The sequence below is a fragment of the Manacus vitellinus genome, unplaced genomic scaffold, assembly GCF_001715985.3.
Source record: "Manacus vitellinus isolate BGI_N305 unplaced genomic scaffold, ASM171598v3 scaffold_14_pilon, whole genome shotgun sequence".
NCBI lineage: Eukaryota > Metazoa > Chordata > Aves > Passeriformes > Pipridae > Manacus > Manacus vitellinus.
The window spans coordinates 2,411,566-2,513,030 of NW_021939063.1; the positions used below are offsets into that span (position 1 = coordinate 2,411,566).

The 101,465-nt window shown below is 42.3% G+C and overlaps 1 protein-coding gene across 1 annotated transcript; it reads right to left on the reverse strand.

Annotated features, from left to right (window-relative positions):
- Window positions 1-24,599: 24,599 nt before the first annotated feature.
- CNTN6 (contactin 6) lies at window positions 24,600-100,052 on the reverse strand. The gene is made up of 20 exons (XM_029958251.1): window positions 99,877-100,052; window positions 84,147-84,242; window positions 76,399-76,602; window positions 73,967-74,069; window positions 65,958-66,142; window positions 62,931-63,067; window positions 58,803-58,932; window positions 57,631-57,781; window positions 42,205-42,332; window positions 39,203-39,378; window positions 38,740-38,857; window positions 37,771-37,929; window positions 37,528-37,677; window positions 33,712-33,782; window positions 31,375-31,609; window positions 30,755-30,870; window positions 30,060-30,246; window positions 26,768-26,880; window positions 25,992-26,160; window positions 24,600-25,326 (listed from the first exon to the last, which is right to left on the reverse strand). Exons 1-20 carry the CDS (start codon window positions 100,016-100,018, stop codon window positions 25,223-25,225), a joined length of 2,874 nt encoding a protein of 957 aa, XP_029814111.1. The 5' UTR covers window positions 100,019-100,052; the 3' UTR covers window positions 24,600-25,222.
- Window positions 100,053-101,465: the final 1,413 nt, after the last annotated feature.

Consider the following 101,465-nt stretch of genomic DNA (forward strand, 5'->3'; position numbering starts at 1 on the left):
TTTGGAGTTCCTACCTTGTTTGCTGTTATCCTGCTCCAGATGTCAAAGTGAGAGAACCTTGTTCATGTTGTTTTGAGAGCACGAAGTGGAGCAGAGAACAGCTCAGTGTATTGGATTTCACTTGTTTTTTCCATCTTCCTAAAGAATTTTCTGGCCTTTTAATTTTTCTCTATCATCATGTTCTTTTTCTTCCTGTTGGAATGGCAGTAAGATGGTCTACATAAATATCTTTATTATATAATTCCCTCAGTCAGGCTGTTGTCTGTAATTATTTTCTGCTCTTACTTTTGTCTGTAAACACCAGCAGGAGGTTTTCTCTTAACTCCTTTACATTAACAGGGCTGTAATTTTATTTCCAGGGGTATCAATTTAAACACTCCTGTTTAGTATGAGACAGAGGGTTTGTCCATGGCTGTGGAAAGCTCAGCTTCAGAAGCTGCTGACTGTAATTATGCCCAGCCTAGGACAGGTTGACTCCTGTGGTGGTTCAGGAATAGAGAATAGAGGGGATGCTATCCTTAAAGGTTCCTACAGCATCATCCACTCCCTGCTTGGAATTTGTGCTGAGGAGCACATATGATGCTTAAAGATTAACTTTGCAATTTGCACTCCTTTGTCTTCTGCTTGCTCTGAAAACTTTGGAGGAATCTAAGGAGGACTCCAAGGAGGCTTCCCAGCAAATTCCCCTTCCATTGACCTGCTCTGCATTTGCAATTCCACTCTCTCCATTAGCAGGAGCCTCCTGGCTGAGGGTTTCAGGCTCTGAGGGACTTGTTTGTGAGACACTGAGGCTCCTGTTTGAGGCATCCTGGGATTCTGTGGTTTAATGACATGCCACAACAATGGTCTGGGGCAACAGAAATCCAAGGAGAGGGGGATTGTGTGCACTTAACATTTTCACAAAGATTTCCTGAAAAATGTGGCATATTTTCCAGCAAAAGTTCTGACTTTTGGGAAATGAAATTTCTATTCTGCCTCTAGTCCTGGGAGGTGAGACAGAAAGTGAGAAAGGATAGAATGGATGTATTTGGGAACTATGACTTGGCAGGAATGAAAAAACAGGTTAATTATTCAGGAATAATAATAATAATAATAATAATAAAATTAAAATCAACACAAATACTGTGGATGTGACCCCGTGGTTTTCCCTCACTTTTTATTCCAGAGATGTGGAGGACAAGTAGGATAGTTTTGCCCAGGTGCTCTGTGAAATCTGTGGCTGTGCTGCCTCCCACCCCAACAAAGGAATTTGTTCTCCTTTCAGAGTTTGTTCACCCACCTGACCAACCTCCTGCTCTTGCTCTTTCCCTGCTTCATTAGTACAACTTAAACCTTATTTTTTGGCAAAATCTGTTTGGATGTTGTTGGCACCTGAAATCCATGATTTGGAGGTGTCAGGAAGACGATCCAAGGAGAGATTTTACAGATTATCACAGATTAATCAGACCAAACTACAATGGGTCACAAAGTTGGGGGTGCCCTTCAGTGAACCACCTGAACATCCTCTGCCACTACAGGGGTTTTATTTTCATTGCTTTCCTTCTAAAGGTACCAGAGAGATCCGAAAGAGAATTGCTGGAGGATGATTTGGTATTTCTGGACAATGTGGAGATGAGTAATGCAGCTATTTCAGCTGTGAGCAAACACATCCTATAGACAGCAGGAGCAGCCCTGCCCTTGATTCTTTCTGTCAAGGCCTGGTGGGTGCTCAGATCACTGAGCTGTTTGATTTTAAATGTCTCTCTTCAAGAGCTATGAGCAGAACAAGGCCAAATCCTGGGATGAGGAACAGAATCCTCATGTGGAGGAGCCCCTCTGTAAATGACAAATGAGTCACAGCATTTTGACTAATTGATCTTGTCTTGTGTGTTTGTTTATTAACATGAAACCACCTCCTGCTGTTCCCAGTGTGCTTTTGTGTGGAAATGAAGGTTGCAAGTGGTTAACAGCCAGGTTGCTGTGGGAATGGAATGGTGAGGGATCACCAGGGGTTTTCAGGTGGGTTTGTGCTCAGGCAATGGCAACAGCATTTTATTATTTTTTTTTTTTAATGGCTCATTCCTGGCAGTCACTGCTTGGGGTTGAAGGTAAATCCTTGGACATGGTGGTGTTTCCAAGAGTTTGGACTACACTTACTGGGTCTGCCTTGAATCATCTACCCACAGCACTGCCCCTGACTTAGGAGCTGGTTGTTATGAACTCCTTTTCAATCTGTCTCAGCATTTCTCTAAGTTCTAATACCTAAGAACACCTTTTTTCCCCCCCTGAATTGGAAGTGGTGAATCTCCACAGGGCAAACAGAGGTTCAGAGAAGATCAATGAAGCTGGGAAGGGGCTGGAGCAGCAGGAGGGGCTGAGGGAGCTGGGGGGGCTCAACCTGGAGAAAAGGGGGCTCAGGGGGGACCTTCTGGCTCTGCAATCCCCTGACAGGAGGGGGGAGCCGGGGGGGGCTCGGGCTCTGCTCCCAGGGAACAAGGGACAGGAGGAGAGGGAACGGCCTCAGGCTGTGCCAGGGGAGGGTCAGGTTGGACATCGGGAGGAATTTTTCCCTGGAAAGGGTGGTGAGGCCTTGTCAGGGGCTGCCCAGGGAGGTTTGGAGTGCCCACCCTGGAGGTGTCCCAGGAAGGCCTGGCCGTGGCACTCAGTGCTCTGGGCTGGGGGACAAAGTGGGGATGGGGAACAGGGGGGATCCATGGTCTGGGAGGGCTTTTCCAACCTCAGTGATCCTGGGATTCCCTGACTGTGTTGCTGCAGTGGTGGCACAGCACAGAAATGCCCCAGAGCTTTGTTGTCCTGTCCCTCTGAGCCCCTGAGCTGCAGCAGTTCTGCTCCACTTGGTGTCAAATCCACCCTCGGAAATGGGATAAGAAAGCAAATACTCAGCTCCAATTGTCTGTATTTCTAAGGGGGAAATGACATCCCATAAATACTCAGCTATGCTATTCTCAACATCCAATTTCCTCTATTGGATTCATTTCTCAAATCTCCTTACTTTAGGAGGCTGAAATGTTAATCTAACGAGTCCTGCAGTTTTAGAAGCAGCGTGGAGCTTTTCTTTTCATCTGACAGTTGCATTTAAATGACCCCACAGCTTTAGGGCATTGAGACAACCATTATTTCAGTATAACAGTCCTATACAATAATAAATAACTCCATGCATGATAACTCTTGAAAGGAAACACCGTGCATATGGTTTGGCTGGAATCAACTACGGAATTAATGTGTGTTTTTATGACAGTTTGTCTACGAGCACCACAGGAAACCAGTTCCCAGAGGCCAGATATCAAGTGTGCAGTAAAACTGAGCAGTTCCTCACACTCTTTCCCTTTTTGACCTCTGCATTGGGACTGCCAGAGAAAAAAAAAAATTCTACTTAATGACAGCTCTGGTAGATTGGAGCATTTGCAATTTTGGAGCTGTACTGAGCTGTGCACCACTGAGCACTTGTCAGCTGTTAATCAGCCCAAGTCAATTAGTGCTCTTGCTATGGATTTGTTCAGGGTATGACAGCACTGAGTGGCTCCATGGGACCACAAAACAGCAAAGAAAGAGGAAGGAGACTTTTCTAGAAATTCCTGCACTGAAAACTCAGGACACTCGTGCAAAATTCTGACCACAGTTTGTAAACTGAAAGTTTTAACCAGTCCCAATTGGCTGTTTTATTTAGAATTCTGAAAGTTCTGGCCAGCAGAACTGGTTTATCCTTGGAATGGTCACCTCCAGCTTTTCCCTCTGAGTGCTGGGTGAGGGATTGCCCAGCAGGTGAGTGTGAGGGCACCTCAGTGCCTGCAAAACACCTTTATCTCAGCTGGCTTTTTTAGTGTCATCTGTTGCACCCAGGACTTGTCTGTGCCCAGGTACTGCTGGGGAACATGAAGGGGCTCCAGCCTATGGATAATGTGGAATAAGAGCAAAAAATGCCTCCATTTTGGGATAAGAAAACACTGTGCAGGAAGGTGTGGAGTAACTTCATCTGAGCTCTTGGCTGAGCTTCTCTGAGCCCAAGGTTGAACAAGACACCTCCTGAGGCCCCATCCAGCCTCAGTTATCCTGTGCTCCCAAGAAGGTGGAAAGAGAAGGAAAATTCACAACTTTTTGAAAACCTAGGACTCTCTAAGAAGAAACACTGTGTTAAATGTGTCATCTCAACTCTCCCCTTTCAGAGCAACAACCAGCTCAAACCAATTAACTTCATTCCTTCATAATTTGAAGCAATAAGTTTCCACGTCCAAAATTTTGGGCTAAAAGTTTTAAATTTGTTTCAAAGTTCCTCTCTTTTTCTCTCAGGAGGTGTATTCTGCTGGATACGTGCCCCTACACGGACAGTGGTGGTTCATTAACTGGATGAAGTGTGGGGGCTTTGCTCTGTTTTGTTGACACTTCCTTTCATATGGAAAATCCAGTGCCAAGTTTCCGTCTATTCATGTTGTGTCACCTGTTGTAAAAGTCGATATTTCACTATTTTCTGTCTGTCAGCTGAGACTGATGGCAGAGCTGCTTTAAAGACGGGTCAGGAAGGCACTGGGAAAGAAAAAGCACCAACCTTTGCTGAAGCAGAGTGATGCTAAATGTCAGAGAACAAAGATTTGGATGCAATTTAGAGAGCTGACATGCAAAATGTGTGCACTGAGGAGTTCAGTGCCTTGGCTGAACCATGACTAAATCTGCAATATTACACCCAGGTTAGTTTCTTCATTCTCCTCCAGAGTTCTGATACACCTTTTAAGGCCCTGAGCTCTCTCCTAGTGTTGCAGCTCTGCAGCATCCAGGGATATGCTCAGTGGACTTTGCAGCCTTCCCATCAGCTGCAAGTGTTTCCACCCATCCCCACATCAGGATATTGTCTCCTTTTCCATTAGCCCACTGGTCCCAATGGATTCAGACTAAAAGTTTGGCTTAAAACTGCTTTTGGCCACCGGGATCATCATTAGAGCAGCTGGAGGAGAGAGCAGAGACTCTCACTGGAAGTGCTTCAGAGCTGGGAATTCTGTGCTGGCGTCAGCCCCATTTCCATCCCCGTCTCCTGCTATTTTTTTTTTAAATTCATGCATTACCATAATGGTGCAAAGTACTCCAGAAATGTCTCCTTTAACACACAAAAAGTTTAGTCTGAGAGCTGAGCTGGAAGAGCCTTATTCAGCCAAGCAATTGTCATCACAAAGACCTTTCCTCCCCGCAGAGAATGGGATGGAGGGATTGGGATGCAGATATCTCTGCCTGTCACTCTCCAGAGGTCACTATTTTGGCTTGATGAATTGGGAACCAGAGGATCAGCCCATGTACAGTTTAACACCTGATTTTTGTCTGTTCTTTCCCCGTGACCTCTATTGTGATGCCTGTATTGTGACTTCATGCTGGAAATCAAAGGCAAGCACCGACTAAAAATACAAAAAAAAAAAAAAAAGAAAAAAAAAGAAGCTTTAATAAGTTGGTCTTACCTTTGCATTTCAAAGGATCTGTCACATCATTCCAAGAGCCCCTCGTTTGTAGAGATAATGCCACCCATACCAGAGACACTCTTTTATTCACACCAAAAATTATTGATATTTTAACTGAATATGAGGGAAAATACAAGTGAAATAGATACTCTCCCGTCCAGTGAGATGCTGTAGAATACATCAACCCAAGGTCACATGATTTTATACATTTATGTATAGGGATATATTCCTTCTTTCCAATGTTCCTCTGGTTTGAACCACTCACATGGAGGATACAAAGGTTGAAACACTCAAGTGGAGACCTCCCTCCGGGAGCAGCTTTTTGGTCAGATGTGTCCAAATTCCTCCTGCTGAAGTACCCAACAGATTTCCCCAATAACCCCTTTGCAGGGCATCTGGTTCTCTGAGTGCTCAGAACTTCTCTCAGATTTACACAGAGGTCCTGAAGCTCACCGACTCATTAATTCACATTTTAAAGCATCATTAATTCACAAAGTTTTCCCGGATATTAATGGAGGATTTTATGAGCTCTTATTTATAGGAGGATGAAATAAATGAAAACAATACTCTGTCATTTCCCAGTTCCACGCTGCACCTTTCCTGGAAAGTATGAAAACAAAGCAAACCTGCCAAAACCACTTAAAACTAAAAGGTTTTACTTTCAGCTTCTGATTTTCCGAGCTACTCCAGGGGAACTTGTATCTTACATCCGATATTTTAAGAACTTTGATCAGCATAATAACATGGAGGAGATTTTCTAGAATTGGAGGATAATTTCTTGCTTTCTTGCTGTACAAGGGTTGGAATAATTGTGAGTGACAGCCACAATTATTTAAACTATTGCACTGTGTAGCCCCACCTCCCCTTTAATGGTTCAGGGGAGAATATATGTATCACATTAGCATAAATTTCATTTACTGTCTCATATAAAATGCAAATCAAGAAGGCTAAACTTTAAGTAGCATTCATTTAGTTTTTCATGCAGGACAAGGATTCTTACTGAGGGGGAGGGAGAAACATACAGGGAGTAATCAACATAAAGCTACAAATAATTTGAATTAATCCATGAAGATAGAGCACAGTCCTGAGTGTCCCTTTGATACTGGTTTGGGAATCCTAAATATTTTTTTCTGTATCTGTCAGTTTTCTCAGATGTGATGAGATGCAGCCCCCCTCAAATTCTGTGCTAAAACCCCCTTATTTAAACCCATTTTGAGGGCAGCTCTTCAGCTGTGCCAGTGAACTGCAACTGAGGGTGTGATTCCTCAAATATTTTCAATCCAAGACCAAAATCTTTCTTCTGTTGTGACTCTGATCCCTCAACTCATCAGTGGATGATCCATTTCCTTCCTTGGGATGATTAATCCAACAATTATCACGGATATGGGTGTCAGGAGCCAGCCCTGGATCAACATCTCAGAGGTTTGTGCCTTGAACACTCAAACCACCCTTATGAAATGCTGCTCTCCTGCACAAAATCTCCCCTCAGAACCTTGTTTTCTGGCAAGCCTGGCAAAACAAACAGGCTTTGAAGTATTCCCTAAAATTCTTCCCAAACTGTAAGTCAAGAGTGACTTTCTACGGCGTGACAAGAGTTTAACATGATTCCTGTGTTTATAAATATATATATTTTAAGTCAGAGTTCTTTATTTATCATAGGATTCAAGAAACAAAGGTCTCCTGCCTTTGATTTCCTGGGAGAAAACATTTTACAGCTGCCTCTGTGGAGTTCTAAGGGTTGTTTAAAGGCATCTGCTTTTTTTGGGATGGAAGTTCAAGGGAAATGATTTCAAAGAACCTCAGAGGAGAGAAGCTGAAGTTGGCAGATCTTCTCATTTGTATATTCCTTAGCTCTTATTTGAAAGGAGAAGAAGAAATCTGGTTGTTTTGTAGAGACAGAACTGAGATGGAAATTGCCAAAAACACAAATCAGCTCTGAAGGAATGAAGACTTGCCCTGTCATCTGGATGTTGGTCACACAAGTGGAATGGTAAAGCCAGAGTATAATGGTTAAACCTCTTTAACCTCATCAACCCTCTGTTAAAGATGCAATTCAAGGCATCTGAATAAAATTTCTCGGGGAAACCTCAGTAAAACTGAAATATTGGTGAAAAAATGATGGAAAAGTGTCATTTTGTTAATTTTCTCACCAGTTTTAACTATAGATTTCCATTTGTGTTCAAAACACTGCTCTGCCATTGTTTGCCCTTTTTTTTTTTTTTTGGAAGCTGTTGGAAATAACTAATAATATCTAGGAGATTTGCTGGAATCAGAGGGCAATTTCTAGTTGTAAGTTGCTTTTTTAATGTACCAACAACATTCCTGGAGCAGCAGAAGTCAGAAAGAGCATTCTGCAGTCCCTTTCCCCAGGAATCACTTGACCTTTGAAGCAGACACTGTCTGGGAATCTGCTGTTTCTCTTCAGGGCTCCATTTAGAAACAAACACTGCAAAAAGGTTGCAGGTTTACTGAAAAACCTTTGGTTTATTCACCCACTGAAAAACTGAACCTGCAACAGCAGCAAGAGACTCTGTAAACAGGCTGCAACAGGCCTTGCTGATGATTCCTGCTTACAACATCATCTCAAATTATTATATCATGTTAAACTCACAAAAATCAGACAAAGCTTTGGTTAATTAAAATAAGTTGATTGCTTTTCATTTGCCATTGGAGTGTTGACAGTTCCCTCGTCTGTGGCACCTCCTGAACAGTTCACAGCAACATGACACCATAATTTCAACCAGGGTGAAGTGATTACATGATCTAATTTAGGAGACAGTTGCATCCTGGGAAGGCAGATTATCAGACAAAATGGTGTGTCAGCTTCGTTCACGAGAAAGGAGAATTGGAGAGATTATTTTGCCTTCAGATCTAATATCCCCTGTTCATAGTTAGTGACTGTATTTTCTTCTTGGTCACAGTTAATTTTCTTTCTGCATTTGACGTATTTTCCTGGTTTTCAGAGAAATATCTTGTGCTATTCTATTGAAATATCTTGTGTTATTCTATTGTCTATAAAACCAAGTTCTGTTTAAAGATAGTCCCTTGATTTCATTTATTTGTGTCTTCATCCAGCTCTACTTTTTTTCCCAATGTATTTAGGGCTCAATGTCTTAAGAGACCTCTCCAGAACACTCAAATGGAAGTATCTGACAGCTCATTTTAGGCCTCTCTAAGCTAATCTTCTCCAGCCTGCACATCAGATCCCTGCTCATCCAGAACTCTTGGCTAACAGCCTGGATCAAGCCAGACCCTCTCTGGATTTCAGCTGTACAAAGACGAGAGTAGGAAGCACCCTTGGCACACAAGAAATAATTTACTATGACGATCAGAATAGAAAAACTAAGAATTATATGTTTCCACAGATCACTTTACTGATTAATTTACTGAATTATTTCATCAGACCAAACTCCAAAGGGGGTGGTTTTGCTCAGTGTCCTCACTCTTATTGCTTTCCTGCCCCTCACACTCACCACCTCACCCTCTTGTGTTTGAGGTTGGATCAATATTAGCAAAAACCTGACCTGGCTGCCATTGAAACAACAGCAAAACTTACTTTTTTTCTTGACTGGAAACACGACCAGGCTCAGATTTTCTTTTTGTCTTTTAATTACCAGGAGGTTTTAAAGGTGAGCCTCATTCTATCTGTCTTCATTTGATCTGGGTAGTGACCTTTCCTGGCACCCTCACGGCCACATCTCAGAGCCTTGAGCTGCAGGGAGAGCTCTTTCCGTGAGGCCAGAGGAGCAAAGCCACAGAAGGATAAAACACCCAGCTCTGAAGATGTCCCCAAAACGACAGAGAGCACAACTAATTAGATTATTTTATGCTATTGAATCTTTTCAAGCGGTTTGAGATCTGTTTTCCATCTCCCCTCCCCGGTGGCTTCTCTGAGCTCTACAACATCAGTGTGTTCTTTGTAGCTGCTGTTCCCCAAACTAAATTAAACCCTGGTGAAAATGGCTAAGCCTGACTTTGATAATCCACTTGGGCAGACTAATGTCTAACCTGAGCTGTGCTTTCTGTCCAGCATGCCTGGCATTCTCTCTGCTGTTTTCAAAACACATTTATATAATCACTGGTCCCAAAGAAAGGATTAATCTGTCATTTCTTAAGATTAATTCATCTTATTTAAATCCTTCTTCGATAAATATTTGAAATTAATACAAATGTTACACATAAGGGATTTAATTAACAATGTGGTTTTAGTATTCTTTTCCTTTCAGGTTGGGTTTGGTCTTTATACTTTCTGAAGTCTGGGGAGATTATTCAGTTTCTCTTGCAATCTTTTAATCTCTTCTGTATGAAATATTTAAACTTTCAACATGTAATAATTATGAGTAAGATCAAGATTGGAGCTTAGAGCAACTTAGGGGAAATTCTTTCATTTCATCCTGTGATGGCCTGAGAGCATTAAAGTTACAAAATCAACATTCTCTGTTTCCTTTAAGGCCATACCGTTGCTGCCCTTTTATATTGAAATATATCTTTTTTTTTTTTTTTTTTTTTTTTAATGTTCTTATCATATTTCAGACTCCCTGACTGAAAGATCTAAATTCTACCTGGTTGATTTGCCTATAAAATATGGTTCTTCAGGTGGTTTTATCTGAGCTGTGGGTTTAGGACTGACCTTAGGTCTTTGGGTTTCTTACTTGAGCAGGGGATAAGCAGCTGTGTCCTGTCTGTGGGCCTCACACAGCCTTCAACCAAACCATGGGAAAGATTCATTCCTGAATGGGAGGAAGTGTTGAGGGACAATGATCAGAAGGAGAATTAAAGTATCTATCTCAAACCTTCTCCAGTCCTAATCTTTTGGACATTTCGGAGAGCCCAGTTTTAAGTGGATTGTGAAAGAGCACAGCAAATTCCATTGCAGATCTGAAAATGGAATCCCAGGACATCCCTCTCTTAAACCTGTCCATGGGCTTGGCAGTGCTGGGTTAAGAGTTGGACTCAAGGATCTTAAGGGTCTTTTCCAGCCTAAATGATTCTTTGTCTCCATTTTGAAATGGACCAATGGTTGTGTCTAACAGGAATGGCTTTTCCTTTTCCTTTCCCTTTTTCCTGTTTTTCCTGAAAACACCTCATTATGCCAAACCAAGGCTCCTCTGATGTTCCTTTTTATCACCTCAAAACTTTTTAAAGCCAAACCAGCTGTGGGTTGTTCCTTCAGGAGGAGCCTCCGTTATTGCAGCTCTGAGGCACAAACACATCGTTGGCTTTACGTGTAGTTTTAGCTTCTTGTTTGTTCTCCTTTACCTTCCTTTCAAATTGGGGATGTAAAACCAGCAAATGTCTTCATTTGGCTTGTGCTGATTTCATCACTATGTGGGGCAAATTCTTCCCGGTTTTGTGGCTTCATTTTGTTTCTTAGTCAACATTATTTTGCTGTTTGATCTTTTTTTTTAGTCAATGACAAAAGAGGCTTTGGTGACAATCTTTCTGTTCTTTGTTGTATTCTGTTTAATAATTGTAACTGTGTGGCTTTACTGCAGTTGTCTCAGAAAATATGTGATGGACAAGGTACAGAACATTCAGAAGGCATTCCCTGTCCTGGTGGGGCCTTCTCCTCCCTGTGCCCACAGGAGCACAGGAAAAAATGGGGGAAAAATGCCTAAAAGTTTCCTTTTTTTTCCCTTTTTTTTGGTAAACTTTGTTTCTCCCTGCCTGGCAGGAGGGAGAAGCAGCTAATGTCTCCCTGCTGAAAGCATTAACTGATTGCATTGTTGCTTGAGCACAGCAGCTGTCCTTATACATTTAGACTCCCAGTGACAACAAAATTAAGGCAGCCTCCCCTTCTGTCAGGCAATAAAATGATTTTCTCAACTTCTTTATCTCTTCTGAGAACTTCTCAGTGCCTGCCTTTCTCTGGCTGCAGTGAGATGCTCCATTTGAACCCATCATAACGGAGGGGACCTTTTACTCAGTGTTTGCCAGAATGGAAAAAAAAACCCCAAAATAATCCGTATTCTGGCATGTCCTGGGGGCTGATTTCCTCCAATTTTCCATTTGCTTTGAGTTGGTTGGTGTGGGTGGGTGTTTAATCTCATTTGTGCTCAGTAGTTGCCCGTGGCTTTTGTGATTAAATGGCTCTTGTTTTGCCCCTGGCAAAGCTCAGTTCCCTGGCTGGCAGGAAGGAGGGTGCTGCTGCAAGGGCTTAACTAGTGAATTTTGGAGCCTGGGAGGGTTCTCAAGCCTTCTGATGGATCACAAAACTAAATTAGCACCCAGAATTTTCTAGCAAGCTTTCTGTGTGTTGTCGCTGTCCCTTGGCAGGTGAAGGGCTCCCAGGTGAGGGTTGGAGCCAAATTCCATCTTCTCTTGCTCTCCTCCAGGGCTGGTAACACCAAGGGGGCAACCAGGCTTTGGATGTCCTGCAGCAACTGCTGATCTTTGCCACTGCTCCAGGCTCTGTCAGGGTCCATCTCATTGGGCAGTTCAGGATTTATTTCAGATCTAGAGGAGGCCGAGGTCTCAGGGGGGCAGCCCAGGACAGCCCTGGGTTCATAAACCACCTCCAACAGCCCCGTGTTCCTTCTCAACAATTTTACACCTCTGTTTTTCAGGGCCAAGGGCTCCCTCTGACTCATTTGGGCAATTTAATTGTTCCATTTTGCCCTTTGTACAGACAATGATGTGACATCCAGAAGTCCCACGTAGTTCCCCCTGTCAGGATCTTAGGATGACATGGAAGCACAACAGACGCAGAAAATAATTTTAGACTCAGTCTTTTCTTCTTTCAGTGACCTATTTTGGACCCTTCTCTTGCAGCAGCCATCCCACCTGCAATCAGAGAATTAAGAATTGAATGTGTATCACCTCTGCTGAATAGCTGATTGCAGTGCAAATACAGATCTATATTCTTCTGATTTTATGTATATTTAAATTTAAAATGTATATTTAAATTTAAAATGTATATTTAAATTTAAATATCTGTTGTTTTTAATGTAGAATAACTCTTCAATCTTTTAATACCTTGTTTTGCCCAGAGCTGATTGTTTCTCCTCACATGCACTCACCAGTTCCAGCTCAATGTTCTAAAACCACCAACTCTAACTTAGAGACTGCAGGGTAAAAGGCTGCATCATCCAAATTTACCACAGCAGGATCCTTCACCTATTTTCTGAAACATTTAGTTTCATTTTTTCCTCTCCATCTGACCCTTGCAGCTCAGCATTGGTAATTAGCCCCCTGCTTCTTCCAGAGCTACTAAAAACCAGGGAAAAATAAATGTTTCCATTTGAAACCATTATTGCAGAGGCAGCGCCGTGGAACACTGGAGACTCACTCCTGATGGAAGGGCAATTTTCATAAAACCACACTCAGGCATTTGGGTTCAAGCTTTCAGAATTAAGAACAATATATTTTCTTTTCTTTTTCTTTTCTTTTTTTTTTTTTAATGAAAACTTGAGGCAGTGCCATTTCTGTGTTTCGGAGTATGAGCTCAGCTGTTAAAATCTCAGCTTGAGATGCTCTCGTCCTAAAATCCCTGATAGAAACCCCTCCAATCTGAAAGAATTAAAATTAGTATTAATGGAAGCAAAGAAAAAGCCGTTGGGAACATCACTTCTTCTCCAGTGGTACCCAAAGGAAACGATGTTTGTATGGGAGGATGCTCAAGCAAAGAATTGTTTTTTAGAAAATTGCTATTTGCAAAATAATTTGCCATCACACATAGTCCTAACAGTGCTTTTTGTAGGAGCTCCAGCAACAAAATATCCTTCCATTTACTCCATCTTATGCCACTCAAATCAAACTCGAAGTTGAAAGAGTCCAGGAAAAGCTCAGATCAGCTGCTCTGAGCTTTCTGCACACAGATAGGATGAAGCAGATACTTCATTCAATCATTAAATACCAAAATCAACTCAGAATTTACCAAAACCTCCCAGGAAATATTGCACCTTGTAACTCGGACTCTGCTGCTCTGCTTCTTGTTCCATCTATGGATTTAAATTTAAATCCTATTTTCTTCCTCCTGCAAGGGACATATTAGAACAGATGTTATTGACTGTTAGAGCCTAATCCTGCAATGACACCACGTCCAGCTCATCCCATTTTCTTATGGAATTTGATGGCTTTCTTTAAGCTTCAGCTGCTTTGTATCACCCAGCTGTTTAAGGAGCTCAGCCTTTCATTCATTCCAAGAGAATTCCTGAACAGGCAGGATTGAGGGCTTGGAGGCCCAGAAAGCCCCACATATCTAAATGTCAAGATTGTTGCCTGTTTTGTGTGACAACTGTGATGTTTTTAATGCTAAGGGGGTGTGTTCAGGGATGGTGAGGAGGAGCAGCACAGACTTCCCTGACAGCCAGAGCTGGGGGTGGATTTTTGGAGGGCACTTGCAATGACAACCAGAAAATCATGACGGGGCAGCTCTGCTGGGAGGAAAGGCTGAGAGAACTGGGATTGTTCAGCCTGGAGAAGGGAACCTTTGGGGTGACCTAATTATGGCCTTCCAGGACCTGAAGGAAGATGGAAGATGGAGAGAGACTATTTACAAGGGCCTGGAGTGAAAGAACAAAGGGCAATGGCTTCAAACTGACAAAGGGTGGGGTTAGAGAGGATATTGGGAAGGAATTCTGGGCTGTGAGGGTGGGGAGGCCCTGGCACTGCCCCTGGATCCCTGGAAGTGTCCAAGGCCAGGTTGGACGGGGCTTGGAGCAATTTGGGCTAGTGGAAGGTGTCCCTGCCCATGGCAGGGGGTGGAATGAGATGGATTTTAAGGTCCCTTCCCACCCAAACCATTCTGGGATTCCATGATCTTACAGTGTCCACTGGTTTAGCTTGAAGGCTCCAACTTCCCCTTTCTCCCACCTCTCTCTTCTGTTCTTGTGATTTTCAGAGATGAATCAGCAGCAGTGTTGTCTCTTTGTGTGTTTTATCGAGTTCCCCTTTTCCTCTGAAGGTTTTATTTACTCCCCTCTTGACTCGATGCCACTCTGCTTCAAAAATTCTCCTCAACTCCGACTTCTCCTGCAGCACAAAGGCAACCTGAGGGCCCTTAAATCCACCATTAAAATGTTTATTTTCATGCCTTTCCAAGCCCCTGAAATACACATTATACTACATGGCATTGTTGTAAATACCATTTCTCTTAATGCAATGATCTCAGCCTAATCTTCCAAGGGTGTGAATATGCTTAAAGAGATGGATGCTAAAGAAATTAAAATGAGCTAAGAGAAGATGCTTCATAACCCTAGAAATATTGCAAGCATTATTTAAAGCAGTTAATATTTTTACAGCCTCGTGAATGCTAATCTCTGGGAAATCTCAGGTACCAAATATAGTTTTAATTCTCAATTTTAGTTATCACAAACTGGAACTGTAAATTAATTTCAGCACTATAAAAAGTAATAGAGACGTTTATTTTCTTAAGCAATCTGGCTTATTCAGCTGCAGACTAGAGCTGAATTAATGGTCCTGCTATGCTGAATGCAAAATTAGTGATAATGCGAAATGCATGTAATGATAATATCTGCTGGAAGAGTTATAATGCTGGGGTCCAAATTTTTCTCATTAATATACTCCATTACTATTAAAAAATGATACTCAGCTTCCTATCTGGCACTTGAGTGCTTTTATGGTGAGTTTTTTTATAAAATATGGCCCCTTTTGCAGCATCAGTACAGCCTGAGTGGGCTTCAATCTTTTGGGGGTGTGTTAAGTGAAGAATTATGGTGCCTGTTGTATTTCCATAATCCAAAGTCAGGATAAGATAAAACCTTGAAAAAGTCACTGGGTGTGGCTCCAAACTTCAGTCTGGAGAGATGGAAGGAGGTGCTAAATTGGAAAAAGTAGAGATCCACAGCAGATCAATAACAGGACCCTGCTTTCCCCATCCCAGAAGAGAATTTCCTAGATTACGGATTGAGGGTTCATGTGGATCTGGATGAACGTGCACAAGAGACAAGAAGCAGTCCAGAGAAGTGCACGAGGAGACTGAAAATGTGATCAAGAAAGAAACTGAGAAGAATTAGAGACTATGAGAGATACACATGGAGCTGTGAGGAGGAAAAGTGGCTTCCCGTGTTGGATCCTGTTGTGCATCAGAAACCAGAGAAAAACCTTTTGATTTTATATTTTATTGTATTTATTTTGTCTGTTATGTTCCCTGTCAGTGATAGGGTATTGCCAAGGAGATTTATTGCTTGGTTTCTCTCCCTAACAGAAGCATCTCCCAAGACTTTCACCATTCCTCGACTCACTCAGAGTTTGTTATGAGGGAGTTTTACTGCAATAAAGGTGTTTCTCTAAATGTAGCTCTGACAACTGCATGGAACAGGAGTGTCCAAGCGTGGTGAGAGGTGTTGGACCTGCAAGAGGAGGTGGGATGAGTAGCCCAGTTCCTCCCAGCAGGCCCCCATGGTGAGCTGAGCCCTTTGTGCTCAAAGGTTCTTTTCGAGCTCTTCCAAATATGAATCGCTCTGAGCTCATGGCATTAAACAAAAGTCAGAGCAAAGAGCAGAGCAAGAGCAAAGTGATCCTCCAGCATTAAAGATGACCAGCTTTAATGTGAGAGCATGCAGAGAACCACAGAGTCATTTGAGCTGGAAAAGGTTTCCAAGATCATCGAGTCCAGCTTCTGATTCATAAAACAAACCTCATTAAAAAAAAAGCCTCCTCCAGTTGTTCCTGGAATACTGGGTCCCAGTTCCTTGGACACCTCCAGGGATGGGGACTCCACCACCTCCCTGGGAAGCCCCTTCCAATACCTCATAACCCCTTCCATGGAGAAATTCCTCCTGATTTCCAGCCTGGACCTCTTCTGGGGCAGCTTGAAGCTGTTTCTTCTTGTCCTGTTCCTTGATCCCTGGGAGCAGAGCCCGACCTCCCCCTGGCTACAACCTCCTGTCAGGTTATTTTGACCAGATCCAGGGAGAATGCTGGGGAGACTGGAATGGAGGGGAGGGCATCAACCTGCTGTGGTGGTGGCACCTTCCTCTGCCTAGAATACAGTGGTTTCCAAAGAGTTTTATACCTCAAGGTGGTTTTGTGGCGAACATGAAATATTTTGTGTTCTGCAGCGTTTATTTTGTTTTCTTTACTTTGGACTAACGAGCCTGAGTCAGGAAACCATGCAGGCAAAATCAGTATGCACAGTGCAAGCATCAATTTAAATCTACAAAGTTGCAGTGGGCTATATAAAGATTTATTAATCAAAACATTTGCAAAATATTGACTGTGTGTGTGTGCTGTTAGGCCTGAGAGATCATCTCCAAAGTAAAGCTTGAATTAATCACTTCTTCTCATCCATTAATCTTGGAAGAATTAAAAAAAAAAAAAAATTCGTAGGAGATATTTGTGGATAATTTTCTAAGTGTGTTTTTGGTAATTTCATTCTCTAATTGAAAATTATTTCCACTCAACAGTTGTCGTGTAGAGCTCAGAAACAACAGCTTGGGGTAATCAGCCAAAATGTGGCTCATGGAACAAATGGGGGTTTGGTGATTCCTGGCTCCTCCCAAATCCCTGGAGGATGAACCCAGGGCCTGAAGATCCCAAGGGACCAACCAGAACCATAAAATCACATTTTGATGCCTCTTTTGGCTCAGACAGCCCTGTGAAGACAAATCTGGGGAAATCTGGTCAGGAGGATCTGGCAGTGTCTGTTCCCTGCACAAATGGAGTTGGAGCACGAGAGTAAAGAGGAAGAAAATGTGTTATTGTTGGGGAAAAACACAACCATGTTTTAGTATCCAACCAAAGAAAAGTTCCCACTTTTCTTTTTAAAATTACATTTTGTTTAAAATGTCTGTCTTGCATTAGCTGAATGAGAAATATTATGCAAAAGCATTAATTAATTAAATTTAATGGGATATTGGGAAGGAATTCCTGGCTGTGAGGGTGGGGAGGCCCTGGCACAGGTTACCCAGAGAAGCAACTTGCTTTAATGAAGACTTTGCATGGAAAAATATGCAAATCTCTGGGTGTTTTAGTTCACATAGACCTCACAAACTATGCCATAAAAATCAAGTATCTCCCATAAAGTGTCCTATGATGCAGTTCCCATCCCCTGAGGGCTGGGAGAAGCCCATGGATCCAGCCTCCTGCCCACCCTGAACGATGCTGAAAGCCTTGATCTTGTACTGACTAAAAAGCAGTGGCATCACTTGGGCTTTAGTTATTTATTTTATTTTATTTTTATTTTGTCTTTATTTTTATATTTATTTTTTGACTTTAATTTTATTAAGTGCCAAGGAATGTGCCAGCCCAGACTGCCAATGAGTCAATAAGTTCTGGCAGGCTTATTTGACTTAAAGTTTGTGAAGTGCCACAGAGCAGCCCTGCTGTAGTTGATGGCTTTAATTTAAAAAAAAAAAAAAAGAAGAATCAATTTGTAGGGCTGGCATGATGGGGAGCAACAGCCATGATTTTATTTCACATGTACCTTTTAGTGGCTTCATGAGGAGGTTTTATAAACAAGGTTTTAAAGTGCAAGGCGTGTTGTTATTTTATTTCCTCCCAACAACTAATAAGTGAGAGAGCCAGGGATGTATTTATAGCTGGATGTGTTTATGGCAGGAATCTTCCAGCCACTGGAGGAAGGAACACACAATCTAATGCAGAGGAATGATTGGGAGCTCCTACTTAGGAATGTGGTGCCAGAGCTGAATTAGACAAATTATTATAGCAATGTCTGCTCTACACTACCTGCTACTGCAGAATCACTCTCATGATTTTCAGTCTCAGGCAGAGAGGAAAAATAAGAAATGTGGTGCTATTTTCATTGCACAGCTCTCTATTTTCTGCTCCCTATATATACATATATATAAATATATTTGTGAGTGTATATATATATATTTATAAATATATATGTAAAACTCACTTAGTTACTATCTTTTCTTTTTAATTTTTTTTTTTACTTTTACTCTTAATTTTATTCTTGCCAAGGGTGGGCAGGTAAAGCTGCAGGAGATGTTTGTGCCCCTCCCACTGGGTACCACTTCAGAGCTGTGCATTCATTCCTTGGAGACAGAAATCCCTTCTGAGGAAAGGAGTGAAAATGCAAATCCATAAACCCAAACTATTCTCTGCATTAAATCCATTACTTAATGGAATAAACTTCACCTTTTGCCAAAAATAAAATAGGTACAGAACACAGTTCTGTCTTCTAATTGTGATACTTGGTTATGGGGAGAGAGGTGTGTGTATATTAAACAGGAGCAAAGGCCTATTTTAGGAGTCAGACTTTAAGGGAAGTTTTCAAAGGCTTGTAAAACTCAGTGGCCTGGCAGAATTATTCTGTTAGAGAATATTTGTGAACTAGAGAGTGTGGGTTTATAGACCTTCTCTATAAAGCTATTTATCCATCTATAAGAATTTTACTTTTTATATTTCACCAGATAATGCAAATATGCAAATATATATATATATATATAAAAAGGTAATAGTAAACTGCCTGCAGAACAGATTACAGGAAATAAGAGTAAAAATGACTCATCCTCCAGACAGGAAACTGTGATTCTTCGATGGGTGGTTGGAAGGATCTGGTTCCTCACTCCAGTATTTGTTGGAAAGTGAGATTTGCTTGGCCAGGGTGGCCTGTTGGGGCAGTTCAATCAAGACAGCAGCTAAGAGCTGATGAGATGTAATTAGCCAAATGTTTTAGGGTCAAGGGGTTCTTTCCTTAATTGGGAAAATGTTGGAACAGCCATGACAAAGGGCTGCTGTATCCACTTCCTGGCACTGCAAAGCCACATCAGCACCTCCCAAAAGCTCCAACTGCAGGAGAACGTTCCCTAAAACAGCAGGAAACTCAACATTCCGTCATTTGGGACCCTGGGCTGCCCTGAGCCTTCCCCAAGAGCCCAACTGCAGCTCCCAAGCCCTTGCTGGGTGAAGGGGACAGTGACAGCAGCTTTGAGAGGAGCAGTGAGCTCTGAAAAATGTGTTCACCTGCTGGAGTGAGGAGAAGGAGCATCAGGATAATCCTCCTCTTCAAAATTCAAATGCCTGACTGCCTTTTTACCAGCCCAGCCATCCAGCTGCTACCTGGCTAAGGCTGGGGGCTGGATTTAACCCAGGCAGGGTAATTCCACAGGGGTTAAGCCTTGTAACTTCTTTGCTCTGCTCTGCATCAGCATTTGTCTCCTACTTTTCTCTGCTGGAAGCAGGAATACAAAAAAAGTACTTCCAGCTCAGCCACTGGATGATTTTTATCAGCTCATTTTAGTCAATAAAGAAAGAAGTCAATCACTCCTGGAAAATAGCACTTTCCAGGGCTGTATAAACCCAGGCAGTACAATCACAGGATAAATCAATAACTGCATTAATCAATAGGATGTAAACTGCTGATCTCTGTGGATAAATTGTACTGGTGTAAGAAGGCTTTCAAATAAATTCTGAGCCCACTCAAACAGCACAGGCTTTAAATCTGCTGAGGGCAGTGGGACCCGGGAAAGATTTGTGCTGTTTCTCTTTAAAATCTCTGGGATAGCAAAGCTGCAGAATAATGTAATTAAATCATGTTAGTAATGCTCACACACTCACACACAAAGTTTACTGCAGTGAGAGCTCCAGAAAATATCCTTTCACTCAAATCTACCTGGAACAGGAGGTTTCTGGGATTGTGTGGCACCTCTGGAGGAAAAGACAGGGTGAATAAAGTGGTGAGGTATTGGCACAGGTTGCCCAGAGCAGCTGTGGTTACCCCTGGATCCCTGGAAGTGTCCAAGGCCAGGCTGGACGGGGCTTGGAGCAACCTGGGCTAGTGGAAGGTGCCCCTGCCCATGGCAGGGGGTGCAACAAGATCATCATTAAGGTCCCTTCCAACCCAAACCACTCTGTGATTCTATGATTTCTGTGATTTCTATGATTTCTGTGATTTCTGTGATTTCTATGAAGAGGAAGGAGTGCCCAGAGAAAAGAAGGGAAAGCTGAGCTACCACCTGGTTATTTTACAGCCCCAAGAGCTGTAGGAGGTTTTGCCTCTCCAGGTATCTCCTTTTCTTATAAAACCTCCACCAAAGCATCTCAATTTTCATTTAACATGTCACCATAACATAGTCCAATGCAGGGCCTTGGGACACAGGGCTTGTAAGGGAAAAATCAGGTTGTGCCTGAGGAGATGGGACTCCTGGCACCAGGCTGTCCCTCTGCTCCAGGAATGTGGCTGGAAAACCAGCATGAGGAGGTAAAACAGGGAAATAATTCTGGAAAACTTGTGTTGGACTTTTCACTGCGAGTCTGAACGTGTTGTGCAGAAAGAAGGAGGTGATGAAAGCCATGGAGTTGTGCCCAACATGAGTGGGAATGCAGCAGGGATGGGCACAGGTGGTGGGGATGGGCTGAAGGGAGGTTTCAAGCTTTAGTGCAATAATTAATAGATGTGCTCTGAGCAGGTCGGGGTCACAGCAGCCCTTTCTGGCAGAGCAGGGACCAGGGCCAGGCACGACAGGGCCTTAATTAACCTGGCCCACCTCCCACACCGGCTGTGGGAAGCTGGATTTACTCAAGTGCCACAATTCCAGAGCCTTAAATGTGTCTTATAAAAAACTTCTGGTGTCCTTTTGTGCTTCAGAATTGCTCCAATTCGTCCTCTAAGGATGATGGACGTTCGTAGCTGGTTTTCAGTACTGAAATATATTGGTGTTACAGAATAGATTAAGTAAAGAAACAATAGATAACAGTGTGATTAATATGACATTTTAATTGCTACATCAGGCATATTTTCAAGTATTAAGTCCTATGAACTGATAGAAAAAAGTTCATATTAAAAAAAAAACCAGAATGATTGAAGCCATTTAGAGGCCCTTGCTGGACCATGCTGTCAAAATGTCCAACTGACCTTTTCCTCGTGGTAAATTTGTCCAAGGGAGATTTAATACAAGCTATTTTAATTTGATTTCCCCACCCTCCCCCCTGGTTTTTGGATTAGATGATGGTCAGAGCAAGAGAAATGTCAAATCCTTGCATATACTCTGCAGATGGCCAGGGGCCATTCTATATGAAGTCTCTGCAACTTTATTTAAATTTTTAGAGACATTTCTGAATGCATCATTTGCCACTCTTTCACATTTTCAGTTTGGAACAATTCTGGAAGTGTTATCCCTCCATTAACTCCCAGGCAGGAGCAGAAGGTGGCACGTAGGGATTGTCCCAGCTCAGTGGAGGTGGGATGGGTCACTCCCTGGCACCAACAGTGAACAGACCATGGGTAGTGCCTGTTCCTACCCGAGCTGTGCTTTGGAGAGCTCCTCATCCTTTGGAACAGCTCAACAGTCCCCTGTTGGTATCATCACTTCTCAATCCACACTCACCCAAAGGCAAACACAGCCTTAGATTTTAGGAAGGAATCCTTTCCTGTGAGGGTGGGGAGGCCCTGGCACAGAATCCCAGAGAAGCTGTGGCTGCCCCATCCCTGGCAGTGTCCAAGGCCAGGTTGGACGGGGCTTGGAGCACCTTGGGCTGGTGGAAGGTGTCCCTGCCCAGGGCAGGGGTGGCACTGGATGAGCTTTACAGTCCCTTCCCACCCAAACCAGTCTGGGATTCCCTTTTATTGTGGCTACACCTGCACAGGCACTTGAGACATCAGATTTGGGAGCCCTGAGATGCAGCAGCTCTTTGCCACTTCAAGGGAAATTGTGAGGGATGATCCTTGGAGGGGATGAAAACCATTGGTTTATTCAGAACAGGGCAAGTTCTGCCTTATCTTTTGACCAGGGAAAGCAAAGGGTTGGAAACGTGTTCCCTAAAGGGACAAAAACCCACGGAGGGGCTTGAGGAGGGAGCAGAGATCCCCCAAACCTCCCTGAGCAGGTGAATTCTCCCCTCCACACAGGCCCTGCAAATCACCAGGGGGGAATTCTCTGTGACTGAGGTGCATTCACATATTAATACAATCTTTTTCCACATTTACAACCCATTTATTCCTAAGTGTGATTTAGAGCTCGGTGTCAAGTCGTCACCAGGGCAGAATTCCAACGGCACGCTGGAAACACAGAGAGTTTCTGCACTTCAGGATAATGTTGATTTAGGGGCTGGTGCAATAGCCCACATGGGCTATTTTATTTAGTTTCTTGCCATTCCTATTCAGAAATTGCCCCATAAAAAAGGGAGAAGGCGTTAAATAAAGTTTAAACGCTCATAAATCTCAAAGAAACATCATGTTTGGAGTGAAGGGAAACGTTTGGATAGACTCAAAATTGCTTTTTTCATGGAGAAATATTTTGTTGATGTGTTAAATTTAAAAGGAAAATCTCTGACTGTGAGTTTCTTTCATTTTTTGATACTTTGCTTGGGTTATCAAAAGAAAATAGGTATTACTGTTCCAGCTCTTTGAAAATTTTGGCTGTGATTTGATCTGGGGACTCTGAAGTGTGGTGATTTTAGATCTGATGCCTCTAAAATCTGGTAGAACTGGGCCCAAGTTTTCCTAATTTGGGTACCTTTGAGTGGAGTGTTTAATTCATCTTCCTGGTCGCTAAAAATCAGGAGCACTGCAGAGTTTTTTGTTTGACTTCTTCCACAGTTTTCATTTTGTCTTCTGGTTTGAGGGGATTTGTGCTGTTCCTATTTCTGCAGTTTTTCCTGCAACTATGAGTGACAAAACTACTTTTTGACCCTTTTTCTTCCTTTCTAATGAAGGCTACCAGCCATCTGAACTCTTCCAGCATCAGCTGCTTTAATAACATTTTCACACAACATGGAAAGCTGGAATTCCACTGCTTTGGGCAGATCAGGCTCAGTTTGTCCTGGTGAGGCACCAAAAAAGAACTGGGGAGCTGAAGGGAAGAAAATGAACCTGCACAAGTTAGAGGGGTATAAGGATTTAGGGAGGATGGGCTGACATTATAGCAATACTTAAAGGATATTTAAAAATATAAATAAATATAAATATATTTATACAAATATAAATATTAATTTTAAATATAAATATTTTTAAAATTCTCCTAAAGAATATTTGGAATTCCTCTCCTGAGGCAAAATATTCACTTGGAAGGCCTTTTGAAGGGAGTTCAGCAAGGGAATAGCTTCACTCATGTTGGTGTTCCTCGATTATTCCTTCCTTTCCAAAGGGCTGCTCCCATGGGACTAACAAAACAAACCTGATGTAAAAATGATGAGGTTAAAGAGCCCGATTTGGCTCCTCCAGAGTGAGAAAAGTACCTCAGTGCTGCTCAGAGAACAGAGCACAGATCTGAAGAAACGATTCATTGTTTGCTTCCACCGCCAGGAAAAAATGTTTTTACTTCATTAAGGTATTACCAGGATTTTTAATGCCACATCCACTTCTTTCTAAATCATTCTCTTCTTTTGAGAAAGCTGTGTTAAACCTCTCCCTAATAACTCCTGTGATTATGATCTTTGCAGAAATCCCAGAGGACAGGCTTCTAAAAGTGGCGTTTTATTTCCAGAGCCTCCTGGTAATTAAGCATCTCTCAGACCTTCTGTATTCAGCTGCATGGAACTGCTCTGCAGAAAATCTCTTTTCACTCGAATAAAAAGATGTTTTGTGTAAACTTAAGGGAAGGATTTCAGTTCTGTTATGAAATACAAGAGTTTTAGGCTCAGTTTAATGAAGGAAAATAAAGTGTACTCTTTGCTTAATGGACACAAGGAGGTCTGTGAGTGAACAAAGGTCCTGCTGGAGACCTGATGGAAAGGGGTGATATAAAAAGCTCTTTTAAACTCAAACAAATAATTATCACCTCTGTAAAATATTTTATTGAGTTCAGTGTGGGGATTATTGAACATCATCAGATGTAAGTGATCTTAAAGGTCCCTTCCAACCCAAACCATTCTGTAATTCTATGATTCCATGATTCTATGAAGTGATATTTGCTTCCTGTGGTTTTGCAATTTTTTTATCATTTTTTCATTTTATTTTATGGCATTTCCCCTGGAAGTCCAACTTATGGGGTCTGTGAGTGATTATAGAATCCTAAAATGGTTTGGGTTGGAGGGGACCTTAAAGAGGTACCAAAGTTTTGGCAGCTTCCTCTAGGAATTCACATTTTAGACTCTCTCCCTGTCAATTTGGCCTCCCACACCCAGGGATAAGAAATATATTTATTATGCTGTTTGAATAATTATCATTTACAGATGAACCTCTCTTCTTTTACTCATTCACGTGCTTGGACATCACCATCCCCATTCAGAGAGATTCTTTTGAAAAATATTGGGAGGGAGGGTTAGGGTGTTATAAAAGGAGGTTTCATTCAGGTCTGGTTCAAGGCTTGCTGATGCCACAGAAAGACTTTCTCTGGAATTCAATGGGCTTCGGGTTGGTACATTTGATTCTTTTTATTCAAGTTTCCCATTTCTGTAGAAAATAGTCCAAATAATGCATTTTACAACACCCTCTCTAATGCAGATGAGTGTAAAAAGTAAACAAATAGCTTTTATTTGATTGAAAATTGTTGGGTTTTTTTAACAGGTTACATTGAAGAACAGGAGATAAATAATATCCACATCACAAGAAACTGCAACTCTCTTCTTCCCTCAGTTGTAGCAGCTTAGCACAGCCTTTCATGTTTGACACACCATTAAATGGGGTTTCAGTAAGAACTACTTGTAAAAAATTTGAGACCACCCTCCTTGTAATCCCAAATTACCTTTGGCACCGCTCCATTTAATTAATGAATGTACATTTATCCAGTCATTTCAAAGCTTATTTTCAAAAATTCATGTCACATTGATAACATTTCCTTAATGACAGACCACTTGTACCTCCCTCCCCCAGCCCCACTTGGTTCTTTACCAGGAATATTGGTCATGGCAAAGTATTAAGATAAAATCTACAGGTTTTATTGTTGAAAGTCCATGGCTGAGCTTTGCTTTAATCATGAAGGAAAAGGGGTTACAAGAACAGAACTCAACAGCAGGGTCCCAGATGCCAATATATGGTTTAGCCTTTGGGATGCTTTTGTTGCTCCAGAGCTTAAACCTGTAGAAACAGAAGCAGACAGAGGTAAATTTGTGTCAAAACTTTCTTTTTATTATGCATTCTGACATAACCATAATAATTGTCCTATTTTCAAAATATTATATTTATTTATTTATTTATTAAGTTGTAGCAGCACTTCCATGGAGGGTTTGAATTATCTCCAATAATGAATATTTGCTTTTAGGAGGGGCTTGTTGCAAATATATATATATATATATATATATATATAATATATTTATACCTATTATAAATATATATATATATTATATATTATATAAAAATGCTCCATTTCTCATGAAGAATAGGGTATTTCTGGGAGCAAAGGCTGGATCTTGGGCCACCCCACCCCAGCCAAGGAGCAGAGCTGGGCTTCTCTGTCCCAGCAGAGCTCCAGAGCTGTGTGAAAGCTGCAGTTTTGACTTCTCATTTGGCAAGAAATCTCATTTCATTTTCCTTCCCTGAGCACTACGGGCAAGGGGAGATGGAGAACCACACCAAAAACAAGGTGTTGTGCAAAATAATTTCTCCTCCACTGAATCTCAGAGACTCACCAGGAGGGAGGACACCTCTGGCCATGGGAAGGCTGTTAATCTGTTGTACTTGGAGGCACAGATTTCTTCTTATGCAACAGTATTCAGAGAGGAATAAAAAAATGTCTCACTTACTTGATATTTTTGGAATCCTAATTTCCTCACTGCTGCTGCCATCCCCACCATCACTGACTGTTCTGATTTCTATGAGATAATCTTCTTCAAACGGGACCAGAAGTTCAGCTGAAGTGTTGTTTGTCTCCAGGATATGTGCTTTGCTGTGTCTGTTTTGTCTGTACAAAATCTAAGGAGAAGTGGAGTGGAAAACAAGAGTTATTTAGTTTATTTTTAAGTTTTAATGTTGGTTTTGGCTTTGTTTGTTTTTTTTTTGCTTGATTCTTCTGTCGTGTCCTGAAGTTTTCAGAGTACTTTCAGCATCCTGAAGAGCATTAAAAGCAATTTAGAACATGGAAATATATTCTACAGGATTTTTTGGTGGATATCATAACAGGCATTTATCCCAAATTTCATAAAATCTCACAGAAGGGTTGGAACCTTAAAGATAATCCAGTGCCTCCCCCTGCCATGGGCAGGGACACCTTCCACCAGCCCAGGTTGCTCCAAGCCCTGTCCAACCTGGCCTTGGACACTTCCAAGGATGAGACATCCCCAATTTCTCTCAGCAGAGCCTGTGTTTGCTCAGAGGGACCTTCTTAAAATTAGGATTGGGAAATCCTTATTCAATACACTTGTGCTCTTCTGTAAATGTGGAAGTTGGACACACCTTTAAACAAGACCTCACTCTGCTACACCTTTTCTATCCAGAACTCATCTGACAGCTCAAGAACTGCAAATCCCTGTTTTTACCACTATTATAAACAACTTGTCTGATTAATGAGGTAAAGACTTACTTTGTAGCCCAACACCTCTGACTCGTTCTCCATTGTCTTCACATGTTCCCAGTTCAAGCAGATTTTGGAATTTGTCAGCTTCCAGGCAATGTTTGCTGGGGGTTGACTCGGTGCTTTAAAAGAAAAAGATGCTGATAGTCACAAGATACAAGTGAATATGAATTTGATGGTGTAGTTGAGTGAGCTGCTGACATGAGAGAAGCAAATGCATGGGGGATTCAAACCTAAAAGAGTGAAAAACCCACTTTCCAGTCCATCATTGCTCTTGAGTTACTCAGAATAAAAACCTATTCATAGCACAGAACCATTTGCTGTGAGGGTTCATTTTCAAAATTAGGAACAGCCTGAGAGTGTCTGACAGTTCAAGTTATATTTGATGGATTTGGTTGAAGTAAAATGTTGTTCCTGTCTGTATTTTAATATACAAGAGGGTGTTTTGCTTTGTGGGTCTCAGTAAAAGCTCCAACTAAGAGCAAACAAGATTTTCATCAGCCGTGAAGTTACAAAGAGCTGCACATTAAAGCCTCCACCTGATCCAGCAGGAAACATTGTAGGATTTTATAAATTCTCAGCACAATGGGCTGAGAGGAGCTTTTCAAAGGCTTTCTGTGCCTAAGTGCCAGGGCTTTGAAAATTTGCCTACAAGTGCCTGAAATCCCGGGTGAACATGGGAGGTGGAAACTGTGCCTTTGAGCTGCAGCTCAGGTTTGGAACATCATCATCTCCTGCTCTGTGCTGTGTCCTCCTGGACCTGCCAGGGAGGAGGGTGGCACTGGGGGGGGATGGGGTTACAGGAAATAAGGAGTTGAACAGAATTAAAAATAGGGGGAGAGATTTGGAGAAACACATTCTGAGCATCCCAGCCCTGACTCCAAAATGCTCAGCTTCTGGAATCGTTCTCTTCTCCCTGCGGTTCCTATAGTTGATGATTAATAGATGCAACTTAGAAAACACTGTTTGGGAACATTCCACAATTTCTTTCATTTTTCATGGACATAAAATAAACTGGTGGAGCCTGCTGGTTCATAACTCTCTGCCTCGTGATGGTGGAGAAGTTTAATCCATCCCACTGGAAGGGAAAGGAGGTGTTGGTGAAGCTCCCAGGTGAGTATCCATGGATGTCCTTCCGTCAGCCACACTGCCAGTGTGGGACAAAGATTCCTTTTCATTTTGAGGGCATTTATATCCATTCACATAGATAAAATAACAGATTTGTTTAAGTGTTGCTTCAAACCTCTTCGTTGCTTTCAGCGAATGTTTTGTATAAGGAATTGGAGAGCAAAATAATCACAAGAGGTAAAGAATGTCAGATGCTTCATTGTGCTCTGAAAAGTCTTGAAATCACTCCAAAATGGGGGAATATTGCCTTGGTCAAAGCTCTTTAGCATAGAAATTTAAAGACATCTTAATTCGTGGTCTTTGGGCTGAAAAACCACCCCAGGAGGATTTTCAAAACAAAATTACCTGGGCTTTTTTTAAGCCAGGAAACAGAATAAATGGTAACACAGCACTTCCCCAAATCCATAGAAATATCCTCAAACAGAACCATAGCAAACAGGTCTAAGATTAGCAGATCATTTCCTCAATTAATTTCTTGTAATCAGCATCATCAAGGAATAATAGGAGTGTCAAGTATCTGCTTAAGTTTATTAAGTTAATGAAGTTCCTCTCATGGTTTAGGTTACACTTGGCTTTATTGCTGCACTGAGTTGAGCTTTATGCAGGCAAAATATCTCTAATATCTGTAAAATATAGATATATCGCAGGAATATATGTATATATTTGTAAAGCAAAAGGAAAAGCAAAGGAATTTCTGAACTCCACAAGTAAAGAAGCAGAAGGGAACAGCTCCTAATGGAGTTGTGTGTCCATGGAAGGACATCAATTCCACTCGCCTAAGTAGTTTTAACTTAAACCAGGATGTCAACTTAGACCTCAAATTGATCTTAGATAAGTATGTTTCAATCAGAATTGCACCTATCTGGCAAGAAGGATCATTTCAGCTTTGCTTAGTCTCTGCAATAATGGGCTGCAGAGAATGTTGGGATCCTGGAGGCTGAGCAGGAAGACAGAGCTATTACTTTGGAGCTCCATCTCCTGCTGCAGATGCACATTGTTTGTATTCTCCTGACATATTATCTCATATTGAAAGTGCTTGCATCTCACAGAGACAGAGCTTAAAAATTTAATCTATATATTTAAATATTAAAAAGGTTATTTTGACTTTAATTTTTAAATGAACCATTAGCACGAGCCCGAATTTGACAGCAGATAAAGTCGATGTAAAACAAAAGCAAATTTATTCCTTCTACGTCTTGTCATTCCACTACCTTGTCTTTAACTTGTCTTTCTTATGCACAGAGGAATAGAGAGAAAAAATTCCAGAGATGAGTTTATTTTCACTGAGAAATGGACTGTGAGAAGATTCATAAAATGACAGAATTTTGGGGGTTGGAAGGGACCTTAAAGACCATCTCATTCCACCCCCTGCCATGGGCAGGGACACCTCCCACTATCCAAGGCTGCTCCAAGCCCTGTCCAACCTGGCCTTGGACACTTCCAAGGATAAGTTCTCTTTGAGTCCTTAAGAAATATCTTCTCTGGCTTTATTTGGATTTATTTTATTTACATTAAAGATGTTTTTGTGGTAATTAAAAGTCAATTAATTAATTTTACAAGTTGTTTCTTGTCCTGCACTTGGAGTAATAGGCTGGAACAGCACATAGACAAAAGGAAAACTGGTGAAAGCTGGGAGAAATATTTTCCTTTCATGCAAAAGGGCTGATCAGTTGTTTACTGGGAAAATATAGTCCAAGGAAAAAAACACAGCATGAGGTTTGTTTCTACAATTGCAGAAAATCTTAAAAAAATAATGATTAAATAGCATTTATATGAATTTATCCCTTATGCTGCCCTCTGTAATGCAGTTTAGAGGTCTCAAAAAAACTCTGGATTTGGAGCATTCAACAGTTTTCTTTAAAAAACCCAAACCAGCATATTCTCACACCCAAATTTATTGTTTGACCTGTGGAACATCTTTCCTTTATTGACTCTGCATGACTTTGAAATCCCCTGAAAGCAAGTCTCCTCTATCCCAATGGAAACAGAAATCCTTCCTGATGGAAGGACAAGAGGAAACTCATTTCTTAGCCACGGATTTTGTTGTTTGATTTTATGATGAAGTTTGGGATCCAGTTTTCTTTTATATTGAAACATTGGACAGGGATGAGCTGAAATGTCGCCGCCACACCCGGGACTTTGGGACACTCATTGCACCAATTAAAGTACTCACGTGATTTTTTGGTGGTGACATTCACGGGGGGGCTGGAGGGCCCTGTCCCTGCAGTGTTGTAAGCCCTGACTGTTGTAAAGTACAATGTGTTAGCTCTCAACCCCGTGATGTTTTTGGCTGTTACATTCCCGCTGACTCTGACTTTCCCGGCTGTGCTTTCCTTGAGGTCGTCTGTCCAATATAAAACCTGGAAAGTGAGGACAAAGAGCAGGCAAGTCATTGTTTCCCAGCAACTAGAGGTGTGGCTGGGAAGCAGACATGGTGACAAGGAAGAATTCAAGGAATACAGGACCTTTTGTACTCAAAACTAGCAGGATATGGAACCTGGTGGATACCTGAGCACCCCTTGGTCCTCAGACAACATTATGGATTTGGGAGAGGAGCTCTGATTTGGGAATCAAGAGGAAGTTCTTGCACAGTATCCCTCAAAATACTAAACTTCTATGGTATCCCTCACAATGGGATACTAAACTTCAATTAATCTTGAAGTTTTCATTTATATGACAGAAGTTCTGGGCCAGAGCTGCAGCCCCGGGCTGGAAATGCTCCTGATTATCTCAGGTGAGATATTGCTACTGAGAATCAGGGGAAGAGCTCCACTGCCCATTGGCTTGGAAGCAAGGGATGAAGGACCAGAATGCCAAGGTGGGCAGGAGAGGGCCACGTATGAGGGGTCAGCCCCAGCCCAGGCTCACCTCGTAGCCCAGCACCCTGCCCGTGTGCCGGTTCCACGCCAGGGGCTGCCAGGACACCTCCACCTCCGCCGCCGACACGCTCAGCGCCGACACCGCCACGGGAGCAATCTGAGGCTCTGGGACACGGGGAGAACACAGCTGGTGGGACATGGGCGGTGTTAAAGGGAGGGAGAGTCAATACAACAGGAAGAGGTGTTGGGGAGCAGCAGGCAGAGGCTCGGGAAGCCTGGTGCAATCTCTACTTATCGTGGAACATCGACAAAACCTGGGTTTAAAGCTGGTCTTTACCCCCCTGCTGGGCCAGATTTTCAGAGGAGATGAAAATCAGCTGCACTGAGTGGGCTGAAAAACTAGACCCTCTGAGAGCTACACCTTTGAAGGTCTGATTTTTGCAGCACATTCAGCAGGAGCACCCTGGGGACAAATCATTGAGACATGCCCTCTGCTGTCAATGATCCTGAAAATCTGCCCATGGCTTTTTTTACTTCCATTTCCCATCTTCTGTTTCATGTCTCTTGTCAATATTCAATAAGCAGGCTTAAACAGGCTCCCTAAATCCCTGATCACGTCTGGGACCCACTGGTGCTACACAACCACTACTAATTGGAGTAACACATTACCATCTTCTCCTGAGTAGATGATGGATACGGAGCTCAGGGTCCCTTCTCCCTCGTCGTTGTAGACACCAACTTTCACTTCGAAAGGGAACAGAGGTGTGATGCTCTCGTTCCTATAAACATATTTGCTGGATTCCACCGAGGCCACGGCTGCTTTTGTCCAGGTGGCAGAGCCCAGGGGCCGGAACATGACGATGTAGCCAAAACCTTCCCCGTTCTGGAGTTCCTCCGAAACCGGCTGCGGTGACAAGGTGGGCAGTCAATAAATGTTTGCAATTATACACTGTTTTAATTGAATCTTCATTCTCTGACTATATTTTCCCGGTATTGATTTAGCTGACTGTGCCTCAGAGAAGATAATAATGTTTGCTCCATCAGTCAATGTAATATTGAAACAAAAATCAAAATTATAAATCTATCGAGGCAATCAATTCAGAAACAAAAGATCTGATCAGCTCCTTTAAAGTGATTCTCTTTCAGGCATGAAGTTTGCAAAATTAAAAGCATTTTACTCAGTACAAGTTGAAGCTGGGGGGTTTTTTCCCCCCCAAAGGAGTATAGGAATGCTAATTTTAAATAAATGATTTTAGAGGCAAAAAAGAATTGGGAAAGGAGCAAATGTACACACAGAAATATGTGTCAGCTGTATAATTGCTGCATATGAGTACAGTACTTATGTCTTTTTTTTTAGCAAAGAGAAAGTCTCAAGTGCAGGGCCACATTCTTACTTAAGTTTTTAGAACAGAAATGTTACTGTAAGGCAACATGGCAAAATGAATGTTTCCATTAATAAAACCTCATGTCAAGATATTTAGGAATATCTCATGCTGAACAGGCAATTACATCAACACCGTGTCCAGCATGAGCTTCATTGTTTGCATGAGACTTCCACATTGGCTTCTCAAAGCAAGGGAACATTTATGAAACAAAGCCAGCAGAGTTTCTCAGTAAAACTTCATTTACTTCAGATGCTTGCATCAGAGTGAGGGGCATGGAAAAACAGGCATGGAAAATGGTGAAAAAAAGAGAGGAAGACAGAGGGGCAGAGCCTGGTTTTTGTCTCCAACCCCTTCTCCTTCAGAGAAACTCCTGGGAGCAGGAATGAGGTAAGAACCTCAGAAGTTTTCAGAGCAATTATTTTATTCTTTTCTCCATAATTTCCTTCTAATTCTAATAACAACTCACACGTAACACACGTGTCTTTCCTTAAGTGTTTTACAAACATTGATTTCCCCGATATGCTCTTTTCCATCTCTTTTCCAGCCCTGAGAGAGTTAAGTGTGAGGGAGGATGGTGCCCTGGGGATTTATAAGAGTTCAAGTTACTTTCTAGAGCATTTAATTTGTTTCTGAGGCTTCTGTGACCTCGGATTTAATCAAGATGCTTAGTGAGTGCATCACAGAAAGCTGAGAGTTGTGTTCAGCGTTGTTAGCTGGGCATAATTAGTATTTCTTCTGACTATTTTTTGTGACACACTGTGGAGTCCAACAGGATAATTTGATTGAGATCTCTCAGGCTGTTTTTGATTTTCATGTTCTTTTGCTCCCAAAGAGTAAATCAGTAGAGGAGAAAATGGAAAAAAAAAAAAGAGTGAAAGATGCAGATGGAGGAGAACTTAATCCAGGAAAAGTGAAGTTTCACTGTTTGCAGTGTGTGGGGAGGGGAAAACATTGGCAGTGACATTTATCTAGTGGGGATTATTTTTTCTTTTGATCTGATTTTTTTCTGTTTGACCAAGCACCTGTCCCATCAGCTCCCAGAGGCTGCCTGCCTTCATCCCCACTCCTGTGGGAGCTGCTGGCTGGCTGGACAAGGAGGGTTCCTTCCCACACCACTCACTTTGCACCCTCTGAAATGACCTGTGTTCACCCTTTGCAACTTGTATGGTATTAAAGGTTCTAAAAATGTGTATTCTTTCCTCTCACTGGAGTGCTAGAGAATTAAAGGGCTCATCTCCTTTAACACATAATAGGATATGTCTTGTCAGCACAGTGTTCCAGAATGGGAAACATGTAAACAAAAGTAGGAAAAATGTAAATGCAGAAAATGGCCAAGCAGATTAGTGTGTTAAGCACCTCCTGTACAATGGAGATAAGAGGGTTATACAGACTTCTAAACATCTTTACAACATGCCCCTTAAACTGTTTATTTTTATAAATTGTTGGCTCTAAAGCAGCAAACTTGCTGTATATCTTACAGGCTGCTTTCTCTCCACATGCAGGGGGAAATCCAAGCTCAGCCACAGCCAGTGACCAAAAAAGCCTTTGGATTTCAGCAGGGCTGTGATTTCACCCACAGATTCTCCCCCATTAGCCAGCTTAGGTTAATTGAGCTAATTACCTCCCATGTGATGACCAGCTCAGAGCGGCTCCCTCCTCCTCCACTGATGTTTGTTGGTGCCACCACAGGAACTGGGGAAGAAAAGATGTTGGTGCTTGTGACTGATTCCCCAGGGCTCAGGACTGGGGCTGGTCCTGTTTAATAACTTTATGGATGATCTGGTTCCCCAAGGCTCAGGACTGGGGCTGGTCCTGTTTAATATCTTTATGGATAATCTGGACAAAGGGGTCGAGTGCACCCTCAGTGATTCACAGGTGGCACTAAGCTGGGTGGGAGTGTTGCTCTGCTGGAGGGCAGGAAGGCTCTGCAGAGGGATCTGGACAGGCTGGATCCATGGGATGAGACCAGTGGTCTGAGATTCCACAAGGTACAGCACTTGCATCCCAACAGCCCCATGGAGCACTCCAGGTTTAGGGAAGAGAGGGTGGAAAGCTGGGAAAGGATCTGGTGGGGGTGCTGGTCACCAGCAGCTGAACATGAGCCCAGGTGGGCAAGAAGGCCAATGGCACCTGGCCTGGATCAGGAATTGCGTGGCAGCAGGAGCAGGGCAGGGATTGTCCCTCTGTGCTGAGGCCACACCTCCGTGCTGTGCTCTGGACAAGGTGGTGACCAGTCAAAGGTTGGACTGCATGGTTCTGGAGGTCTTTCCAGCTGGATGATCAGAGCCTTTCCCAGCTCACATGCAGCTATTCCACCTTCCAACAGGTAGAACAGGGATTCCACTGCATAACAGCCTGTTTTAAATGAACTGAAATTATGTTTACACATTTTCAAGTTTCTAAGGCTGAAGCCACAGATGTATTTGATACATGAGTACCCTGGTTCAAAAAATTAATTAAAGAAGCTTGGAGCATCAAGTATCTGACATTATTATGCCTCATCAACTAATTGGCAAAATGATGTTCCATTCAGACTGTAGCTGCAACACTACTGATTTACTAATTATGCATTTGTTCGGTAAACACGTTGTTGGAGCAATATATTAATTTTTTTTAATTGGTTGGATGCTTTTCTTAGGAAATTCAAAGCTCACACTTTGCTTTTTCCTTCTCCCCAGACTGTAAGGGACACAAAGTTGGTTGTTTAGAGCTTGATCTCCCCAGCACTGCCCCAGGTGCTTGGCACCAGAGGTACAGGCTTGAGATCAGGCTCTGTGTTGGTGTTGGAGGCTGAAGGGGTTTCTCATCACCCCAAAGGCTCTTGGTGGAGGGACAAACAGACTCTCAGCATTTCCTGCCTCTTGCTCTTCCCTGGGAGAGTTCAAGCCCAGGGTGGATGGAGCTCTGAGCAACCTGGGCTGGTGAGAGGTGTCCCCCCCCATGGCAGGGGGTTGGAACTGGATGATCTTTACGGTCCCTTCCAACCCAAACCATGACATGATTTTGTGATTCTATGATATCATGTTTATTGTCACCTGCTAGAGAAGTATGAAAAAAGAGGACAACCCTGGAGCTGGCAGAGACAGGAACCCTCCATGAGACATTTGGACTGGTGCCATCTCCAAAGCCTTGGTGCTGTCTTTAGAAATTCCATGATTGTTCTGTCAATCCCTTTATTCAGCTCTCACCATCTAAAAACCTGATGTGTGGAGTCAGGGCTGAAGATGGGGCAGAAATAGGTGGGATATTTGTGCCTCTGAAGCTTTTTCAGAGATTTTGGCAAGTTTGGCCATATCTGCTTGTCTTTCCCTTCCATGCACCCAGTGTTAGCCCAGCTCCAGGGGTGACAACAAAACCAACAGCACCTGAAGCTCACAGAAAGTGATGTCAACCCGCTATCATTCTAGATTCCAGTTTCCACATATTCCAGATTCCACATGTAAAACTTTATCTGATTTCCCCCTCCCTAGAAATGCAGGAATTTCAGGATAGTTTTGCTGTGCAGCCACAGAAGCAAGTGCAAGTGCAAACAGTCTGGGCTCTCTTGGAGGGTTTTGTCACTCACAGTCAATGTCTTTGTGCACATCAGAGGCAAATAATCTCAGACTGACAAGAGCTGCATTAAAAAGGCAAAACAGACTTTCGAGCCTTGTGTTTCCCTGTTTCATGATCCAACTGATGCTCAATTAGCTCATGTGTTAAATGTGTTCAGTACTTACTACATTTGCATGGGGGAAATTTTTTTACCACTGCTCAGTGGAGCCTCAACTGGGTCAGAGTTGAGAAACAGATGAAAATTCACAGCTGAATGCCCTGACAGAGGCTCAATTAATTCACAGCTCCATTTTAATGAAATGAACAGTGGCTCATTTGCATCCACAAATCTACTAATGCTCTGATTTCAGCTGGCAAAATTGTTATTACAACAGTGAAGCTCAAATTCACCCTTTCCTGGCCAGCTGTTTGCTGTCCCCACTGTCCTACTGCTTTCAGTCTCCTGTTCTGAGTAAAAAAATAAGATAATTGCACAGCAATGGTTTGAGACAGAGTTATTTACAGCAGTGAAGGGGTTAAGCAACTAAAACCTGAAGAGAGGTTTGCTCTTCCTTTTGTTAAACTTCAGACAGTGTTACACTGTAAGGAAATAATGTTCCTTGTGTTATTGCCATGATAAATAATACGAATTTTGTTGTTTCTTTCTCTTTGTAGCCCTAACCCTGTGAATCCCTCTAATAAAAAAGAAATACATTAAAAAAACCTTTAAAAGTTGAAAGCTTTTACTGACTTTATAGCTGGTTTTGAATATCACATTTTACAAAGCCCCTGGTAACAGCAAGAAAGACTAATTTGGGCTTCATGTGATGGAGAATATATGTCTGTGATAATCTGTTGGGAAATTTAAGAAATCTGACCCCTCTGGAAGGTGGGCCTGCCCATGGCAAGGGGTTGGAACAAGGTGGTTTTTAAGGTCTCTTCCAACCCAAACCATTCTATGACTCTACTTTGAGAAACAAATAGATCCCCTTTTCTAAGGAAAATGTGTTTTCTTCTGTATGAGGTACAAAACTCCATTTTGAGTCCTGTCCTGAAATGCAAACTTCAGAGCTTGGCAAATGAGAGAAACAGAGAAGGAAAAGTGGATTGTAAAAGCTGCTTCCATTTTACTGCTTTCAACCCTATAAACACTGATTTTAGAGGTGGGAGAGGGTTGATAAGCAGGGGGCTGGAGAAACATTAAACAGACCAAAGGTTTGGGCTTCAGATAAATTGTACCAAACTGAGCGGGTTAAAGGACTGACCCTGTCAGTCACCCAAGAATGAGTCTGCTTCCCATGAGTTGCCAAGTTCCAGAAGATAAATGGGTAGAGGTTAGACAGATAGTAAGGATCTCACCCTGGAGCCAGTGGGATTTGGATGCTCTAAGTCATTTCCTCCAGTTAAAGCCAATATCCTGCTCCTCCTGATGCTCAGATATCAAACAGAGGTGTTTGATTTCTTGTGCTGGGATATGTCAGAGAGCTGATGTTATCATTTCATATGCAGGTCCCTGAGCAAGGGATAAGCTTGGTTTTAATTGGAAGAACACAAATGTTGTTCCTCAATTGCCTGAGCAAAAGGTTGTGTTCAGGTTAGGGATTAGATATATTTTGAGACATGGCAAAGGGAGGAAGCATGGGCCAGCTCCAGCCTTTAGCACAGAATGGTTTGGGTTGGAAGGGACCTTAAAGACCTCTAGTTCCACCCCTGCCATGGGCAGGGACACCTTACACTAGCCCAGGGTGCTCAGAGCCCTGTCCAGTAATGTTCTCTAGGGGAAGTTCCCTGCCCATGGGAAATAATCCTGTAGGAATGAGTAGCTCTGCTGCAGAGAAATTCCCACATCTGGGACCTGACAATGTGTCTGGGCGGAAAAAACTGGCAGAAAGCAGGGACTTACCTGCAGCTTTGGTTTTCAGGAGAGCTGATGGCCTGCTTGGCTCCCCAATCCCAACGCTGTTGCTGGCGACCACACGGAACTCGTACTCAACCCAAGGGCTCAAATCAACCACCGTGGCCTTGTGAGTCCTGCCATTAATGACTTCAGGAGCTAAAAAACCAAACATGACAACGACAGGGGATTTTTGAGGTACAAATTGATGGTATAGGAAAAAGAATTCCGGGCAACTCCCCCATTTCTCACCTGTGGAAACCGCCTGCCATCCCACCGAGAACGGAGTCCTGGTCTGGACACTGTAGATCTGGACTGGACTGTTATTCTCTACTCCAGGCTTCCAGGATAACACAGCAGTAGTGCTAGAAACATGTTCAACTTTAACATCTTCTGGTGGACCTGGGGGGCCTGATATGATCAGCATTTTAAGAGGAAGGTATTGGGAAGAGAAGATTCGTTGCTGGAATGGGTTGGGCAGGTCTTACTTTCCCAAGCCAGTGGAATTATTCATGAAGCTGCAGTGGCATAGAAGCAGCACAATCTCTAAGTGATGGCTCCTTGCCTGTGTTACATTTTTATAGGGAATGAGGGTGTGTGAGTCAGGAAAATGAATGTCTTTAGGTTGCTAACATGAAAACTACAAACAAAGGAAAGTGTTTTGTTTTCGTCTGGCAAAGAAAGTTACTCAATGTGTCTGTTGTTGAACCATCCAGCATCCTCAGAATTCCTATTGAATTCAAACTGAGGTTTAGGGGAATGAAGGATGGGGCACTACACAGATTTCTGATTTCTCTGAGGGTTTAGAAGGTCTACCCCATCCCAGCATTTCCCTCCCTGCTGGCACTAAAAGCTGAGTTAGTTGCCCATAGAAAATATTTTTCATATTATCTCCAAACAGAGGAAAGGAATGAGGCCTCTTGATTTTCCCAACCTGCACAGGGACCCAGAGATGCCTGGAGGAAGTGAAATTAGGGGACCACATGGACCTGTGTGGCCAGAAAACGTTGCCTTCCAAAGAGCCCATGGCAGACCAGGGTTGGGTGAATACCCTGACCATGTTGGCCAAAATCTAAGTCAATTTTGGTGCCAAGAGTACAAGATATAAAGCATTTAACTATTGAAACGTTGAATTGATATTGGGATCATTCAAACAAGAGCTGATGGTAGGAATTTGGGATTCCTCCAGAAGATATATGTGTCCCCATTTAACAGACATACCTCTCACAATGATATCTGCTGTTGCAGATTGACTGTCTAGAGTTGTTTGCACCATGCACACATATTTCCCAGAATGATGGAGCTGAATATTTCTTATCATCAAATCCCCAGCAGATTCCTGGAGATACCAAAAAAAAAAAAAAAAAGGTAAACTAATCCCTCACAACGTGCTTTTCGTTCTGGGCATTTTTATAAATTGCTCAATATTAATAAAAAATTCAGCTTTTAAATTAAAATATTCATAGCTCTCATCAGTTTCTTTCATGTGGACATTTTTATTATGGCTCCACAAATAACTCAAGCGCTTTTCTGAAATTTAGGGAAGAGAAATAAATGGTTGCAGCCCTTGTAAAGAAACAGTGATTTGCCAGGCATGTAAACAGGGATGGGAGAATTGTGGTAAATATTTGTGTGGTCTGAAGACTGTGGCAAAGGGTTTCATCGAGGAGTTTGGGAAACTTACCCTTCCAATCCTTTCAAAGTGATTTATTCCTCTACTCAGCTCAATTCTCTGGCCATTGAATGACCACGTGAACACCACGGCAAGGGAGGGGTCGTGGGACACCTGGCAGGGCAGGACTATGCTTTCTCCAACTGTTGCATCCGTGTCAGAGGGTGGAATGGTGATTACAGTCCTTTCTGCAGAGACAAAAACCAGATCATTTTGACTAAAATGCTTATAAAAATAATAGATCTTGAAGGAGTTTTGTCCCATTGCTGAAATGATTTCAGATTGACTCAAATGTTCCATAATAAAGGAAATTATCTCTAATACAGTGATGATGTCAGAACACTCCTGCCTGTGGGTAGCCCATTGCTTTGCCAGTACCAACCCAAGGAGCCCTGTGTGCCTCTGAGTGAGGAGATGTCCAGGGTAACATTCTAAATTAGTCATATTTTACTTTGCAAACCCCATAATCGATAGTTATGATTTCAACTCAGAAAGTACAGACCTCATTAAGACTCTTAAAAACATCTTCAAACTTGAAAATCTCTCCTGAGCAGAAACTGCAGCAAAAGCAAAATTGCTGCTCATCTTCACCTCCTTTATACATGGCCATCCTTAATCTATATTAATGTTAGTGGTGCTTTACTACACAGCACTGATTAGGTTACAGCTTCAAAGATACTTTCCCAGGCAGGAAAACTATTTTTTGGATCATTTTTAACCCATTACACTGAGAAACAAGTTTGCAGCTCTTATTAAGGGAAGTATTAACTCGCTGAAGGGGAAAGAAATGGGTTTATATGGCTTCACTTGTGTTGATATGACTGGCAGGCAGATTAGAGATAACAACCACTTTGTTGTAAGCAATTCCCTTGGATAAAGCTTTTGTGTGTGAAAGTGTTATAAAATAGGGAGAATTTAGACACCTGTATGAAATGAGAGCAGAATCCTTTCAACAATATTAATTTGTTCTGAAAATAATGTGAGAGGGGGAGAAGAAAATGTGCACGGGCTGTATTAGTTCAGTGTCATCACAGCTTAACTCTGTGTCAGAAATCCTCAAATTCCAGGCTGGTTTGGATTAGAAAGGACCTTAAAGCTCATCCAGTTCCACCTCAGGGACACCTTCCACCAGCCCAGGTTGCTCCAACCCAGCCTTGGACGTTCCAGGGATGGGGCAGCCACAGCTCCTCTGGGCAACCTGTGCCAGGGCCTCAGGAGTTTGGTTTTCCCAAGGCTGTGGTTCCAAAGGGTTGGGACAGAAAGGGGATCCAGCCCCTGACCTTCAAACCTCTTTTCAATCACACTGTCCCCAACTTTGAGGTCACAGATTAGTGTGTGAGTGGAGGTAGAAACTTCCAGGGTTTCTTCCCAGGATCTGGGCTGCTCTGGTCACTGGGTGAGGGACTGGATGGCAGGGGGTGAGTAGAAACAAGGGAGAATGTTGCATTTTCTTCTAATTTTAAAAAGAGAACAGGATCTCACTAGTTTGGTGACATTCAGTGATATAGCAGAGATATACTTGATGCACTCATCAAGAAACATTTTCCAAGGGAAACAAAGAAAGAATTTGTCTGATTTGTATTATTAGGGACAAATTAGTTTGGGGGTTTTGGTGTCATCCAGAGAGTGTCTGAGGTTTCCCTTGTGAAGCTCAGACTTGGAACACCCAGATTTCTCTGCACACTCTGATTACTCTTCACAGCCTTGTCCTCACTGTGGCATCTCCACCAGGAGCTGAGGACAAGGTCTGCAGAGATGCTGTGGCCTCAGAGGACTGTCTTAAAGATACTTCATCATTAATTTGGAGAGATCTCTTCCTCTCCCTGGGAGCAGTGTGTCACATGCCATAAATTCCAGATGATTCCAGGGCCAGGTTCTCTCTCTGTTGGCACAACTCCACTGATTTCAGCACATGCTGGCAAAAAACTCAGCTCCATAAATCTCCGATGTAGTAATTCCACTGAGGAGTGCAGGGAACTTTGAATACATAATTTTGAAAAGTATCTGGGAACTCCAGAGAAACCTCCACAAAGTTTTCTCTTCTTGCTTGTCCTCTTGTACTTCTTATTCCCACAGCTGAAAAAGAACTGCATAAATGACACTTAGAGGGAAAACATTAATTTTATTGATGGTATTATCATCTTCTTGTAGCTCTTTTTCATCCTCCTCACACTCAGTGATCCCACTGATGCAGTGTTCACTTCTGGGATATTTTCTGCTTCTTTTATGGATTTGTCTCCAAGACTTCCACCTCAAATACTTTTAAAAGCTTCTTAAAAGCTCTTGGTTCTGTGTTATCTATCTTGCTTAGCAACAGCAGACATGCATTATATGGCAAATCTCATTCCAGAGGAGAAAAGAGAGAAGATGTTGTGAGTGCTGGAGGTGTAATAAAGACTTCTTCCACAAAGAATAAACAACTCAATGAGCAGCAATAAACTTAATTTGCACATTAGATATGCTTTTCCAAGTTCTGACATTTCAGTTGAAAATAATGCTGAAGCAATGAGGCCTATAATTGAACAGCCAAAACTTCTCCAGAGGGGAAACAAAAACAAATGTTCCCTGCAAACAAGATCATTTTTATACCATGTTGTTACTCAGTGTTTTAATAAACTTCATAAATGCCAAACTAAATATTTCTTTTTTCATGTTTTAATGTGATTTTCCCATATCGCTCCAATGTATGTGACATGTGAAATGGTACAGAACCTTAACAAAGAGCTGCCTAAACCCTAAACTTCTTGGTTTATTCATTGTTGGCTGTGCTGTGGCATCATCTCAGATCACCCCTTGTGCTGCATCAGTGCTAATTGATCTTTCAGAAGATGAGTATGGAAAAGATTTCCCATCACCAGATGCAGCAGGCTGGGGAGGAGTTCACCCCTGCAGGCCACAGTAACTCAGAGCACTGAAAACAAGAACATTAAGGAAAAAAGAGAGTTATAAGTTCGAATCACAGAGTGGTTTGGGTGGGAAGGGACCTTAAAGCTCAAAAGAAAATCCCAAAGTACCTTTCACCACCAGGTTCCCTGAATTCCTGGCAGCTCCAAACTGGTTTGTTGCCACACAGGTGAACACTCCAGCGTCTGCCCTGGTGATGTTGGAGAGCCTGAGGCTGCCATCCTCCAGGAACACCACCCTGGGGAAAACAAAGAGAGGAGAACCATGGATTCACAGCATGGTCTGGGTTGGAAGGGACCTTAAAGTCCATCTCATTCCACCCCCTGCCATGGGCAGGGACACCTTCCACTAGCCCAGGTTGCTCCAAGCCCTGTCCAACCTGGCCTTGGACACTTCCAGAGATGTGGAAACCACAAATTCTCTGGGCAACAAGAGAAAACCAGAGTAAAAAACCAGACTTCTGTTAGATGAAAATGTCACAGTGCTTTTAATATCAAAATGTTTCCATTTTTTTTTCTCTCCTCCAGCCAGCTGAATATGTATCAACCAATTTTCACCTCTGCTTATTATTGATTTCTGTATTAGCAATGTTATATTGACATGCTGGGATTGATCACTAACTGTTCCAGCTGGCTTTTGAGCAGCAAAATCCAGAGTCTCCAGAGAAAGAAGGAAGACTCAACTTGTTATTTAATTGTGCTTTATTTTACCAAGGGAGCATTTTTTTTTTCAGATCCCAATGCTCCTAAGCCTTACTAAGGTTGTGTCTGAGCCCAGTTGTCAGGGTTATTATTAAATTAAAAGATATTAACTGACTGGCTGAAATGTTGAAATGCCACCTCACAAGCCAAGGAGCCAAATAAAATACATGATTTTCTCACAAGGTCCCCAAAACCCCTAATCAGTCACCAAGTTGTTTGCACCACTTTGCAGAATATTGGGGAAATCACATGTAATAGTAATTTCAGGACCATTCCTGGGTTTTATGGACAAAATTAATTTTTAATCTTGTTCATATGATTTTCAAGTCCAGGAGATGCTTTAGGATGTAAGTCAGAACAGAGATTGGAATATGATTTCCTGGGATAAACTCTCAGTTCGTGCCTGGCAACTTCCAGCTGTTACACACAAAGTACTTCAGGATTCTGGGATCTTCTTCAGAACACACAGAACACATATCTTAAAGTAGAAAATTTTAAAATGAAAACTGGATTAAGTAAGCAATGAATTTTTGCACAGAAAATATCACCCTGTGATGGTTTGTTACTGTTTTTCTCAGTTCCTCATCTACGTGTTGCACCTGATAGGTGTGGAAGTTCTTGATCAAATTTTTCCTGAGTTTAGAAGAAATTTGAGACATGAAGCTCCTGGAAGTTTTATAAAAATAGATTCAGGATCTCAGCTTCTCTTGGCACTAAACACACTCCTTAACAGGCATAAAAAAATCTGCCCCCAACCACAGAAAAAGCTGCCTTCAAATGCCTTCCTTACACCTGTCAAAATCCAGCCACAAATCCATAGGAAACCAGGTTTCATTCATTCCAGCACTCACAGCAGCACTGCATCATTTTTTATATTCCTCTTTTAATTGACATTTAACTCTAAACCAAGGATCCTTTTACAAAATAGAAAATATCTCATTCATGCATCACAGCTTGGGTATTTAATATTTATTACTAACAGCATAAGATTGGGTGATGTAATGAATTATTAAAGGAAATGAACAATCACAGGAGCAGAAGTCGGAGCTGGAAGTAGAATCAGAACCATTAAACACACAAAAAAACCATCACAGTGTCTCCCTGCTTTCCTCTCTGGGATTTATACACTTGTAGCTACACGAGGAACACGCATCAGACCTTGTCCTGCTTCCCAGCACACACTTCCAGCCTCTCAGGGGTGAAGAGAAGCACTAGACTGGGATTTCTGGTGGACTTTTCACTTAAATCCCCCCAGCTTCATGTCCCCCACACCCATCTGACCTTACCCTGCTGAAGGATCTGCCCCTGAGCAGGGCAAGGTGGATTTAGGAAGGAGAGAGGCTGAGATGTTCCCGTGGTTCTGGGCATGCTGTGACTGGGGTGTGGAGCTGAGAGGGAAAGGGATTTAGGCTTCAATGAAAAATCTTTGTTTCCTTGGCAATAATCACCAGGTACTGCAGCAGCTGTTAGTTTAACATTTGTAGAATAGTGAGGAAATAAGTTCAGGTTTAAAAATCCATTGTAGATCCATAATAAACTTGAGCAGAGCAAAATAGGAAGAAAAAAAAAATACACTCTTCGATCCACTGATGTATCAACTAAATGACATTTTTTGGATAAGGAAGGATGAATGAAGCTGTGCCAGGGCAGGGTCAGGTTGGATCTCAGGAGAAGGTTCTTCCCCCAGAGGGTGGTTGGCACTGCCCAGGCTCCCCAGGGCAGTGGGCACAGCCCCAAGGCTGCCAGAGCTCCAGGAGGGTTTGGATGATCCTCTCAGAGACAGGGTGGGATTGTTGGGGTCAGGAGTTGGATTTGATGATCCTCATGGATGCCTTCCAAGTCAGGATGTTCTGTGATCCTGTGAGTCTATAACATGAACCTTTCTGCTGCTGTGACAACTCTGCATCGAAACAGCACCCATGGGTGTCTCTCCTTCTTGGCAGGGGGACACACAAGGAGACACTATTCCAAAGGCAGGTTTAAACATGAAGAAATTCAAGTGTTCCACTCTGCCTCTGCCCTGTTTTTTGCATTAATGATGCATTTCTTCCCGTCAGCTTTCACCAGCCACCAGAAAACATCATCAGTAGGAACTGCTGGTGATAAAACAGTGGATGCAACTGAGTGGTTGGGTAACATATGGTGTTCATCAAACAGCCTCCAAAGAGATTCGAGTGTGAATCAGCAAATGTTCATAAATTGGATACCTGAATCATAAGTTATAACGAGCCACTGTGGTGTCTTTCTCTCCATCAAATATTGATGACCTGTTATTTTTACTGTAGCTGCACCTAAAAGCTCTTAGGTGCAAATTAGAATCCAAAAGTGAGCACGAGGCAAAAAGAAAAGAGAATCTCAGTCCCCAAAAAGCTTCAATGTAGATAAATACAGAAGAAAAATGGGCTGTAAAATGTAGAATAGCAAAGGGGACAAGCTTTGAAGGCACAGGCTCTGACTGCAGCTTCAGTCAGAAGTTTAGTCATGTCTCACTCAGATTTTTCCCCTCCATCCTTCATGTGGATTTGAGCCCTGAATAATTCCCATTTTTCTAATTTATCCGCTGAGAGTGGTTTGTACCCACTCAAGGGCTGACAAAGGTGATGTTTGATCTGAAGAAATGCTGTTCTGAAACAATATTTCAATGGCTGGGCAGGCTGAGGGTGGAATGGCTCTTTCAATGGATCAAAAACAGAGCTTAGCAGAGAGAAACCACGTGCTAAGGAAAGCCTGAGAGCTCTTTGAAACAGGTCAGGCTACCTAACAACAATTAGGGATGAGCAGTAAATAAGACACTTAGGCACAATTTATCTAAGAGCACAAAGAACTCCAGAGTAATTAGTTTAGTGGGGAAGGGGATTAAAGAAAACAGAAAATAGAAAAAAAAAAAAAGTGAGAAATTTCCAGCTGTCCTGAGGTCTGGGTCAGGAGAGGGATGAGAAACAGAGCCCGGCCAAAAATCAAGATGATACATTTCAGATGCAAGACAAAAAAAAATCCATGTGAAAAACTGCCCCGCTTGCCACGAACAACAAAATCGCCATCAACTCCCTCAGAGCCACGACTTTCCCCCCTGGCTGGGTTCAGAGGGGCTGCACTTTGTCCTCTTCCATTTGTCTTTCAAATAAGGGAGCTGGGATGCAGCAGGACACGGGAATACTTCCTTTAATGGGCTTTGGATCAAGCTCTAACAAATGACTTAAAAAGAAGCTGTGAAATGCTGTCTCACCTGCTGAAAGGCTTGCTGAAAACCAGCACTTTTCACAACATTTTAGGCTGTGTGAAGGCTATAGATAATAATTCTTAGCAGCTGCATCAGAAGACGAGGTGATTCCACGACAGAAAAGTTGAACTTGTCCAATACAATGCAAGGAGAGTATTTTGTCTGCCAGGAAAACTGGACTTTTCTCTATAAATAAATAAGTGCCTGTGGAGGGACGAAAAGCAGATTTGAAGCAGATCTAATGAATGCATCCCTGTGAAAGGAGGAGAAGGAAGAACTCAGGACACAGCTGTTCATAAAGCCCTGATGCAGCAAGGGATTGCTTAGGCATAAGCCTGAGTCTAGGCTGGCATCTCTGACTTACAAAGTGCTTAAATTCTTATCAGGGTTGTGCTGGTGCCTTGTGCTCCTGCCTGAGTCACACAGGGGCTGCCTCTGGGGAACAGCTCCACTAACAAAGCTGCTGAGAGGAAGAGAGAAAAATCCACTTCTGTAAATTCATAACAAGTTTTTGCCCACGAGGGCAAATTAGGAAGACCCAGAAATATCATTCCATGTAGAGTCCCAGGATGGTTTGGGTCGGAAGGGACTTTAAAGATTATGCAGTCTCAGCCCCTACCATGAGCAGGGACACCTTCCACTAGTCCAGATTGCTCCAACCTGGCCTTGGACACTTCCAGGAATGGGGCAGCCACAGCTTCTCTGGGCAACCTGTGCCAGTATTTTACCACTGTCATTGTAAAAAACTTCTTCCTTATATCTTCTTCCTTATATTTATTCTAAATCACCCTCTTTTAGTTTAAAACCATTACACACAAGCATTGAAAATCCCCTCTGAGTGACTCCACCAGCAGAATGGATGAACATCATGTGCAGGAAGGGAAAACAAACAGCCCAGCCAGGACCTGCTGGAGTCAGAACTCTGTGTGATGTTCAAAAAGAGGAGTTTGCAAAGTTAGTGCAGAAGACACGAGGTTGGGATGAAGTGAGAGCTCATTAAAATTGTCACACATAGTTTTTAAGCAGAGAACTCGAGAAATCAAGCAGGGATGATAGGTACAGCTTTTAATTAACCAGGCCAAACAAACCAGCTCCCCATGTGTTGTCTCACGTGAACAAAAGATTGTTGATGGCTATTTGCTTTGATCTTAAGAGCATGAAAGAATAATATGTGTTTAACAAGGCTGATAGAACAATAAAATCCGAGGAAAGAAAGAGGTGGCAGGTTATTAGATTTGAAAGTGCAGCAGGGGTAGCTTTGTGCACTGCTGGATTGCGCAGCCAAGCTGGTTTTGGGAGGGGTGGGATGTTAATTCATGGATGTGAAATGCATGGATCCAGTCCAGAAAATGCCTTTGAAATCCTCACCCAAACTGGCTGAGGTGGGTTGGTGTAAAACTGGGGGTGAATGGAGCCCCAGGTTCCAGCACTGCCAGGAGGGCACCGATCTCTCCAAGGGCACAATTCCTTCCCAAAGAAAGGAAAACCCTGATACTTCCTGTGAAGATCCCCTCTCCTGGTCTCCTGGCTGCCTCTACCATCTGACACCTCCTGAGGTTGGTAAAGCCATTTGTGGCACTGAGCAGATAAAAGGGAGGAATCTGGATCTGATGAAATCAGAGGCAAAGTAATTTTTATTATCTGTAAAATCCTATTTGAAACTGTGTCTCCTCAGCCCCTTTTTGCTGCTTGAGAGCAAACCCACTCTTACTTTCTGGGCTGGGCAAAGATATATTGTTTATAAATTTCGGCAGACACACCAGCAGACACTGAGACAATATCTGACTTGTCTAATTTTACAAAGATTGAGAGGCAGGAGAGAGGCTGAATTAAAAACTACAAAGGGAGGAAAGAGAGTGAGGGGTAGAAACAGCTCAGCTCCCAAGAGGCTCAGAATTACAGTGATTTATGCAGATGGAAATGTGAGTAAAGTTTGACTGAGTGAATGACTTGTCCCTGCTGATGACAGCCCTGGTATTTTTGAAAAGGTCCCACTGAGTCCCATCTGAGATCTGACTGTCTGTATCATATGTTAATGATCTTTGTACCTGTTTATTCTATTCTGAGGGTAATTTGTATGCTAATAGTATTGCCATTTAATAAACTATGCTTAAAAGATTTTCCTTATCTGCATGCTGATATAAATGAGCTTCAGGGTTGACTGACAATTAACTGGAAATAAAATAAATGCCATTATAATCTTTTAACTATTTGGATCAAAACAACATTACAGAGTCTTGCTGAATAGTCTTATTAAATATTTTGGAAAAGAGTACTATTAGAATTTATAGAAGGTGATGCTATAACACTGTTCCTTCCTATTTCTAGAAATTCCCCTCTCTTCCTAAAAACAGAATTACTTTTGCATCAAATCTCTGCAATTTGGGACCACAAATATTTATTTATGTAAATACATACAGACATCTGAACTGAGCTACACTCCCTCACAAGGCTCCCAGAGAAAATCCAGTATTTTTAGGAGCTGCAACTGCCTTTAACACAAAACAGCAAACGTTGTTTTGCCCTGTCTTTAACATACTCAAGGATTAAAAGCAAGGCAGAGTTTTTTATGTGATGACCAAAGAAAAAAAAGTGACAAAAATACCGTATGTGTAGAGATGTGCCTAAATCTATTGTAGTAACACATCTCAGAACTTGCAGCCAGGAAACACGGGGCGACAGCACCTCTGTGTGTGTGGGGAAGAAAAATAGAAAATGAACTGAATTGCCAAATAAATCAGTTGGCAAATTTCTGTCTTCCAGCAAGTTCTGCTGGTTTTATGAAATCTTTGCAACTCCACTACATCAGACAGAAGTTCTTTCAGCACAGGATGGTCTGGCCAAACTACCACTGTTCTAATCCACCATTAATCTTCATTTTGATGATCCAGACACCATTAGGAGTTCAGACACAGCCACTCATACAGCCAAATTCGCTCCAGATGTAAAACTAAGCCCTTAATATGGGACTTAAGTGGAATTTAAACAGTACATAAGGCTCTGAATTACCCTCTGCAAGGGAGTTTAATTCAGTTACAGGAAGCTTCTTCCCTATCTGCTTGTCAGAACCAGTTTCAAAAGGAAAAGCACAATAAAACCTGCTGTGAAGTTGAAAGGATTCTGTACAAGCCAGGAGCTGACACCAGTGTGGTACTGCCCTGATTTCAGAAATCCTGGAAACTCACCCACAAAACAGAATCAGAAAATCCCACGATGGGTTGGGTTGGAAAGGACCTTAAAGCTCATCTTGTTCCACTCCCTTCCAGGGACACTTTCCCTGGCTTGCAGAAAACCCTCCCTGGGCTAGTGAATTTATACCTGATTTGAGACACAATTATAGGTACCATATATAGTTCACTTGGACCCACATCCTTGCTCAAAATAGCACAGAAATTTTTTGTCTTCCTAATGTGTGAGTCACGTTCTGTCACTTGTGTGTGTCCCTTAAGCTTTTCCTCTCCTTTCTCAGATTTCAGTGAAAATCTGAGAAGGGTTTTAATTCTCACAGAAAAGTATTTCTTTGTGATAAAACCCTGTGGCTAAAGCAGAGCTGTTAGTATCCTCCTGCAAACTTCATGGCTTTGTGGTTGGTGCTCGGCTTCGTGTTGGCCCAACATCAGCCCCTTGTTCCAGGTGCTGTTTCTGGGCTGTCACTTCACACCCCAAATGATTCCAGAAACTCCTCCCTGGAAGACTCTTTGTTCATCATTCCCACTCCATGTTTGTCCTGTGCAGGGCCAGGAGTTGGACTCTGATGATCCTTGTGGGTCCCTTCCAACTCAGGATATTGATTCTACGTGAATCGATATCTCATTTTATATCTCATAAATCATATATCACTCAACATACCCTGATCTGTTACCTCTAAATTACGTTTTGTTTGAAAATTTTGGCATCAAAATCTTTTCTTTGGTGCCTGGGCAGCACATTTTCCACCCAATCCTGGTATTTTTGTATGCTACAGCAACACGCCCCAGAAGAGTTCAGCAGTAATGATGTGCATGGCAGGACAACTTGGACTGGAAGAGAAGCACAGAAGGTTGCATTCTCTCATTATTTTTTTGTGCAAGCTCCTAATTAGGAACCTTGATTCCCAGCCCGCTGAAGTCAATGGAAAAACTCCAAGGAGATTATCTGGCTTTGGATGAAGTCCTGAACATCAATCAGAACACGTGCACGAGGCAGGGACAGGACAGGAGCTCGAAGGGAGAGAGGGCACAGAGCACTGCCACTCACTGGGGTTGGGTTATTGCAGCTCCATGTGACATGGAAGAGTGACAGATTGCCTGGGACATCTTGGCATCCAGGACAGCCTCTGGAAAGGCTCACCTTAGCAAGGTTCTCAGGATGAGTGGGAACAATTTAGAATTGTATTAGAGAGGTGCCACGTAGAGGGGAGCTGTAATAAATCCAGTCTCAGGCAGGGTTTCGTTCTTACTCACACATAGAACATATGGTTTGTCTGCTGCCCCCATACTCACACTCTCTCAAGTGCTAAACTTACTCTGAGTAGTCAACAATAAACAAAGAAATTAGGTTTATTGGCTTGTTCCATTGTGAAACTCTCCAAGGAGAGAGAAAAGAAAGGCAAAGCCCTTTTCTCGTGCCTTCCACTGCACTAACACCCTCTGCCTGCTGCCTGCCAGCGTTTTGGGGGGTCAGGTATAAATGGGGGTCCCCTCCTGCCTTCTTGTGTCTCTGCAGTGGGTTCATTTCGAATGCAAAGAGAACAGAGAGAGGGGGAAAACAAAGGGAAACAAGATAAAGGAGGAAAAATAAAATATTGTCTTTTTCTTCCCCTCATCTGGGCTCATTCTTCCTTCTCCTTATTTCTCCCTCCTCACGTTTCACTCACGTTTTCCATTCCTCTGCCTTCACCCCCAGCGTGGGGGAGAAGACAGAAATAACTGGAAATGTGGAAAAGAAGGGAAGACTGAAGGTACTTCAGGCCAGTCTGAGGTGTTTTCTACCAACTCTTTGGTTGTAAAACTTTTCTTGTGCCAATCTCACTAGTTTTGCTGGAACACCAAATATTCCTGTGAGGGATGTTCCTCCTGTAGATTCAGTGACATTATTCCAAAGGAAGGACAGGCAGATGCCTACAAATGCCCAAACCAGAAAAACACCACTGCTGAGAGTAAATAAATACTCAATAAATACATTAGAGCTGCCTCACTGGTCTTTTGCACCACATTTTCTGAAATTGAGACCACTGTAATCTGAGCAAGGGATATTTTTAGCTAGAGCACAAAATATTCCTTCTCAGGAATTCCCTCAGGACGGGTGTAATGGTGGGGTTTGTCTGGTTAGAACCAAACATGCTGTAGATGAAAAACAACTCTAAACAGCAATCTCAGGTTTTGCAGGAGTTTTAACATCTGAACATGGAAGTTCAGAGCAAGCCCTGAGAGTAGGCAGGTAAATCTGTGCTTTTGATTTCTGTCCATCTATTTGTCAGTAAGGAAAGGAACTGAAGTGATTAATCAAATTTAGCAGATGTGGAATCAATTCCATTGGTTCCCTAAGCAAAAGCAGAGTTTCATCAAGAGATAAGCTTAATTTGCATTCCTGTTGACTTGCAGCAGTGGTGTCTGAGAGCTGGAATTGCTGTGATTGCTGGTGCCCACACTTCAAGTGCTCTATTTAAATATTAAAATAGGAAATGAACCTCTTTACGAGCACACAGACACTGATAAGACAGAAGGGTTAAGGCAGCTCCTCAAAGCTATGCAAAGCTTCTTGTGGTAGGAAGAAGGATAAAAACAGAGATACACTTAATCCAGGCTTCAAAAACCAGACTTAAAAAATAAAATAATAGTCAAATTAATATCCCATTGCTATTCACCTGGAAAGCTGAGAATAAAATGGTAAATGCTGGAATAGCATAAGAAAAATATGTTCTATATAAAACTTGCTTCCAGCACACAAATATCCAGAGTATTTTCTATGCACAAAGCACAGGATTTTTTTTTTTTTTGGTGGCCAAATTTTTTGGTTTGTGGCATTAAACAGCCTGACAAGTAAAGCTTCTCTTTGCCTGTGCTGCTCATCAGTTTGACTTCAATACAGGTAGAGGGTTTTTTCAGACACTGTGGATAAGTTTCATTCCCCCAGCTTTGCTCAGCTAAAACTTCGGTGTCTCATTTGAGATGGAGGCACCTGCCAAGGAAAAGTAAATAACTCCCTTAGGCTGCATATTGACTTCAGTTAAAGAGAAGTTAAGTGACATCAATCTCCTCCTTTGTTAGCAGACTAGTGCAAATTTTGGAATTTTCCATCCATTTTGTCTCGATTCCTCCCCAAGCAGAGGTGTTTTTTTTTATTTATTTTGAAAGATAAGGGATATTGTGGAAGCTGAACCAACAGAACTGACATTCTGGTAATTGAAATGTTTCACTGGAGTTTGCTGGACTGCCCTGACACATTTCTGCTCAAATTGGCTCCAGCTGAAATGCTGTTTCACAGACAATATATTTTATATGTTGTATTTGATCAGTGGATTGAGGACTTCGCCTGTTTACCAATAATTATAGATCCATGGAATATTCTGAGCTGGAAGGGACCCCCAAGGATCGTCCAGTCCAACCCCTGGCCCTGCACAGACACCCCAATAATCCCACCCTGTGCCCCAGAGGATCATCCAAACCCTCCTGGAGCTCTGGCAGCCTTGGGGCTGTGCCCACTGCCCTGGGGAGCCTGGGCAGTGCCAACCACCCTCTGGGGGAAGAGCCTTGTCCTGAGATCCAACCTGACCCTGCCCTGGCACAACTTCAGGTCCTGTCCCTGCTCACACAGAGCAGAGATCGGAGCTGCCCCTCCTGAGGAAGCTGCAGACCCCAATGAAGTCTCTCTCAGTCTCCTCCAGTTTAAATTACCTTAATTTTTAACTCCCTATTTGTCTAATTCCACCCACAGAAACAAGACAATTTTTCCCCAAAATAACAAAAAAGGTTGAAACGTGTTAGAACTCTCCTGGTTTTGGAATCTGGCTGTGGACAGCGGAGCAGCAGAAGGGAGGCAGGAGCCAAGACAGCTCAGAAGGTGGCAGGAGAAAGATCCTGCCCAGGTAGATTACAGGGCTGTGAACAGACTCAGCCCTTCAAGAATAAAACCTGCTGGGTCCTTGTGTTTCCCCTGGGAGCAGGAGAACCCCCCCTGAGTCTGAGGTTCCAAGGGGCAGCTCAAAGAACTTAGCAACCACCAGATAATTCCCCCACCCAATCCCACCATCTGCTCTCTCTGCAGAAGATTGGTTGCAGAATTCAATATTTTGCAGAGGGTTGTTGAAAGACAGCTTTTCATGGTGGTGCTCAATCATTCTGCCCTGCTGCCTTTGAGTGATGGCAGCAACTTGAGTGTAAAGCACCAAACCCAAGTGTGCCACAGCAAAGAGAATTCACCACCTCGAGCAGCTTTATTTATGGCAGAGAATCCACAACCATCCCTCACAGAGATGGGACTGAACCGTGTCCTACAAGCAAATTTTGGAGCCAACAAGAATTGAGCAGATCTTACTGATTCCCTAAACGTCCCTCTTGCCCAGTCCCCCCAAAAAACAATTTAAATTATGAATATTTGCTTATTACTGATTATTAATGCATGGAAAGTGCTGTATATGACTAATGCATTCCTCCAGCCCACCTCATTTCTCAGCTTTCCCTCAGCTCCCCTCATTTGAATTCCGAGTGAAGTGAATCACATATGTTTATGTGCATTCACTGCAGAGCTGGGGGAGCCCCAGCCCGTGCTGAGGGAATAGCACCTCTCCCTGGCAAAGCAAAACCCAGTCCAATTCCCATTTATTGAAATGCTTCAATCAAAAAGAGGCTTGTGTAAGATAACTTTTCCATGAGGGTCCTGATCCTGAGTTCACTGAAGGCGCCAAGGCAGGCGTTGGGGATGAGAACAACGTCAAGACTGGAAAATTTGTTTTATTGAGTATATGAATCGTTCCCTTCTTGTCTTTCCTTCCCTCAGTGGACACCAGATGATAGAAGTGAGAAGAGAGATGAAAAAAACTCCCTTTGCACACAGTGAGAATACGACACACATGAAAATAGCTGCTGTGTGTGTCAGACTCCACAGGGAGGGAGTTGGGAGCACAAAGCTCGTTCTTTGTTGCGTTTCATTTCTGCATCGAGCTAAAACCCACAGCACAGGCCAGGAGAAGTCATTTGTTCTGCAAAGGGCAAACAAATAGTTGTCCCTTCGCTCACAAAACCCCATTTCTCAAGACTTTGACCCAAAGGAGGAGGTTAATTGCCCAAAAGAGCACCCGAAACTGTCCTGGCAGATGAGCCAGATGAGCTGATTGGGGATCACGTAGAGAGGGAGCAGGTAAACCCAGCCAGGATTAGCCAACTGGAGCATTTCTTTCTGATTCTTGCAGCTGATAACCTTGAATTCCCTCTCTAAGGTGGCCAGCAGCATGGACCAGAGATAAATCCCATACTCAGAGATTAAACCATATCAGTGAGGGTGAAATGAAGCTGTTTCTGAAAATTTTGAAGGAGAATACTCAATGGAGATGGTTGGGAATAATAAGCAAATCTGGTACTGGTATATTCAGGCTTTGTTTCACTATCTAATATAAAAAATTATTTATTTTGGCATTTTCTGAAGGACTTGCATACTGCAAATGCAATAAAGTATTTTACAGCAACCAGAGCAAACAAGCTGTTGAAAATCTGGGCAATGATGTGTTTGAGCTGCAGAGAAGATGTGAGAGACAAATGGGGCTGGAGGAAACTCCCAGTGCCCCAAAAAGGGGATTGAGGGCTAAGGACCTTCTCTGCTGGATCTGGCAAGAGATGCAGAAAATTACACTGCCAGAAATTTTAAGGTTTTTTTTTCAAATAGCAGGGGCCCAAATACAGCAGCTTCATAAGCTTAAAAATGATCCATTAAAGAGAAAAAAACCTCTGAGGAAATCCAATAAAAACAATATTTAATGACGCTTTCGTTAATGTGGGTAATCTATTGTAGAGTTTCCTATTTAGCACTCTTCTCTTTACACACTTACCAACTAAATTTATTACAAAGCAGGGTTCTCCTGTCATATCAAGAGCTGAGCTGATCAGGAAGAGCAGTCACCACATATTCAGGACTATCAGGAATAAAATATTATTATAAATGAAAGGGAGAAAGGGAAAAAGAAAGAATGTTCTTCCCCCTTTGGGTGGAATAGGTTGAGTTGCACTATTTCTGTAACAAAAGATTGAATTTGTCTAAATGATTCCAAAGAAGTTCTGTGATCTGACTCATTTAGCAGTGTGTCCATCCCAGTTTGGCTGCCAGAGCTGGGAGGGATTGGTATTCCCTTTTTTAGCATCTATAACCCAACCAAATATTTAAAAAAAAAGCTACTAAAGCAGTCCATAAAGATGATAATTGCTGGACAATAAAATGGGAGCAGAAATAAGCTGAGCTTTAGTTAAAATAGTTAATCTGTATGTGATATGGCAGGGTTTAATCACATATATGGAGAAAGGCAGGGCAGGTTCCTTCTCTTTTTTATGACCAAAGACCAACTTAAATGGAGCACTTTAATTAGCCATGTATTTACAACCACACCACTCCTTATTTCATTGTGGTTTCTGTCACAGATCTCTGGAATAACAGTGGAGAGATGATTTATTTCCCCTCCTTTTAAACCACAGCATTAGCTGTTTTGTCATTTAACAATCAAAAAAGCCTCATAAATTTCACTTTGCACCAGTGGCCACCCTGGTAATAATGTTTTGCACACAGAGAGCTTAAACACTGTCTCCCTTTGTAAATCCTGCTCCTGTTGTTTACTCCTGCAGAGCCACAGGAGCCTTCTGGGATGTTCAGAAATTACAGTGTGCTTAGAATTATTGTTAGGAAATTAATACAGAAGCACAAGTAAATACTGTGAGTAATGTGTAAATATTTTTTTATAAGTAAATCAGATGGGAAATATGAGAGTACTGGAACCTGAAGATCTAGGCTTAGTTCAGCCTGTTGAATAGACCACACAATCAAAATACAAATAAAGATTAGACTAAACACTAGTTACAAAAATATTTTTCATCATGAGTAGTCAAAATGAAAACAAAGTTGCCACTTCTGAAAGGGGGAAAAGCACTGGGAAGTTTTCTATGCCCTTGGCATGGATTGATCACCCAAATTTTTCCGTTTCATTGCCAGTACCAAGGTAAAATTCTTCTCAGATTTGCACTTTCATAACTACTCCTCTGATTTACTTTCATCTGCATTGTACATTACTGCTGCAAACTGTAAGTAAGATTTCTTTGTGTCACAGCTTTGGATAATCTTTTAGTGAATTATGATAATTTAAAGTCTTATGTGGCCCAGACTGACCTCCTTGAGCAACTGGTCCAGTGTGTAAAATGTGGTGTTCAGCTCCCAGAGCTCTCTGAATTACTGACTGGGGTTTTCAAAGCCTGACAACAGGATGTGACAGAGCTTTGCTGTCATATTGGTGGTCTGAAGGAGATGCTGAGAAGGCTCCTCAGCCGTTCTCAGCAGTTCTGAGACACCCATTTCATCCATCTGCCTTCATTTGTATGTGGAAATATCCTCAGGGCTGTGTGTTGTGTGGAATATTCACAACTTCTGTCAGTAACCCACTCTCATTTTCATATTTTACCATTTATTTGACATTGTTTGTAATCATAGAACCAGAGAATATCCTGAGTTGGGAGGGACCCACAGGGATCACTGAGTCCAACTCCCGGCCCTGCACAGGACAACCCCATGTGCCTGAAAGCATTGTCCAAACACTCCTTGGAATATGGTGATGTGGATGGTGCTGGCAACTCAGAAATAAGCTGCTAGTCATCACTGAACACCATGTGACCCCAAACCCATTGGTGAGAAGTGCACCAGTGTGCTGGGCCAGTGGCTAAGCCCAGCCTAAATGGGAGTGACAGAGCATGGTGGCTGATTTTGCTGTGGGTTATTGTACAACCTGTACAGCAGAGCAATTCTGCCACAGCCTGGGGGTATATTTTGTTTCCCTGAAGCCTCCTGTTATGTCTGCCCCTGATGCCTTAAGACCCTTTTAGTTTTTTTTGATTTTTCTAACTTTTATAAGCTTTATAAGTAATTACAGTAGAAGTAGATTTTAGAAGTAGCTATATTATATCCCTCACCCTTTAGCACAGTAGTTTATACATTCCCCTACCCCATCACTCCATTCTACGTTCCCCATATCAATCCTACCCCTTAATTCCAGTAGAAAATGTTTAGCCTTTTGTCAAGGCAAGGCCTCTTCTGTTTGAGGACATCTAATCCTGGCCTGAACCTCACGAGTACAGTCAAGAACTGGGTGACCGTGTACCCTTTATGCTCTGAAGAAGATGAAGATGATGAAGAGGTGGTCTCAAAAAGCACTCCAGACCCAATTCCCAGGGGGTGGGCTGGGGGTAAAACAGGGTAAAAGCTACGGGGTGGAAACACTTGGGATTGGACAGACACTATCATAAATTGTAACACCTGTAACCCCGTGGCCACTGCCAAAGGCAAACAGGCCTCTGGCATCAAAGTTTGCTGTCAACGAGCTGTCAAAAGCAATACCAGGCCAGCTGTGCTTCAGTGAGGTTTAAATGATATTATTATTGTGATGGTACCTTTTGTTCTGGTGCAGAACCTCTGAGCCCTTTCTCCAGGTGATGACAGCCCTGGGAGAAGCACTGGGTTTACAACCAATTGTAACTTCACCTCCAACTTGAACGACAGACATTTTTTTCACGGGATTTTTGGAAAAATCGGGGGCTGCAGCTGAAAATGGAGAAAGAAGAAGAAAGAAGGGCAGAACAATATTCAGCTGATGAGGCACTAAATGAACTTTTTGAATTCTTCTCTTTGAGTTACAGGGCAGGTGAAGTCAATAATTGCTTTGCTTTTGAGGTTCCTGCAAAATACATACAAATCCACCATGAAAAATGTATTTAAGTAACAAAGATTTAAATTCATTGTATCTTATTTAGTGACTTTATTAATGTTGTTTCTAAACTGGAAACTGGGTGACAATCTTTCCTGAGGGTTATCTGGAGACTGGGAGAACAGGTCTGTGATGAAGAACGAGGTTCCTGAGCAGGGTAAACATCACACTCCTGATCCAGACACCTTTATTCATCTGCAGAGAATATTTCATTACAAACACAGCTTTACTATGGCTTTCTTTTCACAAACATCCACTGTTTCCTGAAAATATGTTTATTTTCCCAGTAGTTTCTGTGAAAATTCACTCTTGGTGAAGAAGAAAACACAAGACCTGTGCAACAGTTGGGTGCTCTTAAAGTCTGTATTTTACTGGTTTCACAATATTTGGCTGTTGAGCAAACTTTATATTTGGATATCTAGATCAGAAGACTTTTACAAGAGCAAATTCCATTTCATGTGCATCTCTGGCAAACATTAATGAGATTCCTTGTTACATGTCATTTCTTTATGTACATGTTTGCCATATGCTCTTTGTTTATAGCTAAAACTACTTTTTCCACTTCCTAAAATGACTTTTAAACTTGCAGAATAACTATTAAGAACTCAAAATAAGCCAGAAGCAGCATTCATTAAACTCGTGTGCATGTGATAAAAAAAGACCACACACGGATTAGATTCTTCCCCCAAACGAGTCGTGAAATTAAACTAAAAAAACCCCACGTTTGCACGTGGGTGAAGAGCAAACAGCAAAGAAATATCAACAGCCTGGAGCTGCCAGGTGGAGTTTCATCTATTCTTAAATTCAGATTTTTTTTCCAGAGTGTCCTTTAGACTCATTTTAGTGACATTTACTCACCCATCACCCTCAGCTCAGCGCTGGCATAAATCGTATCGTGCTGGTTTTCTGCCACGCACTGATAGAGGCCAGAGTCTGACATATTCAGCACAGGGATGATAAGAGTCCCATTTTCTATTTGGATTCTCTCCTGACAAAAGAAAAACAAGGCAAAACACTGAGTGTACAAACCAAAGCTTTTTTTATTATCACAGTAATGCACCTGATTGTAATTCAGAAGCAGGAATGTTGTTTTCTTGGAAGCAATGCAGATGAATACGCCAGAAATATGATTTACACCTTGCTGTGTGATGGTGGGTGTGTTTTGAGCCCTCTCAGCTCTTCAAACTCTTCAAGAAATCCAGGCACACGTTGCAGTAATTGCTTTGGGCAGGTTTGCCCAGATGTTCCAGCTGTCCACGTGTTTTCCCTGCACTGCTGAGCTGTGAATCCGGGGTTGTGCTTCACCATGAAGATGACACAGAAGGAGCTACCTCAGGGCAGGCACAGCTGTTCCTCACTGGGAGCATCTTCTACAGGGCTCTCAGCACCCCATCCCTGTCTGGGGGTGAAGCATCACCACCCCCCTCACCCACCAGATGATCTGATAATGATGATCAGAGACGATCAAAAAAGCTCTACAGGAGACAGAGGTGCTCCAGTAATGGGGACATTTCAAATGTCTCCAGACTGAGGAGTCACGGAAAAATGAGCCACTGGAAAAGCTCTACTGGAAGCCAACACTTAAATTCCAATTAGAAACCCACAGGAAGCCCCTCAGGGCACAGGGAGAGCTTTCTCCTCAAAGCTTGAATTTCTAAGCACACCAACTTTCCTCGGTGCAATTCTGCTGAAATAGAGGGAACTGCACAGTAGGTAAATTTGGAGCAGAGCTTGGAGTTTGCTGTATTAAAAGAAGTTTTATTTGCTCTACTTTGGAAAACAGAAGAAAGCCTGTTTCATGCTGCAATCATAACTTAAAGCTAAATATTTTGTGATTTTACAATTACTACCCTCTGGGGACAATAATAGTTCTGCTGCAAAGTGTAGCACTGAGAAAGAGAAAAAAACCCCAACATTCCCCAAAACAGATGACTTTGGAAGAAACCCACAGGGAGCATAAATTCCATCACCAACTGCAAGCCTGAACAACAGATATTACTGGTATGATTATGCTGCTCCTTTAGTCTGGCTCTTCTGCCTTGGAAGCAGGAGTGGAGGAGTACTGAGTACGTTTTTAGGGTACGCAGTGCAGTCTCTGATGGGCAGCTCCAAGCATCTCAAATGTATTTGTGAACTGCTAAACTTATGTCATAGATACCCCAGAATGGTTTGGGTTGGAAGGGACCCTAAAACTCATTCAGCTCCATGCCCTGCCATGGGCAGGGACACCTTCCACTAGCCCAGGTTGCTCCAACCTGGCCTTGGACACTCCCAGGGATGGGGCAGCCACAGCTTCTCTGGGCAACCTGTGCCAGGGCCTCCCCACCCTCACAGGGAAGGATTTCTTCCCAATATCCCATCTAACTCTGCTCTCTGTCAGTTTGAAACCATTCCCCTTGTCCTGTCCCTCCATCCCTTGTAAACAGTCTCTCCCCATGTTCCTTGTAGCCCCTTCAGGCCCTGCAAGGCCACAGTCAAGTCACCCCAAAGCTTCTCATCTCCAGGCTGAACAATCCCAACTCTCCCAGCCTTTCCTCCCAGCAGAGCTGCTCCAGCCCTCTAATCATCCTGGTGCCTCCTCTGGGCTCTCTCCAGCAGCTCCATGTCCCTCCTGTGCTGTTCCCCAGGGCTGGAGCAGCTCTGCAGGGGGGTCTCGCCTGAAGGGGCAGAGGGGCAGAATCCCCCCCTGCCCATGCTGGGGGATCAGCCCAGGGCACGGGGTGAGGGTTCTGGGCTGGGTCATGTCCAGTCTCTCACCCACCAACACCCCCAAGTCCTTCTCCCCAGGGTTGCTCTAATCTGTTCACTTCCCAGCTCGCTGTGGAACGGCAGTTCCACAGCCTGCTGGGGGAATTCCTCTGCCTCCTGCAGAGGGGGAAACGCCACATATTGAGCCCTGGAGCTCTGTTTTCCAACACTCCAGCTTTTTCTTGGAGGCCTCCCAACCACCAGGTGACCCAGCCCAACCTTGTTTAGCTTGGAAATGGGATGAGAGCACAGCCTGGGGCTGCGTGGCTGCTGTGTGGCAAACTAATTAAGAACATTACATTACTTAGCCACTGATAATGGGCTTTTTTGAGCCTCTCACTCCAGATATCTTCTGCACACTTAGTTTTACCTCCAGGCTGTTTGTTATCCTCTCCATGCATTCTGTTTTTACAAACATCCTTTGAATATAAACCCCCCTCTGAAGCAACACTAGTGTTCCACACATATCCCAAATTCCCCACTGTTCTCTGCAGGCTCTTTGGAGCTGTGCATTCAAAGAGAAGAATAAAGCACCCCGTGTACACAAGCAGGAATAATGCTGGGATGATCAGGGAGGTGGTGGGGCAGAAAGGTTTGACAAAGGGTGAAAAATATGCTCAGAACCAGCCTCAAGGTGCAAAGCATCTGGAGTTATTCTTCCTGTGAGGATTCAAACAAGCAGGTGCTGTGACAAACTGAATATTTTATTACACCTCTCTTGTCCTTTCGCCTCCAAACTGTCCATTTTTGTCCACTGAGCAATAACACCCAGCATTTTGTTGCCTGAAGTATTGCATTTACAGCACACTGTAAGTACTGGGAAAATGTTGCCTGAAAATGTGTCCACAGAGCATTTTATTCTCCTTTATTGAAGCGATGCAATTGAAGAGTGACAGATTCTAAATACTGCTCCCTTTAAAGAGAGAGAAACTGGAGAATCTTGCCTAGGCAGAGGTGACAATGAGCAGAATGATCAGACTCAGGAAAACTGCAATCCAAGGAAATCCTGGCTATTTTCCTCAGATGAAGGTTGGGTCCATTCAACTAATCCATGGAAAGTTGAATGCCACTCCAGCTTCTCCAAATAATTACTGCTAAATCCAATGAGTGCTGGTTCTGCCACCCAGCAGGTGCTAATTTGTCCCATATGTTTTGGAAATTATTCTGTACCTGTTCTTGCTAAACAGAAATGAACCACAATATTGTTTTTTCCAACCAGGTAAAAATGCATCACAGGTAAGTCCTGCCATTCTATTCCCAAGAGATGCTGGATGGCTGTTTAATAAAGAAGGGAAAGCTTCTTTATTAAAACTTCACAAAGTGCAAACCCAGCAATTGTCACAGAAGTCAGTCTCCAGGAGGTTGCCAACAACTGAGGGCTGGAGGATGGATGTGCCAAAGCTTGGTCACCACAGAAATAGAATTATTGTGCCTGGAAGCTGGGCTCTCAAAGATCTGGCTAATTAAGGATCTGATCTTGTTTCTGAAGCGTTTGAGCTCCAATTGACTTCCCCTCTCCTTCCACACTCCCACCACTTCACTAATTCCCTTTCCACTTAGTCCTTGGTTTGCTTTGAAGTGAGACTTTGCACTTATTCATCTTTTCATTATGACTTTATGTGGCTTTCTTTAGTCTATTGTCCCTCTACACAGCACCAGAAAATACTACCCTCAATATTCACTGATTTTCAGAGCTGACTGATTAATTAAGTTTAGGGATTAGCACAGCATGGGAGCAGCCATACTGCAGGGGACCAAAGGTCCACCCAGCTACAGACTCAGAACAGAAACAGAAGAAAAGTGCAATTTAATGCTGATCATTTTGCAATTCCAGCTCTGAAAAGCTCTTCCAGTCCGTTGGCATCCTCCCAGTTCCCCAATTTACAGATTAAGTCTACAAATGTATTTAGTGTTTCTTCAGCCCTTCTTTCAGCAATTATAATTGATATTTTTAACCTACTGCCATATCTTGGAGCAATTAGATGCTCTGTAAGATAAATTACACCAAGAAACTGTTGTTTCTATCTAAACTACATCATACATTTGCAACAAAGATGAACTTCGAGAATCAAGGCTTTATGTTACAAAGAGTTTGTGCTATTACATTTATTTTGATATATTAATCCTCACCTACTTTTTGAAACTAAATTAATGTACTGTGAAATGAATTTTATGACTAAATCATGAAAAAATGGCAAAAAGATGAGGAAAAAGCCAAGAAGACAAGAGGAACCTTACCTCTGACACCAGGGGCTGTCCATTTTTTAACCAGCTGTAGGAAGGGTTTGGTTTTCCTTTTGCCTTACATTCCCAATATAAACTGTCATAGAGAGACAGAAAGGCATTTTGGATTTTTTTATCCCATTCAGGGGGTGCTGAAAAGAATATGCAAATCATTTTAAGCAGGAGAAAAGTGATTTTGCTTGAGGTATGTTGCCATTAATTAATGAACTGAGCAAGGCTAATTAATACCTGTCCAACACATTCTTATTATGCTACAAGTGAATTCTGCACAACAATTCCCTGGCATTAAATTTTAGGACAAGCTTGGGAAACTGTTAGAGGTCAAGTGACCGGGGGGAAGGGAGTTTGGTTAAGAAATTGTCCATTTTTTTGGCCAAAATTTACAGAAACAATGCTTTTAGATGTCTGAAATTCAGGATATTCTTGAGGTCCCTAATTTCTGAAAAACAAACTTTCTCTAAATGCACTTGAATATTTGCACCAGGAATATATCAAAATCTTTGGTCAGCAGGTAATAAAATCATAGATGGTAAAAATTACCTCCCTGTTTTGCCCACATACCTGAGACAGTGGGCTCAGAGCTTGAGTTCTCAGGCTGTAATTTACAGCACAGATACTACACAGAGGAATTAGGGCTACTCAGAGTAGAAAAACCCCTCCTGGACACTCGTGGAACACTGACATCAATCCACTGCAGTGTAAAAGAAATCACATCCCAGCTCTGTAAACACCCAAGAGCCCAGGACTGAGCTGAGCAGGGATTATCTCGAGGCAGGCTGACATTTAGAAGAGTTGTCAAGATAAAGGGGAATATGAGAGCCATGGAGAGTAATTAATATCCACTTAAATTTAGGGTAGATCAAAGCCACAGGGAAGGAGATGCATCCCTCTGCCTCTGGCACAAGTGGCTGGTGTGTTAACGTGCCATGAGAAGGTTTTGGTTGGGTTATGAAATCATAATACTGCAATCTCTATGTAAATAAATACATAAATATATACAGGCACACTTGTAGTTCTTACATAGAGTAGTTTAATTTTAGGAGGAGAATTATTATCCCTTGTGACCAGCAAAACCAGCCTCCCTCTGGAGCTTGGGAGGAGCTCCTGACTCTACCCCACAAAGTACCCTGAGATTTCCAACCCCAGGTTAATGCACTGCCAGTGAGCTGCTTCCCAGAGTGGGAAAGTATCTGGGAGAGGATCCCAGAATGGATTGGGTGGGAAGGACCTTAAAGATCATCTCATTCCACCCTCTGCCATGGGCAGGGACACCTTCCACTAGCCCAGGTTGCTCCAACCTGCCCTTGGACACTTCCAGGGATGGGGCAGCCACAGCTTCTCTGGGATCCTGTGCCAGGGCCTCCCCACCCTCACAGCCAAGAATTCCTTCCCAATATCCCCTCTAACCCTGCTCTCTGTCAGCTTGAAGCCATTTTCCCTTGTCCTGTCTCTCCATCTCTTGTCCCAAGTCCCTCTCCAGTTCTCTTTTTGCCCCTTTAGGTACTGGCAGGTTTATAAAGTACTATAAAGGTAGGGCTCTGGAAGGTTTTATAAGGTACTGTAAAGGGAGGGCTCACCATGCCTAACAATAATTTTAATTATATGTCTTTTTTATTGCTCTCAGAGCCCAAAGCACAGACTGGAGGCATCACATATGAAGCAGCAGAAAGTGTCCAGGAAAGGAACCCTATTTTTGGAGACAAGCTGCCTATGGAGGAAAAACACCCCAGCAGAGAAATGAAATCAATTATGTAGATAACACACCAGCCCACTCCTAAAAGGACAAAAAAAAATCTCGTGTAAAAGCTTCATGAGCCCTGTTTATGTATTTCGTAATGAGCAGCTATTAATTAATGTAGAAAGCACATTTAATAAGCACATTGTTTTAGATTGAATTAGCTGATCATAATTTTGTAATTGCCTGTGCTGTTCTCAATCACGTCCAGGTAATCCACTGAACTTCATTTTAATGGAACTGCTTGATGGGTGTTGGGAAAAAATTAGTGTGCAATGAGAGCAAAAATAACCCCTTAAAAGCCAAGAAATAATTAAATATTCACACAAGCAGCAGACTGTTCTACTCCTGGCATATATCTTGATATTAGCCATGGCTGCAGGAGGCTGGTGGCTTATCAGCAAAGCTGCATCTCTTCATTAAAAGAGATTTACTTTATAAAAAAAAAATAAAAAGAAAAATACTTGCCAAAGTCTTCTCAATGGATGTTAATTGTAGGCTCAGTCTCTCTTTCTGTGATTTTTCTTACTGCTATGTTTAATTTTTTTTTCTTTTTCCTTTGAAAGATTTATGAGGCAAAGGAAAAAAAAAATCTCAACTCTTATTGCTGTCAAAATATGTTGCTTTCCCTGGGTATTAACAATGGGACTAAAGAACATATAATTCACCTTGGCTCTGAGGGAGCAGCACGTGGGACTGTGATCACAGGAAATTAATGCACGTGGGAAGTGAAAAGGGGAGGGAGAACAGACTCCCAGGAATATTATTCTCTACTTTTGAAGGGAGAACTCTTTCCCAGATCTATTATTCTCTACTTTTAGCCAGCAGGAAGGAGAGGGAGGAATGGAATGAGTTTCTCCTGCTTTACCCTCATCTGTTTATGGAGCTGAGCTCCAATAGGAGGTGAAATGACCTTCCACTGCCAGGGATAAAACTCCTGAATCCTCCCCTGATCTGCATCTGGGGCAGCACAAATTCTGCTGCTGAGAGGGAATCTCTGCCTTTAATGTTCCATGTGAATGTACCAGGGATTCCTTCCTGCCTTTTATTAACCTTTCCAACTTCCTCATGGCACAGCCCACACTGCCAACCAGAGTTTTAATGCAAAATATCTTTATTTGCTGAGGCTGTAGCTCAGTGAAGGTCACTCCAAACAGTTTTTAATCAGCTTAACCTGTCCTGCATTTTACACCTCCAGTGAGGGGCTAATAGGACCTCATCTGCAAAACCCAACTGAACCCCACCCTGCTCTTTAAAAAGAACGAAAATAAAATTAATCTGCTTACCATAGACAAATAATTGACCTCTTGCAATGTTTATTCCTCGGCTGTTTCCTGCAACACACTCATAAGAACCTTCATCTTCCTGCTGAACATTGGGGATTTCAAGAACTCCTTTGGTTTTGTTGGGTTGAATTTTCTTTGTCAAGGAATTTCCATCGGACCTCCTCCAGCTAATACTTGGGACAGGGCTAAATAATTGTGTTTCATTAGGGAAAAACAGAGAACAGTGGTTACAGCAGAGAAAAAAGAATGTGAAAGCCTTCTTTGAGAGTAATAATATTTTTTAAAAGACGTAATTTCTGTTTCGAAGCATAATTCATAAGTCAGAGATGTTCTAACCTGTTCAATTTATTTAGGAGCACAAGTCCAACAGTGAGATGAAATGCACAGTAAATTCTATAATTTCTTCTTAGGCCAATTTGTATTTTCCCCTTGGGAACTTACTGAGGGCTCAAACCTTCTTTTAAACTCTGTGACACCGAAGGAACAACTTTACAAGCCAAAGGAACCAGCACAGAGGCACTGAATTATTGACTGGTTCTCACAGCAAACTAATTCCCTGCAGCATTAGAGGTATTTTCACTCCCCAAAATAGGAAGTACTGGCCAAGAATTCAAAGGATCTAAAAATAACAATAAATCTGAGTGAGAAGAGGAAAGCACAAGACACTGAGGCTGAGAGGAGATAGAGACAAAAGGGAATATTTATTTTTTCATGGTTTTTTTTAGCTTTCTATCATTTTCATTTATATTTGGATTAATGCATCCTGTAAAACAACGAACCATAGTGAAGTTTGAAGGCAGTTATAAATATTTCCTGGATTTCTGGTAATATCCCAAACCATCCAAGCCTCACTTTCATGATCTATTACGTCACCAAAACCGCTTTAAAATATTAACAGTCTCGGATTTCACAGTTTCTGTTTCTGCAAACGGAACTAAGTTGCTTTTTCTAACAACTTAGATTTTGAACAGCTTTTTCCAGAGGCTTTGGCTAATTACTGACTTCTTTTCCTTTGGAATAACATGAACAGTGATGGCAAACACAACTTTCATGGAGATTAAAAGTCCTTGTGACCAGTCTCCAAGGTCTCTGCCTGCAGTGCTGACTTACAAAGGATTTGTTCCTTTTTAGCAGAGACTGTAACAGCTCACACCTTAAATTATTTAAATTCAAATCCTTGCTTGTTGGACAAAGAAATCAAGTCACAGATATAGAATGGATTAATTATTTAGTATTTCAGTAAGTTTGGGCCTGATTTGTGCCTTTGGAGTTGGTGTGGCTGTGATTTAACCCAAAGCAAGAACCAGAATTTGGGAGAAATGTGAGTGCTCAGCAAATGCCAGGGATTGAACAGCTGGGCAGGTGTTAACGGAGTAACTGCAGATGTCAAATCAACAGAAATATATCTGTATGGATCCCTATATGTATGGATAACTCTCATGTACATGCACACACATGTTCTGACTTATATCATCTCAACAATTTACTACAAGTGAGAGTGGGACATGTCAGGCACCATTAACCAGTGAAAGAACTGGGAAGAAGAACTGAGATTTTATTCTTCTCTTCCCCATTTTGGTTCAAGACCTGAAGAGTTGTTTAAATTTCAGTTCTTTCTGGCCAAGAGCTGTTGTTATTACCACCTTTATTAATTGCCCTTTACTGGGAGACCAAAAGCTATTTCAGATGCAAACTTGTCCAGACTAATGTTGCATGACATTATTCATGCAGAATTTTTTGTAAAGCGAGTTAGTTATTTATAAAGCAAGATACCTTTAGTTATTTAAAAGGAGCACAGCTCCAGACTAGGTCTATCTCATGATTGTCATGCTCCAGGCAGGAAAAATAGCCAGAGGAGCTTTTGCAGCCTTGTGTTGGATTGATACAGACTGTTGATGACATGAAGAGGAGCATGGCTGGCTTTTCAAATCCTCCTGCATATTAAACAGTGGGTGAGCAGCTCCTGGAGAACTTCAGAATGCCAGAAGCATTTAACTACTTCCTCTAAAGGCATCTCTTCTGGATTTTAATTTTTTTTTTTTTTTTTTGTATAAAGGAAGCTAACAGCCACACAGGAGAAGAAAACAATAATTAGATGCATTCATACATTCTCTGCTACCTGAAAGTTCTTCATCTCACTGTTTCATGTTCTCTCAGCCCTTTGTTTTCTCTCAGCTCTGACTATTCATAAACGAGGGGAGTCTGTGCTGACACCAAGGCCAGAGGCAGCGCTTGGTGGGAAAAGGCCCTTTCTGTCAACTTGTCAAGTCAGGTTTAGCAAGGTCTGAGCTGAAGGCACTGTCCTGTTTTCCTTATCCACGCCACAGACTTATAATGACATCCTTGGGGATGTTTCAAGGTGAGCTGGGCTCTTTGGCTCGTTTTTGGCCGAACACGCCGGTGTTTGAAAGGCGCTCTCTCTGAATTTCAGCTGCAGCAGGAGGCCAGGAAACCCTCAGTTTGGTTCATCACCTTGGCTGTGTCTAAAGGCACAGTTGCAATAAATAATTATCAGCTCTTTGCTGTCCTACCAGGCAGCCTGGCCCTGAGTGCCCCAAGTTTATCAGGAGAAGGAAGTTGTGGGTCAGGGCAGCAGCTCCTCATCTGCCCGAGCTCCAGGTTAAAGGGGCAGTGTGGGAGCGTCCCCAGCTCAGCCACTGCCACCACCCATGGCAAGGACCTTCTCTACAGGTCTTTTCTTCCTTGATACCTCGTTATCACACACTTCCCAGCATCTTCAGTCAGTGTATTTTGCAGAAATCAGGCTTTTGGGGTTGGTTTCACCTTTTTCTGATGCTCCTTCACATTTTTATAACCAAATTTCTTTTTCACATCTCTTATTCCAGATCATGTGAAACCTTTCAAGGTAAAAAAAAAAAATCCAAAAAACCACCAAACCAACAAACCTCTGAATTTCCATTTAAAATTTAGATTGACTACACTGGGTTTTGGAACAACTGATCTATTTAGAAGTTGATGCTTTAAGAAGTGAAACTGTCCTTCAGGTGTAGGTAAATATATATTAAAAAAATAGTTCAATAAATATAGCCTTGTGGTTTTTGTCGGATTATGCTCCACAATCATTTGCTTTGAAGACCAGGGTCTGACACTGCAACACAGACCAATATCTTCTCATGCAGATTTGGGGCGTTCCCGCCACTGGTGGGTCTTTTTTTTCTTTAGTCACTACCAATAACCAGATTAAAACAAATAACTGTTTGGGGCTAAAAAGTTTTGGAATATATAAAGAAACAATGGATGCACTTCTCAAATTTATTACACTTCATAGCCAAAGTCTGGCTTTCACCTGAGTAAATAAGAAAACAGCTCATAAATATGAGAATGTCTTTGTACATAAATCTGCAGTTTGTTGGAAACCTTCAGAGCATCTAGGAGGACTAATTTAATTTATATTCCACCATACAGGCAGCAGAATCACGAAACCATAAGTTACTAACTCGGAGAGAAAAGGAGATGGAAAATATTTTGTGGTTGGTGACAAGTGTTGTCAGAGTGAACACGGAATTAATTTGTCTGCAGCATTAGAGCCCACGGTGATGAAGGTGCCACCTTTTTGCAGCCAGATGATGCATTGAGACTGTGCCTCATCCTTTGTCCTGTGCATCTGGGGGCCCTTCAAAACGAAATTAAATCTACAGTTTCAGTAATGAAGCCCATGGTTTGTCAGACAAATGAGACAAAGCTGAGGTTTGAAAGCTGCTCTGGCGTCTGCAGCGCTGCTGGCACGGGGAAGGATTGGGATCCAAGGAGCACTGTGATTAGAACACTCAATTTTGAATTATTTTCATGTTTTAGCTGGGAAACAGCAAAGTTTTCTGAGACCTGGTGTTGTGGCTCATCCTCCTGGAGGCACAAGTTACTCACCCCAACTATGTGAGAGAGGATCTGCTGAGCCCTGAAAACACAAACCTTCAGGCGTTAGTTTTATGTGGGATGAAAGCAGCAAACTTCACTTGTGTTGGCAAAAGTCCTTCACACAGATATGATTTTCAAATCCTGTAATAGATCCTTTTATAACTTCCTACACAAACAACTTGAGAATACCCCAGAGGTGAAGCCTGGTCTTTTTATGTAAATTTAGTAAAGATGGTTATTGGAACCCCCCTGTAGCTCTGTGATTATCTCCTTGTAACAACAACCACTAGAAAAACCCTGCCATGAATACATTTAGAGGAATAAGTGGGGCCTTCCCATGAAAAATGAATATTCTGGGTTGAAAGAAATTTTGTTTTATGTTATTCACATATGCTTTTTACAACCTTAGCTGGCAACAGCCCATCTGCAGGGATTTTGAACAGATTACTTCCCTACCTTCGAGAGGAGAATGAAGGAAAACATAAACCACAGACAGAGTTTAATAAATCTGTGCACCAGACATGGAAAGTACTGTGCTTTTTTTCATTGCAGGAACTGTTCTTATTTGTGCAACGGAAAAAAAAAAAAAGTTATTTTGGGAGAAATCTACTGATAGAAGCACAGGAACTCAACTGAACATAATTCTTTCCATGGTGCTCAATCCCCTGAAAGACACAGGGAACAATAATTTGGATATATGGCATGATTAATGCAGCTTGATCCAAAGTAGGACTTTTAATACTGGCATAATATTAAACACTGTCAACATAATGAATATTGGTGCAGAACACAAAGTCTCATCTCTTCTATTAAACTGCCACAGGCTGCAGGATTCGAAATAGTGAAGCCACTATTTCATATTTCAGTTTTCCCTCTTTTAAAGAATTGACTGCAAGAGGCATTTGTTTGCTTGTTTAGGTCATCTGATAGTTGCACTCTAATTAGAGAATTTTTTACCCAATTGTATTTCCATCCCAGTGAGGACTAATTTACTTTGCAAAATCTTCCCTTCTATATTTGTGGTGCCTGTTCTAAAAAATCAGGTTCAGAGGCAAGAAGTGGCCCAAGCACATTTGGGATCCATCCCTCCAAACCCTCATCCCAGGGATAAATACTGAGTCTTTAACCCTTTTATACTTATTTCCCTCAAAACAAGAGTTTATGGGGCTGATTTGTGAAAATCAGGAATGACATTTTAATGTAAAATGCAAAAAGATCTTTGTGGAATGTCCCTGCCCCAGGGTACCCCACGGCCAGGCTGAAGGAGACTTTGAGTTCCTTCAGGGGAAAAAAGAAATAAGGCATCTTTAAGGTGTTTTAAACCGAGTTTTAAACTCTGGCCTCTTGTACCTGCATTTTAAACGTGGAAGTGCCTTTTGAGCAGAGTCCAATAGGTGTGATTTGCTGTTCCATATAGAAAAGAGATGCTATTTCTCTAAATACCGTAAAACTACTCGCATTTAAGACTTTTGGAGCCCAAAGCCCCAGCGGGTTGTCTATAATCTGCCTTTAACGTGAAAGATTTCTGTTATTCACGGAACACAGGGAGCAGCAGCCACAGCATTGTCTGAACCACCGGACTAACAGTGGGAATATAGAAAATTATGGATAATGGGAAAGCAGTTCTGAAACCTGAGTGAGATAATAACCCTCAGTGCTCGTGGCAGATCAGAGGTACAGCTCAACAAATGCTGGGCTGAATTGATTTTAACATAAACAGACAATAGCAGGGACCAGTTTTAGTGGAATTTCAGCATCCAAAGGTGCTGCTGCGTTTGGATGGGTCTGACTGTGACTGCAAACAGCTGGAGGCAGGAAACTTCCAGCTTTTCACAATGCCACTAATCACCTACATACCTGGAGAAATCTCTCCTTGTCTAATAAGTTAAGAGCATTTCACCTGCAATCTGTTCCTCTTGCTTGATTCACACAGAAATGCTTTATTTAAAAATAAAGCTTTATTTAAAAATAAAGCCTTTTGCACACGTCGATGTGTTGGTGCAAATGTGGTTCAAGGCTGTGTTCAGGGAGAAAAAAAAAGCAGGAAAAGAGAAAAAATACTTTTCTATATGAGACAGACAAATAACAAAATATAAAATCCAAGAGAAGTTCTCCAGTGATGCCACTAAAGAGCCTCTGCTCACAAACAGCCCCCCAAACACACGGTGCACATCAGCCTTGGATAAAGAGTTTGTGGATGATGGATTTTGGCCCATGGATCACTGGTGTTTAGGCAGTAGAACTCCAGGGAAGTATGGCAGCACTGTTTGCAGCAGTGAAGAAGAAAAATATATATAAGAAGAATAAAAAATACTCTAAGGCTGCATTAACCCTCTCAGGCATTCCATTTCTAAGCACTGCACAGAAAATACTGTGCTCCCTGAGGGATCTCATTGTCTATGTGTCCTCACAGTTCACTTTTTTGTCCTTAAGATGTTCTTAAAATGGTAAAATCTGTGCATCATATTAACATGATCCGTCTTTACCCCTTCAATAAGGTATCACTGTTTTGTACATCTCATTTACTCTGTTTTTTAAACACTTTTCTGCAGCCAATGTCTCATTGTTCCCTGCTTCCCATGCAACAGATGGGAATATGAAATGACAACTTGAAATGTAAAGCCTGCACGGACTAAAACACAATTAAGGAGGTATTTAAAGAGAAGTAGTTTGACAGTATTTGGAAAAGAAAATCAGCTTCAGCAGGAGTGCTCCAGTCTGGTACTTGTTTTGGGCCAAAAAATGCACATACCTTTAATAAAAATTAGCTGTAAAATTAGTTTATATAGAAATCTCATCTGAAAGGCGAGGCCATTTCGATCTTATTAACTTTTTATTTGCTTTATTTTTCTCCTTCCCAGCGTAGGTTCCAGAGGAACGTTTGATTAATTTGTGCTGTCTGCAAGTCAGGCTTTTAACCTCTGGGAAAGCTCTAAACACTTTAAAAGCTCACAGCCTTAAAAGGGATTGTCAAAGTGAACTTAAACTAAATAGAGGTCAACAATCTGAGGGTTGTTTTGGCTTTTCCAGGGAAAAGGGATGTTCACTGGAAAGACTGGTTTTGGTGGGCTGGTTCCACTGATTCAGTTCACCACCTGCTCCTTGAACACAGGGAATGGGGAGAGTAGGATGAGTAAACTTGGAAAAATACTGCAAGGAAAGTGGGTCAGTAGAAGGAAAGGCTGCTGTTAGAGCTTCCCAGAGCTCCTCAGCTCCACTGTGGAGACAAGGGTGCCTGAAGGATCTGTTGGATCCATCCTGCAGAGTCCACGTGCTCTTGAAACATAACCTGCTTCCCTAAATTTAATTGTGAGCAATGAGTGAGTCCAGAGGAGGCTCCAGGATGATCAGAGGGCTGGAGCAGCTCTGCTGGCAGGGAAGGCTGGGAGAGCTGGGATTGTCCAGCCTGGAGAAGAGAAGCTTCAGGGTGAGCTAATTGTGGCCTTCCAGGACCTGAAGGAGCCAACAAGAAGGATGGAGAAAAACTGCTTACAAGGGCCTGGAGGGACAGGACAAAGGGGAATGGCTTCAGATTGACAGGGAGTGAGTTTAGATGGGATATTGGGAAGGAATTCTGCCCTGTGAGGGTGGGGAGGCCCTGGCACAGGTTGCCCAGAGAAGCTGTGTTCAAGGCCAGGTTGGAGCAACCTGGGCTAGTGGAAGGTGTCCCTGCCCATGGCAGGGGGTGAAACAAGATCATCCTTAAGGTCCCTTCTGATCCAAACCTCTCTATCATTCTATGATGTCACACAAACAGAAAGAAATCCTATTTTGCTGTATATCAGGTGTGACTGTGCAGTCGCACTGAAAGCTGTCACCTGGAGTCAGGTCTCATCTCAGAGTTAAAACTGCTCTCAAGGAATATAATCTTTGTTCTGGTTTCCCTCCCCTTCCCACACCTCCTCCCCCTGCTTCAGGCTGCAATCCAGTGAGCTGCAGTTACAGTGCAGTTTTCTTTCTCATTTCCTTGCCAACACATTGCACAGAAACCATCAAACCAAGGTTAAAAAAATAAGTTTCACGGAGTCGCACTCTGACCAAAAAAATTCTAAGGGGCAAATTCAAGAAAGCCAATATTTCTCCTTGTAGGAGAGTGTCAAACCCCCCATTTTAATAAAAGAGCAAACTCTTACTTTCCAAGGGCAAAGCATTCCAGCCTGACGGACGAGCCCTTCGCCGCGTACGTTGTTTCTGGAAAACGGACTTCAATCTTTGGTTCGTACTCCCCCATCACACCTGTTGAACATCAAAACATCTCACTCCAGTTGAACCCCAGACCTGTCTAGCACAACAGAATTTCGGTGTAAAAGAAAGGGGTGGCATTAATCACGTCAGAGCCTCACGTTCCACCCATGGCAATCGGCACAGGACGGAGCAGATTGAACCTTCCGGGTGGAATTCAACCCCATGCTGGAAACTTCTGGGAAATCTGTGAGTTCCCTACATTTAGGAGTTGAGGAACATGACTTTATACAAGTAAAAAAAAATTTGGTGTATATATATATACACATGTAAAAGAATTTAGTGATTAGTGTTTCAGAGATAATTTAGAGTTCACATCTCTTGCCAAGAGGTGTTAACAAACAATGCCTTTAACCTTAGTTACTGCTCAGGACAATAAATAGATTCTGGGTGCAAGAGAACTACAGAATTCTCAGTCCAAAATACTTTCAAAACGCTTCAAACTTCTTTAAAACACCCAAATGTGAGCTGCAGACTCGAGAAAGGCTGATGTAATTAGATGGAATTATCGCATTTGAAAATCTGGCTGAACATCTGATAAAGCCCAGATAATCCAGTATCAATTGAGGGCATTTAATTTTGCAGCAGATTTGGGGGTTGATTTGGGAAACTAAACTTTGAGCTGAACTTCTTAAATGTCTTTTATGCATCTTGCAGTGGAACTCGTTGCAACAGCAGGGATGAATATAAATCAGTTCTTTTCCTGCACAGTGTCTTTGCCCAGACTCCACATTGAAGATGAACCAGTTCTTATTTTATATCCTTATTTATATTATTTTATATTTAATTTTTAACGGGGATCTGGGTGATGTTGCACATTTCCACTGTTGCTGCCAGCTTTGGACCCAACCCAGAGGCCACCAAAGTGAATGGGAGAAGATAAAAAGACTGATAGAAGGAGCCTGACAAAAGGAATGGGGTGACGAAAATGAAAAAAAATAAAGAAGAGTCAGAAAAGATCTTCAGAATTTACAATCACAATTTGTACCAAAATATTAACTTTTGAGCTGGGGAATTATGACTTTGCCTTGTGTGATCTGATTGTCACAGAACAGCAGAGTGTCACAGTGAAAGTATTATTCCATAATGCACTGTTGAGATTTATTTATCCTGGAAATCCAACTCCATGCAGAGTTTCGTTCCTGATTGTCACCGCTGCTTTGCAAACAGTACAAGTATATTGAAATTTAGGTGGGTAAATTTACAAAACAAACTTTATGTAAAGATTTCCCATGTCTGTATTCCTCACTGTGAACATTTCATTACAAAGTGTTGCCAGAGAGGTATTTGTACATGTGCAGGTGAGTTCCTCACCTCAGTGACTCATTTGGAAGCAGCTTTCTGGGGCTGATATTTGAGCTATAGTTAGATTATAAATTTAGGAAGCTTTGTCGGATTTAAACCTCGACACAGGTTTGAGATGAGAAATATTAGTGTGCCATGTGACATCCTCTGGCTGCTTTTCAGTGACACTGAGCACTGCTTCCTTTGCATGTTTATCTCATCAGCCCTGTCCTGACACTTCAAATCTCCCTTCAGTCCAGCACATGCTGTGGGATCGTGTCCTGATGCACAACCTTTCCTGGGAGCCTGTTACCTCCATAGGGATGTTCAGGGGTGTGAATTCCCAACAACCAGAGCAGGACCAGTTGTTTTTGTGCAGCTGATGCCTTAAAACAGGAGGAATAATTCTCTGGACTATTTTTGAGTATTAAAAGGCAAAACCCCCTCCTTTATTATGGTGTTGAGGGTGCACAGGAATATTTTGCACACCCTGAGTTGCATAGGCTTTACAACTTTATACCATGATTTAATTACAGTATTCAGATCCTAATTACAATATTCAAATTCTAAGTGCAATATTAAAATTCTAACTACAATATTCAGCTTCTAATTACAATGTTTGGACGTTCCCTCATCTGTTACACCCACTTCCCAAACCATCCCTCCCACAGCACCGCCCTTGCTACACCCCTGACATGCCTCCCAAATTTGAGTCAGAGGTCCCAAAAAGACCCCATTTTCACCTTCTCTTCCTCTCCTTTGGTGCAGTATCACACCTTCTGGGATGGTTTTAAAGCCCCTGAGTAACTTTGACTAAGTCAGGTGTTACTTCTCTTCCTCAGGGTGTTTTTACAGCCAGAAAAACTTCGCCTGGTTCTGTTGAAGCTTCACAAAGAATGATGATACAGCACTTTAGGAGTTTTTTGTCCAAAGGTACTAACAAGCTAAAGGGGCCAGCAAACCATCCTAAAACTTATGGAATGTAGGTTTTATGGCTCCACTGCCTGTTTTTAGGCAGACAAACCCCCCAGGCTCTTACCGTCGCTGCGGAGGGTGAGGGGGGTGGGAGGTCCCCTGGCACTCTGCTGTGCCTCCCTGTTGGTCACCACACAGGTGTAATTCCCCACATCCCAGGGCTCCACCTTGGCCAGGTACAGATTCCCTGTTTCCTGGGAGACAAAGCGTCGGCCGTCCTCCCCAAGGTCCAAGGTGTCGTTGTTGAACAGCCACGTGTAGGACAAGCCTGGAAAACACCAGACCTGCTTCAACCAGCTGCAGTTTAATGACATCATTTTTTGCCAGGGGAGCCAAAACTTCAAAAATCACTTTTTTATCATGCTGTATCTGCTTCTTGAACAGTTTCACAAGCTCTTCAGCAACGTTTGTGTAGGCAAACTGCTCCTTCCTTGACTCGAGTTCTGCTAAATTGCCAAATGCAACAAGGCACGTTTCTGTCAGAGCTGCATTTTGGCAACGAATACCCAACAATTTCACTAACACAGGAACAACACCCATATTGATAAGCTGTGACTGCAACGTGTCATTCTCATTGCTACAGTTCATCAACATGACACAAAAGACAGTCAAGAGCTTCTCACTGGCTGGTTCTGTTTTACTGCACAGTGACCTTAAATGGTCTATGTCCTAGTTAGAACAGCTGGGACCAGTTCATCACTGGATGGGTGTAACCCAAAACCGTGTATTCCATAGCCTTCCACGCCATTGCCCAGAAACTGTTCTCAATAGACCATTTACACCCTCTGTCCAGAGCACGCCTGACCCCTCAGGCCATAAACTGGGTGTTCAGAGGCTTGGAGATAGGAGGGTGCTCCGGTCCTCACACCCATTGTGGAACTCCCTGCCCTGAGGAGGGTACTGGGCATTCCTGCCTGAACTGGAGGATAGATAATCTTGGGGTCTTGGGACTTTTTTAACCACTCGTGGGATCCAGAGGAAGGCTGCAGACCACCACTCTCAACCAAACTGCAACCACCACTCTTGACCAGACTCCACCAGCACTCTCACCAACAGGTTTTTCCCCTCTCCTTTTACTTTGGACTCAGAGGGCCCAAAGAACACCACTCTGTTCATGCCCCAGGGTGCTGGGTTATACATTTGGGTTTTGTGGGTTAAAACCAACTGTTTATCTGTATAATCGTACTTATTGTATTATTTTCCTAAATTGTTATTCTGAATTACAATCTCTCTTTTGAGAGGGGGCAGTGCTACAGCTCCTTTCCTCACTCTGAATATGGAAAAATGAAACTGGGACCATGGAGCTTTGTCATTAGATTTTCATGAAGTGGAGAGCTCAGCTGCACAGAAGTATTTTGGTGATTACTTTGTATGTGATCCTGTCTCCTTATCTTCCATACTTAATTCTACTCCGCAGTTCTTGTCCTATTCTCACTTCCTGGCCTTTTTCTGCCACCTTTTTTCATACAATATTTCACAATGCAAACCTCAATAATGTGTATTTACAGTCCAGGCTACTTAAACTGATTTATTTGACTATCCCACCCTGGAAAGGCAGATGTCTCTCCAAGAACCTTGCCTTTGGGCAAGAAATTTTGCCCAAGGCTTGGGCACTGAGGAGCAGGTTCAGAGCTCATCCCTCAGCTGCTGCAAGGTGGGTACATCTCAGGTGTCCTGCCAGCCCTGCTGTGCTGCTGCTCCACATTGCTGCAACACCCACCAGCAGGAGCAGGGCTGAAATCCTGCCTTGTAGAAGCCACAGTAAATCAGAAGTTTCAAAATCTACCAGTTTAGCTTTCCTTAATTAAATGCATAATTCATAAGCCAGCAGTGTTGTGCCAACAGCTTCATTTTTCCACATTTCCCCCATCAACAACCCCATTCGGAAAAGATTATTTACGTTCCTTTCCCCCCCCTCAGTTCCAGCCTGGGAACAGGATGGTAATAAGTCTGCAAACTCCACTAGTTCTGTGGAGTTTTATGTTATCAGCTTCCAACATTTTAGGAGTCTCATTAGAAATGATGCACCTCCAGGGAGCAATCAATGACTCTTTCTATACTTGGCTAAATCCTGCAACAGGCACTGGTTTATTACAGCTTAAACCTTTTTTGTGGTCTACAGTAAACATGGAGTGTGAAACAATTAATTCAGTGTAACACAGCACGTGTGCACATGAACATGTGCTCACACACAGGATAAACCCCCCTATTTTCACTTTTAATGCCCATGTACTTTCAGGTGCCTGGTTAAAGCATCTATTTACAGAAGAAAGAAATTTTCAGCTAGAAATAAGTGATGTAACCACGAGCTGAAATGTCTTCCAGAGATATACAGACTGTTTGCCTGTCTCAGGCACAAAGTTTGCTGACTATAGTTTGTCTGGACAAACCGACAAAGTGACTGGTGTGGGCAAAACTCTGATTTCAACTTGTTCTTTGAAGGTCTCTAAACTGCAAGTTGGGCACTCTATAGAAAATGCTGAAGATTTGCAAGGTAAATTCTTTAATGTGTGTTCAATTAAACAGTGTGCTGTCAGCTTGGGGTTTGTGTGGAACAAACACCCTGGATCTGCCATCTCCTCAGATCTCACCCTGAGAACTTTTCCTGCCAGCTGGAACCCCTGTTTTCCTCCTCACACAGACCTGCAGATTCCTGCTGCAGGACCTGGTGATGCAGCTGAATTCTCTGGGCAGGACAGATTATAATAAAACTCTATTAAACCCAACTTTGTGCTGTGCAGACATTTTTCAGGAGGTCAACCTGTGAATTAATTAATCAGCAAAGGAGAACCAAACCTTTTGTGTCCTGATTTCAGTTCTCAGGAGGTTCCAGTTGACTTCATTTTCCGAAGTTTCTGTGACTGTCTGTGCTCCACCATTGCTTTAGGGCCTACTGATGAATTTTCCCATTAACTGAGAATAAGCATAGACCCCTCCTTTTCATATTTAAATCCCTTTTCCCCCCAGTCTAAGGGATATAAACACTGTCTCTCTCCTAACTGCAGGTTCATCCTCACCCATCCCTAGGCCATGTTTGCCTAGAGCCTAATTCAGCTCCACCAAACTCTGTAGAAACCCTAATTTTAATTAACTTCAGTGGGAGTTGGATGAGATTTCAAGAGAAAGGAACTAAACTTTGGAGATGGAACTTTTCTTCCTCTCTTTTAAGGCATAATACCAGCAATCCCTTTCACAGTGTCTTTTCTTAGGAAGTTAAATCAACAGGTAGCAGAATAGAAAATCCAATGCTGCACCATAAAAGGAGTTACTATAACTTAAACTTTTCCATTTGGGGTTGATCTGAAGAATTCAGATTGTAGCACATCCATCAAATGAGCAAAAGAAAGGACCAAAAGTCCCATGGTGTCACTTTTAGGGTCACATTCATTTCTGTGAGTAAATCAGAGCTGGGGCAGGTAGTGCTGAGCAGGAGAGGGAGGAGGCAAAGAGGGAACCTGACAAAGAGATCACAACCTGCTAATGAAGGAGCTTAAAAGAACTTGGAAATCCTTTCTGCCAGCTGTTTGATGGGAAAACAACCATAGTTACTATTATTTTTTTGTTTGTTCTTCAATTTCCATCTAGCCACAGGATTTCTGGGATGGGCAGCAGCTGGGATCACACTTCATACCTCTGACAGTCCCAGAATTATTGAATTTCAGAAACCACCAGGAAAGGGCTTCAGCATAAAAGGGCTTACACAAGGTACCCATTAGCAACACCAAAGATTCTGGGGGCTTTTTCCCCCTCTGTTTCATTTTTCTTTTCTTTTTTTTTGGCTGTAACTTTCCCTCTGGAGTCATCACTTTTCATATGATGTTGAAGATGCCCAAAGCAAGTTTTTCTGTACAGGAGCTGCAGGAAAGCTGGATTAAAGATTCACGGGAGCAGAGAGAAAGGGACTCTCGGCCCATGACTGAGGCACTCAGTTTGTAAAGGGAGAGACACTTCAAACCTTCTCAGATTATGCATTTTCTCCAGTGCAGCGTTTCACGTAAAATGCAGAAATCAAAGACCTTTTACATCTCATCCCATCCTCTGCACACACCCAGTTCCACGTGCACCTCCTTCCCCAGCCTTGGCTGGCTGAGGATTTGGCACATCCCCCCTCTAAGCAGGTCCACAGGGCTCCTACTTCCTTAAGAGTGTTTTATTTTTCTGAGGCAGGCTCAATACGGCGGTGTCAGCACAGAGAAATCCCACAGCCTCAGCTCCCAGCTCTTCTGCACAAATAAATGCAAATGCAGGAGTGATCCCGCTGCTCCTAACAAGATTAGCAACTTCCTTAAAGCTCTGCGGGGAGCCAGCTTGAAGGGAACAGGCTTTAGATCAGCCTTCACTTCTAAGAAAATAAATGAACAACAGTCCACCCCATAGTCTGGTGTCAAGTATTACCATTTAGGCAGCAGCTTCTTAATCAGAGTCAGGTCAGGCTCGTGCGTAGCTGCAGAAATTAAGGCTTCCTCCAGCTTCCTCTGCCTCACAGCTCTGTATAAAACACTATTTTTCAACTGTAAAATATTGCTATGTGTTGGTTATGCAGGGAAAACCAGCTGACCTGAAGAACTTAAGCCAGAGAAGTGGAGATGTTTCGGGAAAAAATACAATTTCCCTGCCCACCCCTGCACTCCTGAGCCTCCCTAACAAGCAGAGGGATGTCACACGTTGAACTCTGTAAGGTGTGTTAATGAGCCTCATAAATAACAACAGCAGAGGCAGGGGCACAAATAGGTGAGGGGAGGGAGGGTTTAGGCTGGATCAGGTAACCTGGGGCAGCTTTGCTCTGGCTTTTGAAAGTTAATTACAGGCTCTGATTTTTAGCTCATTAGCTGTAACTAATTTTTAATGTCTTAATTGATCTAAGATACAAACGTAGGTGGGTCTTTTTTCTTTCATGCTTGTCCTAATATTTGTTCACAATAATATAACACAGGTTCTCTTGGTTTAAGGGTTGTTTTAGTACAATTTTAAGATTAGTTTTAGTACAGTTCTGCGAAGTTTTTTTCTCTAAGTGGTAGTTAAAGGTCTAAAGCTGACAAGAAAACTGCTGGAGCAGCCCTTTTGTATTTTTTTTTCTTAATTTTATTTTTTTTAGCTGACTAATACATTCTTCCTTCTCTCTTCAATTGAAATAACTCATTTCTCTTCTATGATCAAGAATTTCTCTTCTATATCAATGCAGTCTCAGTTATGAAATGTGTACAAAAAGAAGTAGCACATCTTCCCTTGTCAACTGCATCGGAAAACTGAGTTTAATGACACAGAAGCTTTAAATAGTTCAGATATTTTTTGATCGTGGAAAGCACTTTAACAGCTGAGTGACCCAACATCTGCTGAGCTTTGCTGTGAGCTCAGCAGGGAGTTTAACTGCAGGCTGCTCTGGTGGAGGACTAGATAAGCCTGATCTCTGCAGAGAGGGGTAGAAAGAGAAGTGAAACACTTCTCTAGAGACCAGAGACACCAGAAAAACTTCTTGAGCTCTTCTTCCACCTGCCTGTTCCTACTTCTTGATGTTACATGGGAGGAAACTTCAATTAATGAAACCTCCTTGGTTTTTTTTTGGCCTCCTGCCTTTCTGTCACTTCTAAAGTTAGAGGAAGCAGGTAGTGACTTTTTTTTTAGGTTGGCAGGAGGTTTTACTTAGTGTGTCTTATTTCGAAATAACTACATTAATAACAGCTGCTTCAAACAACTGCTGCACAGAGGTTTTCTGTCTTCCTTCAAGTCATTAGATTATAGGAAAGGCAACTCTTTTCCTGCTGCTGTGGTTTATCTTCCAAATTCCTTGACATCTAATTCCTGCCAAATTTAAAGTACTGTACAGAATGCTTGCAGTGGGAGCTGTAAGCAGAGCCAGCAATCCTTTCTCCTGCAGGTATTGTGAGTCAGGCAAGGCTTCCAATTAAATGAAAGACCTAAATATACAATCTTTCCAGTAAAAACAACTTCCCAAGCATCCTGAGATAGCATATGACTTATCAGAGTTTACACCATGTACTTCCTCCCCGTGGTATATAATTTTGAGCCCTAAACACAGTGTTTATGGATGACCAAAGAACTCGGTTTCTGTTCTTTAGAGACTTGTTATTTCAAATAATGCATTTTCCAGGCCTGTTGGTGAGCAGCTCCAGGAACCCTGTGCTAAAGGCTTTGTTCATGGACAGCACTTTGTCAGCTCAATTAATGTGGGGCAACTCACCTGGTAACTATTTGTTTGGTCTGAATGTTTTCTTCTACTCGGTCCTATTTGCCAAATCATAATTTTCCCCTACAGCAAGAGGAAAAAATATGTAGTTCAGTGGCTCAAGGATGGATGTGTTGTCTTTCTGTCTGTCCCACTGATACTTTTCAGGAAGTCTTCCAAGCCTTTTCTGCCCTTATGGACCAGCTTTCCCTTCATCTCCTGGATTATACCTGGATTATACCCTCCTTCCACATGGCTGTGAACACCCAGTGAGCTGACACTGCCTCTCTCTTCAGCACTTGAGGCCTTTAAACTGATTGATGGCTTTCTCTCCCTCTCTGATATCCTGTATCCTCTTTACAGATCACTATTTACCTTTTCCTGGGAATTATAACTGTTTCTTTAAGAAGAATTGAGGATTTTGGAACTGGCACATGGAAAACCGCAGCTCCTGTGGGTGTGTAGTCACTGCCAAAAGCAGGACATAAGTCATCAAAAAACCTGGTTATTCTTTAAGTCCAGGACAAGGCAATTTGGTGACTGTGTTAGTAATATTTCCCCTTTATTAATATACATTTGCTGTTCCAAATTTCCCATCCTCTTCAGGTAGTTCTGTTAGGAAAACAAAGTTCTTATTCCAGACTTCAGAAGGTTTGAAACAGTTTTGTTCTGGGTTCTAGCACCCCATAAGAGATTTGTGAAGGTATGTGGTTTAAAACTTTTGGAAGTCACTGCCAGGAGGGGGAAAATTAAGTCTCAAAAGATCACTCAAGGGCCTCTCACTTCTGGTAGGTGCAAAAAATGCTAAGAAAAAATCCCACACGTGTTCAAGCCTTTGCATTGCTCTGTAAATGCTGATGTTGGAGGTGGTAATAGAGCTATAAAAAGGGGGAAAAGGAAATTTCCGCCCCATACTTAGGGTTGCCTCAGATGAAAACTTTAGAACACTGTGCTCAGGCCATCCCTGGTTCATTTTGTGTCACCTGGACTTTACCTCACACGGAAAGGAAGGTCTCAGGGGTCTTATGGTGAGGAAGAAGCAGCAGGTAATGGTGACAGATGTAAGGCACCCCCAGATCAATTCCTCAGAAAACTCCTTTTCATTCTCTATCTGATACACTGAAAAATATCAAGAAAGCTGATCTAATCAACTCTCCTTTAATCAGGCACTTTAGCTCTCCAGAAACCCCTTTCAATGTAAATTTTTCTATGATGATCAGGAAGGAGAAAATCAGGTATTCAAGAGCAGAAGACACATCTAATGTGTATAATGTGGGATTGCAATTAGAGCATTGAAATGACAAGCACTAAAAAAGCCTTTCCATGCAGACCTGAAGTGGTTTTGGTGCAGAAGGAATAGCTGATGGCTTCTCCTCTGCCATTCCATGGGTGTGAAGGAGCTGAGATGTGTCACAGATGGTCTTTGAGGCCTTCCTGCTTTCTTTGCCACTTCACACCCGAAGGACAATGACACGTTCTAGTCCCTCAAGGAACCACAGAACAATTAAAAAAGGACTTCTAAGAAGTGTCTTTTAAAGAAATAAAATCCACATTTGTTGTGAACCCGGATAGTTCATGCACAAATAAATTCCAGTGCTAATCAGGCAGTGTAGGGTTATCCATCATACCTCCATGGTGTGGGGGAGGCCCACAGAGCAGGACCACTCCTTGTCCTTCTCTCACTGACACTGTGCTCCTTGTCCTTGTTTCAAAGTTTTCCAGATCTTGAAAGAGAAGGAGAAAACAAAACCTGGTTATTAGATTTACTGTTAATTCCATCCTGATAAATCCATTAAAGTAACAGATTCACATATTCAATAACATGGCATAATATCAGTCTGTGAATTGAAATACTGCACAGAAAAACAGACCATCCAACCTCTTATCACGGAATTGTTAAGGTTGGAAAAGACCTCCAGGATCATCCAGTCCTTTGGTATTCCCAAGATATTTCTTCACAAATCAGTTCTACTCTAACCCCAGGAGTCTGTATTTATGATTTCTCCTTGCCAAGCCAGGGCATTATTCCATTACTTTTTCCAGCATCATTTTTTTTTGGAACTTACAAGACTCTTAAACTACGGGAGTTGGGAAAAAAAATAATGCATTTTGTGGTGTTTCCTTTTGTATAGAAATAAGAAGCAGATGTGTTCCTCTGTATATGCAAGTGATAATTAAACCTCATCAGGACTCCCACAGAGTGGATGTTTAAGGGATGATAAAGGTATGTTGTCTTCTTGATGAATCTGCTCTGTCCTAAACTGGCTGCAGCACCTGGATGGATTTTAGTTGACTTGAAATTTAACACTACTTTTAAAGGGGACAAAGAGGGTACTTTCAGTAGGAAATCATGTGATGCTTTAGGGAAATCTCCTGTATAAATGTGTCTGTGGCCATGTCCCATGAGTGATTTTTTATGGCTATTAAGGGCTATTTTTTAAACAAATTTAACACCACACTCAATCTCTTCTGCTTTCTCACCTTTCACTGAGGTGCTGAAGAATTATTGGTCTGATTCTCTTTAACTAATTCAATCACAAAACATGACACAATAGATGTAGTTTAAAAAAAAGTGATTATTTCCTTTTTGATCCAGTTCTCACCCTAATGAGAAACATTCCCTTATTTGTCAGAGTCATTTGGGAAATGATTGCTTGAAATGCATTCAAAATATGCTTTAACACAACAAATATCTGCTTCCCCTTAAATCTCTTTATACCACAGTGGCACAAACTGCTTGCCCTAAGCTTATTTTATTTACCTTGCTGCAGATTCTTGTTTCAAACAATTGTTCCATTTTTCATCAGCTGAACAACACCCTGATCCAGAGTTCAGCAGAGAGGAACAGCTCTCGTTGGTCAAAGCAATAACGATTTCTACCTGTCCAGGCTCAGCTATTTATGTCAATATATCAATTTTCTCCCCCTTAGTTGAACTTTACACAGTTAATTTTTCTTTTTCTCCTCTTCATCTCCTGGATATTGGTCTCCTATGAAGACTTTGTCTCCTCAGAGGGGACTGAATTGAATTAACCAGGTGTAGCCCCTCCTTGTGCTGTCACAGCCACAATAGATGGTTCCTGTCAATACACTGGGAAAGTGGTTGAAACTCTGATGTTCTTTTAATTGCCTGCTGGATAGTTCTCTGCCTTACACTCTGAGTAATCAAAGGAAGGGAAAAAAGACAAGAAAGACCAAGAAAAATAGGGGGAAAAATAATTTCTTTAGTTGTAATCCACCCTGTAATACTAATTGAAAAAGAAAACTGGGATATGGTTAATTGGAGTTTGGTTTCATACCTAGAAGTCCTGTCTCTGAATGTGTGGATTTATTTATCTATTTTGAAAATTCATTCTGATAAAATTTACCATCTCATTTTTTTCTTTCCTGGGGGGTTCAGTGTTTTCTGAGAAGGAAAAGCACAAAATATTGGTGTGGAAAAGTGGTCCCTGGGACAACTGCCAAAGGCTTTAGATGAGGATTTGTTTGGGATGGCTGTTCTGAGGCTTTGTGCTCTGGGAGAAGGGGTAAAAAGACCCTCAAATTATCCTATTTTTTATATTAAATAAAAAAAATATCGGGAAGGTGCAAAACATCCAGATTTTTTAGGATTCAGGCACTAACAGGAAGGGTCACGTCTGCTTTTACCGTCACTTTCCTTGAGCTGCTAGTACAACACAAACTGCAATTTCTACTCAAAATTTGAGTTAAAAAACACCCCAAAAAACTCTTGAGAAGTATGGAAAATCTGTGCAGCCTAAATAATGCTTTCCAATACTTTTCACTATGGAAAATCAGGCCTATTTTATTGCTGAGGACAAAATTTCATTTATGAGACACCCCAGAAAGGAGGGGAGGGGGGGAAAAGGTGCTGTGCAGGAGCAGGAAAAGGTTTTCATGACAATTGAGAATTAACTATGTAATGCTTGACTCTGAAATTGGAATAGAGTTTGGAAAGTAATGAGTTGCTGGTAGCAATTTTTAGTTTAATGACACAATATGTCATGTTATCATTTTTACTCTAATTTTAGGTGGTGTCACCTGTCTGTGTTTCTCCATTAAAACCATGACAAGTGGCCCTGACTTGAATAATTAAAAAGCAGTAGATCTCTGAGGGGATCCACTGTTTTATAGGTAGCAGGACTACTTTTGGTTATATCATAGAATCATGGAGTGGTTTGGGTTGGAGGGGACATTAAAGCTCATCCAGTCCCACCCCATTGCTCCAAGCCCCATCCCCATCCAAGCCTTGGACACTTCCAGGGATCCAGGGGCAGCCACAGCTTCTCTGGGTAAGCTGTACCAGGGCCCCACAACCCTCCCAGCCAAGAATTCCTTCCTAATATCCAACCTAATCCCACTCTCAGTTTAAAGCCACGTGGGGAAAAAGTTGATTTTGCTTTTTTAATCTCCACTTTTCAACCTTGAGTATCAAAAACCCTATGCAGGTGTCTGAGCTCTTCCATAACATGTTTGTAGTTTAGTTCTACAAACCATCTTGGATTTTCCAGTGCTGGAGAGAAGATTTTCATCCCTTAGTGAATCACAAATATAAGAAATGATAAGTCATCATTTAATCTATTCATCTCCCCCATGACAGGTACAAGCACCTGATGTCCTTATTCAACCCATTTTTAAAAACTTCTAGGGATAAAAATTTTCTTTAGACAATCCATTCCAGTGCTTGACTCTGAGGTCTTCATCACACCCCATCTTTTACAAACTCTCACCCCCCAAAATTTCATAGGTTTAAACAGAAATGATTTTTTTTTCCCTACGTGAAGTTGATTTTGACAGATAACTGTACAAAGTGAGTTTATTCAGTGTCTGTCTCTGCAATAAAGAATAATTGTAGAACAGAATTAACAAAAAAACCTCCAAGAGAGCAAAACAAAGGAAAATAAAGTAAAAATAGTTCCTTAGTGTTTCTTTGTCTTTATTGGATGCTTTCTCCAGGGAGGCAGCATCTCCCATGGATTATTATGATACCTCATTCAGATGGGTTCAGTAATGAGTTATAAAATGGTGTCCCTTTGTTATGCAGTCCAGGGGGATAAAGTTTCTATTTTGTCCAAAGATTTCTTCATCCATTTTCCTCCCTATGGGGTCGTGTGTATTTTCAGTTGTTACTTACAAGCTAAGATGTGTTAAGTAGATATAAAAAAATTACCTGAGGATGAATACAAATGTAGATATTCTATTTTTTTTCTTGTTATTCTGAAATTCTGACTGCTCTCAAAACCACTTCTCTTTGCCCTGGGTGGGAATTTACCCCAACAGAGCAAAACCAGTGTTCTCCTGTTACCTAGCACAGCTTTATAACATGACATGACATAATCTAATAAAGCATAATGTTGCTTGTCAAGAAGAGTATCAAATAAGAGCTCTAAGATCAGGTGTTTGGCACACATTTAGGTTGCTAATATGCACTCAGGAATAGGCTGACTATTTAACAGATGGTATATTTGCTAACTTCAGTGTTTCTGCAGAGGTCTATAAATAAATTATCACCTAGTTCCTACATAATTCCTTTCATTCTTTGTCTGTGTTTATCTCACTTGAAGAACAACGAGTTCCCTCACACCCCGTTGCTCTCTCAGCTGCGAGTTTTAACAAAAAAAACAACTTTTTTTTTTTTTTTTTTGATTTCCAGATCTGTTCGTGTTGGCAGACTGTTGGTACAGAACAATTAACCAGCTGGGTGTGATAACGAGGTCAGGCCGAGCAAAGGGCTCAGATGCACAGGATTCTTTCCTGGAGAAGGGTGGGAATTATGGACTCAAGAATGGGAACTTTTGCAGAGCTCAGTGAGGAAGGGCTGTGCTGAGAACACCCAAAACACATGGCATTTTGTGGGAATGGGGTTAGGGAATGGCAGGACTTTCTCTGATAAAAGTGGGAATACTCAAAGTGAAGGAGGTTTTCAGGATGAAGGGAGGAAATGGGGAGAAGTTGTAATCCAACTGTACTTCAGTGGGGTCAAGGATGTTATTATGGAATCCCAGGATGGTTTGGGTTGGAAAGGACCTTAAAATCATCTTGTTCTAACCCCATACCATGGGCAGGGACACCTTCCACTAGCCCAGGTTGCTCCAAGCCTTGTCCAGTTGCTGACTGTATCATTAATACATTTATTCTAATTTCACCACCACCACTATTACACACATCTGGGTTCCTTTTATAAACTTTTTTTTGATATAAAACTGCCCTGCAGGTGTTAGAGTGGCAAATTTAACTACCCAACAGAATGCCTGAAGATACAACCAATTTCCCTGGCATTGGGGGAGCTGCTTCTTAAATATGTCTGATAGGAACATATTTAAATCAAAAGTAGCAACTCATTCATTTCAACCTCAAAATGACGTGTTTGAAATTCCTGAGCTTCCTCAGTAGCACTTCCAAACCAGGCCATCTTAAGAAGGAACATAGGACAGCTCTGTGCTACTGAGGAGCAAAAAAAAAAGGAAACTTGGGTGTTTTAATACATGAAATTGTTACAGACAATTAGAGAAACTCCAATTTATCACCTTGCATAATTACAACAGTTCATCTGAATTAATGCAATTTCATGCTTTCTTGAACTTTTGATTTTTTTTTCCCCCTCACGAACGTTTCGTCATTCCCTAATCCCAAATATTACAGTTGTAGTTACTCGGGATTGAAATGTGCAGTGAATGCTAAAGCACCAGGAGGGAGAGCTCTTTACAAGTTATCCAAATCCATGCCATTGCTCCCATTCCATGTGGCTGGGGCAAACTGGGATCCATCACTTCTATCCCAGTTTTTCCCCTGTCCCTTGTTGCCTGTGGGCTATTGCACAACATGAGTGGGGTTACTGCGAGTGATGGATCACAACAGGAATTTTATCACAGGGAAAAGGGATTAAAACTCCAACCTCCACAGTTTTCCAAGGAATTTCATGGCTGTGATTTGCTATAAGCATTTCTAGCACCTGTGTTATCAGCTGACAATTAGTCACCTTCATTTGCTGTCATTGGGATGAATTAGGAAACCCATTGTGGGTTTGAATTAGGAAACCCATTGTGGGTTTGAATTTGATGCCTAATTCAGAGAATTTAGGTCAGTTATAACCACGAATAGAAAAATTGAAGCTCACTGGATCTTATAAATTATCTCAAATTCTAGATTCCAGATTTTGGGTTTGTTTTTTCTTCTTTCACATACAGGAAGTCCCAAAAATGTTGGCACTAAAGCCCTTTTATACACAAACTGTGCCTCTTCACCCCAGAAAACCTCCTGAGCATCAAGCCCTGTCTCTTGCTTCCCCTCAGTGTTGTACTCAATTGCTTTGTAGGGGACCAGACTGGTTATTATAGGGTGTGTTATAGAAATATCCTTCTTTCTCCATACATCTCCCAAAGGAATGGCTAATCTCATCTCCTACAACTTTCACTGGAAAGTAAATTCTCCTTTCCAGCTCTCAAAACTCGCTAAACAAACCCTCTGAACAGTTTCCTTTGTCTGGATAATACTGTCAATACATTAATCTTTTCCCGTTAGCATCTAATCTCAATTTTTTTAAATGTTCTAATTGATTTTCTATGAGTTCAATTCTGAGATTAAGAGGGGTGTTATCTCTAATTAAGGTGTCTGAAAGCCGCTTAGCATCTCCCATTTCCTCCTTTTCAAACACTTGCACTTTCCACTCAACACCTGCTGAGTTCTCCTGCTCCTTCCCCTCTTTGAGCCTTGTGGCACCTCAGATCTGTAGGATTTGAAGCTCAATCAGCCTGGGCAACCCCTGAGTGTCTCCTTTCACCGGGCCAGGTTAAAAATCAACTGTAATTCCCACTTTTGTTCTCATTTTCCACCTTAGGTGAAGGCTGCATCCTACCCTGGTTAAAAGAGAAAGCTGCCTCGTCCCCCCAAGCCCTGCTCCTCTCAACCTGATGGAGCAGCTTTCTAAAACAAGAGGGAAAAGCACAATCACCGGGTCTTGTCCTTCTCCAAAGCTGTGTAATCAGCCAAGGACCTTCATCAGTGCTTCTTTATTTAGTTAAATTGCTTTGGAGCTTCTAAGGGAGAGGACCTGTAATTTCCACATTAGGATGCACACGGGCCCTGGGTCTTCAATTCAGCTTAAATGACATGAATGGCCAATCCAGGCACTAATTTTCAAGGTGGGGAACAATAATTTCTGCCACAGCCTGATTGTCTTTTTCAATTAAAGAGTGAAAATGCCCTTTGCAAAGTAATATCAAGCTTCTCTAGAGGAAAAAATGGAAGGTCACAATTAAATTAAACAGAGAGGGTGATGTGGGGGGGAAAAATAAACCTTAAGCTGGCTTGATTTTTTGTTCATGCACCAAGAAACTCAGAGCACAGAGCTGGTCTACATCTGGTTTTTGTTATATTTTCCCCCCCTTTTACAGAGTTAGCAGCATAAAATATTAAAGTTCTCTTGTGAACTGAGCCCGGGACTTGCACTGAGCAGCAAGTGTTGATGCAGCCTTAGGGCTCCTGCTCCAAAGCCCATCTGCAGGCCAGAGGCACAGCTGAGGAGCTGCCCCTCTCCGAGGGAGGGGGATGTAAGGAATACATTTTTAATATTTGATAGTCCTGAGGAGTTTTCTCACTTGTCACGGCACCGTTCACTTGTCACTTGTCAGCAGCACAGTCACTTCCCGTCTGCAGGAGTTTGCTCCAGATTGGAGAGCTCTTAAAAGCAGATTTCTCTGCCTGGGCTGGACCTCCAGGGCCAGATTTATCCCTGCCAGAACTGCACCCCTTTGACTGCCTTACACAGGAGATGGCCCTGGCTCAAATGTCAACTTGGATGTTAATTCTTATCCAAAACTTTCTTTCCTTTACATTTCCCCTGCTCCCACCTGTTCTTTCAGTACCTGGAGATGAGTCATGGACTATTCCCTTCCCTTGGACCTTGACCTGGTTGTTGGCAGTGAGGAGCTGTACCCTGGTCCTGCAGGAAGAACCTCTTGCCTGCATGTCCAAGGTTCTGATGGTCACAGACCCATTTCAGGCTACTAATTCTTTTTATGAAACTTGTACCAACAAGATAACAATACATACAATAAAAATAGCCAAGGAAGAGAGGGCTCTCACACACAAGTGTGTAACAAGGATGTCTGTGCATATCCCAGCCCTCTCCAAATTCCTGCCCAGCCCTTTGGAGATCTTGATCCAGCATAGGATTACTTCTTGCAGAACCGCCCTGTGTGACCTCCAGCTTTATCTCCCTCGTTCCAGCTGCAAAGCCCTCACAGAAATCCTTCCAGAGGGAATTTCCAGATTTCCCTGAGTGAATGATGCAGAGGATTTTTGACTGTGAATCTTGTAAATGGGATTTCAGGTGTATTGTACATTTTTTTGTTGTTGTTTCAGGAGCATTTAGAAATGGATATTTACAGCTTGGGGCATTCCCTGGGCCAGCTGTGGTTTGCCTGCTGAGAAAAGCGATGCCCATGACCTCATCCCTTCACTCCATGGAAAGTCCCAGTGACACTTTGTTCCCCCTTCTTCAACATAAGCTTCAGAACAGAGAAGTTCATTTTGTACCCTGAGCCCTTTGCATTACACAGGACCAACCTCCACTGCAAAAATAATTGATTGATTTCATTATTTTTATTCAAAAAAGCCAATCTTTTATTCCAAATATTAAAGTATTTTTTCCCCCTCAAAACCTCCACTGTAAGTTTTTTTTGTCACTCCAAAGAATGAGGAAGCTCGCGTGAACATCGTGGACATTTCACTCAATAATTTCTTGGAATCTGTGTCATATTGTCTGCAATGAAAGCAGAGTAGATAAAAACGAAAATCACCCAGACTGCAAATACAGTCTTAGTTTATCCTTCCAAAATATTACATTTTATCAATCAGGATCTGGCAGCTGCAGGACCTGTGGAGGGTTTGTTACCCACCATATCTCAATCACATATATTGCTTTTTCAATACAGCCTGCAGTGGGTTGATTTAGGATAAACACTTTTAAAGGGACTATGGAAGGGTAAGTAATATAGAACTCAGAGATAATCTGGAAAGACTTATATGTTCCCTATTACTACTTTATCTGTAATGCTCCTTACAACATCTCTATAATGGATAGATACATTACTTATCTCCATAGATAAAACCCTTCCTTTTATAATAAGTTTAAACAACTAACCTATGGAATAAAGCAGCTTTAACCAAGCGTCCTGATACAGCATTGCCTTGAACTCAGTGGTTAAACCCCCCGAGAGAGACATGTTTAAACCATTTGAGAGACAGAAAAATGTAGTTTCTGATGCTGCTTGGGCTGCTAGGACATAAAATAAATGGGGAGTGTTGTCACCACGAGCTGCAGGTTGTGTGTTTAACAACAGACAGGAGGCTGTGACTGCATTCAGTGTTGTGGGCTCTCAGAATACAGAGAAGACTCAAACTTTTAGGGACTGATGGAAAAAGCAAACCCCCTTTATTATGCAGCCATGCCCATATCTTCTGGTTTAAAGACTCCAGGCTGTTCTTTCGGTCTTCAGGGACGTCAGGAGATTTGCATAATCCTATTCTTGTGCTATCTGAGCTTTAAAATAGAAACTATTATCACCCTGCCTTGTCCTGTCAGCGAGCAGGTGAAACCCTTCCAGCCTCGGCACCGCGGAGTGGGGGATGTTCCTGCTGTTCCCATGAGAGCCTCTGCCTGCATGGAATTCTGCAAGGAAATAAATCCCGGGGAGCTCAACGGAGATACACAAAGATAAGCTGAGGGTAGTGAGGTCTTGCAGCAGTTTGGGTCTTTGAGTGATTGAGCTGCATCACTTCAGTGGTTCTCTGCAAATGTTCAGCTCAAAGTGGCCTTGAAGGACACGCAGTGTCCCACTTCAGAGTGGGCAGAGCAGAGTACAGACCCCCTCCAGCAATGCATGGCAGGTTCTCACCGTGTTTTCACATGGACACATTGTGAAAAAGAGGGGGGAAAAAAGGAAAATGTGCCTGAGGCTGCTGGGTCTGCTCCACGGAGAGCATCCATTAAGCAAAGACCTTGCTGTGGACTCCCCACCATGGGAACTGCTGCAGAGAGAGCTGGAGCATTGGCACAAAGTGTTCCTAGCAATCAGAACTGATAAATGGGAGTTCTCTTTCTTTTTACTCCAGGCAGAAGTTTGTCAAAACACGGGGTTTATTTCCAATTAACAAATGGATTTCCTGGTATATTCCTGGAACTCATTCCCTTCAGAACCTTGTGCTCCAGCTCCCCACACCCAGGGAGGATGGCTGCTGCTGCTGCAGTTAGATTGGATTCTGTACCTGCAATTAGAAGCCCAAAAGGCAATTTTGAGAGCTGTAAGTCTATTTAGTGACATATGGAGAGGTGACAGCAGCATTTCCACCCTCCAGACAGGATCGATCTGCAGTGAGGGTTCCTACTATGGGTTGCATTTTGTCCTCACCTGCTCAAGGGAAGATTCCGACTGTGAGGAGCTGCCAGAATCATCAGGAGGGCTGTGCAGAGCCTGGAAAGGAGACTTTAGTAGCTTATTCTCCATAGATCTGCAAGCTGAGATGTGTTTCTGCATTAGGGGAAGGTGTCCCTACCCATGGCAGTGGGGTTGAAACAAGATGAGCTTTAAGGTCCCTTCCAACTCAAACCATTCTGGGATTATATATAAGCAGCCCTTTCAAAACAGAGAGGTAGAGTTAGTGCATTATTTGGCATGTGTAGGGTATAGAATGATGTTAGAAAGGGTACAGAGGCCGAGAGATTTGGGATTGTTCAGCCTGGAGAAGAGAAGGTTCCAGGGTGACCTAATGTGGCCTCCTGGTGCCTGAAGGAGCTGACAGGAAAGATGGAGAGAGACTGTTTGCAAGGGATGGAGGGACAGGACAAGGGGGAATGGCTTCATAAAAGACAGTTGGTTTAGATTGGATCTTGGGAAGAAATTCTTCCCTGTGAGGGTGAGGAGGCCCTGGCACAGGTTGCCCAGAGAAGCTGTGGCTGCCCCATCCCTGGAAGTGTCCAAGGCCAGGTTGGATGGGGCTTGGAGCAACCTGGGCTGATGGAAGGTGTTCCTGCCCATGGCAGGGGGTGGCACTGGGTGGTCTTTAAGGTCCCTTCCAACCCAAACCACTCTGTGATTCAATATGTCTTTAAACTTATCCTAAAGAGGATGAGGGAATGCAGTAAATGGTGTAAAACCAGGGGATGTGCCTTTGATGATGACCTGCTGGTGGCACTGCCAAGCTGAGCTCTTCCTCCTGTTTGCTCTTGTTGTCAGCTGGTCACCCCTGAGTGCTTGTTGAACACTGAACTGAGCAGTTTATGCCTCCTTTTGAAAAAACAAGACATTTCCAGGGCTGGCTCTTGCTCCCCTGGCTGCCAGGTGATCAGTATGCCAGCCCTCACCCTGCTGATGAATTAACAACCAGCTTAAAGACCCCGAGAGCTTTTCCTCAAGGTGGTAGTTACAACCTCCAGCACACCTTTTAATCAAACACAATTGTTACACAGGGATTTCTGGACACACACACGGCACCACAACACAACCAGTCCAGGAGTGGTTTTTAGCCTCAAATTCATGCAAGTCCAGCCTTTGCAAATTCAGAGTATCTGATCTAAGCTCATTGATTTTTCCACTTTCTGTTTCAAAGCATATAGTGGGAGTGAAAAGGGTTATGACACGTGGAGGCATTGCTGGATTGCTTTGTGATGTTGTTGTAATTTGTGTGCAGTGGAAGGTAAATAACATGATGAAGTAATCAGATGAAAAGTGGGCTTTCATGCTGGCTGAGCATCTCCCAGACATCCCTCTAACAGGGCTCTGCTAATGCTCAGCCTGTCACCATCCAGCAAGCACTAAATGGATTTGATTGGTTTTAATATATTTCCCCCTCAAATGGTTAAATGCTAATTATTTTTTTTGTTTCAGAATGGCAAAAACTCTGTCCTGGAGGGATTATTGCCTCTAGTTTGTTGTTTCAGCAGAACTGTGTCTTCTGTCTACAACAAAAAGCAAGTGAGAGCTCTTAGGAGCTGGAGATTTTGTTCCAAGTGCTCCAGCACTCTCATCCCCAGTGCTGTGAGCACATCATCACTGGCCAAGAGGAGGGAGGATGTGAGGATTAGAAAAATGCTGTTGAGAATAAGCATCAAGCAAAACCCTTGAGCACCACTTAGAAAACACGAGAACGTGGTTGGAACCCAAAAACTCCAAGGGGAAATCCTTGCTGGTCTGTGGCATTGTGGAGAGAATTAAAACACGTGGTCTGGTGGCTCCACTGTGTGTCTTCCTGGGTGGTTCAGGGCAAAATGACTAATTCAAGGCATGAATTGAAATGTTTGTCATTGTTTCTCAGAATTCGTGGTTAATAATGGGGGCCTGAGGTCTGAGAAAGCCACAATCGTGGCAACTTCTGCCAGTGATGGGAGAACAATTTGACTGGGAATCTATTTTAAGATCCCCAGGCAACAATATACTTTCAATTAATACTGAATTCTCTGGGTTTATGCCCTGCATAATTATGAATTAGGTGCAAACATGATTGTTTTTCGTGGTGGGGTACTTTTTAATTTTAGTTTGTTTGTCCAATTTCTCTTGTACATCTCTTAATGTCTCTGTTATAGAGGTGTATAAGGACTAAAAGAACAACTAACAGGCCTGGACAGGCTGTTTCACTGCAGCTACTTATGGGGATTTCCCTCAAGACCAGTTGTTTGCATACAGTTATTTTTGCTTAAAACTGAGGAAATAATTAAAACAAATCCCCTGCGTGCCTTGGGAGAAAATTCTAGTTGAAGCTGCATCGGAGCATTTTCTCTAACAGGTTTTTGTTTGTCTTTTTTTTTTTTTTTTAAGGCATAAAATGCCTTAAGAAAAATGCCTTGGGGGAAATTTCATCACTGAAAGAGTGGTCAGGCATCAGAACAGTCTGCTCAGGGCAGTGGTGGAGTCACCATCACTGGAAGTGCTCAAAAATTGAGTAGAGGTGGCATTTTGTGACAGGGTTTAGTGGGAATGGTGGGCTTGGTTGGACTTGGTGAGCTTGGAGGGGTTTTCCAACCCTGGTGATTCTGTGAGCTGTGTAAAAGCTGAAGGAAATCTGTGGCCTCACATCTTTCTTCGGGCTGACTCTCTTGAGTAGTTCACAGAGACAAACTCCTCTGACTTGGAGAGCTGGAGTTTTCTGGGTGACCTTGTGCTGGAGTCAGTGCTGGACTCAGAGCAGGGAAAGCCCTGTGTGGGTGGCAGGTCATGACTCCAAAATCCACCCAGGATGAGGATCCCTGTGCCTGTGTCAGGCTCTGCCACCAAAGCTTTTTAACAAGTTCCACGTCAACAGCTCCAGCTCCTGCAGAACACACTTCAGCTGTTCACAATGTGCTGCTTGCTGGGCAGCAAGAGACATGTAGGATTTATGGGGAGCTTTCAAGTTTATTTATGACAAAACAAACCTTCTGAAGGAAGCAGGGATGCCACAGGACTGCCAGCCCCTGCATCCCACTCATGCATTTACGCGCTCTCTCTCCGCTCTCTCTCCCTGATGCTGCCGCTCATTTTCAGCTTGTAGCTTTAATAATCTATGCCACTGCCTTCTGAACAATATTCCTCCTGCAGCTTTCCTTTGACAGCTCTGTTTTTAATAGAGGATAAGCATGAAACTCCAGCTGAAGCCGGAGACATATTTCTAATCTCGCCCCGCATTTATTTTGCTTGGCGGAGAACTCGCTATCTTGAACAAAGCAAAAAGTGTTTCTCACATATTAAGTTGACACCTACAATAGGTTTCTGGAGGTATCATTAATTCAAACTCAAACTCAGAGCTAGTTACCTTGTAGTAAAAAGACAAATACACATAAACCCTGTTACTTGGATAATAGGCTCGTTCAATTTGTTATCGTGGGGTTTGCAATAATATGCCAAGAATTCCAGCCCAGGGAAGAGTCCCAGTTTGTAGGTGTTGAATGGAAGTGTCATAACAACAACACACCTGCCTGGATTTTAAGATACAGCCTGAAGTATTGGTTGAAACAAAGGAGAAAATTGGATGGCAACACGAAAACAAGAAACAAGGAAATGTTAACTGTGAAATAAGTGTTTCAAGGTAATTTGTTCCACCATTCTCATCAGGTCATTATGACATTTTCCATGTACTTGAGGTGGTTTTTTTTCCCCCTATTGTAAGACAACTTAAAACTCACAGTTTCACAGTGATGCTGCTAAATTGAAGCGTTTTCCTCTAAGTTTGTGTTTGTCACTGTAAATAACAGGCTTTGATTTGTCTGTCCTCTCTCTTCTCTGTGGGAAAGGACATAAATATCTGTCACCACTAATGAAAAAGGAGTGTGTTGCTTGATTGTGGGATATATTTAGCATTGTAGGGTTGTTAAGAGCTGGAGGGTTGAAGCAGGATGGCTGCTGTGGGCAAACCAGCCCCAGCTCTGTTGTGACCTGCTCCCTGCAGAACTCTGGGAAGTGTCTTGGTGGGGTTTGAAGCCTAAATAAAGGAACTGCTTGATATTGAGCCCATTTGGATTGTTTTATACTGGCATGAGACTTCCAGCTATTAGTGAGTTAAGTGTTTCAGAGGAAAAGGGCACCTGCACTGAGTGTTATTAAAGAACCAATGTTTTAACAGCTGAAAATACTTAATGCCATCAAGAAAGTCCATTTTCTGGCAAACAGGGCCTTCAGCAGCCAAGTGGCATCAGCTGGGTCTGGTTGGGAGGAGCTTTGCCTCAGACAGGCCAGGAATCCAACATTGTCCCCAGGAGTGGGAGGTGAGGACTGGGCTCTGCAGAACCTCCTCTCCATGGGAAGGTTCACACCCCTCTTTAGATCCTTGGAAAACTCACACAGAAAAAAAAAAAATCACACAGAAAGCTGGGAATTGTGGTGAGCAGCTCCCCTTTTCTCTCCTAGGGAAACTTCTGAATCAGGGGTTGAATTTTCCAGAAAAAAAAAGATTAAATCATTGGTTATTGTGATATTCTGAATCATTATCAGAGCCTTCATTCTTTCACAGATATTCCTGTTTCTTCTTTCCCTCACCCTTTTTAAAAGATATTTTATACCTCCTTTGTGCCTTCCTTTAAGGATATTCCTTTTCTTTAAGTCTTTTCCCAGCTCCATTCCTGTCCTGGTTCCTTTGGGGATTACAGACTCCACAGACAATTTTGAGGTGGCCACCTATCCTTGCTTCATTTAAAAACGGGATTTGTTCTGTCACTAAGCAATTTTCACCTCCAAATATCTTGCAATAATTTCCCACACAGGAAGTTTGGCTGGAAAAGCTGTTTCCCAAAAAAAGTGGGAAAATAATGAATCGATTTTTTTTTTTTTTTTTTTTTTTTTTTTTACATTTGACCAGCTCTGGGAAATCAAAGCTCTTCTGAGAAATTCAGGGTAAAACATTATTAAATGAGGTACTGGTGATACACCTTTTGATCAGCTCTGCTGAAAGAGAGTCTGTGAACCAGCCTGACCTCCACTGTCTCCTTTGGATAACCCCGTGACACGAGGTTTGCTGGGAGAAATGGAACAAGATTAATAATTAATACGTTTGCTGGTGTCTGAAGCAGCGACACGAGGTTGGCTTTAGACACATGTTTTATTAATGAGATTTGAAAACAATTGCAACAGACTGCTCGAAGCTTTAGACTGGGGGGAAAAAAAGAAAAGGGAATATTTGGGTTTTTTTGGTTGTTGCTGTTGTTCCCTCTCCTCCCCAGGGCATTGACAGAAGGTCACTGCCTATAAACGTTGTGGAAAAAAAGACTGAAGTTGTGAAACGGGGAACAAAGATAAAATCAATTTAAAATCATCTCAAGGCACAACGTGCTCGACCTGATGGGGCTGAAATGTGAAATATTTCAGAGCTGATTTTTCAGAGCTCAAAGATGAGATGTTTCAGAGTGTGGCCCCCACTTTTACACACTGGGGAAGGAAAAAGAGGGTTTCTCTGTTAATATAACCAACTATCACTGTTGGTTATGTTTTTATGCCTTAATTACACCTCATTAACTATAAAAAACTCAAAACCTAATTTTTGCAGCGTTCCTCCCCGCCCCCCGTTGTAACCACCTGCAGGATGACAATAAACCCACTGTCCTAAAGAGTGGGAACACCTTTATTAAGTGAGAATAATTGTGCTCATCTTTCTTGACCTTTCAATTTTCAGATTTTTCATTCTTGTTCCCGAGGAAAGCAACCATCAGATGTCTGGTTTTGTTATTAATATTTACCAGGAATGTTGGGGTTTTTTTTAGAAAAAACAGTGCAGAAGTCAGTGAAACCTTTTGAACAGAGTCACCCATGATATTTTAATTACCCAATAAATTATCATCCATGTGCAGAATTAATAGGAAAATAATGTTCTAATAAATATGAGCTTCCCAACTTACATGCAAATTGAAGCTTTGCCTTCCTGCTCAGAATTGTTCCAAATGAATTTGTGGCCAAACACTGGTATGTTCCAATATCCTGATTTTTATGTGGGTTATTGATTGCCAAGCTGCCTCCAACCAACCTGTAGTGATAACTCATGGTAAGATCAATATCTGTGCCATTTTGCTTCCACCTTTGAGGGGAAAAAAATCAAATTATGCTTATAATTTACAGAGCCTATTCATATTTATCTTAAATAGTGTGCTGTAGCATACCTGTAATGATAAAAATGGAGTTAAATATCACAAAATTATATCATTTTTCACACCAGACTGCTCCTTACATCAATCTTAATGATAGCAATAATTGTATTCCTTGGAAAATCTTTACTGTTAGTCACCAATGTTCACCCAAATGTCCAAAAAAGTAATTATAACTTATTCATACAAACTGAGTTATCCATCCAGTTGGGAGGGAGGTTATACCTTGACTACAGCTGTAATTTATTTTTTTTTATGATATGAATGTGCTTTTCAGTCCTTAAAACTTTATGATAAATCAGAAAGTTGGCTCCAAAAATGATCTGGAGATATAGATCAGGAAGGTTTCACTTCAGAGGGCACAACAAAAGCTGAGAGAGAAGTTTTTATGATAATTTAATGATGAGAACGCTGCTATTTTAAAACCTAATTTGCCCCTTAGTCCACTAAGCAGAAAATGGATTGTGTCTGCAACATTACACAGCTGCTTACAGATGTCAAAATAAAATCTGTGTTTCAAAGAAAATACATAATTCAAGAAGGGGGATTTTGTAGCTTTACCATTATCACATTAGGGCTGAATTTTCATTGCCCACACGAGGCCCAAAGGAAGAACAAGGGAGTCAACCACTGATATCTGCAAGTTTGGGGGTTGTTGATGGCACTTTTTTGATTGTCACAGCTCTAAGATTACGCAAATATGGTTTTTTTCCCGTGGTTTTATACATCTGTATCATTTCTGTTGACTCTGTGGGTGTGATGCCAACCCCTCCTTAGGATGCAAACACCCCACGAGAGTTGCCAGTGGCTCACTTTGGGTTGGTGGCAGTGCCCAAACCGAGGGCAATCAACTCTGAGTTAATCACATGAAGGGTCACAGCAGAAAAATTGTCTGGTTTTGGCTATTTGCAGAGTTCCTGACAGTGGTGGCAGCTTCCCCAGGTAACACATTGAAGGAAACCTCCTTCATTTCTCTGGGTCTCCCAATCACTGCCTCTCCTTCCACAAATTCATCAACACTGAGAAACTCAGATGTGATAACAGCTGACCAGCAGCAATTTGATTTTTGATGGTTTTGTGTCTCGGCTCTATTTGTTTTTTTAATGTTTTGCTGAAGTTGGTTTTGCTGTTGTTCTAGGCTATTTTGGCTTTTTAAATTATTTATTTATTTCAAAGATGAGGAAAATCTCATCAGGTGCTTGCCCATGAGTGTGTTCTCTGTCCCAGCCTCAAGATTTTGCCACATTTCAGGATTTCCATATGTTCCATGCTGTCTAAAGCTTTCCATTTTCTAATCTGAGAGATTCTGGTATTTAGTTTGCCAGTTCTCTTTAATTTCAGAATCA

Coding starts and splice junctions, on each gene's coding strand:
- CNTN6 (XM_029958251.1), bottom strand. CDS start 100,018: ATGAGTTATCACTACAGGTTGGTTGGAGGCAGCTTGGCAATCAATAAC. Junction 39,379..42,204: donor AGGGAACCTGGTGGTGAAAG/GTACTTTGGGAT, acceptor TTGTCTCTGCAG/AAAGGACTGTAATCACCATT. Junction 26,161..26,767: donor CAGAGGTGTTGGGCTACAAA/GTAAGTCTTTAC, acceptor ACTTCTCCTTAG/ATTTTGTACAGACAAAACAG.